We start from the raw sequence: 128,383 nt of genomic DNA on the forward strand, positions 1-128,383 counted from the left end.
GACTCCCACACCTTCATCTACTAATCTTATGGTCATCCTTTAAATCAGAGGTCATTACATCATCTAAATTTCTTTTTCCTATTCGTTGTTCCTTGTATTCTCATTTCCTATTTCTTTTAAATTCTCAAAAAAAGGCATTCACATTCTACCTCTGCAGTAAAGAAATGAGGACAGTCAGAGAGAGAGAGAGAGAAAGAGAGAGGGAATCATTGTCACAGTAATAGCTGTTCTATTCATAGAAAGGGTTGTGCTGCACCTCCACAGTCAAGCCATGAAACTGTTTGTAGACAGTTCATAATCTTGTCTACAGTCTTCTCTACCTAAAATATTTACATATACTGACCTTTGTCCTAAACTGTGCAAACCACAGACATATGAATATATGTTAGAGATGGTTTTGGATCCTCCCTTTTCCAGGTTTCTGAAAGGACTTAAGCTGCAGCATTGGAGACACTGTGCGTGACAAGGTGTGTGAAAACATGCCTTTTGCTCTGAATCTTCATCTAATCCTATTGTGTATGTGACAGGAGTGTGACACATTATATGGAAGAAAGAGAGAGTAGTAGTAGTGTTGAGCCTTTACATGACACCCTTTCTGCCCCTGGGGTGCGGTTCAACAGTTAGAGAGTTTCCTGGAATATAGTATTTATCGTACTTTTACATATTGAAAGCAGTGTTGCCAACTCCTCAGTAAGGACAGTAGCCATTGGCTATCCTAAAAGTCACTAGAAGTTGTTAAATGATGTCATCGCGTAATTTACATAATGTCATGACAAAAAGTGAATTGGTAAAAACAGCTAAATACGTTTAGAACTATACAAATGAACTTTTTTTCTGTCAAATATCCTGCTTCATATATATTGAAAAAATATTTTTTATTAAAGCACTCAAAACAAAAAACAAAAGAGCAATGATATACAGTACAAGTGCTATAACAAGTCTTAGTTAGCTTAACACAGTGCATGTAGCAAGGTTTTTAGTACTATTATTACAGTATGTAATGAAATAAAATGAGAGAATAGAAAAAGAATAGTGTATAGATAAGAATATTGTATAATAAGGAAAAAGAAAATAAATAGATAGAATATAAAAGGAACATAGAAGCTAGTGTTAATTAGTTAGTTATTTTTTAAAAAATTTTTATTTTTTTTTATGTCACAAATCCAACCCCTTCTCTTGTTGCAGCAATTTGAGAAGTCTATTGACTTCTCAATTGGCAATTTGACTTGAGAAGTCCGTATATGGTACGGACACATCAAAGTCTCTAAAAGTCTCCAGTAACACCTGAAAAAGTCGCTAGATTTGTCGCTACTCGCTAAATATTCAGTATTGGCAACACTGAATGAAAGAAACCTTAATATGTAAAGAGTGTAAAGTCCTTAAAAGTAAGTATTTTAGTAAGACATTAGTTTGTTTAAAAGTGCACAGAGAAGTGGGAAATTGTGACTTCTATTTTTGCTTACACTACATTTCATTCTGATCCACTAATTTGATAAGACAAGCTGTATAACAAGAGGGCTGATATTTACTATAACAACACAGGTAAATTGTGCTGTTTGCATCACTCTGCTTGTCTCTGTAAAATTTGATTTCTTGCAATAGTCTGTTAGGTTAAAGGCATTAGTACTCTTAATGCAGATTGTCAGTCAGTCTGGGCATCGCCTAGCAACACTATATCCAGCTGTGGCTTCTTTAGGAACTATTTTCACTTGCATAGAAAAAACAAATATGTAATATTTACATAATATTAATTGCTTGTTTAAAGAACTGTTATGAAAACGATAGTGATCAGAGGTGATCACTCAGGGCTGAATCACATCCATGTCGATATTCATCACAACGTGCAAAATTATAATGTATCACTACCAGAACTTGTGTAAAGCATAAAACAGAAACTTAAAGCTATATATTAGACGAATTAAAGACTGCAGTCCTGAATGTTGGGCTTGGAAAAGGCATGAGAATGTGGTTCTTCTTAGTCTTGACTTCTAAAATGTTCTTGCAGGTGTTGCCACAGATATTCAGGCATGGTAAACATCTCTACCAATAACCTCCATGATTATCAGGTGACAGTGTGATTTGTTACGTCTATGTGTTTTGCTAGGATTGGTTAGGGAGAATAATCATATCCATTACTGCAGAAAGCATTGAGCAAATACATAATCTGCAAAGGGAATTAATCAGAAAGCACACTTAAAACATAACAAACTACTATTACAACAATTGAAATGTATTTGTAATTTTAAACATCATTTTTTATAATTCCTGAAGAGAAATTACTCAGTTACAGTAAGAGGAGTGTTTGAAATTTTGTCACTTTACACCGATGATATGTGATCATAAACTTTGTCTTTAGTAAAAAAAGCAGATTCTGTGGATTTCTTTTGCTCTTGCTTCTACTGCAAGTGGATCTTTTGTTACTGTTTCCACAGTCCTGTATTTTTTTAACCTGTGCAATAATATTTTCCTATTCGCTGTGTGTTACAGGCTCAAATATCTAGTCTGGTGCCATGAAATGACTTTCAGAATGCCGACACAGATGCTCTAAAGATTTGTTATATGATTGCTTGAGATAGTCTTGTTGATTACATCTCTTTCTGTTGCACTACTACTACTCTGTGATTTCTACACAACCAGACAAACTGAACTATCATTAAGTATATCGTTCTTGTGATTGTGAACTGTGTTGTTTAAACCCATAAGTCTACAGTAGTTTTAAAACTTCACAGAAATTTTCTTCTTTATTGGCCTGTGTGGTTTAGTTTTAAGGGGAAAATCATATTTGGCAGCATTTTGTCTGAATGTATTGAAGTTTGTTATTTGACAGGTTTTACTTATCTTATCTGGTGTAATTCTGTAGATCTGAGAACAAGTGATAGTTTTTTATCTTTAAATGGCAGTGAATGTATTACTGGTTTACTGATTAAATGTTTCCAAACATAATAAAACACTGAAAAAGCACATACATGGTTACCAATTTAATATGATTTTATATTAAAAAATATTGTCATGAGACCATTTGGAAGAACTATGAAATATACGGTATATATAAAAGGGTAGGTTCAAGAGTACATAAAAGTTTTACTGCTAGGTCAAGGGCAGGTAAAGGATAAAGAGCAAATTAAAATATAGAAATTATATTTGCAAACACAGTAAACATGGAACAGTTAAAAGAAAAACTTGGGAGGTGTGTAGTGGAGTAAAATAGTAGAGGACAAGAAAAAAATGTTGAAAGCTTTGATCATTGAAACCACAAATAAAGCAATATCTGTGTCTGAGCAGATAAATGTGATGAGAATGCTGTGTAAATAAATAGAAGAAGTGTGTCGTCTTTGCTTTTTAAGAGCCTGTCTGTAAACTTTGCACTCTGATAGGTAAAATTAGGACATGCAGCCATGCTCCACTGAAAAACTCCACTGATGTCATAACCTGATCATTCAGTACATTCAGGTAATCAGCTGAAGTCATTTTATTGCAACATACCAATGCTGAGCCTAGATCTGACTGACTGACTTGTCAGATCATGACAGATCATAACACAGTCTATTTGTTAGCAATTTAGAAAAATGTACCCCTTGTTCATGTTTAGATGGAACTCATGTGTTCTATGGATGCAAGGGACACATTTATTAGAGTCATTGTTTACTTCAGCATTTTGAAATTTTACTAAGGGTCAGAGTTGCTCATCCTCAAGTTCTAAACTCCTTAAACAAAGTAGAACAATATTTTTTTTTTGAATTTTTACAAATTTTGACAGTGTAATACCTAACACAGATTTAAATAACCTGTAAGATATAGCTTTTTATGTGCAGTGTTTTACAATTCATGCAACCTATCTAAACACTTTTTATCTCACTATATTGTTATTGCAAAGTTTTTTTTTTACACTGTTCAAATCTTCACATTTTAGCCCACTTCCTGTTTGAGCATTTCAAAAAGACAAGAAAGGTGTGCAGCATATGGTATAAAAACAAACATTTATTTAACTGGATATTATAATTTTATTTTATAAACTGTTTTTGTCACGATTCCATAATTAATGTTCTACCTAAATTTTCTTTTAGTATTTTGTTTGTATTAAGATTTCTCTAATGTTCGCATATAAAAAACATGCTTATAACCAATCACTTGCTATACCCCATGCTTCAAATGGAAAATTCAGTGAGGGAATGATGGGGAGAGAGGGAGACTAATTTGTTAATGGGGATGTGCTTGTAATAATGGTAATTACAATAGTCTGCAGCTGTAATTGTTTAAGTGACATTATTTACCTCGCAAATTTTTTTACCTTACATTGATACCAAGCTTTTGTTACTTATTGACTATAAAGAGTTTTGCATGTTTTTTTACTATGGTGTCTGCAAAAGTTTTCTCCTGGTTCTCAGATTTCCTTCCATCTTCCCCAAACAGGTCATAGGTGAATTGGCTCATACCAATGTGCAAATCTGTGTTGAGAAATGCTGCAGTATTATGAACATGTTGACTTACCCACTCACTCATCGGCACAAGTCACTTTTAATATTAATATGTGGATTGCACAACCATGGACATAACCATTCTTTTATTACCATTTATTCGGCTGCTCTTATTGTTTTACATTTTTTCATATATTTTCCAAATATTTTCTATATTGTGTATTTTGTGTACAGATGTTTTATTTTTAACTTTTATTCGTATATTTTTAATTTTTCAAATATAACTTGGTGTTAACCACTAAACTACCATGCAGGCCATGTTGACTTTTTAATATTAGTTAAATAATTAAAATTGTCCATCCCTCCATCCAACTAATAACCTCCTTTGTCCAACTAGGGATTGTGGAGGCCAGTGGTGAACATTGGATTTATTCCCCTTTGACTGTGGTCGGACCTCCAGTCAACATTCACTTGCTTATGAACACTACAGGCAATTTGGGAATACCAATTAGTCTAATCTGCATGTCTTTGTACTGTTGGAGAAAAACCAACCAAGCATGGAAAGAACATGCAAGCTCCATGCACACCTGGACACTGGTGGTGTAAGTCCACCGTGCCGCCAGATTAATATTTTGCTTGTATTTTCATTAGTGTAGTCATGTAAAGGAAAATTGTTTGACTACACAAAAATGTGTAAAAGGAAATAAGGAACATGTACAGTTCTGCCCTCTGTCACTGAGTGTTAAACTTGCTGTGCTGAGGTCTAAAAACAACTCAGTAAAAGCACGAACAGATCGCAGAGCAAAGCTTTTCGAGGAACTGGGCTTTAGTGTTACCCAATACTAGTGTCCCTTTAAAGAGAACACTATGAAATCCTCGTTAACTTCCTCCACTCAACTTGTTGAGTAAAAGTGTGTTGTGACGTAAGACCAGTGTTGGGTAAACCTGTCGCTCTTGAACTTGCCTCGTGAATCTGTAATATTCATTTAAAGACGTTCGAATACGCCGGCCGCTGTAATTGGACACCCGACCAAAGTGACGCGATAACACGCATGCGCAGACCAACACTGCTGTGTAGAAGGACAAACTTGACTTCAGCAAACCTACGTACACGTCCACCCGGAGGCGAGCACGCATGGTCTGTCGGGGCTCAGATGTACTTCTATAGCCCACAGTGACTCGACAAGTAGGTAAGGACGAATAAACATTGGGAAACGTGTTTATTACTACAATTATTATTTAATTAACGTTAGTTAACATTAGTTAACAGAGCCGGATAATTAGCGTACTAGCGTTAGCTCTCAGCATCCCTCGCGCCTTCTTTGTACAGGCAGTATTGCAAGGATGAATGGACATAGTTTTTATTTATTTATTTACCCATAACCCTATTTGTTTGGGTTTATTTATTGACACAGGGAAAAATATATCCATCTGTATTACAATAGACACCGCAGCACCTCTATTGGTATGTGTGTCCTTATTAGCCCTCGTCGGTTGTGGAGGATCGCGTGTATTGTTTTGTTAGCAGCGTGGCTATTTTTTTTTTCTTTTTAGTGCGCGTGAATGTTAACGGACTTAAACAAAACTGTTTGAATTAACCTCGCACGCGCGAACCCCCTGGTCCGTGGAGTCACTATAGAATCACGTGCTCGGATGGCTTCGGAAGAGCAGCAGTGTTCATGACCTTCATGATGACGAACTTTGCAGAGAATTAAAATAGGTTAAAGTTTATATACTCTCTCAGCACCTCTAACGTGTGCCAGAAACTTGCTGTAACTTTGCTCTGAACTTTCATCTGGCTCTGTTATGTCCTATTGCCCTATTTATTTTTCTTCATCCAGGAGGGTAATCCAGCATTCACTTTTTCAGCTCCAGAATTATCATCCAAGCTCTGTACACAAGTATTAACTGTGTATGGGTATACACACACACACACACACACACACACACACAATCAGCTTACAGTTGAAATGAGTGGTTGATGCATAATACATGAACCAGGCCAGATAACCCATGAAATGATTTTATGGATAAACTTAAAATGCTCAATGTAGTGATGCAAGGATGAGAGCTCTCAACCATAAACTCCCCCCCCCCCCCCATTTCTCTATTTGACATCCAAATAAAATCCCAGTCCCATGATGCCTGAAATGATCATCAGTGTGATTGAGAGTTGTCTTAAGTTTTTAGTGTAAACACAATGTCAACGGTTACAAGTGAAGTTTGAGTTTCAAACTTTGGGTATCAGTAGCCCTAACATGTTTCTGGGGGTAAAGTAGTGCCTCAGTGAACAGCTGATGTTAGCCAACTAGTAAGTTTGTTTCTGAACGATAAAATGTTAAGCCCGTGAGGAACAGCAGCTTTCCAAAGAAATTGCAGTAGAAGGCATTTTTAAAATTGAATGTTTTCTGATCTAAGCGATTTTCACTTTTCAGCCAACACCTATTTCATTTGCAAATAAAGAATTTGACAATATTAAATGTTTACATAAACATTTAAGTTTGAAATGGAAGGTTCGTCTTTCTTATGCCAATGATGTTGCATGTAATGGTTAAACTTCTGTAATAAAAAAACAACAACACATTAACATGCTGCTGGAAATGAACGTAGCACAGCATTTATGGTAAAGTGCATAGTGTGACTTCTGCTTAATATCATTACATCATCATTTTTTTCTTAGCAGAATATGGTGCGTCAGCATGACCTATGGTTTTTTTTTATTGTTTCACTTACAAGTTTACCTCGAACAACCTTCCATTCCATAGACATTAGGTGTAATTGCCTTAGGCAATCCCTTCTTTGCAATGTTGCAAGTTAAGTTCTTTGGCGTATGTCCTCGGTTTATTTAAGATATGTTTAAGTTTCAATGTTAATGACCAGTTTCTTTATAATTGCGATTGAACTATAAACTATTCAAACAAAGTTATGCACTGATGTACAAATGTGTCTATAGATAAATTTTTCTAATCAATTCAGTTGGACCATTTTTTTTCATCAAAAATCTTAAATGAATCAACACTTAATGTCCAATATTTAAACAACCTCTTCGAATTAAATATTCAAGTTTATGGTGCAGTATGAGATGCTGGCCTGCTTCCTGGTAATTAATAAAGCACCCAGTGAAACGATATATGTGCATATATAACAAAGTCTTGGACTGATGATATTTGGCCTGTTTTTATCACTACATCAGGAAATTGTTTGTGTGATCTGGCAACCCTGGTGAGCACATGAGAGGAAATACAATGAATTGGTGCCATATGGAGAGATCTGTATGGATGAGCTATGTTCCATTACACCACTGCTAAACAATGTTTGCTAAATAGGTATGTAACAGTAATACAGATTAACAAGTTTGCTTCAATGCAATACTTGTTTTTGCTTTGTTTAACTGATTTCCCATAGTTGGGTAATACAATTAAAATCTAACTTTACTATTAAACAAAAACATCAGTCAGTTGACCCTATTAATAATGATCTTTTTTTAATATTAGCACTTGTTAATTGTTCTACATTTTAACATAGCGGTGATGCTTTAAAGGCCTGTTGCTCTTGAGCACCGCTTTGCCAAAGTATAGACAGATTTAGCTAGTGTTTTATTTCATAGAAGTGCTTGTAAAAGAAAGCATTGATGGTATTTATGTATTTATTTTATAAATATTATTTATTATTATTACTTATAATTATTCATTATTATTTTACTCATAACAGCTTTTTTGTTGCTTGCTTAGTTTTTACCTGAGAATTTGTTTAATATGCAACAGTTCCTCACATGATTGGTCTTATCTGACCTTCCTGAAAGAAGCAGTCATTTGTACTGTTTGTAATGAATGCCATACAGCACACCATGTTGTGCCATGACAGTGCAGCTGATGTCAGGTGAATGGAAACTTTAGTCTATTGTTAGCATTGAATGACTGCCAGAGGTCATCAATTGCAGATCAGTAGAGGTCAAATTTAAGGGTAGAAATCTTGGCCATTGTCAGAATTGTAGTATGAAAAACAGGGGAGGGTATGAGAGGTCTATTTTTGATGAGACTCGTCAGCATTCAGCAAGTTCAGGGTGCATTTAGTTTTTTGTCAGTGTACATTGAACTAAGAATAACAGTCTGTAAGCTTGGTTATTTTGTTTTATGGTAACTGGATGATTGTAGGAAAGGATGGTAAAGTGTAAGGGAGGGTGGAAAAGAATGTTGGAGACTAAGAAAGGAGGGAGAAAACCCAGTTTGTGTCTGAGGGTAAGAAAAGTGATTCAAATGAGAATAAAGGGTGGTTCTGTTGTATGCATGTGTTTTACAAACAGCGATGTATGTGCATGAAGGAAAGGGAGGTTGGATAGGTATCCTGAGAGTCATACCATTTTTGGCCTGGTGTAGTGTTCATTGTCCTTGTTAAGAGGGCAATCTCTGACCGACACTTTAAATGTAATCTCTCTCAAACAGTGGTCCAGCACAATTTGTGATTAAACAGTGAGAAAACTGCATTTTTCTTCCACTTCTCATATTGTCCCCCTGGATGCATGTAATTCAGTCCAGTAATCCGATTGCCCATGACTTTGAGTTATTCAGATATTTTCCGGCATTTGTGCACGTTGTCGCAGGAAAAACTTTCATTCTTGTATATAGAGGCAGCTCAAGAAAGAATAGCATTACATGCACAGCAAAATCCAAAGTAAATATTTACTATTAAACTGATTCTCAGTAATCTTAAGACACTTGAATCACAAGCCACTCACAAGGTGTTTATAAAAAGATTAATTAAAATTCATAGTGAGTCTGTTAGGGAAAAAGAATCCTTGTGGCCAATAGGACCATAGCTATTGACTGAAAATAAGTTTATTGCATACAAGCCACTCAAAAAAAAAAAAAAAAAAAAAAAGCAGCGCTACCACCAAGCTGACAAATGTAACTTGTTTAATAGCTATAATGATTGTGGCTGTTACTACAAGAAATACAATTAGCAGGTCTTTTTTGTAAAAAATGTATTGGTAAACTAGTTAGAAAAAAAGTACTTGCACAAGATCTGGAATTGAGGAAAGTTTGTGAGAATGTTTGCACTAAAGCCTCCTCAGTTTTGTAGATTTAGAAGGCCTACTAATGTAAACCTTGTTTGAGCTTCAATTTTGATGAAATTGGTGTGTAAAGATGTTGTGTGGTAGCTGACACTGCATTGATTCAGTTGCGTTACTGGAACATTTGATGCACACCACACCGATGCTCCTTCACCATTCATTCATTTTTCATACTGTGTATTTAGTGTTTTCTGATGGGTCACAGGGTGCTAGAGTCTGTCAAAGGGAGCTTGGGGCACAGTGTGGAGGACACCCTTGGAAATGCCAGTCAGCCCACAACTTGGTCTTTAGACTGTAAAAGAAAGTTGTTGAGGAAACGGAGAAAAGCACAGGGAAACGTGCACTCCTTGCACCAGAGGCAAGATTTAAACCTTTCATCCGTGAAGATGTGAGGGTAACCGCTGAGCTATCATAATGCCACACTTTTACTGTTTAGTAATTTTGTTGTATGTAACTCTGAGGTTATAAAGGTTCATATAGATGTAAACCACCTATGCCATGGAGGTTTCCGGTAACTTATGAGTAATATATCAACCTTCTACACTAGGTGTAGAAGGTTGATATATTAGAGGTATGAATCATAAACAGACTGATGACATTAAGAAATTCCCGAATATCAAGTAAAGATTTTAAAGTATTAAAACTTGGTTGACGGGCTGGATTTATGGCCAGATATATCTGGACCTAAATCTGTTATTTGTCAGGTTGCACAAAGCACTGTACCTGCAATGTTATGCATGTGGTAAAATGCACCATCTGTGAAGCTGAGGTTTGACTTGTGTGAAGGTGATTGGACACGCCTACTGGGTGTATCAGTGAGGCATTTTTTTGCAGTAGAAATGACAGAGGTATGTAGAAATCACTGGCAGAAGTTGCATCATTGTGAACGTGATTGACTTAGATGAGAATGTCGCGGGGCTAAATGCAAGATGTAGTTTAATCCTTAGCAACCACGATTTAATTTTCCCCAGATATTTAATTACATAAAATGTGTCTTATTCAGTGCCTAAGTAAAGGCAAAACCTGCCCATACAGTAAGTAAGAAATGTGTTTTTTAATCTCCTCTCTCAAATTTCCTCTTTCCGTGATGAACTATCTGTTCCCACCCATGGCTTCAGCTTTTTTTTTTCAGTGTACTTATAGTTTAAGTCTTACTACTGATGTCAAACTAGTGAACAAACTAACAGGAAGTGGAGGCTTCCTGTTTCGGTGATGAGTTTTGCACACATGGTGTAAGTGTTGTACTATTCCACTCACTACCTTATTCATTGTCTACTACTGTCAGTACTCAAGGTATACCACACTGTTGGGCTATCAGTACTTTATTTACTACAAAAAGGATTTCATATTTTCCATATTAATAAATAGCAATGTGTAGTCTGTGGTTATTCTGAAAAAACTGTGTTGTAAATGAAATCTGATAACTTGGTATACCTTGATGACTTTAAAGTAGGGACTTGGGAATAGTATTGCAATTATGGCTGGATGTGCACATGGGCATTGTGATTTCTTGTATTATTTCATTGGCCTGTGATGCTTTGGCATGCACTCTGTAAAGAGTCTGTGTGTGAGTAATGTGAAATGTCCCATGTGTCCTTTACTTAGACTTCAGATTGTACCACGTCATTCCTCACCCCTTGCTGACACATGGGCACAATTTCAGCCATGTCTCTGGTAATGAGGGACAAGCTCTAAACATGACTTGCTGGTTTTGTAATTGATGAGTTTCAGGAAGTGGGGAAAATTAGAATTTTTAGGAGGAAATAGCGATGAAATGCCCATGCAGAACATTTTGATGTTCTTTACTTTAAAAAAATGTTTATTACTAAAGTATTTTAAATAAAAATGTATGTATATTATATACAAGCTTGCATAGAGAAGCAGACACACACTCTGCTCATGGAAACAATTCCTCATGGTCCCAAACCCACTTTTAGGCAATTTGAGCCATGAAATATGCCTGTGCCATCAGGGAAGGAAAGCTCCAATGTAGTACCTCAATTGTCACATAATGTTGCTGAGCCAAGACCTGAATGTCAAAATGTGAGGAGAATAAACTGTGCAAGTCGTGGGCAGTCCTGAGAAACTTTATATTTTCATTTATTTTTATGTTATATTTCCACTCTATATAACCATTTGCTTGTTTGATTTAACAAATGGTGTTAAATGCATGAAATCTAGTGTGCTAGGGTCTACAGTCCCTTACCAAGTAGGGGTAAGAAAGGCAATTGAGATTCAGCCTTGTGTAGAAGCTTTGTAGAAGGCTTTGTAGCTTATGTTAGCCATCAACAGAAAAGTTCAGAGGCAGTTCGGAATGACCTTGAAGCAGTTACTCAGCAAAGTATTGTTTAAGATGACATAATATCAGATGTGTGTTTTGTTAAAAATGCTTGTTACTGTTTTTTTTAATGTTAAAACCCCCCTTTCATGCAGAGTCATACATATAGTTAAACAACGCAGTGCTGTTATGCTCCGTGGAAGGCCTCTCACCCAATCAGATTACTCGGTCAGAACTGAATGTTTTAAGCTAGTTTGTAAAACCACATTTTTGTATGTCATTTCTACTTTAGTGTTATCTGTTGGCTCTTCTGAGGTTTAAACCTGGCAGCCGCAGGGCACATAACCGCAACATAAATGCTTTCTGGTCGATCATGAATAGCAAAAACTGCTGGCTGCCAACAGGGCTTTATGTTCACCAGCAAGCTAACGCATTCTATTTTCAAGATCTATTCTCTCAAAACTAAAAGCACTATTTTCACTGTTGTCGCTAAGTGAATGCACATTAAACTGCCATGTAGTAGAATATTTCATAGTCACCTTATCAACCCTACACCACATGTCTGCACGCAGGCCTGTCCCATGAAAGATTAATTCTGGACTCCCGCAATTCCTTAAAAAAAAAACTAAAAAACAACCAGGTAGAGATTTGTCAGGTAGAGATGAGGCTTGTGAGACAGTTCATGATATTTATTTTGCATGGTGCTAGACACCTCCAAGCACGATAGGTTTTCAGAGGAGATGCAGTGCACTGACCCCCAGATTACATTCTTTGGTGTGGCCAGAATACTTTCAAGCCTTCTGAAAAGACCATTGGGAGCTTGAAAAAGGAATCTAAAACCTACATCGTTAAAACCATATTAAAGCCCCCCAGGGACTAAAAATGTAAATGTTGTTGCACTTAACCAGGTCGTGTTTGCCTGGGGAATAAGAATGTGGTTGCATACCTGTAAAATCTTTGTCATCCATTACCATTGAAGAAAAGCCAAAACACTTAACACAAGAGAGACACTTAATTGTCAGTCATGTACACTGCTAGGGGGGTAATAATGACGAAAAAAGGTTTACATGTCTTAAACCTAGACTCTTGAGCACTCAGATCTAATCAACTGCAACCCACCTGTGTGTGTAAGGGATCAAAGTGTATTTTAGGATTGCACAATATAGGTGATACAAAAAAAAAAAAAAAACATTGAATGTGTGTGATCACATGCCATTTGATGGGGTTGAAGAGTTCAGGCTAGGCCAAACTACTTGCATCAGAAACATGCAAATGTCATTCAAGACATTCTCACTTTCTTGTTGTGAACACTACTAAAAGCCCCTGTGGTCTAAATTGGGGGAAAAAAATCTTAAGAGTTAGGCATGATAATATTGCAGGAGTAAACTGAGCTAGATATCCATTGAAACAGGCCATCGGGTTGCACAACCTTTTGGAAGAAAAATAATCAGATAAAACCAGCAAATTGTTTTGTAATATTTGAGCCAAAAAGTTGCCTCTTGCTAATTTTTAAGTGTAAGGTGCCAATAATTCTGGAGGACTCTGCATCCTGCTTGGACTCTCCGGACCAAACATGTGCTGTCTGCTGCTGCTGCTCTTAAATGCTGGTTCAGACACTTTGACTTTTGGCTCTTTTTCTTTGGATATTTGCAAAAAACTCAGCTAGTCAGGATTTGCGTAAACAGGATATATGTATCCTGAAGGCGTGGACTTCGTTTCTGCCAGAACATGGCCTTTGCCTTCTGAGAACCATTCAAGGATTAATAAAGGCTTTGCTGATTAGTTATCATTACGCTGATTGTTGCAGTATGCACTAAGAGATAAACATGCATAAGCACATAAGGCTCAATATTTAAGCTCTTCTCGTGTCAGCAGGTAGTAATTCATTACCTATACTGCTTCAGTGAAATCATTCTCGCTTTCTCTGAGCTTCTGTCACATATACACACAGATCAGTTGTGGCGGAGAACGTCGGTCCTGTTTTCCACAGTGGAAAAATTTCCCAGTATGTGCTCTCGCATGCCTCAGAACATGCTGTCTCTCTCGCTCTCCAGTTGTCCAAACATTGAGTTGGCTTCCTGTAATATTGCTGTGTGGTGTTAAACTATTATATATGTCCAAAAACTGTTCCCTTAGTTGGTTGTTTGTTGGTGGAGAGTACTGTCTAAAATCTAAAGCAAAATGCTCCCCTAGGCTTTCAGAACCAGTGACTGTAAACGCAATAGTATATAATTTCCTCTTTTTTTTTTTTCATTTTTATTCTCCTTAAAACACTCCGTGAGCGCTTGAGCAATGCTAATAGGGCAAGATTATCCTTGAAGATACCAATTGGTCATCTGCTGGTATGTGATAAAAATATTTCAAATTAATGGTCCCTTTAATACTCTGGAAAATAATGCCACATGTCAAGTTGCACAGAAATTTTACTTGTGTGAACTTTGGCTTCTTCCCAGCTGTTGTTTGATGTTGAGAAAATCAAAGGTGGGGACTGTTTTATAAATGAAGTGCATGACAGTTGTCTAATGCTCCTTAGTGCCATAGGACGAGCTACCAACAGTTTTTTATTATTCAACATTTCTGCTTTTGTGATAAACTTCAGATTATAGCGCCTATGTCTCCTATGTCCTATTGGTTTTTCCGCAATTTGTGATTTAATATATTCTAACAATTTTATATATTTACTTTTTATTTTTTTTTGCTACAGGTAGATGAGAATTGTAAATAGTAAATATGTGACAATTTTCAGTGTGCTATGAGGGATATGTGACAAATAACTGAATCTTTAATAAACTTGACCATCCTAAAATTGCTTTTGGGGAATTTCAAAGATGAAATGAAGTACAGTACTGTGTTTATAAAAGTCTTACTGCATAAACCTCACTTAAAGGTTGATTATATAAGAATACTGGCAGAAAAAAATTTATAGCTTTGACATAAGACATAAGCTTTAAACAACCAACAATACAAGTTGCACATTGTTTTAATGTTATGTACTTTTAATGGATTAATACTTCAAAATCTATGAGAAATATAGCTGCCTGAAATACATTACAGTAAATCTTTGTGTTATCAAATTGAAAAGTTCTTCTTACTGGGCAGGTCAAAAGTCATGTGTTATGCTTGTCCACAAATGCACTTATTAAACGAGTCATGAGAGAGTGCTTCTGCTGGGAGCCAGTCTCAGAAGTGGGGTATAATTCTGCACTAGTGTGGTTTTAAGTAGTTTCAAATATCTGCAAGACTTTACTTTCAGGTGGGTTGGCTTTTTATTATTTATTTATTTAGTAGGTCTGCATGTCTGTAACTTCCCTAGTGGCATGTTTATGGATAAACAAATACTGTAAGTGGCCCACGTCTCTGGGCCAGGCACATTACATGTCCAGACCTTTTTTAGTCACAGCAGCTTAACTTCCAGACCTCTGGTATGAAATGATGAGTTCATTAAGTACTTTTGCTTTCTCAGTGGGGAAAGTCCCTGTCACAAGTCCTTAGGACAAGCACATTGTATGTACTGAATTGTTTTTAAGCATAAAGGCTTTACAGACAAGCAGGTTCAGTAACCCAAAAATCTAAAGAAAAAAAAAAGCCCTACTTGTTTTTGTGGGGGGAAAAAGAAAAGTTTGAATTTAGTTTGCATGTTTAAACATGTGCTTTATGGTGGTGCAACACTTCCTTGAGGAAATATAGCACACACCGTTTGTTCCAAATCCCACTGTTTTCTATACTGTCTGACTGTAAGTCTTTTATTTTATTTTTATTTTTTTGTGTATAAATAATCAGCATGCACAAAGTACCCTTTTTTGCATGCTGATTATTTATACCAAGAAGACGCGGGTATTTGAAAACCTAAAAGAGATAAATTTGTATAAATAACCATGCAGTTACCTAATGCTTAAATCTATCAGGATGAAATAAAGCCACAAGCTGGAGGTAAGGAGGTCACTTGTGTGCAATAAGAGTGCAAAGTGCCGCATCTCGTAGCCAGATATGGCCAAATGACTGTTTAATTCAGTTCAATTTTATTTATATAGCGCTTTTAACAATCGTCATTGTCTCAAAGCAGCTTCACAAAAATGAAAGAAATTAGTTTTTTCAATAAAAAAAAATGTGTGAGAAAAATGTGTCTAGATAATAATGAGATGAATGCGTGATGAATGAAATGTCTCTGATGAGCAAGCCAAGGATGATGGCACAGTGGCAAGGAAAAACTCTCTGAGATGGCAATAGGAAGAAACCTTGAGAGGAACCAGACTTAACAGGGAACCCATTCTCATTTGGGTGATAACATTTAGAGATGATATAACATCATGTGTGTTATGCAGCTGAAAGTACAATATAACAAAAATTCTTTAAATTAACATAAGGTTCAGTTTAGCACAGGGACGAGTCAGCAGGTGCAGAGTAGGCCTGCAACAACTAATCGATAAAATCGATAATTATCGATAATGAAATTCGTTGTCAACGAATGCCGTTATCGATTAGTTGGGCTGCTCACGTCACTGAGGCGCGCGACCACAAGATGCACAAATACACACAGATACACAGCCGCTCGCGCAATGGAGGTTACAGGGGCGTCTGCAGGAAAAAGCGCGCGCCCCGAGTCCTCCAAGGTTTGACAGCAGTTCACATTAAACTCCTCTAAGAAGACGGTAACCTGCACGCTATGCAAGACCGAGCTTTCATGGCATGTCATGCACGAACACTTAAAAAGAAAACATGTTGGTGTTACGGATGGCGAAACGTCAGCAGGGTCAGTAAAAACTATCTCTTCATCGTGTAAAAGTGGTATAGTTTAAGTGTTTGTTTTTTTTTTTAACTTCGGGACACTCGCGCTAGATCTGTTCACGCGCTACTCGCTAGCATCACATTGCGCAATCACCTCATGAGCAATAGTGATTAGTTAAATGGCGCTACTTTAGATTATCTTAAATTAAACGGTGCAAATAACAGTAGAATATTACATTTAATAATTGTTGTGGTTTTCAGCGAACGCAAATAACTGTACATTTGTGACTATTAGCTTTTTGCATTTCTACAGTTTTTTTTATAGTCCACTACAAAGTTAACTTGTAATTTACTGTGGTTTTACTTATGCATACATAGTTTTATTATACAAAATTATATTTTTAAACTATATACATACACACACACTGTGTATATATATATATATATATATATATATATAAACTGTGTATATTATATACTACATTTCATTTAAGGTTTAAAATGTCAAAATTAAAGATTATTAAACTCTATATGTGGCTTTTGCATTTTTAAAAGTTTATTTAGTAAAAATGTAGTTTATAAACATAAATAATACCCTGATTTATGTTTTTTTTTTAATAGTTATAAGCAAAATATCAAATTTAAGAAGCGGTTAGGTTTTATCCGATTAATCGATTAATCGAAAACATAATCGCCCAACTAATCGATTATCAAAATAATCGTTAGTTGCAGCCCTAGTGCAGAGGGCAGTTGGGGTCTGGATCACAAGCACAGGAGCAGCATGTGTAGCTCCAACCATCATGAAGCAGGTCCTTCTCTTGATGCCTCAGGATCCACACAGGGTTTGGCCTTGGTCTAATGAAGCTGGTACAATCTCCAGATGCCTCGGGATGGGTAGAAAAATACAGAACAGATGGAGAAATTTAGCGTAGTTGCCATTCAGGATAGATGTACTGGAGTATGAAGTTATGGGATGAGTTACGCGTATGCCAGATTAAAAAGATGCGTCTTGAGTCTACTTTTAAACTGGGAAACTGTGCCTGACCCCCGAACACTGTCTGGAAGGCCATTCCAAAGCTTTGGAGCTAAATATGAAAAAGCCTTACCCTCTTTTGTAGATTTTGAAATTCTGGGAATTACCAGAATTCCAGAGTTTTGTAATCTTAAGCAGCGTGGTGGATTGTAGCGCATCAGAGGACTGGTTAGGTATGTGGAAGCTAAACCATTTAAAGCCTTGTATGTAAGTAATACTATTTTGTAATTAATTCCAAACTGAACAGGTCTCCAGTGCAGGGATGATAATATTGGGGTTATATGATCATATTTTCTGGATCTAGTGAGAACCCTGGCAGCGGCATTTTGGACTTACTGAAGTTTGTTTATTGAGGATGCAGGACAACCACCTAGTAATGCATTACAATAGTCCAGTCTGGTCATGAATGCATGAACTAGCTATTCTGCATCAGATACGGATAAGATGCTCCTAAGTTTGGCAATATTTCTAAGATGGAAAAAGGCTGTTTTAGTGATATTGGAGATATGATTTTCAAAGGACAAGTTACTGTCTAATATTACGCCCATGTCTTTTACTGTTGAGCTAGTAGTAACAGTACATCCTTCTAAACGCAGGCTGAATTGTGAAAGCTGTTGTGTGCTGGTTTTTGGGCCGATGAGTTATATCTGTCTTATCTGAGTTTAGTAAAAGAAAGTTATTGGTCATCCAATCATTTATGTCCTGGACACACTTAGTTAATCTAGACAACTAGGGGCCCAAACATGGCACGGCTAATATTTTAATACGTTTGTTTTTTAGAGAAAAAAAATCATATACTTGTTTCCAGTAGTCTTTGTTAGCTGTTTTGATATTTCATTAAATTAGCTACAAGGTTTTTTTTTTTTCCTTTTTTTTTTCATTCCACATTCCTTCCAAAAGAATAAATACATAAAAATAATTAATACAAAATGTAAAGTAAAAATAAAACAAATGAACCTGCATATTACCAAGGCGTAACACTCTCTCCGCTTTAGTGTGTGTGTGTGTGTGTAAAGCACCCTCTCTCTGCACCCCACAGGGAGTTTGTAAACCGGCACAGTGTCAAATTGCGCGCGCGCACATGCATAACGACAGGCTGAGAGAGAACATGAATTTTTAACCTCTAATGAGACTTTCTTTTGATTTACATGCGCGCACACGTGTTATAAGAAACAGTACACACGCGCTTACAAACACAAAATAAAATGTTTTGCACACACGTACGTGGTCACAATGTTATAGTAAACAGTACATGCGTGCATGAATGTTGATTATACCAGTAAGAGACAAGCACTAAGACCCAGCAGGGGAGACGATTACCTGTAATTCTGCAGCACAAGAGAGTGGTCAAAAAAAAAAGAAGCATCAAAATAAGAAGTGCATGCGTGATACATGATACTTGGTGCTCGTAAACCAAGACTTCGTTTTTCAAGTTTAAAAAAGTATTAAAATGTCTTGCGGAACACTCACAATAGGTGTTACTCACAATCCGAGTTTTCACTGTAAATCACTAATTTACAATACATACTAATCTTTTATTCCTATGTAGTTAATGTTTTTCTGTTACCTTACCAGTCCTAGTGTTGCTTAATTTTGAGCATCATCTGATTTCCATACTTCTTCAAAAGACTGATGCTTCCTAGGAGCTAAGAACTTAGTTGAGAGGCCTCTGAATTCTCAGAATTTTTTTCTTAATTCACCAGACATGATTTCTCTCTTTGAGACAGTATAATGCATGGAATTTTCATGCACAGAGATGCTGAGACAAATTAAGAAAAGTTAATATACAGTGAGTGAATTGGGTCATTGAGGCTCAATGAACAGTGAGACGCCTCCTTTCCTCTTTAATGTTGTCTGGCATCTCTCCAGTCACAAGTTCCAGATGGACTGCATTCACCTTCAAGTCACAGGAGCTGCAAGTGTGATTTATGTCAGAGACACTCACTGGGTTTGTCTGTGTGTAAGCATGTGTGTCTAATGAGGCCTGAATCCTGAGTACAGGATGAGCCAACATGCAGTTTAAAGGTAATGCTGTAATCACAGGTTTAACAAGCAGACATGCCACTTTACAGCATTTACACGCGCAATACAGCAGGGCACAGTGCAATGCACATGAGAATAGTAGGAGTTAATGAACTGCCAGCATTGGTTTAAAAGTTACTGAGTGTGTCCTGAGTATTGAATAAACAGTCAGGAACTGCAAATGTGGTAATCTAGATACACCTTGCTTAAAAAAAAAAAAAATCACACTTTGAGATTCCAAAGACAGTGGGTCAATAAAATATAAAAATTTAGGTTGTACATTATATACCTTTTATAAGGCTATATTTAATTTTTTTTTTTTTATGGCAGGCAGATAGGCTTTGCATGTCATGCCAGTTGACATTCATAAGTGACACTAATTTTATAAATGGTATGCATGCGCACATTCATACATTCCGTGTAATATGGTTAAGAATACGACTTCTCATTCATTTCAAATAATTTATGCATAAAATGTTGCATGAATTCCCATTTGCTTGTTCTCATTTCAAGTACTGTGACCCTGTATGATTTACAAAAGAGTGTTGCCTAGTGTTCCCTGTATCTAGATCAGATTTTTGTGGTCAGACAGCCCTTATGGTCAGATCTGTGTCAGATTAGGTTAAAAAAAAAAAAAAAAAAGAGTTGAATCACTTCAGAAATGTGAACCTTGCTTAAGATGCAAACAAAGTGAATAGAGAACTTGGGAGGTCAGACCAGATGTAAATCCAACCCAGCCACCATTTTGTCTTGTATCCTGTGGTTTTATGTGCCAGACAGTTGCTTTGCATGACAATGTTGCAACATACAAGGTCATAGATCTGTATTTGTTTCATTTGTTTTCAATTGACAAAAAGAAAAAAAATTGTGGTTATAAGGCATCCAGCGGTTGATGAGGCTAATCCTGGTTAAAGATGAGGTACATACATTGGGGTACATACATGGGTTAATTGCACCGGACTGTCATGTTTTTATTAGTTTTATTAAGCTTCTTGGGTATTTTGCTAGCATGTTTTTACTTTTATTGTGTAAATTGTGGCTCGGTGCTTATATTGGGTTGCTTTTTATTTATTAAATGTTTTCAAATTTAAATCATACCAGTTTTTATATGCGTTATATGCCTACACCAGTGTGAGCTAGCATACATGCAGACATTTTCAGACAGTACAGGTAGCAAGCCTGATAAAAAAAGAAAAAATCGATAACTGATGTTTAATAACAATGTAAACAGTTTTTTGCCTACACAATATTTTAAAAAAATTGTGTGGCAGTGTCGCCATACTGATGGATAAAAAAAAAAAATGCAAAAAGTCTTGGGCAAAAAAACTTGTAGAGCAAGGATGTCTTAAAATTATGTGTTTAATAAATACTATAAATATCTGTGAGAAGGGATTTAATGAAACAGTCAATAATTGATTAGATGAACATTTGCTTAAGATATAGCTTTTTTTCTCCTTTTTTTTTTTTAAGAACATCTTGCCAGGATTTTAACACCTGCTTCTTTTTTGCATGCAAGAAGCTTTCTTTTTTTGTTGTTTTTATTGTTCAAATATTGGTCTCTTTCTACTTTCTTTTTTGGCCTACAGATATTTTCCTTTATTTATTTATTTATTTTACAATACTAATATTTGAAAATTAGTGATTTTTATTTAGATATTTATGTTTAAGTCTTTAAACATGTATAACAAAGTTGGTACAAAACAATGACATACCTCGCGTTTCTTGTTCCTAGATTATACTCTTTTTGGCTTATGGCTGGCATCGTTGCTGGGTAAATAAATGGGTGAGTTGTAGCCATCAAATAGCAAGCCTCGAGTACATTGCTTTGAAGCAAAAATAGGACTGGATGAGATAGGGAAGTCTGCTTGCCTGTTGAATCAAAAAGCCCAGTCCCCCTCTCTACATTTATGACATACATGGTTTAGTGGTGGATCATTTGTGAGAAACATCACAAAAGGCTTTTTAAATAGAACTATTATCAAAATCACAAAATATTGCTTTGCCTATACAAGAAAACCAAAATCATGAGTACTAGAGTTTCAGTTTACCCAAGCTTATCTTATTTGCTTGAAGAATATTTATTAAAGGATATAGTGTTGCTGTGTGCTTTATGAGGCATGCCCAAAGACCTTCTAATGTTGTACATAATGGAAATATTGCTGCTCATTCTTATTGGTTATCCCTAATGTGTGTGTGGATACACCGCCACACCCACAGTTATCGGTTAGGTTTGAAAAATGTTTTTGTTTGTTTGTTTGTTTTATCTAGAAAAGTAAGATTACACAGTATTCTAGTTTCATTATTAAATAAACAATGTAAGGTGTTTCTATCTCTGAGCTGTTCTGTGCAGGTCCATGGTTTATTGTTTGTGATGGATATCATCATGTTTCCAGGCTCTAATGATTTTATCTTACTCTCTCTTTTCTCTCTCACAGTCTGACAGAGTGTACACTCAGCTGTCCTGCGTTTTCCCCATTCCTGATTGTTGTGTGCGAGTGGACGTTTAGCGATGCCTCCAGCGACGGGCGGTCCGGTGGGCTACACCCCTCCAGAAGGCGGCTGGGGTTGGGCCGTAGTGGTTGGTGCTTTTATCAGCATCGGTTTCTCTTATGCCTTTCCCAAATCCATCACTGTGTTTTTTAAAGAGATTGAGGTGATCTTCAACGCCACCAGCAGCCAGGTCTCGTGGATTTCTTCTATCATGTTGGCCGTCATGTACGCCGGAGGTTAGTGATTTTGTTTCCTTTAGCTCTGTTGCTCTATCACATTCTCATCTGGCTTTCCTACTACACAGAAGTTAAAATAAGCAGACCAGCACAGCTGTGTTTATGTTTAAACATTGACCTGCAGTCTTGTTCTGATGTGCTGTTAAATATTATTCATTACATAAACCTGAAATCAAAACTGACATTTACGTGATTAGTAGAGATACTTGGTGGTGATGTTCATGATTGATTAGTGTCAGTGTTGTTTTTTTCTGTCAGAATCGGATGACTAAGTCCTAAATGCAGTCCTCTTCCCCAGCTATTACTGAGTGTTAGTGTTAGTTTTTTTTTCCCATTTTGATGATTATGGCTTACAGCTAATGAAAACCCCAAATTCAATATTTCCAAAAATTTAAATATTGTGAAAACGTTTAATATTAAAAAAAATCAACTCATGGTGTCTCACACTAATTAGCTAATCAACTCAAAACCCCTGCAAAAGTTTCTTGAGCCTTTAGAGTGTTTTATCCGAGCACATTAATGCAAAGTTGAATAGAAGTTGAAGTTGAATAGGAGGATTGAAGTTCTTCTGAAATGAAGCTCATTCCAGAATTTGGGGGAGATTCACAAGGAGTGGACTGCAGCTGACATTGGTGCTTTAGGAGACACCAAGCACGTATCCAGGACATGGGCTAAAACTGTCGCATTCCATGTATCAAGCCACTCTAGAAGCAGAGACAATGTCAGATGCGTCTTACCTGGACTAAGGACAAAAAAGGACTGGACTCTGTTGCTCAGTGGGCCAAAGTCCTCTTCAGATGAAAGGACGGACATGGAATGCAAGTTGCTTGAGGATCAGTAAAAGAAATTTGCGCAGTCAGTGGTGATTTTGGAAGCTGTGTCATCATCTGGTGTTGGTCCACTGTCTTTTATCAGGTCCAAGGTCGGCGCAGCACTTGAATGTCTTGGAGCACTTCATGTTTCCCCTCTGCTGACCAGCTTTATGGAGATTTTATTTTCCAGCAGGACTTGGTGCGCAAACACACCCCTTCTCGCTGGTGGGTTATAACCAGGTTGTAAGAACTTCTTCAAAATGTCAAAAGGAGAAAAAGGAGCAAGAGACAAAAAACAGATTGGCAATTTATTGAAGTGTTTATTTAAACTCGGGGTGTTTCTGTCATGCCAGTATCGTTGGAATTCACTAGGACCATCCTGATAATTTTTTTTTTCTTGCTCGAGAATAAAACTTTCTTCCATCTTTCAATGTCCCATGTTTGGTGCTCCCTTGCAAATTCCAAACAGGCAAGCTTGTGGTGTAGGAGGAGACGTGGCCTTCGTAGACGTTATTGTGTTCTTTGAGCCCTTATCTCGGAGAGAGAAAGACTTGGCTTTAGCCATCAGGAGATCATGATGTTGTGACTGTCTAAAGGATAATGGCAGCCATAATTTTGCACAGATTTTAACTTTTAAAGGCTATGGTCTTAAACTTTTGTTTAGCTGATGACCAGCCTGTTTGAGTTTAAATGCAGTTTTCACTAAATTGTATACTCTCTCTATTTTTTTTGTGTGTGTGTTTTGCTCTTATTTCTTCTTTTGGCATTTTGAAGAACTTATAACCTGGTTACGATTCACCAGTGCATAGTGTGAATATATGAATATATATATATACAGCTCATACGAGAACACTATACTATGTAGATTGATATTTGCATCAAAATATCAATTTGGGGGGACAGAAGATGAGAAATTGAACACTTCAAATGTTTTGTTGGGGAATTTTTTTTTGTCCGTTTTTGTGCATGCATCGAGTAAAAACTACTGAATAAATTTTATTGGGGTATTCACAGGTGTATTTGGCCAAGCAACTGAGATGTTTCATCTCAGTGGGCCCACAGGAAGAGAAGATATGGTACTTTGAAATTTAAATGAAAATTGCTCTTATGTAATAAAAAAAAAAAATCCACATTGAATAGCTAATTCATCTTTAAAATTCAACATTTGGCGCTGTAAATTTTTTTTAACACGCTTATGAGTGTACAATTGAAATCTACTTAATAAATGCAATCTCACACCTTCATTCCATAAACTTTGCAGTAACGAGTAAAAATTTTTGTTCATTCCAAATTTAAAATGATGGCGCTGTACATTTTTTAAAAACACGATTGAGTGTGTAATCAAATGCTATGTGAAAGAAGTAGAGGGCACATCTAGTATACGCACACACTTAATTTAAAAAGAGAAATTCATAAATTCAAGACATGTGAAGTGAAATATGTCGAGCCTTGCAGCCCATGAAAATAAAGAATATTAAATTATTATAATATTATTATTAATATATTATATTAGAATATTTCCAAAGCTCAAACCAAAAAATAGGATTTACAATACAGAAATGTCCAACTTCTGAAAACTGTACTTACATACTCAGCAAAAAAGAAACGTCCCTTTTTCAGGACTGTGTATTTCAACAATAATGTTGTAAAAATCCAAATACCTTTACAGATCTTCATTGTAAAGGGTTTAAACAATGCAAACAATGTAAAGGGTTTTCCATGCATGTTCAATTACCCATAATCAATTAATTAACATGCACCTGTGAAACGGTCGTTAAGACCTTAACAGCTTACAGAAAGTAGGGATTTAAGGTCACAGTTCTAAAAACACAGGACACTTAAGAGACTTGTCTACCGACTGTGGAAAAACACCCAAAGATAGATGCCCAGGGTCCCTGCTCATCTGCGTGAATGTGCATTAGGCATGCTGCAGGGAGGCATGAGGACTGCTGATGTGGCTAGGGCAATAAATTGCCATGTCCGCACTGTGAGGCGCCTAAGACAGCGATACAGGGAGACAGGAAGGACAGCTGATCATCCTCGCAGTGGAAGACCACGTGTAACAACACCTGCACAGGATCGGTACATCCGAATATCACACCTGCGTGACGGGTACAGGATGGCCACAACAACTGCCCGAGTCACACCAGGAACACACGATCCCTCCATCAGTGCTCAGACTGTCCGCAATAGGCAGTCCATGAGGAGGAGATGCACTGCAGTACTTCAAGCAGCTGGTGGCCACACCAGATACTGACTGGTACTTTTGATTTTAAGCCTCCCTTCATTCAAGGACACATTGTGAAAATTTTTTAGTTAGTCTTATGTCTTATGGTGTTGACTCTTTTAGTGTTCATACAAGTATTTATACATTAAGTTTACTAAAAGTAAAAACAGTTGAAAGTCAGAGGACGTTCCTTTTTTTGCGGAGTATATGTACTCAATACTTCGAGGCTCCAGTAGCCCGAATTACTGCATCAGTACATCATGGCGTGGAGGTGGTCAGCCTGTGGCATTGCTAAGGTGTTATTGAGGACCAGGTTAATTTGATAGCAGCCTTCAGCTTGTTTGTATTGGGTCGGGTGTTTCTCATCTTTATAGCAACAATAATCCATAGATTCCAATAGATAAGTCCTGCTGAAAAGGAAATCTCCATAAAACTTGTCAGCAGACGGAAGCATGTAGTACTATAAAAGCTCCTGGTAGCATGAACAAGGCAGTTGACACTTGATGGCATTTAATCTAGCAACAGCCTCACAATAAGATGGAGCAGGACACTGAAGTGCAGTGGGTCACAAAATAATCAGTGATAGTTACTGGCATGTCATTGCTGGTTAGTGTTTCCATATCCTGTTTGATCATGCAACTTTTATATCCAACCAATAGTTGGACAATGAGACGGGTGTTTTTAGACACATTTACAGCATATTGATTTCACAGCTGATAACTCAGATAATCTTTTTATAACACACCTGAACCCTTTATGCAAGCCTAAGGTGACTGATGGGGCGGGGGAACAGAAAGAAAACACACTCCTCTGTCTGGCACTGTGCAATCATGAGTTAGTCAGTGGTAACTCGATGATAAATACTTAAAAATACTTACTTCCCTAATTGGTATCCTACCCTGCCTGTCTTGTATTGGTTCCTCATAGCTCCAACAACCTGAATCATAATCCACAGCTCTTGTATAATAGATAAAGCAGTAGATTTTATATAGAATTCTAAATATGAGGCAAGCGAAGGCATAGCTGCTCTCCAGAACTACTGCAGTCTCGCGGGTGTGGTATGAGGGAAGGGCTGGTGTGATCTTTTAAGTAGAGTCACACAGGTGTCATGACGGTTGTTGTGGTAACAAGTACTTCCTGTGAAATTCTGCTCATCTTTTTCATTCACTGGGCTGCAAGAAAAAGAGAAGACATTTGAGCAGCTCAGGTACTTAAATGATACTTGAATGAAGTCAATTTCCTGATGAATAAATAAAGCATGCATGGAGACACATGAAGTGTGTTGGATTTAAGCATGAGCACAGGGCCTTTACTAAGGAAGAGCTTTTACACAGAAGTTTCAGTCTACTTATAATCTATCTATATATATATATCTAAATATATTTGAGATAGTAGTTTAAAGTTTTTAATCTTACCATGATAAACATCGGTTAGAGCTGTCTAAATCTGATTGGTTAGTATGTGTTAATTGTCTGTAACAGCAGCTCTGGCATTGGTTTATGTATTTCTAACCCCTTCACCATGGATCTATATGGTGCACCAGTTACTTAATCTAAGGCGAACAATAAAATGTATTTGATCGTTGATTTGCGGAACTTTGTCAGTACTTTCAATGGTTGTGAACTTTTTGTGTATGTTAACTGTAGCTATAACATGATTTGATGAGAATGACCTGGTCTTGCAAATGCTGCAACATTGAGCAGTTACAAATGTATAATTAAAGAGTAAATTAATCAATTAGTATTAATTCGGTGGTGTTGCTTTGCAAAGACAAAATTTTTGTGTTGCTGTTGTCCTGAACTGTGTGTGGTGGTTATTATAAGGCTTAATACCATGACTTCTTCCAAAATGCACATCGCTGTGGCTCTGAACATGAGCCGTTATAACATCAGACTTGCATAGAGAACATATAGTAGGCCTCAGCTTCTCATTGTTAATAAAGTGTATTAGCATACAGAATAAAGAGCTACCACTAGAGCAAGGAGCAGAAGTGACAATAAGATGTAACTCATGCAGTGTCTGAATGCATGTCTGAGAACACAAAGTTCTCAACGTCAATATATATTTAAAAAAAACGAAAAAGGTCATCTTGCAGTTGTATAAAGTGAAATGGTATAAAAGCAAGAGTAATATTTAAATCAGCACAACACTACCTATAAATTCAGGTGGCTCTCATTATAAATTATAATGGAATAAATGACATTCATTGTCAAGTGCAACTAAATAGGTCTTTTATGATCTGATATGCATTCTAGGAGAAAAGGATCTGTATACTGTATATTAAATTGCTATATGTGATGAAACGTTTATTCTAATTGTTAATGCCTTATTTCAGTAAACCTAACCTCCAAAGAGAAGCATAAATAGGCGTGTAAGCATGAACAGGATGATTACTACCCACACGTTTACTCACACTGGCAGTGCTTGCACAAACTTGCGCACGCACGTTTCTGCACGTAGCCTCTATGCCACTTCACACGCATGAGTTACTTTGGTTGCCACAATAAAGCTCTTACAGCGTTGGGAACTAAGTACATCTATTCAGAAAATGCATTATTGCATTCATCAGGTTAAAAATGTTGCTTTAAATAAATCCTGTATTCAGAAATGGAAAATGTTTTGTGATGTCTGCAAACGTACAGTTTTAAGATTAGGTCTCCATTGTTTGCTAGACACCAAAATGTGTGCGAATTATAATGAAACAGAAAGCACAGACTCTCTCACCAACCAATATGATGGCATTTTCACTAGATAAAATAGACATTTGTGCCTGATTGAGTTCCTGTTGCTTTAGTTTTAACAACTGTGCTCTATTTTCACTGAATTTAGGTTAAACTTTTAGACCTTTGCTTTGAGAGTGAAATTGGTGTACCGGCTTGACCTCTATCCTGACCAAGTGTAAGTAATTCGGTTTGATGGAGGAGAATGTGTGAACATGAGTATGGAGAATGTGTGTGAAGCTCTGAAGCAGATGGTTTATGTTGGGAGACTGGAGAAGAGCCAAAATGCAACCTTGCTTCAGAATGCAGTGCTGCGGAATCTGTCCAATCTGATGGGAATAAGAAACACTTGAAAGCCAGCTCTGTTTTAAAGTCTATCCTCAGGTTTCGGTAGAGATTGGGATGGATGTTTTGTTGATGATTTACTTTCTTGAGAATTTTTTGTTGTTTAGTTACTGCCTCAGTTGAAATAATCTTTGGCAGCCTACCAGAGTTCTCTTCATCTTCCCAAAGGATATCTCATCAGATTGTGACTTTTGAATAATCTTAGCAGGATTTTAAAATCTAATCCGATCATTTGAAACTCTAACACGAGGATAATCAACATTTTTCAACAGTGCTTTTCTAATTAACCTACAGGAGATTAAAGAGAATTAATTCAAGGCTAATTTAAAATATTAGCTGAGGCTTGGAGGTTTACCATTTGTTGCTATAGATGTACATATACATACACTCACACACGCCTCCTGTCTGTTATATTAAACTAAGTACTATACTTATAAGTATACTAAGTTTATACAGTTTCATGTCACTGTTCTTACTGTGTAGAAACAGTTACTAGTGAACACATTTAATTTATTATATGCATAGTACACAGTTGTTGTATAAGTTTTTGCCAGTGTCTCCCAGATGCTGAACATTTTTGAGTTGCTTAGAGAAGCAAGTGTGGTTTAATAGTGATTGTCAGTTATTCAATCAGCCATAACATTAAAACGACCAGGTTAATATTGAGTTGTGCTGCCAAACAACTTCACGACACAGCAAGGCATGGACTCCACAGAACCTCTGAGGGTATGCTGTGGAATCTGGCACCAAGCCATCACTAGGATATTATTTAGGTCTTGTTGTGCATTAGGACCTCTATGAATTAAACTCATTTATCCAGTGCATTCTACAGATGTTTGTTTGGATTGCTATCTAAAGGGTTTGAAAGCACCATGAACTATTTTTCTTGTTCCTCGATCCGTTCCTGAACATTTATTGCAGTGTGACAGTGTGCATTATTCTGCCAAAAGAGGCCACTTCTATTCGGGAATACTGTTGCCATGAAGAGCTGTACTCCATCTGCAGCAGTGTTTAGGTAGGTGGTACATGTTATAATACCAACTACATGTATGGCAGGAACCAAGGTTTCTCAGCAGAATATTATCCAAAGCATTATACTGCCTCTGCTGGCTGGTTTTCTCCCATAGTTCATCCGGGTGCCATTGCTTTCCCAAGTTACATTTGGCCATCCACATGATGTAAAAGAAAACGTGATTCATCAGATCAGGCCACCTTCTTCCATTGCTCTGTAGTTTAGTTCTAATGCTTACATCTCTGTCTAGCCATCACAGTTTGGCCCTTGGCCAAGTCACTGACTGTTCACTTGCTGCCTTATGGAACATATCCTGTTAAAGGGTGGGGTATATTGTATAATCAATGTTCTTAACTTCACCAGGGAGCGGTTTTAATGTTAGAGAGTGTTTCTGTTTGCATGCATCAGTGAAGGACTTTTCATGTCTTCTGACTATAGTTTATAGGGCCTTCAAGGTAGCGTAATGAACTACTACAGAGCTCTAGGGCCTTTCAAAATGCCTGAAAGTTAAATGTGTGTGTGTGTGTGTGGGAGCATTTGTGCATATCTGTGCTTCCATTGTCCTGGATTGTAATAGAGCGTTTGTGCAGTCGAGTTCAGAGCCACAGAAGCCTGTCAGAATACATTAGTGTATCTGGTGTTTAGTTGGAGGATTATCAAACCATTCTTGCCTGTGATTGGCTGCACTCCCAGCTCCTTTTCACTGTTTGGGCAGTTAGAAGTTGCCCTAGTTCGCTGAGCTCAGACCAGTTGTGTGTTTTGTAATAGGTGTTTCAGCACAGAGTGTCCTCTGAGAGGTTTGCTTTGCAGGCTGGAACTGTAAATGAGCTGTCTGTCTGAACCCTAACACAGTACTACACAGAGAATGTGGCTCCCTCTCAATTTTACTAGAAGTAAATCTGATAAGACTGTGATGGTGTAGATACTAATCTAGTCTTGTGTGGAATCAAAGATTGTTTTTGTGTTTGGGGTAAAGTAGGGGCGGTGGGGTGGGGGGGGGGGGGAATACAGTGCAGGAATGCAAGCCCACACACAGGAATAGTATATTGCACCCATTTACATTAGCTTGCATCACTAACAGCTTGAAAGTATGTTTTTTGCATTACAGCTCTCCTGTACTGCCATCTAGTGGAGACAGATGAAGAAGTTTTCATTCTAAGTGAACTTTTTCCAAGGGACCTGGTCATCCTGGCAGACCACTACAACCAATATAGACAAAGCCAGTGGAATTTTATGAGTCTTTAGTTAGGTAGCAGCTGTTATACAGTTGAGGCAGCAAAACTAATAAAAGCTTTGAATAAATGTGCTGTCATAATACAGGTGTCCTAAAACCCAACAATGAGTTATTAATGGCAGCAAAAGTTTCTGTGGAAAGACATAATACTATACTACACGTCTTATAATGTCCTAGCAATTAGTTGTATTATTTTGCCAAAGGGAGATGTTAACAGCAAATGAGGTAATCAAGTACTCTGTTTGGACTTGAACCAAGTGATGTCATAATTTCCTGTGTGTGTAACACACATTATTAAAATACCCTTTAATATATAACATTCTCTTTTTACTGGTTTGCATATTTAAAAACTATGTAGTGTCTTTGCCATTGCTTTTGTTTGTAGGTTTTGTCATTTAGTTTGTTCAAGCATAAGTCTTAAGCAGAAATCAAGCACACGTACAAAAAGCTGTTGTAAAGCACAATTCATTTGGATGTTCTTTTGTCCCAGGTGGAACATAACTAACTTAACCAACATTGCTTTTTGTTCTGCATTTAACCAGGCTTTTCTTTCTTGAAACAGGACCAATCAGCAGCATCCTGGTAAACAAGTATGGCAGTCGACCAATCATTATTGTCGGAGGCTGTCTGGCTTCCACGGGCCTGATCGCGGCATCCTTCTGCAACACGGTGGAGGGCCTGTATTTCTGTGTGGGAGTTGTAGGAGGTAAGTGGTGACGCTGTTCTCTAAATTGCAATATGATATTAATTGCTTGCAGGTTCGGCATTTTTAAGCAGCTGCTATGCTGAAGAAAGTGTGGCATAGAGAACATGCTGCCTGTCCGTTTGACTAAAGTTTTTTTTTTTTTCTTTCCCTTACTGAGTGTATTGTTGTGGATTTACTGTTAAACTATATACACTCACCTAAAAGGATTATCAGGAACACACAATTGGACAGTTAATGACTGGAAAAATGTTGCCTGGTCTGATGAGTCTCGATTCCTGTTAACCCATTAAAATGGTAGAGTCAGAATTTGATGTAAACAGAATGAGAACATGGATCCATCATGCCTTGTTACTAGGGATGCACCGAAATGAAAATTCTGGGCCGAAAACGAAACCGAAATTTTTGGATGCACTTGGCCGAAAACCGATACCAAAACCGAAAATGGCTTTATTAAAAAACATGTTTAAAAACCGCCGACATACTCCGTGTTTGATGCGTAATGACAGCGCGAACGAGACGGGAGGATGGGAGAGGCGTGGCGACAATTTCGGCTTTTAATTTCGGCGCTTTCTTACGTTTCGGCCGAAACCGATGCTATTCGGCCGAAAATTTTCGGCGGCCGAAATTTCGGTGCATCCCTACTTGTTACCACTGTGCAGGCTGGTGGTGGTGGTGTAATGGTGTGGGGAATGTTTTCTTGGCACACTTTAGGCCCCTTAGTGCCAATTGGACATAGTTTAAATGCCACGGGCTACCTGAGCATTGTTTTTGACCATGTCCATCCCTTTATGACCACCATGTACCCATCCTCTGATGGCTACTTCCAGCAGGATAATGCACCATGTCACAAAGCTCGAATCATTTCAAATTGGTTTCTTGAACATGACAATGCGTTCACTGTACTAAAACGGCCCCCACAGTCACCAGATCTCAACCCAATAGAGCATCTTTGGGATGTGGTGGAACGTGAGCTTCGTGCCCTGGATGTGCATCTCACAAATCTCCATTTCTAAAGAATGCTTTCAGCACCTTGTTGAATCGATGCCACGTAGAATTAAGGCAGTTCTGAAGAGGTCAAACACGAATTAGTATGGTGTTTCTAATAATCCTTTAGGTGAGTGTATAATGTAGTATACTGCTTGCTTCAGCCTTATAAACAGTATATCACCAATTAATACAGATAACAATATTTGTTCAGTAATTGCAAAATGGGACATCCAGGTATGTTATTTAAAAATAATTCTTTGTCCTAATGAAAGCCCTTGTCATCTTTGTCCTCTTCCTGCAGGTCTTGGTTTGGCCTTCAATCTGAATCCTGCGTTGACAATGATTGGAAAATATTTCTACAAGCGGCGTCCGATTGCTAACGGCATTGCCATGGCAGGCAGCCCAGTTTTCCTCTCTACGCTGGCACCTTTGAACAGCTGGCTATATGATCAGTTTGGCTGGAGGGGGAGTTTCCTTATCCTGGGTGGTGCGCTGCTGAACTGCTGTGTGGCCGGCTCACTGATGCGCCCCATCGGACCAAAACCTCAGCCCAAACCTGAGGTACAGGACGGAGGGACCAATAGGCGTGAGAAGAAAACAGCGATGCAGACCATCAACAGCTTCATCGACCTGACCCTGTTTAAGCATCGTGGTTTTCTACTTTACCTCTTGGGCAACGTGATAATGTTTTTTGGTCTGTTTGCCCCACTTGTCTTCCTCAGCAACTATGCTAAAAGCATGGGCATCTCCAAAGACAAGGCAGCCTTCCTGCTTTCCATGCTGGCCTTCACAGACATGATAGCACGGCCATCTATGGGTCTGGTGGCTAACACTCGCTGGGTTCGTCCACGCATACAGTATTTCTTCGCCGCAGCAGTGCTATATAACGGCATCTGTCACCTGTTGGCACCGATGTCCGTGGACTATGTAGGCTTCTCTGTCTATGCAGTGTTTTTTGGTGTGGCATTCGGCTGGCTCAGCTCTGTGCTCTTCGAGACGCTCATGGACCTTGTGGGGGCACAGAGATTCTCTAGTGCCGTAGGTCTCGTCACCATTGTCGAGTGTGGACCCGTTCTACTTGGACCCCCCTTACTGGGTATGTGTGTAGTGTCTGAAATAGTCCAATCCATAAATATTTGGACACTTATGACTTTATTTCAGCTGTCCACCGCAATGTGTTTCCACACTTCCAGCAGTTTGATGGTACTGACATCCAAATCAGTTAAACAGCATTTTTATACACAATAGCGCTGTGTGATTTGGTTGATTTTCTATTTGTCTATCTATTCAATTATTTATTAAAGATAATTGAATTAATGGGTCACTTTTAGAGTCAATTTGCTTTTTGAACTATGTAGGTAAACATTTAATTACGTAGGTAAACATTTAGTGCACCATGTTTTCATGGTTTTAAGTTGGAGGAATGTTGGGCAGAAGATCTAATAAACTTTAACACTTTCAGTTTAATAAACTGAAATGTTTCACAGTTGTATGGGACATGACTTGATATTGTATCAACACCTATCTACAAATAAAGCAATTATGCTCGTCTCTTTTTGCAGGTAAACTGAATGACATCTACCATAACTACAAATACACGTACCTTGGCTGTGGCATCGTCCTCGTGATAGCCAGCGTGTTTCTGTTCGTCGGCATGGGCATCAACTACCATCTGCTAGACCGAGAGAAGAAAGAGGAGGAGAGGAAAGCTGGACTTGAAGACAAGGAACAAGAGACCAACATAGATAAAGCATTGAAAGAGAAGGAAGCTGAGAATGACGTGTCTACACCCCTCACACAAGCAGACGTGGCCAAACTGAATGAGGAGACAGTGTAATGTGCATGAGCGCACTACAGAACTCGCTCATGTTTTCTATATCTTTGATTAGTGACCGTCCACAATAAATGAGTGTGAGCAGCAGACGGTTTTACATTTTAGGGTTATAAGATTTAGCCAGTCGTATGTCTGACTCACTCACTCACTCAAACACACACACACACTGGCACACAGGATTATCATTCACACATTTATCTAGGGTTGAGGGCCTGGTTTCAGTTTGTCTTTTATGCTGGATTACACCTGGCAGATAATTTCTCTTGCTGTGTCTTGTCTCTACTTTTCTGCCAAAGAACATTCACACAAATGGTCTGGAACATGTTTGTTGTGGTTGTTTTATTTCCCCCCCCCCCACCACCACACACACACACACACACACACACACACACACAAGAGGTAAATATGTAGAGTTTAATGAGCCACCATTCAACCAAGCTTAGCGGGGAAAAAAATCATTTAAGTGCAATTACATGAATAGCACATATAGAAATATCAACCAGGTGCAGCTACTGGTGTATGTTAGCTCACTTGGGCGCTCAAGTTAGCTTCATAGTGTCTGTAAGACTAAACAGTATTGGGGATACCGCTGGATGCAACATTTAGTGAAAGAGATGCCTCAGTATTTTCTGACTGCAGGAGCTCAACACAGCCAGAAATTTTACACTCATTTAGGTTTGTTTGTCAGTCTTTTCTTATTTCTGCTCACATTTCCTGTACCCAGAATTCATAAACATATTTTATATTTTAAGGCTTTATAAATGACCTTAGCATACTTCACACTATATTGTTTATTTCTGCGAGGTGTAAACAAGATTTTCAGAAGGATGACCCATTCGTTTTTTGTGTGTGTTTGTCTTGTTAAATACAGTTGTAAAAATACATGTTTGTGCAAGGTGGCATTGTTTATCTAATGCTTATGCCTTTTGAGGTGCTTTCCCTGCCAAGCCCTCTCACAAACTGAGCCTGGTGTTTTCCTCTCTCTCTTTTTCTCCCACACGCAAGAAATTTAGTACCACCTATTACACTACCACAATTTTTCCAAGTTGATACTTTTTTTTTGTCTAATAAATCTAGTAAAATAATTACACTTTGTTTTGATTTTGAGTAATATTAATTTTAGCAATAAATCAGAGAGCGACACTTGACTTAATGACTGACCCAATCAAATTATTCTGAGTGTTATTTTAGAGTAATGTCTATCTTCTCTGTGCAGTATAGTGTCCGCATCATTATATCATGTAAGGAGTATTCCTGGTATTAAAGCTCACTACAGGGATTCATTTTAATTTCAGGGCACTCCTAAATGTGATGAAGTGTTTAAGTGTGCACTTTATTGGTTCGGATGCATAGGCCATAAGAATAAAAGGTTGTTGCACAGCAGTGTTTCTCAGCTGTGTGTGAACTTGCAGTACAAACAAAGACTGAAGAATATTAAACTTAACACAAGAATATATAGGTGCGTTACTTTTAGCTGGCTTTGACATTTGTGTTAAAGGCCAATACACCATTCTTCCAAGTATTGCTTCATTCCAAACTGCTTCACATATGTTACAATCCAGTTTTAAAAGGGCAGTTGATTTTTTTTTAGATTTATCTTTGGATATTGCATATTCATGTAGAAAGAGGACGAGCATGTGGGAACACGGAGTACAGACTGGTCATGTAAAGACACCCTAGTAACTTGATTTCAACTTTTTTCCCCAACCTATTCATAGTAAATCTAATTTTTATAGAGTAACTTAAATATACTCTAGATGTGCTATTTTGTATGTTTGACTTGCAATAGTGTACGAATAAAATGATTTTAAAATTTTTGAACTGATGTGTGCTTTATTTGTGAGTTTATATAATTTTTACCTCTATATTGGACAGAACATATTTTTATATATTAGGATTGAGAGAAGGTTAGCAATAAGTTCTTTTGATGCTAAATTGTCATGTCGATCATATTCCATTAACTTTTTAAATTGTGCATCTATTGGATCAGAATCAGTTTTTCAGATTTCACTTATTTCTCTGTAGCAAGCACACTAGCACTGTTGGTGGATACAACTTCTGATTACTTTCTTACTTGCATTTACTTTACTGGCCTGTCTTGTAAGTGAGGACATGGGACGTGTGGGTCCTGAGGGTAATTTTTTAGGGTTCCTTTAACTGCAACTGTGTTATCAGTAACAAATCAATGAATCTGTAATTTTTTCGGAGTAAAGGCCACCTTTGGGATACTACCATTAACTTCATACTTTTTTTTTTTTTTGTCATATTCTTAGGATAACCATATTCTATAGGTTAATTATAATTTTCCAAGACATGTGAAAGAGAAAAAAAAAGGAAAACAGATGGTACAATGCAAATTGTATTAAATCATAAAAGAATGAAAACTAGATTATTTATATATATATATATATATATATATATAGTACACACTAATATATAATTATTATTATAATTTCTAAAAAAAAATAATTAATTGGACATTACGTTTAATTACTTGTAGTCTTTTTACCAAGTACTTTTAACCGGAAGCCGTTAAATACATATATATAATACACACACAAACACATTCAGATATAGGTCAAAAGTTTTAATTAATGTTTATATCAAACATAAGACTGAACAACTGGACTGGTCTTTTAACTGTCCAGTTTGAGTCTGTACCCCTGATAGCCTCAGATTAAAGCTCAACATGGTTGTCTGGTCATTATTGACTCCTCTCTCACACAACATGTGTTTTGCTTTTCACACCATCCTGTGTAAGTAGAAAATGTGCCTGAAAAGAAAAATCCCTGGGCTGTCATTTGGGTGTGGTGTCATGGTGCATATCACATTAATTTTGCTTATAATACTACTGCCCCAGTGTAAGTGTACAGCTGGAGACAATAATCTGTCTTTTGGCATGCATGATTTGTGTTGATCTTCCTCTATCGTGGGTCAAGGTCACTTGTTAACTGCAGGATTGCTGTTGTCTAGATATTTTGGTTGGTAGGGGACTGATTTTATACACAGCAGTTTACAGCTGTACCAGAATTGCCAGCATACATACCACCATTGCAGCTGTACCTAATAAATGTACAATTTAAACAGTGGAATACCACCGTGCCATTAGTGTAGGGAAAAAAAATCTTCAAAATGTTTTAAATGAGGAACACAGAAAATCACCACAAGGAAAGACTGATACTCCCAGAGGAGTGCTGATCTAAAAGAATGAAACTGAAAACAAAAAAAGTTTTCAGTAGGAAATTATTTAAATATGTAATCAATATTTAATTATTAATTAATAGTATTAGGTAAAATGATATTTTAAAAATATTGTTTGCATTTTTGTTTTGAAAGAATACGTTTAACACAATTTGTTTAAATATATTGCACTTTGTTTAATTAGATTGTTCCAATCACAGAAAACTTTTTTTTTTTTTTTTATCAATGCTGAGCATTTCTTTAATTGCATTTATTTCTATTAAACGTAACAAGGGCGCTGGCTCTTCCGCTCTAAGTTACCATGGGGTCGTTACCATGGAAACTTTAAAACGGCGGAAGAAACAAATACAGCAACCTAGCAAGAGAAACTATCAGCTAAAGCATGAATGCAGGCTGGTTACAGCGACTGGCATAATCTATTCTGCTCGACACATTATCAGGACAGTGTATACGTTTCTTTTTTTTTGCTGGTCTGAGGTGGATTGCATTACCTGACAAGCTCGATATGTAATATAACATATAAATTAAACTAATACGCAGTTAGTGTAAAGCTAAGCCCACGGGTATTCTACTCTTGATTTTTTTTAAAGATGTCTATATACATTTCCCCCCTCGCAAACCCAAAAGGAATTAACAAACTGTGCGAGCTTTGTAACCAGCCTGCTCGCCTCCAGTGCAAAAACTGCCGAGTCACCTTCTACTGGTGAGTCCGAGCTCAGCGCTTAACTGTTTATAACACAGTGCTGTTGAATGTTCGTTAATAATGTTCTTTTTCTCTTTGTTTTTGTATGCTTTCATTATAAATCTATATCTAAACTATTTTCATATTTTATCTGATAATCAGATAGTGTTTTCAGTTTTTAATATAAGTGAATTTATAGACGTATGAAAAGTGGAGTGCGCATGCGCGCCTGCACTCTCGTTAGGACATGGCTATAGGTCTGACAATTAATCAGAAGCATTACGTAAACATTACAAACCCTGCAAATAAGGCTTTTACAATTGATTAAATGTTCATTATTTAACACATTTAAACAAGCAGATGTTTGGCAGCTCAGTACGTTTTCTATTACGGAATTAAGGATTTAAACTAAGGTTTATTCGCTTATTTAATAAATGATTAAAATATATTTAGCTTATTAAAATTAATGATTTTTCTTTTGATATACAGTACATGAAATAAGACTTAATAAGCATAAGCTTTATGGGAGACTAAAAATGCAATGCAGACATATAAAAGTTAATTTTCTGTTTGGAAATATGCATGACCTGCAGCATTTGCATAAAACCGAAAGTATTGTTGAAGATGAATTAATGCAAATTGATGCAAAGTGTATAAAAATCACATGTGATTGTCTTCTTTTAAACTGCTGCCATATGAGTCTTCATTTAATTTAAAAAGGGTTTTGGTGCCACTTTACACATCTTTGCAAACTCCTTAGTTTGTTTGCTATACACACACCAATTAGCCCCGCATGTCTTTGGACTGTAGGGGAAATTAGAGCACTAGGAGTAAGCCCACTAAGCACATATGCATAGGCAGAATTCGAACCCGCAACCTGGAGGTGCAAGGCAACAGTGCTAACCACTAAGCCACCATGTGTGTATACACACAGAAAGGGTGGGTAAAACTTAACTAGGTAATATTTATTGATTGGCTCCCAAGAAGTTCAGATCTCACTCCAAGTAGGAGTTGTACAGGACAAAGCCTCGCCCACTGGATGACTTGGACACACAGATTCAGGAGGTTCTCAGAAATATTCCAGAGTCATCCTTCAGGAGACTGTGCATTTCATCCCCAGCCATTTAAGGAAACTAGTTAACAACACCGATGCCTACAGTGAAATTTAAAGATTTGCTTTCATTTTCCTATGTAATAACGTACATGATAATAAAGTACATTGTTTCAGTAAATTTGTATTAGAAATATAGACTTTAATACCAACTTTATTTTTTTTTAATGCATAGTTACTTTTCACCCACCCTGTGCATAAGAAGAATCTATAGCCACATGACCTTTCAAAAGGTTCTTGAAGTTTTTCATATAAAAAACTTTTAAAAGGGTTGTTACTTTTTATTTTGGGGTATGTTTGTCATGAACACAGAGTTTTAAGTAAAGCAATATTTTATTCACTTTTCACAAATTATTACATTAAAATTATTATACATTTATGTTTGTTAGGGTAACATATAAGCTAAATAAATCTTTAACTCCAGATGGGAAACCTGATATGACTGGTGATGGAGTGACTGACAGGTTGCAAGTGCTTATTAAAAAAAAATCGAATTCAAATTTTATTTGTCACAGTCACAACCATACACAGTATGATATGCAGTGAAATGCTTGCACAACTCTAAGTGACGTAAAATTGAAAGATTTTACTGCAGTGAAAATATTGCACTAGTGAATAAAATTAATTGAAGATCGAATTTGCAATAAAATAAAATTTTAGGTTGGAAATGAAGTTACAAAAAGAAAATAGAATATAAAAATATTAAAGCCTAGACGTGTAAAATATGATGTGTGGGTATGGTTGAAACAAGTATGAAGTAGAGTATGAAGTGATATGTGTGTCAGCAGCAGTGTGGTTGTCCATGTCCTAAAGTGCAAGTTTGTCCTCATAAGTGATAACAGGAAGTAATTTGTTTCACAGACGTTTCGCGACATTACAAGTGGTTGACATTCCGCGTGAAGAGAAGGCCGCTAGGTGGCAGCACATCCGCACGGAATTACTCAGCGCGTTCAACCACTCTGCGGATTGTTTAGTTTCCAGACACAGGAAGGTCAACTTGGTTCAAACAGCCGGGGGTGGAATTAAGAGGCGGGAGGCTGCTGAGACAGAGAGCTGCGTCCTTTTAAACCGAAGGGAAAATCGGGCTGACATTAAACCCGCAGAGTGTGTGCTCGGTGTTTCTGTGCACAGAAAGCCGTTGCTTAAACATCTTTTATATTTTGATCCCCCTCCCATGGACTTTGAAAATAAACCCACATGCTTCCTCATACCTTGAAAAAAAATTAATAAATTCCTTATGTCTGAAACCGATCCTATAACAGACAGTGCATTCAACATCCTTTTTGCTTCATCACGTGGACAATAAGGATTACATTGTGCGCTACAATATGGCCAACACAGGCGAGCATGTGATCAGGGTGCCTTGGTCACGTGAGCACTTTTAAGCCAATCACAGACAACCTTTGACGTCAGCGGGGCTCTTTGTGAGAAATTATTCTTCTGTGGGATTTAAAAAGCCTAGACCCCCCCTCCCCCTCAGCTTTTGTTATAATACACTGCATGCACATAGGTGAAGTATGATACTATGTCCATGTACAGGACATTGACCTTTATCACACATTATATAGTACAGTGAGTGTGTTAGAAAGCCTGGTGGAAATCTAACAGTAATAGATTCATGTCCAAAAGATGAAACTCTTCCCTGCATTGCATTGTCACTCTGTTCATGCTGTACCCCGTCTTGTGCCCAAAGTCTCCTGAAATAGGCTCCAACCTCCCTGTGACTCTGTACAGTATAAGCAGTATAAAAGATGAATAAATTAATTAATGAAAGATGTATGCCAGAGCTCCACCAACACTGACCTGGGATCCTATCAGAAAGGGAGACTAGGAGGGTGTTGTGTGTGTTAATATATAGAGTGCTTTAATTAAAATACCGGTCTACGTTTTGTGTTTCTGATAAAAAATTAATGTTAGTCACGCTTGTTATTTTGTTTGTTAGTCTAAATATCTGCTCCAAATATTTGTTTGGGATTAATTAATGATCCATAATCCATTCAAATTCTGATAAAAGTTTTTTTTCTTTTTGATGTTTGGTACAGTTGCATGAGTGGATGGATGCTGGTAACAATTTTAATTATATGCTGAATGTCTGTTTTAGATGAGATTTTGGAAGTATTGTGTTCATGTGGGTTACCTCTGGCTTTTCAGATTTTGTCCTACCTCTCCAAAACATGTCAGCAGTTACAATTTTTAAACTCGTGATAAAATAAGTGAGTGGTATTGAGGTAAATTAGAGCCCCATCCAGGGGGTAGATCTCTCATCATGCCTATTGTTTAAAGGATATGCACCAGATCCACAGTACTGCTGACCAGGACATACCGGGGATCTATCCCCTGGATGGGGCAGTAGTCTACCACAGGACCGTACACTCACTTATTTTATCATTTAGTTTAACCAATACTGACATGTTTTTGGAGAGGTAGGACAAAAAAGGATATCCTCCAGATCCACAGTAATGCTGACCAGGACATACTGGGGATTAAGTGCTGTGACCTGTAGCTATGCCCACTGAATAAACTTTAGCACCCAACATTTGGAAAGACCAGGAGCATCTCATTTAGGCAATCCACAAGTAGAGAGAGAGTATTAGGGGAAATGAAGGAAATACAATTCACAGGGACTAATAAAATAACAAACCATTACAGCTTCTAGGAGATTAACATAATTTGTTTTCAGATGATAAACTTAGATTTAGTCAAGATGTTTAATAATTTAGATTTTTATTCTGTATGTATGACCTATTTTATGTCATACATTAAATTGCAAGCTGTGCAATTTAATATATTGTGTGATTTTTATATTGTGTGGTTTAAGTTACTTGTGAATTAAATTTTGTAAATAGAAGGTTTTATAGATAGATAGATAGATAGATAGATAGATAGATAGATGCCAACAAACTATTAAGATGTGCCATAAAAAAGTACAAGTATCCATGAAGTTTACTAGATACTGCTTTATTTAGAAAACCTTTGTGACAAAGTGTTTGTTTCCTCTATGTATGAAGACTTTTTACACACCCTGTCGACCTGGGTTGTTGATGAGACAAAGATAAAGATTTTTGGCAACAAACACTGAATATGGGTTTGGCATAAAAAAGAAGGATGAGCCTTATTCTTTCTTGTAAGTATATTCGAAGTATGGTGAAATGATGTGTAATGTTCAGCTGCCCCCCCCCTAAAAAACTCATATGCACTCATACTAACGCATCTGCCCCACCTGCACACAATAATGTTTTAACACCCTTAAGGGGTTAAGCCATTTAACATTCCAATTCTTTAAAAAAATACCTGTGGGGGTGCTGAAGAAGAAAACTTACCAGGCAGGATAGAAATCCAAAAAACCTAATCCTTTGTTCTGTTTTCTCAACTCTTAGAAAACATCACTGCATAAGACTCTGTGCTGTTATGTGGGAAAGGGAACACTATGTGCAGTACTAAATTGCAGGAGTGGCAATAATTGTGACAATGTTTTTTTAGAAAATATTTGGAATGAAGCATTTTCTCCTATTGTCAGTATGAGATTAAACTCATTATCCACCAAGACAGAAGACAGTTTTGCTAACTTTTTTGGCATCTTTTCCAGTTGTGCAAATAATTCTGAAACTGCTTATAGCTGTGTAAGCATTTTTAACAGATTTGTCTATGTAAATGTACTAGCTGCATACAGATATGTTTCATGGTCATCCTTGAATATTCACAACAGTTTAAACACAACATCTAATAATTAAGTTCATTATGTCATTAATCTACAACCCCAGAGCAATAATGGTTAACAGTTTTACAGTTGGTGTCATGTACTATTAACATACAGGCCTGTTGTCACTAACATGGTTTTGGTGTTTATGGTAAATGAGTTTGGTCTCCATCTGAGCACAACACATAGTTCTACTCGTGTTCCTGGGACAAAGTTCAGGTGCCTCAATCTGTGTGTTATTTATTAAACTTTGAGGTCTTTTTTATTCCTTCACCATCTCCCTAATTTATGACGTGCAAAAAAAAAAACATTGCCAAAGTCAATCACAAAGTTTCTAGAAATTGAGTTTTATACATTTTCAAGGATGACATTTCTTTAAAATGTCAAACCTGTCATCTTCCATTATTTTTTTTATTAAGTAAATGCTATTGTTAAAAAATTTTTTTTTTTTTTTTTTTTTTTTTTACTGAGAGAAGCAACGGCCTATTTTTAATATAAAATTAATTGTGGTTAATGTTAATTTTGTACTCTAGTTTTTTCCAGTTCTATTTAAGGGTGCCAGCACTTCTATTTGGTTGTTTGGTTGTCTACTTATCTGTTGCTTTGAAGTACTACAAAACTGTATGTTGTAACACCTGGCTAACCACAAAATATGCATCTAGATTTTATGTAGCATTCCCAAACAGTCAGCTGTAGAAAAACTACTGTTTGCAAACAGGAAAAAAACAACTTTATTTAGTGAATTTGTAGTTAGAAAAGAAATCATGCCACTGTTGTAATCTGTGTATCTCCTACATATTCATTCACCTGGAGCATCTAGGGTGTTTACCTATTTGTTCATTTTTAGAAGCTGGTTAATTCTAGTTAGGATCGAGGTAAATATGGAGCCTATCCAAGAAATACTGTTTAAAGCTATTATGGATGGGATGCCAGTCTGTCACAGGGCAACATTCAGATCTAACACCATGGTTTTGGAAGTTGGGAGGAAACCAGAAACCCACACAAACAAAGGAAGAATTTGTAAGACTGTGAAGTGATTACTCTACCCTCTGCATTGTCACTGTGCCACCCAGGATATTTAGCACAAAATAAATTATTTCGTGATGGGCTCATTTGCATTTTGCAAGCCATCTACATATTAGTACAACACAGGTCAATATTTTGTTGCCTAACAAGCAATATACTGCTTCATTCTGTGTGTCTCTGCAGTAATGTGACTCACCAGCAGGCAGATTGGAACAGCATCCATGAGAAAGTGTGTGAGCTGCTGATCACTGTACGAACCCCTCTATCATTCTGCTGTTTCCAGGCTGACAGAGAATTCCATCATATACAGAATCTAAAACGACTGGTATTTCTTTACCATAATCTTTGTTTAAATTGCGATTTGTAGACCTAGATATTGGCACAACCTGTCACTTAAGTATATCTGTACTGATTCCCTGCTGCTGCCGTTAGAAGCCAGATTTTCATCACTGTATATGTTTGATTGATATTAGGAGCACATAACAGAGCTCTCCCATGCTGCTGCTAAGAGCTGGATGTTGCAAGGAAAGTACAGCGAGGCAATGCCAGCAGCTCAGCTTTCCCTGCGCTGTGCTATTGACATTTACGGCCCGGATGTTGTTGAACTAGTGCCAGCCTACTTGCTGCTTGCTGAAGCCAGTATAGGTGAGCCAATACACATAAGTCTTATCCTGATCTTACAGACCACAGTTCTGCAGTGTGGAACTGAATTCTTAGCTGGCACTCCTTAATGCGCATTCTGCTCATTCCTTATATACATCAGGATGCGTTACTGTACTGTACATATTACCGTACATACTGTAAAACTAGGACACATATATCTGATTGCTGTAATGGTCTGAGCTGTGTTATTTTATGTATATAAAATGCATAAATATTAATCCTTCAATTATTCTACACTGAAAATTAGGCAATTAATATTGATTGTACATCACAAACCTACACATAACAGCCCCTAATTAAAGTTTATGCATAAAAAAAAATACGAGGGTGCCGAAGTGTTTACTTTTATTGCTCTGAAAGTTAATTAGTTCTGGTACAACCAGTTACCATCAAAATAATTGGTTAAATGGAATACAAGTTGAAGTGTCACATGTTTGCTATGTAAACACAATTCCCAGAAATCCCAGAGAAACTTCTTGAAATGTATCAATTAACAAATTTGAAATCACTGTTGTTCTATAATGAAAAGGATATGGAAATCACAACCATAACAAATACTTTACACCTTAGAAAAAGGTTGTTTAGCAAAAGTCAGCCCCAGGGTAGTGACCAGAGGCACAACCAAGGGCCAAGAGTAACTATGGTGGCTACTGTACCACCACCATACTTTACATTGGGAATTATCTCCATCCAGTATGAAAAGCATTCTTCAATTTCCTTCAAATGTATTACTTAATACCAAGGCCAAAAAGTTCACACTTGGTTTCAGTGGACAAGAAAAAACATTTTCCATCTTTGTTTGGTCTCCAGCATGCCTTTAGGTAATTAGAGGCAAAATGAATTTAACGGTGCTCTGTGGGACATTTAAGATATTTTTTTAATAACCAAATCATGACAGATACAGTACAGAACATTTTGCAAGGCTTTTTTTTCGCTGCTCTTTAGTCTTCATCATGTTCGTACGGTATGTTGTATTACAAACCTGATTCCAAAAAAGTTGAGACACATTGTACAAATTGTGAATAAAAACAGTTTCAAATTTGAATATTTTATTCAAAATACAACATAGATGACATATCAAATGTTTGAACTGAGAAAATGTATTATTTTAAGGGAAAAATAAGTTGATTTTAATTTCATGGCATCAACACACCTTAAAAAAAGTTTGCCATGTTTACCACTGTGTGGAATCAACTCTTCTTTTTATAAGAGTCTGCAAATGTCTGGGGACTGAGGAGACAAGTTGCTTAAGTTTAGGAATCAGAATGTTGTCCCATTCTTGCCTAATACAGGCTTCTAGTTGTTCAACTGTTTTAGGTCTTCTTCCTCTTAATGATGCGCCAAATGTTTTCTATGGGTGAAAGATCTGGACTGCAGGCTGGCCATTTCAGTACCCGGATCCTTCTCCTATGCAGCCATGATGTAATTGATGCAGTATGTGGTCTGGCACTGTCATGTTAGAAAATGTAAGGTCTTCCCTAAAAAGAGACGATGTCTGGATGGGAGCATGTGTTGTTTGAGAACTTGGATATACCTTCCAACATTGATGGTGCCTTTCCAGATGTGTAAGCTGCCCATGCCACACCCACTCATGCAACCCCATACCATCAGAGATGCAGGCTTCTGAACTGAGTGGGGATAATAACTTGGGTTGTCCTTGTCCTCTTCAGTCCGGATGACACGATGTCCCAGTTTTCCCAAAAGAACTTTAAATTTTGATTTGTCTGACCACAGAACAGTTTCCCACTTTGCCACAGTCCATTTTAAATGAGCCTTGGCCCAGAGAAAACGCCTGCGCTTCTGGATCATGTTTAGATATGGTTTCTTTTTGGACCTATAGAATTTTAGCCAGCAACAGCGAATGGCACGATGGATTGTGTTTACCAACAGTGTTTTCTGGAAGTATTCCTGAGCCCATGTTGTGATTTTCATTACAGTAGCATTCCTGTATGTGATGCAGTGCCGTCTAACAGCCCGAAGATTACGGGCATCCAGTATAGTCTTCCAGCCTTTGAGATTGTTCCAGATTCTCTGAATCTTTGGATGATATTATGCACTGTAGATGATGCTGATAACTTCAAACTCTTTGCAATTTTTCTCTGAGAAATTCCTTTCTGATATTGCGCCAATAATTTTCACTGCAGCATTGGGGTAATTAGTGATCCTTTGCCCATCTTGACTTCTGAGAGACACTGCCACTCTGAGGCTCTTTTTATACCCAATCAGGTTGACAATTGACCTAATAAGTTGCAAATTGGTCCTCCAGCTGATTCTTATATGTATTTAACTTTTCCGGCCTCTTATTGCTACCTGTGCTAACTTTTGGAATGTGTAGCTTTCATGAAATCCAAAGTGAGGCAATATTTGGCATGACATTTCAACATTTGATATGTTATTTATATTCTATTCTGAATAAAATATTGAAATTTGAAACTTCCGCTTCATTGCATTCTGTTTTTATTCACAATTTGTACAGTGTCCCAACTTTTTTGTAATCAGGTTTATATAAACTTTGGTGCCAGGTTCATTTATATATTTATATAAGAATATGTGACACTTTCGGATGCACTTGTAGAACTGGTGAAATTTAGCCAAGCGGCTTGGTGAAATTTATTTTACATTTTTGTACGTTTATTTACATATTTGTAAATAGTTTTGCAAACTATATTGATCCTCCCCCCACACACACTTTTTTACGTAGGTTCTATTTTGTAGGTAACAATTTAAGTTCTTCACAATTAATCCCAAATGAGTTGATTTTATTTTCTAGACTAGTTCCTACAACGGCATTGTCAAGCTCCAGACCTAGGTTTGTCTGTGTACAGGTCACGTTTTAAATCTGAATGTCCTATTTCCAAATTAACAGGTTCCCACTGTGCAATCCTGCTTTTCTGTGTGAACATATCTGTGTGTGTGTGTGTGTATTTTTCCTCAGGTTTAGGTTCTCTGTCTCAGGCTAAAAACTATCTCTCACAGGCAGAATGGATGGTAAAGAAAAATCCGGGCTGCAGTCGGACATTTCTTCATCTGTTCCACAGAGCCCTGGGCCGCCTGTACTTGGCGACAGGTGACTACAGATGTGCCCTGTTGCACTTCGCCAACGATGTTAGTCTTCCCCTGCATTTCTATGCTATGTAATGGTGTTTCTCTGTGCATACAGGTGTGTTTAGGTAAAAGAGGAGTTTGCATTAAGTAGAGGTTTGTGTATTTGTGCGTGAAGGTGTACTATGCAAGTGAAGAGTTTGGTGTCGACAGTGTTGTCACGGCTGGAGGCTATTTCTTGATCGCAGATGTGTTCATGAAACAAGGGAAGACTGATATTACACACTCACTCTACACAGAGGTAGAAAAACACACCTACTAAACTTTTAATCCATAATGCATCCTATTTTCACTTATTTTCACTGCTTATTTATGTGTGTGTATGAAGGTTGCCAGCATATGGCATACACACCTGTCCAAGATGATGGAGTTTTACAATCAGGAGGACCAGAAGGGAGAACAGTATTTTGGTGTGTATTTCATCAGTGAACATGAACATTGTTAAGTCTCTCTCTCTCTCTCTCTCTCTCTCTCTTTCTCTCTCTCTGTTCTGTTTTTAAAATTTCAAATGTTTCATTTTACAAATATAAACACAGTAAGAATGCTTGACTTTTTTTTCCTTTCATAACATCATAGCAGCTCATTCCACCAGTAATATTTCTGTTGGTTGCAACAAGACTGCAAACATATATTTATCAAAGGTCTATTAAAAAAACACAAAGGAGTTTGTGAAAAATATTACAGGTTTGCCACTAAATTAAATAAATAGTAGGCTTATTGGCAAGCATTGCTTCAAGGCATTTAGATTCAGGATCAACTGGTAGTGATACAGAATTTTTAAGGCTTCTTGATTTTAAAATGCATTTTATTTCAAATGTATTCGATATAAATCCAGTATAAATGTTTCCCAATTTTTTGCAACCTGCCTAAAGCCACTGTGTATCCTCTGTACATGCATGAATTATGAGTCATGCCAATCCTCAGAACAGCATAAAATACACCAGATTCCTCCACAGATTGGGTTAGAAGCCAAAAGTCTGTCCAGGGTGTCCAAGGTGTCTTGGCATTACTATAGAGTCATGGCTTAAAATTGTTTACCAATCCCAGCTATAACCTCATTTCAGCTGCCCTCTATTAAATCACGTCATCCACCAGAACACCTGGTCACATTTGAAGCTAAAAACAGGGCGAGAAGAAGGTAAACTGGACTTCTGGTGCAATAACCCAAAGCAAGCGTAGCAGTGCTGCACCATGTTGATGAATAAGCAAACCCTGAGATGCAAATATGCGTCCCTTGTGTGTCTTCCCTTGCTCACCCCCCCCCCCCCCCCTTTCTTTCTCACAGCACTCTTTTTGCGTGGTGCAGTGCCTCGCACAACCAGGCTATGCTGAGGCCAGTGTGCGCTCTGCACTCTGCTCGGCCACTCCCACTGCATACACTGAGCTCGTGATACTGCATAAGCTGATCCTGGATCAATACACCATTAGCACACATTAAACTTGGGTGGATGATGTGTTATATTGTATAAAAATACAATATAATAGTCATACCACATCGTACTTGGATAAATTACATTTTTTTCCTTAATTATTAATTATTATATTGTCTTTTCAGAGGGTAATTACTAGGGCAACAGAATTACTTGTCATGACTACATATCAACTGTGGTGTAATGTTTTACAAAACATGACATCATAGAAATATTAAGCTTTATATTGTGTCCTGAAGTGCTTAAATTGCACTGCATCAGACTTGATATATTTTACAGTTGTACATACTGAAAGTGTCATGTTAATTGAGATTATGTGGATAATAAACAGTCATATTATGCCTATCCCAAAAGTTTGCAGAGAGGTTGTTTGGTTACTAAGAGGAGCTGAATCATTATGAAGTATTGGGCAGTAGTCAGACCTCTGATTGCTATAAGAGGTTATTTAAAAAAATGCCCTGATGTAGTAGGATGTATTACAACACAGCATATGTGTTCTTAAAGCCTCTTAAAGCCTATATGACAAAAATGTTGATAAAGCACAGAGGGATGACTCTCCCTACCAATCCCCAGAACAGGATATTTGCTTACCCACTGACCTCAGGGTGTATACATGGCCAGCCCACCTGCATGATTATCATGCAATCATTTCAGAAAAAAATCAACAAAATATTTTGTCTTTAGTTTTTGACTAAAATAAAAAATAAAGCACATAACAAAAGTATTAAAATTCTTGTTAAAATTGGAGGCTTTTATGAACATGAAAGTATATCAAATAATTTTCCACCTTGAATGTGATCTAGCAATCAACACAGTTTAAGTGGAAAAAAATACAGGTGCTTTAAGAGAAAAGAAATCTAAAATAATTTGGTTCTAAAAATATGCACAACCCTTCACTGATACTTTGGTAAATACCTTTCATATGTAATACAACACTCAAGAGTGTTCAAATCAACTTTCACATATTTTCGATAGGATTTAAATCTGAGCTGCAGCAGGTCCTTTTCAAATCGTTAACCTTCTTCTGAAGCCAGTCCTTTGTTGACATGGATTTGTGATGTGGATGCTGGATAGTGAATTACTTTTCATCTTCTGTTGATTAACAGAGGCCTGCAGGTTTGAAGCTTTTCAGTAAAGCTGCTGTCTTTGATGAAGAGAAGCAGTCCGATAGTGTGATGCCACCATCACTGGCTTCACAGTGGATGTCCTTTAAATTATAAACTTTTTTTTGTCAAACATATCTGTAAAAATTATGTTCTTCTTTGGTTCCTTAACATGTCACCGCATAATTTAAAGTGTTTTACACAGCCTTGGTTTGGATTAGAAAAATGGCTTCCATTCAGCCACCATTTCCTATAGTCTAAACATGTGAAGAATAAGATATTGTTGATACATTCAAGGAATAACCAGTACTTACTACATGTATATTATTTCTGCAGCTACTTTAATTTTGAACAAACTTGTTTCTTTAGAGAAAGAAAATCCACAGTGGTCACTGAAATAACTTGAAATTGACAAAAGTAAAAATAGATTAAAAATTATTGAAAATCAGACATTGCTTTTAAATTGTGGTTTAACAGAAGCAATTTAAAAACTAATGAAACTTCCTGGACGAAAATGATGGTACCCTTTGATGATAGTATGATGATGTTATTTTGTTGCTTAACCTTTTAAGGCGATCACTGCAATCAAGCGTTTTCTTTATCTCTCAGTGAAACCTCTGTACCTGTCGACAGGTATTTTGGCCCACCCCTCATGAGCAAACTGCTCCAGCTGTCCCAGGTTTGAAGGGTGCTTTTTCCAGAAGGGTGCTTTTCACGGATGTTCAATAGGATTTAGTCCAGTGCTCAGATGGCTACTTCAGAATATTCCAGTGTTTTGCTATTCTTGGGTATTTTTAGTTTTAGTGTTTCTTTATTCTGTTGGAGGACCCACGACCTGTGACGAGACCAAGCTTTCTGACACTGGGCAGCACATTTCACTCCAGAATGCCTTGGGATTTCAATGTACCCTGCACAGATTCAAGACACCTTGCGACAGATGCAGAAAAGCAGCCAGAGAAAATAACTGAGCCTTCTCTATGTTTGAGAGTAAGGGAGTGTTTTCTTCTTTGTATACTTCATTTTTGCATTTGTAAACATACACCTGATGTGACTTGCGAAAAAGTTCCAGTTTTGTCTCATCTATCCAAAGGGCATTCTTTCAGAAGCTTTGTGGCTTGTCAATATGGATTTTGTTAAATTCCAGTCTCACATTTTTCTGCTTTATTGCTTTTAAGAGTTGAGTCCTCCTTGGTCATCGCCTATTAAATCCACTTTGCCTTAAATTGCGACGGATTGTGCGATCTGACAGCGATGTCCATTGACCTTGGAGTTCACCTCTAATCTCTTTGGAAGTTGTTCTGGTCTCATTGGTTACCATTCTGATTATCTATCTCCTTGTTTACCTACTTTACTTTTTAAATCAGAATTCAAAAGTAATTTCTAATTTTCATTGGTTCATTTTCATTCAATTTTTATTTATTATTGCTTTTGTCTGTTTCAAGTTTTTTAGTGACCATTATGGATTATTCTTTCTTTAAAGGAAGAGTACCAACAATTTTGTCAACTGATTTTGTCCACTTTTGTTTTTGTCCTTCTATCAATTTTGGATGGATCTCCTGTTTTTGATATGCCACTTATTTCCTCCATTTGATTATGATTCATTTTGTTTCATGGCAAATCTAACTTTTTTGTAATGCCTTTTGGACCTTTCCTGATTGATACCTTTAGACAATGAGATCATGTACATACATGCTTTGTGACTAGGTCATCCTACAGAAACCTCTGATCTTTATTTGGAATTCAACAGAATAACTTTTTTTAATCAATTAATTAAACATCAGTTTTATTGTGCTTCACTGCACTTCACTTTTTAGTTGCTATACTGCCTGGCCAAAAAAGTTGCACACTCTGCGATTTCATTCAATAACTTTTACCTTTGATTACAGCGCACAATGTGGTGCCCTTTTCATGTGTAAAAAATGATTCCTCGTGCATTTAGAATCACTCTTTCACAATTTGAGACCTGAAATATTGGCATGCCATCAGGTAAGAAAAACTTGATTGATGGGATAAACTGGTTATTTAGGTCATTCAGGTCATCAGCTGACATCATGTTATTGCCACATTCCAATACTGAGGCTAGACTTGACCAACTGGAACAGCCCCAGATCACAACATTGTCTCCAGAGGCTTGTACAGTGGCCACTATATATGATTGGTGCATAACTCATGCGGTTCCCTTCATACCCTGATGCGCAAATCGCTCTAGAATAGGTTTAATCTAAACTCATTAGACTAGTTGACCTTTTTCCATTGCTTCAAAGTCCAATCTTTATTCCCCCAAGCAAATTGAAGACTTTTCTCTGATTAGTCTCACTAACAAGTGGTTTTCTTATAGGCACACTTGTGTTTAGTCCCAATCCTGTGAGTTCTCATCACATTTTTTGTATGGAAATGCTCTTACATTTACTATTAAACATAACTAAGGTTTTCACTGTTAATTTTTCTTTTATCATGCAACTTTACCAAATGCTTAAGTGATCTCCATTGCTTTTTTCTAATCACATTTTTTTTTTTTATTTACCACAAACCTAATGCTTTATCACTATCCTTCCAGGTTTTGAATAATGTGTTGAAGGGTTTCAAATCCAAAACCCATTTTGATTTCAAATCTCCTTTGTTGGACTCCTTCTGAAATGACAACCTTTCATTTAACCAGGCAGCTGATATTAAATTAGAGGTGGAAACAAATCTAACATTAATTTATCTTGCCCACATCACAGAAATCTGCAATTTTAATAAGCAGTGTGTCTAATTCTAATAGCTACTGTATCACTGTATGGTTTCTCTTGTTGTTGTCTCAGCTGACACCTTTGCTTATGCAGAAATGTGATTTTTACATGTATTTAGATTCGGCACAGTGTGCAGAGGTGAATCGGATGTTGAGTGTAATGTTGGAGGCTCAGCAGCAGGATGTAAATGCACATCCTGCTTGTGGCACTGCACTGTCGTACTCTCTAGGTCAGAAGGCATTGGTGTCTCACTCTCTCGCCATGCTCTGGTTCCTCTGCAATGACCACATGAAGGTAAATGTCTGTCCACTGATGTTTAAACGAATGCACACAAACACACACACTTCTACTAAGACCAAACAAAAACACACCTGTAAAATCAGCATATTTATATAAACTCAAATGTAGTCACATGTCCTGCCTGTGTCCTCTCTAATAAACCATACTGTGAATCAACAGCATTAATCCTGTGTGCACATTAAAGAGCATTCATAGAGACAGCTGATGTGTAGCGTGTGTGTGTGTGTGTGATACACTCTAAAGCTCTTGGTGTAGTTCTCACTTCCCAGACCTTTAATTCCCTGAAGGTTCTTATCAAACCCAGAACTGTATCACACTCCCTTAGCTCTTCTTTCCCCACCCCTCAAGCCACAAGAAGGATATGCCTCGTGACTCTTCCTCTGTCCTGACACTCAGGTGGTAGAATGGAACTTTCTCTGGCTGTCCAAACAGCTGAGTCACTGGTCATGTCCTTAAACCAAAATAAGTTCTACATCTTCACTAGACACGCAAGCACTTAAACAAGCAGAGTCTACAATTTAAAACAGCCCTGACTTTTACTCTAGTGTATACTTGTGGCTTGGCATTTGTCATGTAGGATAAGAATGCTGTGAATATAAATCGAAAGTTATGTGTCAAAATGTCTAAAGTATAAAGTTCTTTGTTGTTTATTTTATTAGAGCTACCGAATGCCACTTTTTTTTTCAATTGTAGTAGCTGTGACCATTACGTTAGAGGTCCCATATTTTAATATTTCTTTAACAAGTTAACGCAGGTCTCAAAGCTCCATTAAAGTGCGTCTGTTAATGCTCTAGTTGAAATAACCAACAGATAATGTATCTCAAGCTCCCTCAGCTTCACTCTTTTTCCCCAACACACAAAGCCACACCTCACCAGAGAATTGTAAAGCTGGGGGAGGGGGACATCTTGTATGAGGTCACATTACGGGGAAAATCTATCTGGTTTAAACCCTGGCCAATATAAAAATTTAAAAAATGACAAAAATTTTTTTTGTTTATTTGCTGTTACGTATACACGCAAACTGAAGACACATCTAAATATCTAAAATGGACTAAAATTTGATTTTTGCATAATACGTTGGGTTAAACCCTTGCTAGGAGATAAACAGTCATGCAAAGTATTTCTAAAAAGAGGTCAAAGGACTTTGGTCTACAAACGTATGTACAAAAAGAAAAAGATAACCATTTGAAAATGATAGTAAATCTGTTTTTCCAAGTCGGTTTATGTAAAAAGTCAATTTATCTATTCTTTTTTTAAAAATCTTTTCGTAACACTGCATGTGCCCCTCTTGCCAGCATGTGTTTCAAAAGCCAATAGTGCGTGCAATAACAATAAAATTTAGGTATAAAATGAAGTGGCCTCTCTTTCTTAGTAGCCCTAAACACGATTACTAAATTTAGCTCATTTAGCTTCATAATCCTTTGGTCTTCCCACTGAACTCTCTGACATGCCTTTATGTCCCAGATTCTTGTGGCTCTGGCTGTTTAGTTCACACTATAAGGCCTTTCCTGACTTTCATGCCCTGACATAACCTGCCCATGAGGCAACTCATTACATGGCATGATAATAAGAGGCAAATATCTCAATTCCATCCAGTCCAAAAGGGTCTTTTGTCTTATACAGCAGTCATATCCTTAAGCCGCAGTTCTGTGAACGAACTTGCCTGGGATAGCGCTGGGATTAGCAACAATTGCTAAAGCTTAGGGGGAGCCGTCCGTTTTTTTCCCCATGATATTTTTTAATAAGCTGAGATTCCACCTGTTCTAAAACAAACCCTGAGGATGAATGAATAAATGAATGGATAAATGTAAGAATAAATGCGAGCACCATCCAATACACTCCCATGTTAAGACATGTGGCCTTTGTCCAGCACTCTTCCTGTTTAACTTCCCACATGAAAGTGAGTTCTGTTTTAAAGGTTTATACAACAGACATTGCCACTAAATGGCTTTAGGGAAATCTGGATGTTGTATTGTATTTGGATTCTTAATGAGCAACGGCAGGGAGAACATCTGAGGCGACATAAGGAAGAAGTGATGAGAGAAACCAGACCTCTGTCTTGGGAGACACCGGATAGTGTGATTATAAATCATTATAGTATACAGGTGTACTAGAGTAAAAGTCAAACAGTACTAAGTGTGTTGAAATAATGCTCGGTATGAGAAGGACCTTTTTGTCCACATCAGCACTTCTTAAATCTTCGTTTATTCATTTGCTAATGGGCCTGTGTGATCCCAGTCATGATGTACAATTGTAAGGTATATTGTCCTGCTAATTCTTACATGAATTTTGTGTGGCAGTGGCAGTTGTGACAACTTTGTCAATTTATTTTGATTATTTAATGTCTGATTTCTTACATTTCCAATATGTACATTTGTGTGCGTTTGATTGCAGGCGCTGGATTTTGGCAAGAAGGCCGCAGAGTTTAGCCAACGTTGCGAACACAACAATCTGGCAGAGTCCATCCAGAGTCTCATACAACAAGCAGAAACACACCTCAACGCAGAACAAACAGCCATCATTCACCACTAACTAATACATTCCACACTTGTATACCAACACGCACTTATTAATAACAAGTACAATCAGCACTTAACACACACTAATGACTAATCATAAGGCACCTAACCCTCATAGATTCACCACTTACTCATAAGCTTAGTCTAAGAGAAAGTGCATAGCACTCGCACACTAAGTGACACAACTAAAAATAAAAACAACTGTTTAGCAGGACAATTATGTGTCTGTAAAGGTGCCATGAGATGTCTGGACTATGTGTTGGTTAATGTTTTTTAAGTATTGATTAGTAGCTGATGATTATAACTCAGAATGGTGTTAAATAAGAGCACAAGCCTCTGTTGCATGTTTCATGTTCCAGACATGTTTAAAATGCCTTTTATTATTATTTTCCTTCCTCATTATTATCATTATTAGAATATCATAACATACAACATTGATGTTAGAGTTCTATCGCTAATAGCTTCCCAAGTATTATATAACATTGCTGGTTTTGGCATTCAGGTGGAATGTAAAAAAAAAAAAAAAACATGAGGCAATGAAATGTGTTTAACATCTGGAGTCTGCTCATTTTCCTTTTACATCCTGGAAATCAACAGTACTGAACATTAGCAGCAGTTTACATTATTACATAATGAGTAAATGTCATTCTTTCAGTCTTTTGTTAGTAGAGTGGCTGGGCAAGTGAGCGGTACCAAGTCAATATAGTGTCTACTTGGGTTTGGCAAATAATTTATTGCACCAAATTCCCGTCTTTCTCATATCACACTTCATGTTTCTCATGATCATGTTTCCTTAATGTTTTATGATCTCTCAAATTGTGACACTCCCTTTAATGACGGGTTTTAACACCACAATAAGGAGCTAAAGGATTGCCTTCGGTTGCTCATGACATTGGCTTCCATGGCAGACGGAAGGATTGAGTATGTTCGGTTGCTTGGTTACAATTCAGTCCTCTGATGGATGATGGAACACATCACACATGGTACAGCAAATCACAACATGGAGGATGGCAAGGTGCGGTGGTGTGTGTGTGTATGTGTGTGTGTGTGTGTGTGTGTGTGTGTGTGTTTTTGCATGTTTCAGCTGTCTTTGTTAAAGCTCTGCTAAAGCTTACAACTAGTCAGAGATTAGGGCACACAAAGCAGTTTTTATCTTTTAAAAAAAAACAACAATACAAAACAAGCAACAAAAAAAAGGGAAAAAGCATGATTAATGTTACAAGCATTTGTTTAGTTGTAGATTGATGCACACTATAAGCAGATCTGTTTAGGATGATGGGTCAGGGGAGGAAATTGATCCAGGCTGCTTCCCTGAGTTTAATCAACCTCAATGTTTACTACAGCTAAATTCTACTTCAAGCTTGAACTATTTTAAATTCATTAGGAATTTTGAGTGGTGTGTGTGTGTGTGTTTGTACATGTAAATGACGGTCTGTATCCTGACATGTAAATGTAAACCATGATCCGGGTTCAGACATTTTTTTTCCATATTGTAAAAAGAGATTGGAGTAAACTGCCTCCGAATGTGAACCAAATTCAGAAGAGCGCTTCCAAATATGCAGACAATATAAGAACACTTCCAGCTTTACCAAAAATAAATACCATGAACATCCTTTATCTTCTGAACAGCACCAGTCCATACACCACTGGGTTAAACCCATTTGAGTTGATAGTTCATTTTATTGTTGTCATACAAAGAATTTCAAACAGATTTGAAGATTTTAGTGTTAACAAAAAAAAAAAAAAAAAAAAAAAGTCATATCGTCATGGGATGCAGTATGCATAAGCCTAATAAGCATTCGTCATACATAATACTTGTTCCATGTAGCTCAATGCTCAGATGCTAAAAGTCAGAAGGGGTGAAGTAAACATTGAGTGTGGTTCATACTGCACATGCACGTCTGTACAGGTGTTGACAAGATGACTGAGAATTTGTGGTACAGTACACTTAAAACGAAAGCTTGTCTTATCTTTATCCCTCACTCAATGCAGCTGCTCCCTGACGTTCAGTTTGGAAGAGTGCTTCCAAAACACCTGCACAACACGGGGAGCAGTAGGTACTCTAAAATGGCCGCCTCATTATCCAAAGCTCGTTAAGTGCCAAATGACTTGGGGAGGATCGTGGAACAAGATGTTTTTTTCCTGAAAAGGGAAGTTAAACATTTTCAATTTGGGTACTATCTTCTATAACCTACTTTGCCTTGTGCATACGGTGAGGAGACAATACTGTACGTCTGTCATCCTGATGCCTATAAAAGAAGTTCAAAATTAAACAAACTGCCAAAATGGTGTATCTAAGTGCTGATTCAGCACCTGCTCCTATATCTATTTAGTTTCTAAGCCAAACAGTTAAAAGAGGAAGAAGAAAAAAAAAAAAAAAAGGCCCAAGACTTGTTCCAGGTCGGTAATCGAGACTAGAATCTTAATTACCCAGACTGACACATGCTTGTGTAAAAAAATGTTATTAAATGCAGACAAGTGCAGAAGCTAAAAACATATTGAAAGCACTCTTGCCCTGTACAACCTTGTACCAGTCCACATTAATGGGAAGAGAATATATACAGCTGTTCCAGTCCTCCACATGTGATGATGCTGCTGATGTGTGAATATTTGTGTGTGTGTTTGGGAAGGGGGTCAACACACCTGACTGGTGCGCACATAGACAAAAAAAAATGGATTTGGGATATCTTTCTTCATGTTAAATCCATGCATCACACTGCGCTGCATACTTGATAAGCCTTGCAATAGTGTTGGGCTCTCTGGACTATACTTTGAGGTGTGTGTGTGTGTGTGTGTGTGTGTGTGTGTGTGTCTTTTCCAATCTAAAACCACCCTCCAGTACAATGCAACCTGAAATACAGCGACACTCACTCACTGCTTGAATGCATGCACTAAGGCTTTGCCAGAGTGTACACTGCACTTTTGCAGTCTCTATCAGGGGAGCAGCCTCAGATCAGAGATCAGAATCACGGTTTACAAGGGGGGCGGGGTTAGTCCAAAAACACAAGAGCGTGTTTTTGTGTGTGTGTGTGTGTGTGTGTGTGTATTTGACCACTGAATGCTTACTTGCATGTATACTTGTACTGTACGTGTATGCATGTCTGGTGTGTGTGTGTGTGTATATTTATATATATATATATGAGTGTGTTTGTACATGTTGATGCTGGTTTCTATTTAGCTCACTCAGTCAATAGTTTGATCTCCTTTGCAAGGAGAGAGTTGATGTTGTACGCAGGGTCTGGCACACTCTGGGCATGGGTAATCTCAACAATCTCTGTCTCACTCTCGCTGGAGGTGGAGCTGGTGCTCATGGTGCTGACAGCATCGGGGATGGCACAGGGCGTGACAGGTGGGCATGCCTCTGGGGGGATACAGACTTCAGGCTCGCTGCTGGTCTCACTGGCGCTAGACACCACGGAGAGCAGGGACATCTTGCGGCTCAGACGACTGGGCAGCAGCGACAGGGCGTAGTCTGCCACGATACCCGCCACGTCCATCCCACACGCCTGGTCAAATGCAATAAAACCTACATTGGCGTTGGCCTCACAAACCACGAACGAACCATCATTTAGCTGCAGCAGGTCGATACCACACACATCCATGCCTAGGATGTTGGACACCTGCACAGCCAGCTGCTTGCCCTGCTCGCTCAGAGGGCACATCACACCCACACCACCTGGAGAAGGAGAGCTGAACTTAATGGGTACACTCACAAAGCATTTTATACATCAGTTATACAGTGAAAAAATTTAATTATCACGACTTGTAACAAAAACTAAAACTTAGCCATGATTTAAGGATTCTGGGAACTTTATGTGTATAGGAAAATTTTCTAATGTGCATCTTGCTTGATAGGCTCTACATTGTATAACAAAATTTTATATATGGATTATTTTGTCAAGAATATTGTTTATTCATCCTGATCAGAATATTGCATCTGGAGCCAATCCCAGAACATATAATGGTGCGGAAATATACCCAGAGTGAGAGGCACTCGTTTAAGCCTTGAGGCAGTGTAGACTTGATTTGTAGACAGTGTAGTTTTGATTTGTGGTGTTTTTGAATCACTAGAAATGAGGATGGGTTCCCTGTTGAGTCTGGTTCCTCTCAAGGTTTCATCCTATTGCCATCTCAGTGAGTTTTTCCTTGCCACTGTTGCCCTCACCCTTAGCTTGCTTATCAAAGACAATCTCATTATTGTCTAGACACATTTTTCTCACACATACACACATCCATAAATTTTATTTTTGTGAAGCTGCTTTGAGACAATAACCATTCTTAAAAGCGCTATATAAATAAAATTGAACTGAATTGAAGGCATTTTTTTAAAAAATTTTTTTACAAATCAATGATCAAACCTGTATTTGCACTGTAGGGGGCCAAACAAAGATAATCATCCAGGTTGAGACTAGTTTAAACTAAACCGGCCTGCTGCATTAGAAATCAAAAAAGACGTATAGCACATGTATAGCAAACGCACCTAGGGAGCAGTTGCTCTGCATCCGTCCGTCTGTTGAGCAGCGCAGCATAGAGCCGATCACTCTGCCACCCACGAGCACCACACGCACGTCTCGCCCATGGCTCTCCTTCACATATTCCTGGAAAATGTACGGAGCCTCGTGCCGAATGAGGTGGCACAAGTCAGACAGGTGGTGCTTATCCCGGGCCAAAAAGACAGCCTTACCTGTATAGATGAACAAACAATGGTTAAATCAACCCAGTAAACCTTATAGCACATGTGGGTTCTTATAACGTCTAAAGTTATGTGGTTTAATGGGATTTTTTTTTTTTTTTTTTTTTTACACAAAACGGAATGCTACTCAGTGAAGTATTCACACCCTCAGGCCACCAATAAACCCTGCCAGAGGTCATACTCCCAGACGCGTGGCCACGCCCATGAGGAGAATTTTGGCTATCTAAGCCTTCACTGAGACACAAACAAAAAAATGGCAGAGCAGGTTCGACGCTCACCTCGGTGTCCACGAGCATTTTTCACCACAACCGGGTAGCCGAGAGGCTCTGCCTCATCAATCATTTTACGAAAGTTGTCATGGCCACCTGAAGAAACAAATACATACACGCACATTACTAACGCTGCAAGAACCTGACTCTTATTTCCACCATAGTTTTTGTGTGTGATTACTGGCCTGTACTGGAAAGGGAGAGAATGTTAACGTAATAAAAACACAGACATCCTGACAAATCATCTAAGTGCTGGGAACATGTTCAAAACCACCAGAAGTGTCAGAACAACTCCAGGTATATTTTGCTAGTGTCAGTTGTTTATTCTTGTCTTTATTTACTTCATCATCAGGCCTATTTATAAAACTCCTAGTTATTCTTTAAGAATCTGTTAAAAACTTTTGTTAGTTAAAAACAATTTTTGGAAGGCACTGCCACTGAGGGCAAATTTGTACAAAATAGCCATTCGTACTTAAAATAATTCTTTGCAAAGTGTTTTTATGAAGAAAAAAAAAAGTAAAAATAAATAAATGGTGAAGATTTTTGCTCAAGTACTAAGACTTTATAAAAGCACTCAGGACGATTAGGTGGCATTAAAAATCTGTTATTTTTATTGTTATTGTTAAAATGTTAATTTTACAACCAGATTCACATGGTTAGATGAGTAGTGGAATGGGCATCCAGATAACATTTTGAAACAAAACATCTGTTCAAGAAGGACACGAGTTATGTAAGATCAGAAAAAAAAATTATGATACAAATAAATGATGCAACTGAAAACTTAGGTTACATAAACAACATGATCATTATGGTAACATTATCACTAAACCCCTAAATGTGGTATAAAAATCTCAGAGAGGACAGATTTACAGTACATAATATTCATTCAGAGCATGAATTCATTCAGATGAATGAATTCATTTGCACATTTGTACGGACCTAAAAAAAAAAACCCTAGTATCTAAACACAGCTGGTGATGATCCACAGTGCTGTTGAATCGAATGACAAATCACTGCATCTTTATATCCTAACAGTCTGGAGCACTCGTGCTTTAAACTAATTAATACCATTCGGTCCGAGGGCTGAGGTCTTGGCTGCTGAAGCGGTGTGTGATGTGGCACTGTTACGAAGGCGTTGGAGACAGATGTGCACTGGACTGCGGAGTGGAAAAAAAGACGCAGGAAAAAAAGCGAGTGATTTGTGAGAGCCATGGGTAGGAGGAGGGAAAGAGAAAAAGAGAGAGAGAGAGAGGAGCTGGGAGAAATCTAATTATAACTGTTCCTCTGTCTGCTCATCTGAGCAGAGAGGGTTTCAGTTATTGCAAGGAAACACGCATACGGAGAAGACGCTGCATAGGCGGTTAGTGGCATTATGCAGCATAGGCTTCTGCTCGCAATGCAGTGTGTAGCCCTTCCTCCTGCTTTGGTGCAGTGATTGATCCCTGTTTTAAGCTGCTACTGCTACTGCAGCACACACCCCCAACCTCTACATCTACCATAATAGAGAAAGGACAGGAGAGAGAGAGAGAGAGAGAGAGAGAGAGAGAGAGATGCTGTGAAACACAGGAGGGGAAGCGAACACCAAACGTCAGAGAAATAAACATCTCCCTCTGTGTTTTCATTTCCATTTAGATGGTCATGATTTCTCCTTTCTTTCCCTCCTTTACTGTTACATAAAGCCCTCGTGTGTGTCTGCGCATGGGTGGATGTATTCATGTTACTCAAGATTGCCAGTACAGCTCGACATGCTTGTGTGCGTTTCCATGCTGTGTATGCATAAACAAGCAACAACAACAAAAATGTTACCTTAAAACATCAATGTTAAAGTACATTTACATTTAGGCATTTGGCAGACGCTCTTATCCAGAGCAACTTACACTTTTTTTTTAATCTTATTATACATCTGAGCAGTTGAGGGTTAAGGGCCTTGCTCAAGGGCTCAACAGTGGCAACTTGGTGGTTGTGGGGTTTGAACCTGGGATCTTCCGAACCGTAGTCCAATGCCTTAACCACTGAGCTACCCCTGGCCCTACCCCTGTATTTATAGCTACATGCACATATACATGCATTATAGCTTTATCTAAATTAGAATTAAGTACTAATAAAACAACAGACATGGACTCGAAAATGTTCAAAGTTGACATCCAAGCAAAGCTCAAAGTTTCATTTCTATCTTACTTGCTGTTTAAGAACATGCTTTATTTTTACTTTCGCCTAAACTGCCTTGTGCTGAATTAGCAGAAATCTTTGCTTCTTTTATTTTTTTCAGTTCTCTCTCCACCCTTAATCAAAAAGAGAGGAGGGAATCACTGAAATGCGAGCAAACATGCTAGACTGGTTGCGAGAGCAGAGCATCGGTGGACCTCATATACAAGTAGGGGAGGATCAGAGGCTTGGACATAATGCTTTAAAAAAGGTACAAAGCTGTAAGCTGTGAATGCAAAACAAAGACATTCTGACAGTGGAAGAATGTGGACATGTGAGAATGTGAAGCGGACCGTGATCAGAAGATCAGAATTTTAATTCCAGACAGTCACAATTTGAGCCCTTGCGTAAATCTCTAAGCTCTCAGCTACAGAGACTGTGTCCTGTCTTAAATTTAAGGTGCTGAATAAAAGCACCTGCAGAATAAATAAATGTAAATGACTTAAACTGTAGGAAAGAAAGAAAAAAGGGAGAGAGAACGAAAGAGAATGAGAGAGTGTGTGTGTGTTGTGTGTTGACACTGACCATAGGAGTAAGTATTAGGCAGGGGGACTCCATGACCTGCCAGCTCCTGGAAGGTCCAGAATTTGTTGACACAGTTAAGGATGGCCTGGGGCCGGTTAACCAGGCGGCAACCCATCTTCTCCAGATGCCTCAGAACGGTGATGTCACTGTCCGACTGCACCCACGGAGTAGGAACACGAACCACAGCCACCTGCGGGTACGACGTCACCACCTCCTGCCCCACTCGCAGACCTTAAACAGAAGGTAGATCAAGTCACACACTAAACACAACACACATTTGAGGCACTTGTAACTCAACTTGAATCGTCTTCGTTTTTAGCTTTCGTCTCTGCAACTCTTTTCTTTTTTTCTTCGTCTTTATGATGAACAATGCTAGTGCTTCATTGGAAATTAGGGATGCTGGTAGAGGAACACCATTCCTCTGTCTGGCCATTTATGCAACGCTCTGTGTAAAGACTTGTTAATTGAAAACGTTTATGTACCAAGACTCATTTATTAAAGACGTTGACTTCCTTGAAGCCGAAGACTTTGTAAATCTTAAGTCTTTGTCATCAATGCAAAAGAGATTAGAGACGCTGGTAGAACACATTCCTATGTCTGTGTTTTTTTTAAACACATAAATGTCACATAAACGACCACAGAGGAGTTGTGTAGTCTCTCTTTCTCTCGGTCTCAAAACACACACACACACACACACACACACAAAAAAAAAAAAAAAAAAAAACAGCAGCAAATATTTGTGTACAATGCTATAAGACTCCATAATTTTTATTTTATTTTTCTGTTTTGTGTGAAACATGCTTTACACTCAGCTGCTGTAATGGAAAAAAGGGCTCAAATGAATACGACAATTGAAGACAAAACATTGGCTAGATAATAAATGGGTTTAGAGTGACAGTTTAATACGGTAGTAAGAACTAGCCGTTTTGGTGCCGATACCAGTCTAATCTGTGCCAGAACTCGCTACAGTATATTGTACACTATAATTTTTTTTGGTTGCTAAAAACAAAACACTATTAGGCAGAAACATTTACTGGTTTGCCGTATTATCTTTTACTAGACAATAAGAACAATAGGTAATTTGCGATGCACAAGCTTGACATGATTGCTAATAATAAGCCTCCATTTCCCCCCATCTGACCAAAAAAACCACACAGTCTCAACCCTCCTTCATTTGCCTCAGAGGCTTGAGGTTCCCAACTTCTCAGGTTAAATTTCAGCTACGTAAAGTTGCCACAAAGTAAAATTAACACCAGTCCCATGTTTTCTTCGATTCAAGGACATTTTTAATACATTTTTCTGCTGTTTAGTTTTCAGATGTTTTCTACATCACTGTAGGAAAAGTGGTACATACTGTATCAGTATATTTTAAGATCTGGATTATGTCGTCACACTCACCGTATCATTATTTTAGAACTTTTCAATCCAAGTTTAAAGAGATTGACAATCTTATATTGATCAATATTTTAAACACGCCAGGATATAACATGAATGGCTGTATTTACCTGGAAGCCATTCTCAGAAACAAAATCTACGGCCAAACGAATCGGTCAATATCTATTGGCTAAAGGAAGCCAATTTGGACTAATACCTCGCTTTGACACTAAGTCTGCCTGGACACACACCCAAAATAAATAAATAAAACCTGAGGCTAGTAGAAACAGAGACAACATCTCAATCAAGCTAACCTCCTGAAGTCCTTTCTATCACAAGATCAGTTACACAACACCAGGCCTTTAGCTTCACCGTTTATCTCTTTTCTGACCCACTAACCTATATCCTCCTGTTCTCAATTCTTTAATTACCGTCTCAGTTTTATTCAACACCTAATATTCACTAGCTGTTTGCTTTAATTACACGCTCACTATTGTACTTTTCCCCCCTAAGTAATAAGATCAAATGTGTGTTATGAACGTAATAGATCTTAAATTCAGGACTGGAACAAAAACTAGGGCGTTGCGATAATTTGGTAAGGTGATGAAACAGTGACTTTATATTGTTATTGATTCTGTTGGAGGATTTTATTGAGTTGCTATGATTCTGACATTACAAACCAGGCCCATACACAAACAGATCTTTATCAGTACAATAAGCCTATTGAGGGACACGAACGGTGTCGGCTATTGTTAGCTATGTTCTGTAGTTATGGCGAGTTGGTATGCTGGCTGAAAAACCAGCACAGACACAGCAGCAGTCTGATCTGAAGAAAAAAAAGAAAAAAAGGAGGGAGATGGGGAGAGAGAGAGAGATAGAGAGAGAGAGCGCATCAGTATAACCACCTCCTTTCTACTTCGCCATTTTAGAAGAAGCAGAGTGTCATGGCTACAGCAGATACAGCTACAGCTTAATACAAGCACCTCTTTCAATACGGAGATAATAAAATGGTTTGCTCGCAATTAATGCAAATGTGCGCTTATAATCCAAGTCGCAAAGCACGATCCAGGTTTTAGATCATTCCTCCCATAAGAATGGAAGTGGTTAAAAAAAATCACTGAAGCTGCTGTTCCTGATGCAACAGAACCTTTCAACAGAACAGAAAATTTTCAAAGAATACATGCAGAGCGTGCGTGCGTGCGTGCATACGTATGGAGATGTGACTGCTCAGCTATGCAAGCTGGGTTAAACAAGTTATCTGGGGTTCAGAAGGAATCAGAGACATTCATATGGTAAAGTCATCTGTGGCCACAACCCCCCCCCCCCCCCCCCAACTCTCTTTCTCCTTTCCTTCCCGCCTTCTTTTTTCTTTTCTCTCTCTCCAGATCCTCTTCTCTCCCTCACCCATTCCCCCGACGCTTCTTCTCTGCACCATTGATCCAGAGTTTAGGAGTAAAGTCCAGGCTGTAAATGTCTTTAGGCAAGTTTTGTTCAAACATTCTGATCATTTCATTTGCATTTCAGTAGTGCACACTACACCCATGTACACAAACACAAAAGGGGGGGGAAATGCATTCAAGCCTAAACTATGTACAGCCCTGAAGAGTATTTCCCCGCCAGGAAAAACACTCCATGGGCCACGTATGCACGAAAAAAAAAAAAAAAAAAAGAAGAAATCACATACAGAGGTCATGCCTGGGCAATATCAAGCACCTGCACTTACAGGACTCATGTTTTTTGTGTTTGTAAATTTAAATTAAATAAAGTATTACTGTGTCTACCATTGCAAACAAACCTAAATAATGTGAAAGTACATAGTATACACACATGCATGCATAACCCGAGTCGCATTTATGTAGATGAATCTGTCTTGTTTGTGTGCTACAACTTAATGACATTCCTTTAAAAAAAAAATAATGCAACTGAACAATAGAAACGTATAATACGTACACTGATAAATCCTGGTATCTGAATGATTAAATTAGGTAATTTTATAATTAACTACAAACTGTTATACTTCAAATTTGTTTCTAGTTATCAGCACTGATATGTAGGAAGGAAATAATAAATCTTACTAAATGTAAAAACTACTAAGGTGCTAGATAAGGGTAGCAATTGTTTCAAGTTAGTGCTAAAGCTAGGTGCCATTCCATATTGTGTCTTATCATTCACATAAAAAAAAATCATTAATGAAACATACTAATAATAATAATAACAACAACAACAACTACTACAATAAAATACAATTTCGGTGGGAATAAAGGCTCAAACCTAGACTCTTACAAGGTGTATAAATAGTTTCAAGCAGGAAGCAAAGTCCCCTTTTGGTGACAGGGTGTATAACAGTTGCTTTTTAGTGCCTACACAGTGCACTACATGCCTATGGCCATCATGCCTTTTCACGGCATGATTTACCTTTGGAAATGATCCACACACATTTGTGCTCTGTATTTAAACAGAATGCTCAATACAGACTCAACAATATGTAAATAAAAGTAGCTCCTAAATGGAAAGTACATATTCTAAAAGGTAATCAAAAAGGGCAATTTAACTAGAAGGTGTTAAAACTAAGGGTTTTTTTTCTACAGCATTTTTTATTAGACTGCTGTTAGGGGATTAAAATGCAAAATGAATTTGCCTTTATTTTATGAAGTAAACAGTTCATTATCCTCCTTTGTGTGCAGCCGTTAGCAGTTGCACTATGTACGTGTGTGACCACACTACTTTTTGTTGATGTACCAAAGCAAGCAGTAACAGCAAAGCCATTGTGTTACATTTCTCATCTGCTGGAGGAATGGCCAGTGCCATATTGCAGCCCAATTGCGATGCGCCACTCTCTCCCTCTGTCACAAACACTGCAGGATGGGACATTCCCACTGTCACACGTCTCAAATACATGAAGCTTGTTTCGTTTGGCTTCGCAGCACATTCCCTGTATTCAACTCTTCGCCAAGCTGTACGCCTACAAAAGAAGACTACAGCTGCGATTCGGTACAAGTGCTAGCTGTGCCATGTGGACAGGGCAGGGCTGCAGCGTCTGTCTTCCCTGATGTAAGAAATTCACCATCATTTATAATATGTCCTAATCTTTCATTATAGCATGCCTAGGACGCACCTAAATTTTTATGCACCTTTTTTTAATCTTAAAAAAATGATGTATATTTTCTTTATATTGTGTTGCCCCTGATCTATCCATACATTCATCTATCTATCTATATATAAGGCCTTGGTCAAGTCAAATGTCCCAGTCAATAGGTGTCTTGTCCTGATGACGCAAGTGTAAATCCCAGACCTGACCAGCTGTCCAAGGTCCTAATCTGATCTCTCCAGGATACAGTCTAGAAGATTAAACCTGCCAACGTCCGCGACACAAACCTGGCCAAGCACACACCTCCTCTAGTTGTTATGCCACATTCTCTGAACAGGTGTGAACCTGGGAATCATCCTCAAATAAATAATTTTTAGATAAGACTTACAAAAACTGAAGACGGGTAAAGGAAACAGTCCAAAAATACGATCAGGGAAAGTGCTGAAATCCTATAGAAAAAAAAAATTACACCGTGAAACTTCAGGGACTCTGTGTAATATCATAACCCTCTGAAAATGTTTGAAGGATTTTTGAAGGTCATTGTACAGTTTTCCTAAAATGTTATGACTACTTAAAAGTACAGTGTAATTTCCAGAAGACAACACAAAAACGACCAAACAACCTCACATGGGTTTAAAAAAAAAATGTATGGCACCGTATTAATATCAAATGTCTAAACCATCAGATGAAAAATTCGAACTACCCTCTTCAAGCTACCCTCCACCACCCCCCTCCAAACTGCAGACGGAACAATTTGCCAATCCTCCAGATGGTAACATGCAAGAGCCAGGAGACACCATGCCGACACTGAAGGACGAGCATCAAACAAGGATGATTGACCGCCTCTCAAATCGACACTAAAAACGTCTCGAGGACGACAGCTGGCACTTAGCATACACGCATTTTCCGCACCTGGATAAAAGAAAATAACTCTTCATGCACAGGGGTGATCGCGGGCATCATTTACAAAAGAACTGAATATTAATATCCACAGTGGTGTACCACTTCGACGTAATAGCATTATGCAGTCTGGGACAAACTCGTCTAGCTCTAATCTAGCCGTACTTAACATGACAGTAAAGGAAAAAGCTCTGAATGGAATCTAAATGCACCAGTCTGTCACTAGACTAGTCGGCCATCTTGTTTTTATTTTACACAATAGTGTGCAGAAGTATTGTTTGAATGCATGTTTTTTGGGGAGTTAAACACCACCAACCATTGATGCCTATTGAACATCCTATAGACCGCTGTGTGGACACACCTCAAAATCTACAGCGCAATGTTCATTAGTAACCACCGGTTGACGCTGCGGTGCGACACGGCACTAAGAGACAGACAGACAGACTGACTCGTCCTGCTTTAACCGGCGGTTATGTCTCGCCTTTTTCTCCTTCAAAACTGGTTCACATAATTTCACTATCATGAGCCTTCTGTCTGTCTGTCTGTCTGTGTGTGTGTGTGTGTGTGTGTGTGTGTCGTCTTCCTGCTAGATAACAGCATTGTTCCTCGAGTGGGTGAAAATATAGTCATGTATACAGTGTGTGTGTGTGTGTTAAATAAATAAAAAATAATAAAAATTATTTACGTGTGTGTGTGGGTGTGTATGTACACACACACACACACACACACAGACAGACGTGCGAGACCCCCAGTCCTGAGAAACTCCCATCATCTAACAAAAAAACTGGAAAAAAACTGGGTTAGGCGGTCAGTGTCACACAGATTAGCATGAAGCTAAACCCCCCACCACCCCCAATCTCATAACAGCCCCCTCACCCAAAAGACCCCCCCCCCACCAATTCAACACATTTCTCAGCTAGTTATCATGACAAAAAGACATAAAAAATATTTTAAACGTTAACTAAAAAATTTTAATTAAAAATGTGTGTGTGTTTGTGTGTTATATTTACCCAGCTGTCCGTCCGTGATAGTTATAACGATCTCATCCATTAAGAGATAGCGGAATTCAACGTCGTCCTCGGCGCATCGCTCCTTCAGAGCCCGCAGGATCTGAATCTGCGGATATTCCTGGCTAATACGCCGGTCGGTTACGAACCACACACGGGAACACATCTTTTTTTTCTATATTAAATCGGAATTAATAAAACAATAAAAAAAAACACTAATAAAAAGCTTATCTGGTGATGGATTTAGGAGCGCGCGCGGGATTCGGGCTCGGGTGGTGACGGGACTCAAAACAATGGAGAAGGCTAACTAGGGTTAGCTCCTTTTATTTCCCACCGACTGCTAGTTTCTCCCGTCTCACCCGGTCCAGAATCACGCAGGATAGGCAATATAATACATCCAATTTGAAAATCTGAGATTAGAAACGGAGAAAGCCTGCGCCCTCCTCTGCGGCTATCGAGCTTGATAGAAAAAAGAGGGCGCCGTTGACCTGCTCTATCACTGAGCAAAAACAAAAGCCTCCAGAGCCGGGGCTCTCTCTCTATATATACTCTACACTCACGCGCTAACGGTATGGCTGAAAACTTCGACAAAATGGTGGAGAACAGACGCAGTGATGGAGAGAAGGCGGATCATCAGCTCACTGGTCTCCCGGAAAGGTGGTAGCGACGAGCAGTGGATCCAGGCGTTTGACCCAGGCCGCGGTGCTGAAGAGGATGGAAAAGATGCACGCTTTACTTCCACCCCTGCAATTTTGTTTAAGCACGCGCTTCGTTTACAACTCTCTTCCTCGCGTTTGTAAAGAAAAAACCCGCAACCAATCAGAATCGAGCGCTCTCTTGGCTGTTAACCAATCATAACATTGTCGTCGTCAGCAGGAGGAGACTGTCGACCAATTAGCGCATGCCCTCTGCGGAGGCTCGAGCGTTTCTGAAAGCCAATGAGGATGTGAAAATCAGGGTCGGGTCGCGCGCTTCTGTGTTTTGGCGCGTGATAGGAGGGGGCGTACTGGGAGCGCGCGCTCTTCCCCCTCTTCCGAACCGGTTCAGACCGGGCACAGGCGGGTTTGGTGGGTACCGATGGTGCAGTTTCTGTCTCGCTCTTACTGAAAGGCGGAGGCTAATTAAAAAAGTTTTAAGTGGTGAAATCGGTTTGTGTGATCGTGAATGATTTGAACGTTTATTATTATTATTATTATTATTATTATTCGTACAGCTTCTTTATAATGTGCAGTGAGTATGCTGTTTAAATTATTGGAATTACAAAACAAAAAACTCTGGATAAAAGATCTGTGTTTGTGCTGTTGTTAAAGATGGCGGGAAATTGATGAATGCAGAAGCACCTGGTCCTTAAAGAAACTGAGCCATGCTTTATTTACGCCGCATGTCCGCGTGCAGTGTTTGCGCGCGTTGCGGGGGTTGATAAGGGCGGGGCTTTTGAGCATGATGTCACATTTGGCCAATGGCTAGCCGGAAGGAGCTGACTCTTTTTTAAAGGTTAAGTTACCACAGTAACAATAAGGAGACAAACAGATTTATTTAGGCTTGTTAGTCGATTAAAGCAAAACAGTGAATTCAAATTAATTAAAACAGCATGGATAAGATCTATCGCATCATTTATTAGCAACGCATTACTTGTGGGTCTTCTGTGGAAGAATAGCTTTAGAGCGCACACACGCGCGCACAGACTAACTGCAGTTTGGATTCACATTGTGTGCACATTTCCTGAGCTTCAGTTGCGCTACGGGTCACTAGCTCCGCCCCTCCCCGACAGAATACATCAATCAAACTCTCGTGCTAGTTCTTTCAACCAATCCGCTTTGTCTGCCGTTTATGTGAAGTAGATGGTGTCAATACTGGCCTCACGTGCCTGATCTTCTTACAACTGAAAGGGAAGGAACAGTTCAACGTCATAGTATGTTATGTAAAGCCAAATGCAATGTGTTTTCCTGTGACCTGATTTGACTGTTGTACAGAGGAAACCCTCATCTAATTGTGAACAGTAGAGAATAAATGTTATCAAGATCTGTCATTTATGAAGTTTGATATAAAATAATTTACAAGAACTCATCAGCTATAACATCAAAACCACCTGGCTAATATTGTGTAGGTCCCTGCTTGTGTTGCCTTTTTTATATCATATATATATATATATATATATATATATATATATATATATTGTAGGGTGGGGCATTCACAGATTAGAATTATTTGTCCAGGACATCCACAGATGCATGATACGATTGAGATCTGGGGAATTCGGTGATCAAGTCAACACTTTGGCAGTTTTTGCTGTATGGGAGTGTGTACTAATTCATCCATCTATTTATCTTTAACCGCTTATCTAAAGTTGGGTCGCGGGGTAGCAGTTCCAGCAAGGAACCCCAAACTTTCACCAAATCTTTGCACCACATTTCACACCCGGAACACCCCATAAACATGCCATTTTGGTATGTCCTCTGACCTAAGCATCTAGCCATCATAATTTAAAAGGGTGTATACAATCACAAAATATTGGCTATGCTTCAATTTTTTTTATTTATATTTCTTCAATAACCATTTTATCCTGGTCAGTGTCATGGTGGATCCTGAGCTGATCCAGGACACAATGTGGGAGTGCACCCTGGGAATACTGGTCCATCCCAAGTCATGCTTGCATAGGTACACACACAAGAAAATGTAACATAGACAACCAACTCACTAGCTGCTTTACGTATGGCTTGAGGAAAACAAAGCACTCAGGGTTACTCAAAACATGCAAAGACCCCACAGAGATCTTAAAACGCGCATACAATCTCATGACCTGTGAGGTCACAATAGTATGACATCACTGTTGTCCTACTATGAGTGTCCCTGGGTTCTCGTGTTGCCCCCACCATCCATAAAACAGGTGAATGGATTGGCTTTGCTGAATTGTCTTGTCTCTCTCTCTCTCTATATATATATATATATATATATATACTGTATACCAACAGTGATAGAGTATTTCTAAACCAAATTAATAGATTTATACAAAATATGCAAAACATATTTAAACATGTTTGAAGTCAAGAATTGACTTTATGCTCACACTGAACTTATATTTAAGTGAATGTAATAATTTACACTGGACAAGGGTTCTCTTCCTTCAAAACAATTAAAAAGTGCCTGAAGACCCTTTTAGAGCAACTACACAATGCAGATACACACTAAGCATAGTTTATGGCTCTCAAGGTGTTTTATGACATGCATTATGTTATCATTATTATTGCTGTTGTTCCAAGTTAGCTTTCTTTGACTCATTGTATCATTTGCTATTTTTATAGGCTTGAGTAAAGGCTGTGGCTATCACTTCAATAATGCTTGTGGTTTTGCTGCAACTTTCAGGCCCTTGCAGGTTCTTGCAGATGGTGGGATCTTAGTTTAGCAGTTGCTTCCCACAGAGCTCCTTTTAAGTGTCAACTTCTGATTGAATTCTGTCTGAACCTGTAAGTCACTTTGGTTAAAAGCATATGAATAAATATAAATGTGTAACAGACACAGATGAAGGGATGCCACATTGGCTTAGATGTTCATAAGAAAATGGATGAGAGTGTTTTGAGCTTCTGTATATTATAGCAATGTAGCACGCCATCTGCTGGCCAAAACATTCTTTAAAAGTAAGATTTTTTAAATGTAATAACCTTCACAGCATCCATCAGATATTAAAGAAATGTTGCCAGGGTTGTCATCTTTTTTCCAAAAATTATAGATTTTATTTTATTTTATTATAACAATTATGTTTTCACCGATCTTATGTCTTGTTCGTAGAATAAAGAAAAAATGTAAAAGTTAAGTAAAAAAAAGCTGGATAAACAAACTCTGGTCTCCCTGTATTTTTAATCACAGAGCAATTTATTTTAACATACATAACAGCATTTCAAAAGCACTGTGGCTCAAACAGACATGCTTTAGATGTTAACATCAGTTTTCCACAGACATATCACAAGTAAAATTAGGATTTTTAGATCCTGTTTATTCACAGCTCCTCCATTAGTATAAGTACATGAGTGTTGTTAGTTCGGTAGTATGAGAGCAAATATTATCTCAGATGGTGAAATAATAGTAATTTGCAAGGTGCTAAAAGATGTTTAAAATTAAAACTAACATTTGTGAAATTAATCAAATCATTTTATTTGCTAAAAAAGGATAAGGTCTCAAATCTGATAAATACTACTGTTTAATAACCAGCTGTATTCAAGTAGGAGACTGTACGCCCATGCTTATGTACTTTGATTTTACTAATCTTTCGTTATGTACAAAAAGTATTTCATATGTAAACATATACCTTTAAACCCTTATTACCCTTCATGTACCTATTATCAAAAACAAAAAACCCTGTTAGTGATACTTGGACAAATCCTAATTTAACACCAGTTCTTCAGTGCCAAAGCAAAATATAATTTATTATTAAAGCAGCTTATCTCAGCAAAGCTACAGTCTCACCAGAAACCTTTAAGGCTTGCTCTTTTTTGTGGTATCAACAATACTGTTCCCAAAAATCAACACATTATAGGCTTATAAACATGGATTGTGCAAATCACAGAACAATTGTTTTTAAAAACATACACGTATAAGGACACCAATATAATTAACACAACAAATGCTACACAGAGCTGATCATATGTGCTTAATAATCTTAAGTTTCAGAACAAATTGCATGTTTCCTGTCTCAGATGTTGCCTGTTTACAGGGATAAAACGCAATGTGAGAGTGATGTGGTAGAAGTGCCATCGCTACCTAGTTTTACTCACTGTTTCATTTTTATTTATACTATTCCATACACCCTTGCCCATACGGAAGTGTGCCTTTAATTGGACAGTCTACCTGCCAGTCTACTGCCAATCTACCAGCCACAACATTTACATGTATCAGATATATGCAGCAATAATAATTAACAAAATCTGCTAACAAGAGTCTGCTTAATGAGGAGTAAAGGTATTCTTGTTTGAACCAACATTAATATTCAGTAATTCACTAAAGTCTTCAAAAATCATCAATTATTGCAGTGTGAAACAAACGATTGTAATAAAGTGCTTATAGGAAAAAAAAACATTGTCTTAATGTAATCAAATCTATTGTTTTTATTTGTTTTTCTTTTTGCTATGTGAAGATGTTTAAAAGAATGAGTAATAATCCACACTATAGCTGCTTCACTGATTAAAGTATTGTTTTACCTACAGTAACAGCTGATGTAGGAAAAGCTGATAGTGATTAACTATACAAAATACACAGATCAGCTATGATATTAAAATAACGGCTGTGCGAACAACAAGGGGGACCTAAACAATATTAGACAATTGTTTTAACATTATGGCTGATCAGTATAAGTGCATTATTATTTAGATAGGGGGTAGAATGATTAATAGAGGGTTCATTGGGGTGGGATTAACATTATACATAAAAAATGATTAGAGCCCCTCCTTATAAGTGCATACAGCTTCTTAGACATATTCACCTTAATTTAGTTTCCACCATAGGCCAACACAGTCACATGAGTTTGAATTTTTGCAAATATGTATGGAACTCTTTAGTTATCAACTTGTTAATCCTTACCTTATTGACTATTTTGGCAAATAATCTCAGTATATTTAATGACTTACTGGAGTAGTACGAAATTGTTTAATGTAGTTGTAATGCGTTTATCTACTCTAAAAAAATATTATCATACTATGTGGCCAATTTACAAGTATATTTTGATGTATGAAAAGCTTGTTAAGACACAATTTAGTGTTTTCCAGTAGTCCAGTTTCATATGCACTGCTTTTTTTGCTTTCGTCCTCTAACCATACTTACTATATAGTTACATTACTTTGTTAAAAAAAACAGGAAAACAGTCAAATCTTTCAGTGTTAGTTCCCTATAAGCAATGCTGCATTTTATTTTATTTTTTTACAGTTCTGGAATTTTTTTGCTGTTATTCTCATTCAGGATTTCCTCATTTCAGGGTTTCACTCCAAACAAGCAGCAGTCATACCTAATGATCTACTGAAAACCAAGGACATCTAATTAAACTGGTGGAATCAAGTATGGCTTCTGCTAGGGTAGAAAGAAAACCAGTACCCACACCAGTTCCTTCTGAATCCAGGTTAACACCCCTGTCTTATAATGTTAAAGTTTCCTATTTAAATTAAAACACATAACCTTCAATTGATATTATTTACAGATAACCGTCATAGTTCAAGATCAACTGTTTTTTTTTTACGTCTTTTGACTTTCTTTCTTTGACTCTGCAGATGCTTGATGTGCAGCAACATTCTGGTCATCTGTCTGGACTAAGCATTTAGATGAATTTGCTATGTTAGCCTTCTTATTAGCATTAGACACAACATTAGATGTAACCTGCTGTAGTCTGCGGGTAATGGGACCTCGTACTCGCACAGAAGCCTCTGTGCTGGGCTTCAATTCTACATCTCTTTGTTTTATTGGACTATCCATGCCATGTACCCCATTACTCTGCTGCTGAGATTTCCCCAGTGCTACTAAAGATTTGGATGTCAGCGGTGATTGAATGGCTTCCATCAGAATAAGTCTATTTTTTTTACTTATGTGAACTGTTGAGCTGGAGAGAATATCAGATGTTTTAGGCCTATAATTCCGCACGTTGATTTTACCTTTGCCAATATGAGCCTTGACCGGTAGATTCACATTACTTTCTGATCCAGACTCATTGCTCTGTTTTTTTTCAAAGGATTTCTGTCCCGGATTTAACCTTTGTGGTTTCATTATTACGTCTGGGACACGTGTGCGGATACGTCCATGATTTTCCTGTGTGGATGCAATGCTACTTTTTCTTTTTGGAGGCTTCCTGCAAATCGGTTTCATTGGGCAGCTAAAAGCCATATGTTTCTTTAGGCTGGCATGGTAAGTGAACTCCCTGCTACAATGAGGACAAACATAAACCTCCAGCTCCTCGTGTGAACTCTTTCGCCCTATTGGCCTGCCTCTCTGTACCCACACAGATTTCCTCTTGCTATGAGTGCTCAGCTTAGTTTTAGGTTCTGATTCATGGCAATGAAGCTTTTTTGGTTGTCCAGGTTTTTGAGAAACATTCTGCCTAAGGTTGACTCCTTTAGCAGGCAACAATACTCCATTTTGCACTTTTGCGAACTGCTTGAGTGGAATGGGGTTCTTTTTTGGAGTGTAGCGTTTTTTGTCACTAGCATTAGCACAGGCTAATATATGCTTGTGCAGTTCGGGCATGTTGTCAAAGCCCCTGCCACATTTGGTGCAGCGAACGGTAGTGCTAAAAGTCTGTGGAATATTATGAGTCGTGAAATTAGTGGCTGTAGTGGTGGTTGGCCCAATTGGTGTCCGGTTGTGATAAGGAAATGGAGGGGGCTTAAAACTTGGGTAATGCTGGTTAATACCAAGCCGCACATCTGTCACTTTGGGTTTGACACCTTCAGATGCCATAATTTTGATAGTCGTGTATAACTCCTCAGTAGTGCTTTCTGAGTTGTTGTCAGCCTCTGGTTTTGAAGATGTTTGGTAAAATTGACTACGTTTGTCTTTTGTATGACACATTGTGGTAACAGTATCAGCCCTTAGTGGAGTATTGTGGTTTTCAGGTCTTAACTTTCCATTTTCAACTTCAGTGTGTGAACACTCCTGACCAGGATGGAGATCTCGATGATGTTGCTCTAGGTTGCAAAGAAAGGCAAACCCTTTTGAGCAAATTTTGCAAACATAGATTTTACCAATGCCATGATAACTGAATCGGTGCTCAAATAAATTAGTGTCACTTTCAAACAACTGCACACAAAATTCACACTTGTATGGCCAAGTGTCTGAATGTTCACCAATATGCTGGCTCAGTCCCTTCATGGACTGGAAGAGCTGATCACAAGCATTACACATGAAGCGCTTACACAGGGGGGGCAAGTGAGATTGCTCATCACTCATATGCCTTATGGAAATGTCTGAGGTTTCCAGTTTGAGATCATCAGTTAAGGATGAATTTTCTCCAGACTCCTCTGTTGTTTCTACTTTTTCTGAAACACTGTGAACAAGTGATGGCAGGGCTGCAGCTACTGAATTCTCTAACGATTGTTCAGTAGAGGATGAGTCCAGTAGTTGATCTTGAGCCTCAACAATGGCAGCTTCTGTCATTTCTGGAACTGATGGCTCAATGTTGACACTCTGTATTTGAGATGAAGCCTGGAGTTCTTGTGCCTCAATGTGATCTGGTGGTGTTTTATCAAAGGCATTAGCTTGGGTTCCAGAGGTCATATTAGATGACTCCAGTGCAACAGTGTATTCAATAACAACTACATTTGGAGAAAATCTCAGAGAACTGATATTTGACTGGTTTACCAACATCGGAGAAATTATATGTGCTTCAGGTGACAAGACAGAATCAATCACCAAGGTCCTTTGTGCTAGATCACACACAGATGTATCTGTAAGAAACTGAGGACTTTGTAAACTTAGAGTTGGTGTTGTGGGGATAAGTGCATCGGTAACGCTTACAGGGGCAGAGTTAAGCCAATTGGGAAGAGTCACATTAAAAGCTGCCAAAGAATTTCCAACAGAGATTTCCATGGGTGTGTTAAGTGGTACAGGACTGGTAGACTGAGCAGTGGTGCTAATAGGGTGAAGCTCTTGATTGGTTATGCATGTTTCTGTTGGAAGAAATATCTCAGCAGGCTCTGGAGTAGCCGAAATGGGCTGGGCTGAAGAGGCAGTATCCAGTGCAGCAGAATTTGCTGGAGAAGGGGTTGCATTCAGTCCAGGAGAGGGTGTGGGCAGCTCAATCATAACACTTTCAGGGTTAGAATGAAGTGGCTCAGACACAGTTGTTGCGGCTACATTTGTTGGTAAAGCATTTTCAGCTGCTGATGTAGAAACATCCACTGCAGCATATTGGCTTAACAGCACTTTCTCCAACATGCTTGAGTTGGGTTTAGTTCTCTTAGCTGATGTCTGTAAGACTAAACATCCAGTTGAGTCAGATTCTGTAGTCTTTCTACTCATGCTCAGATCCAGAACACAGTCATCCAAGATGTCACTGTCTCTCTTATTCACAGCACTGGAGAGATCTAGTGGCTGCTGATTGCATGACCTACCGCCAGTCCCTGGGGCAGAGCAATCCAATGGCAGAACATCTTGAATGGTTTTAATTCTGCTTGTAGCTGCAATTTCAATTTCATTTTCCTCTTTTTTAGATAAGCTTATTACGGCAGACATGTTACTGTCTAGCTTTGGCACTTTAGGTGCAGAAGAGTCAGTTTCCTGTACACTGGTAAGGTTTTCAATGGGTGCACTGATTTGTTGTGGAGAGTTAGGAGGGGATGTTGTCCTTCTTTTAAACCTGCTACTTATTGCAGGTAAAAGTGTTAATGATAAAGGTGGGCAGAGTTTTTGGCCTTCACTGATCAGAGAAATTGATGACTTACTGCTGTCCTGGTTTTGTAGGAGCTGCTTTAGCTTAGGGGACAGATAAATAGTTTTCTCTTTTTGTAAAACAATGGTCTCTAGTGTTCGGGGAAATACAGTGCCAATTAATGTACCTTCAGAGGAAGAGGAAGGTGTTGTTAAGATAGATTCAGACTCCAGTTCCGTCTTGATTTGTGGCAGTAAAGGTGGGGTAGAGGTCCTCCTTCTGCCAGAGGATTGACCATTGAGATCAGACGTCATGTTGCCATCATTAGACTCTATTTTAAGAGCCTGTGTAATCTGAGCTGGGTTGACTATTAATGCATCCAGCCCAATCACAGCAGTAGCAGAATTCATCTCCATCACTTCGCAATTGGAAACAGCGCTGGTGGAGATGATTTTCCCATCGATATAGAAGCTGAGGTTCTCAGAGATGTTGTTGGAGATATCAACCATATACTCTTCTGCATGCCTGACCTCATCACGCTGTTGTTGTGTAATGGAAGAAGTTTCTGACGCACCATCTGGATGCTGAATTTGAACCTTATGAGAATTTGCAACTTTCGGACGGACTCCTCTTGGTAACAGACGACGCTCATGTATCCTTCGCTCATGCCTTCTCAAGCTGGTATGACTTCCGAATGCTTTCTTACAGTACTTGCAGGCAAAAGAGCACTTAGTCTCTCCAGTTTCATCGGAGTCACCTTTTCCTTTAAAATTAGCCGCAGGAGTGTTGCTGACTGGCAGCGAACCCAGGGAAAGTTGGTCTCCCTCTTGTAAAGCGACCATTCCCTGAGTCTCTCTAACATCCTGTGGTACAGGGCTAATTATGAGACCACCTGTCCTTTTATGTGGGTTACTATGTCTTCTCTCATGTCTTCGTCTACAGAACTGTGTATTGAAGCACTTCCTGCAGTAGCGGCATTTAAATATCTGTTTGTGGCAGGATGACATGGAACAAATGTGCTCTTCCAGGCCTTGCTTGGTAGTAAACCTTTTTTGACAGTGCTGACAGACCAGCATGCATGAATCCTGGTGGTTAAGATCAAGGGACATCTTAGGGTCATATTCTTGGTCCTGGTTAACATCAGCTTCACAAGAATGAAAGTGTGATTTATTGTCCTGTTTGAGTTCCGTCTTACCGGTCTTACAGGTGAGATCTTTTTCTCGAATTATTATGCTATTGGGTTGCAAGGGTTTTGGTTCCACAGCTGACCTAGTGATTCTCTGTGCTGCCAAGATGTTTTGGTCCTCCTTAGACTGCTCCATCATTTCGTCAGGGTGTGTTTCGTCTGTCTCAGTCTCTTTCTCCTTTAGTGAGTCATGTATAGTAGAAGATTCCCCAGTCAGAGAAGGCTGATGACTAGCAGTGGGGCAGTGCAGAATTACATATTGTTGCTCCTCTGATGAAACGAGCAGCTCCTCTGTTTTCACTAATGCAACACAATAGAAATATACATCAGCTCAGCTCCTACACAAAATATTTATTATTATTATTATTTTAAAAAAGTAATTAGAAAACTAATGTGCCAGGGACATGTTTAGGCTTATTTTATGCATTTGAGCCACACACACACACACACACACACACACTACTACTGTGCATTTTGAGTCATTTTTGAGCCACCTCTCATTTCTTTATATTGCATTAAATAATGTATATTGAAAAAATGAAAAACATTTTACTGCCACAGACTCCAAAGAATAAAAATACTTCAAAATAATTTCAAACTTTATGCAACAGCCACAGCAGCAACTTCATTTCCCCCTCTCATCTGTTACAATGACTCAGCATTCAGCATCACCAGTATACTAATCATTGGCCTGATAACTTATCGTCATCTGCACCTGTTTTGCACTAGTTCATGCCTTAAGATAGATGATTTTTATGCTTGAATTATTCATAGGTCACTGTGTGACTCAACAAACAAAAAACATTCCACTAAACCTGGTCAGCTACAGTACTATCTGCCTGAGAAAGATAGTACCCATCAGGGAGGTGTCTCGTCTGCCTTAAATTTATTTTGCAGCAGGACAACGACCACAAACATACAGCCATGTCATTAAGAACTATCCTCAGTGTAGAGAAGAACAAGGAGTCCTGGAAGTGATGGTTTGGCCCCCACAGAGGCTTGATCTCCACATCATCGAGTCTATCTGGGTTTACATGAAAGACAGAAGGATGTGAGGCAGCCCACATCCCCAAAAAACTCTGTGGTTATTCTCCAATATGTTTGAAACAACCTACCTGCAAAGTTCCTTGAAAAACTGTGTGCAAGTGTAGCTAGAAGGACTGATGCTGTTTTGCAGGCAAAGGGTGGACACACCAAATACTAATTTTAATTTGTATTTCTCTTCTGGTAATTACTTTCCATTTTGTTAACTGATAAAAATTAACTATTAATACAGCATTACGGTTTACTACACTTTTACACACACACACAAACACACATTTCCCCTTTGTGGTATTCTTTAATTCTTTACATAAATATAAATGTTTACCATTCTCAGAATCACCCATGTCTGCCTCACAGGCTGCTGTCAAACACCTGTTTGCCTTTACAGTTCCAACTTCTTTGTGGTTTTATTGAGAATTCTTATTGCCTGGGAGACAGAATAATTATTATTAAAATCTTATTAAATAATTCGCATATTTCACATTTTTTTTATGTGCATTGTGTGTTTAAAACCCTTAAAACACAAGCAGTACAGATCCATGCCAGCAACAAAGCATAGGTTAATTAACAATAAAAAAAAAAACTGATTATACAGAAGTGCTGCAGTGTGTGTCAATGGAGGAGGCTTCGGATATCGAACTGTACGTTTGAGTTTTTAGATGTCAAGTAGAGTCAAAGTTCTCATTAATTTTAAAATGCAGAAAAATGCCACCAGAATATGAAAATAACGTCACAAAAATGTTGAACTCACAAAATACTTGTATTCTTATTATTTTTAGGCACAGAAACAAATGGAAACAACCATGAAAATCACATTGGAGCTAGTTATTTGCCTGTGTGACCCATTTTTTTATTTCTGATCGATAGTAGATTAAATTGAAATAAAATGGATAGGTTGTTCTGAAAAAAGGATGTGTCTCTCCGTATTGCACTATCCTGACCTCTTTAATATAAAATGGCTAAAAATGCTCTGGGTTTTTGAGCTACTTAAGAATCTTAGTGAAAAACTGAGTAAGGTCATTACTTACCAAAATACACCAAACTCACTTCGTCAATGTGCTAAACTACTATCAAGAGTTTGCTATATGACCCAGATGATGAAGCGGTAACGTGCTGTGGTGTGGTATGGTCCAGGTTAAAGTGGTAAACAGTACAGATGTACCTTGACATTTGTTGAGATTTGAATATGCGTTGTATTATTTATTATTAGGCCAAGATGCTTTTTTACTATACTGAACCTAAACAAGCTTATACTCAGTTTTCCACTAATATTCAGAATCAAAATCATTACTTACTAGAATACACAACCCCATTCAATGTCAATGGGCTAAACTACTATCCAGAGTTTAAAAAATTCATAATCACACTGCTTTGAAACTGCTATTTTGCACTGATCTGTTTTTTTTATGCATCATTTAATAATCTGCATGTTTTATTTACTTATTTATTTATTTTTAGAACAATGGAGTCATGCTCCATTTTGAAATTATGCTCTGTACAGTCTCCCAACACCTCAACACAATCTAAATGTACCTGTTGATCATACAGAAAGTGTATTTCTGACCCAAAAGATGAAGCGGTAACGCAGTGTGTTGTGGTGATGCACAGTGAGAAACAGTGCAGATGTACTTTGGCATTTTGGGGAGTTTTTAGCATGTGATGCATTATTTATTATTTGAGCAGTAGGCGAAGAAATGCTTGCTTATTACACTGAACAAGCTGTGTTTCCCACTAATGCATAGAAACAGACTTATTATAAAACACACAGTACATATAATAAAAATGTTAATAATAATAAAAATATATTAATAAATAATAATAATAATAATAATAATAATAATAATAACAACATTACCTAAGGATGACATTATGACCTGACTCCAGATGTGAACATATCAAAAACAGACCGACTGTCTGACCTGGCTGTGGATTGTGTTTATATGGCATGACATCGGCGATGTCTTTACACACTGCGTCGGCGCGCTTATTAAACAAATTATTACAAACCAAAACGACAGTTTTTCACGACGTGTTTTGGAGACGGCTCAAAGTGAATATTTTTGTTCACCATAAACGGAGGTGATGGCTTTGTTTATGCGCTGCAGGTGAAGCCCACATGTTGCCGTGTGTGTGTTTCAGACAGAAGGCTCCTTTAAATAAACGCGGCTCTAGCACCGCAGTCTGGAAGGTCATGGTCTCTCTCTCTCTCACACACACATACACACGCGCGCGCACAAACACACTGGATTATCTGCTGTTTCATGCAGTGCGAAATCATCGAATATACACCAAACCTTCATGAGGTGTAACTAAAACGATCTGGTTACAAGTTAAACCGCCGTTAAATCGTCGTGTATTATATTATTTTATTAAAAAAACAATATGTTGTTATTATTTACTACAATAGCTTAGAGCCTGGTCTGTTTTATTAATCGCATTATAGTAGTAGGTCAGGAATTGCTCACCTGTGCATTTCTTACCGGCTTTGTCGGTATCTGGTGACATGTGGGCAGGATTTGGCCTGATCCGTGCTGCAGTACGAGGCCCGGTGGCTAAAAGCTAAACGCTGATACACACTGTCACTGCAGCAGAGCAGAGCGCACGCCGTGGACTGCGCATGCGCGAGCGCTCATTCCGCTACAGCGCTTAAGCTCAAAACAGTGCGTACTGCATACTAGCGTGCTACATAGTATGACCGAACAAGTATTAATCACATACGTATGGCATACTATTTAGTACAGGAGTAGACCCATGAGGAAAATACATACGTATACACTGCCTGGCCATTAAAGTCGCCATTTCAGGAGGGGGCAAATTACCCTGACCAGCCCTAACATTATGACCACCATCCTAATACTGAACAGGTCCCACACCAAAACAGTGATGCTCTGTATATTCTGTCACCTTTCTAAGAAAACCAGCATTAACCTTTTTTTAACCCATTGGATCTAACAGATTTTATATCCTTGGACTGAATAAAGGCAGATACTAAGATTAACTAACACTAGGATGCAATTTGTGCCTCTTGTCATGAAAATACTATTAATACCACTAAAAATATGTGTGTATGTGGGTGTGTGTACCCTGCGATGGATTGGCACCCCAGCCAGACGACAATATCTCAATCATCTTCTTTACTACTTTATCATGTAACAGTGGTGCGGGGGGCCTGGAGTCTACACACTCACACACACACACACACACACACACACTTCAGTTGGGGGCAAATTACCCTGACCAGCCCTAACATTATGACCACCATCCTAATACTGAACAGGTCCCACACCAAAACAGTGATGCTCTGTATATTCTGTCACCTTTCTAAGAAAACCAGCATTAACCTTTTTTTAACCCATTGGATCTAACAGATTTTATATCCTTGGACTGAATAAAGGCAGATACTAAGATTAACTAACACTAGGATGCAATTTGTGCCTCTTGTCATGAAAATACTATTAATACCACTAAAAATATGTGTGTATGTGGGTGTGTGTACCCTGCGATGGATTGGCACCCCAGCCAGACGACAATATCTCAATCATCTTCTTTACTACTTTATCATGTAACAGTGGTGCGGGGGGCCTGGAGTCTACACACTCACACACACACACACACACACACACACTTCAGTTGGGGGCAAATTACCCTGACCAGCCCTAACATTATGACCACCATCCTAATACTGAACAGGTCCCACACCAAAACAGTGATGCTCTGTATATTCTGTCACCTTTCTAAGAAAACCAGCATTAACCTTTTTTTAACCCATTGGATCTAACAGATTTTATATCCTTGGACTGAATAAAGGCAGATACTAAGATTAACTAACACTAGGATGCAATTTGTGCCTCTTGTCATGAAAATACTATTAATACCACTAAACATATGTGTGTATGTGGGTGTGTGTACCCTGCGATGGATTGGCACCCCAGCCAGACGACAATATCTCACTCATCTTCTTTACTACTTTATCATGTATACAGTGGTGCGAGGGGCCTGGAGTCTACACACACTCACACACACACACACACACACACACACACACACACACACACACACACACATTTCAGTTGGGGGCAAATTACCCTGACCAGCCCTAACATTATGACCACCATCCTAATACTGAACAGGTCCCACACCAAAACAGTGATGCTCTGTATATTCTGTCACCTTTCTAAGAAAACCAGCATTAACCTTTTCCTTTCAATAGCTGTTCTATTGGATCTAACAGCCTATTACTAACAACACCACATGTGGCCACCCATGACTCTATCACCACTATTACTCTGTTTTACTTACTTGGATCACTTTTGGTATGTCCTGATCAATGCAGCCTGGAAACATCCAACAAGAGCTGCAGTTTTTAGTTGCTCTGACCCTGTTGTCTAGCTATCACAATTTGGCACTTTTTACAGTAGCTACATTTTAAATCTTGTTACAATGAACCTTTTTTTTTTTTTTAGTTGATGTGTTGGAAGCAGAAAAAATGGCCAAGCATAAGGATTTAAGTGACTTTGACGAAAGCAACTCCAGAACTGCAAGGCTTGTGGAATGTTTCTGGTCTGCAGTAGTCAGGACCTGCTAAAAGTATTCCAAAGAAGGAACACCAATTTACTGACGACAGGGTCAGGCCATGGCGTACTGATGCACATGGGTAGCGAAGGCTGGCCCATGTAGTCCCATCCAATAAAAACGATAGTGTAGATCAAAAAAAGTTAATGCTTGTTGCGATAGAAAGGTGTCAGAATACACTGTTATGGTTGCAAAATAGGGGACCTACTGAATATTAAGCAGGTGGTCATCATGATTGGTGTATAGACCTGCATCAAGGATAATGTGGAACTATCAGCTTTGTGAAAAAAATGTTCCATAGATCATAAATAATCATTAAGTGAGAGATCACTTAAACACTTGGTAAGGTTGCATTGTTAAAAGAATGACAATAAATCACATCTATGTTTATGCTGAATTTCTAGATGAACAATATGATGTTGAGATTAAACAGTTGTGTGGCCTTTATGCCCTTGTTAGTAAAGAAAAAAGGTTTCAGTAAGATAGTAGGTATAAAGATCGAACTTTTAAGCATAATGGAAAAAGGTGATATGATCTAATGAGGACAGATTTACCCTATTTCAGAGGGATGGGAGCATCAGGTTGAACTTTACTTATTTACAGATTACACATACAGTACATATAGAAATCAATATTCATTCATTAATTCGGCACAAGTTGGGGTACACCCTAGACAAGATGCCAATCCTTCGCAGGGCACACATGAACACACCACACACTCATTCACACACCACAGGCAATTTGGGAATACTAGTTAGCCTAATCTGCATGTCTTTGGACTGTGGAAGGAAACCGGAGTACCCAGAGAAAACCCACTAAGCACACAGACCCAAGGGAGTAATCGAATCCTCGACCACAATGCTAACCACTATACCACCATGCCACTCATAAAAATCTCTGTCTCTCTCTAAAGTTAAGCTTTTTCGCTTCTACCCAGATGTCGATCCTTGCTGTAATAAATGAAAAAGCGGAGAGGCATCTCTTATTCATATGTATTGGACATTTCCTAATTTGAAAAAATTCTGGAGGGATGTCTTTCAAACTCTGTCTCGCATACTAAATTGCAATCTTAAACCAGAACCCCTGATTGCTCTTTTTTAAGCATCTATCTCTGGTTAAACATAAATTATTGTCCTTTGCATCCCTTCTGGCCTGGCAGTCTCTTTTATTTAAGTGAAAGGATGCCACCTCACCCACCCACACCCAGTGGCTCAGGGACATTATGTCCTGTTTATACGTGGAAAAGGTTCAATACTAAATCCGTGATTCAGACTTGAAATTTCAACAGGTGTTGGCGCATTTCCTTCACTTTTTTATTTTTTTTTTTCTTTGCATACAAAACCCAGACTTCCAGCTCCATGTTTTTGTTTCTTTCTTTTCCTTCTTTAAATATGCCTGGTGTCTAGACTTTTTTGGACATGTGAGGCTGACTTGGAGTTAGGGATGGATAGAGTGGGGGTGTTTTGATGTATCATTTTTGTACTGAACCGTTGTAAAGTATCTGAGCCTCACATCCTTTAAAAGTTCAGCTTCAATTCAGCTCAATTAGTGAGCAGAATTAGGTCATACCTTATCAGCAGATAATTAGCTAATGACCAGATTTAGTACCTCAAATACTTGGAAGTCCTAAGTCCACCCCCATATGTGTGACATTTTGTAGTTAAATAATACTGTATCTTAATGTTGATTGTGGAACGTGGATTATTGTTTTGGTCAACTTATCAACCATTGAACACCCTAAAGCATTCTATGGTTTGGTCTTCTGGGGGACCATTTCAGTAGAGGGTATCCCTTTAAAAAAAAAAGGTACAACCTAAATAACGAAAAAGTTGGGATGTTTTTTGAATTTGAATGTAGTGAAAACTAAAAGACTTTGAAATTACAAGAGGCATTTTTTTTTCACAATAGAACATAGAGAACATAAATGTTTAAACAAGGTTTTTTCCACTAATTTACTCATTTCATATTTAATGCCTGCTACAGATCTCAAAAAAGTTTTCATGTTCACCATGGTGTAGCATCTCCTTTCTCTTTTTTTTCAAAACAATTTGAAGACATCTGGACGTCTGGTGTTGGAATTTGGTCCCATTCTTGCCTGATATAGCAGATGTACAGTAAAGTGTACTTCTTGAATTCTGTGACGCTTTCATGCTTGTAATTTTTACATTTGACCACTGGAGGGCAGTGTTTCAGTCTTTAAAAGGGGTTCTATCATAAAAACCATCACCATGTTCTGAACCCATTACAGTCTATTCAGCGTATTTAAAACTAATATTTGCAGTACTACAAGCCATTTATACTGGAACCATTTTTTTAAATATTCAGTAATATTTATTTCTTAAGCATTTCGATATAGGTTCTTCCTCTGATACACCAAATTTTAAATGGCTCTTATCTTTTAGATTTTACATCCTTGGACTGAGGATGCAATTTGTGGCTCTTTTCATGAAAATACTATTATTACCACTAAACATATGTGTGTATGTGGGTGTGTGTCCTGCGATGGATTGGCACCCCAGCCAGACGACAATATCTCACTCATCTTCTTTACTACTTTATCTTTATTTATGTATACAGTGGTGCGGGGGGCCTGGAGTCTACACACACACACACACACACACACACACACACACTACATTGTGAACACCATTCAGCCTATTGTACATGTCTTTGGCTGTGGAAGAAACCGGAGTATCCGGAGGAAACCCCACCAAGCAAACTCCACAAGACCCGAGGCGGGAGTGAAATAAATATGAATGAATATCAATGGAAAGAATAATGCAAAGTTGCAAGTTATAGCAGTTGAAAGTGACGGCAGTGGAAAAGAGTGGTGCAAGACTGAGGTAATGAAAGGTTCAGTTCAGATGAGGTTACACAGTGAGTAGATGAACAGTGAACAGTAAGTCTGTTAGGAAGGAGTGCAGCATGTATAACCGAGGATGCAAAGTGGTTGAGGGACAATTTAACCAAGAATCTCAATCACATCGCCCAGGCTCTGTAAAGAGGTGTTAAAGTGATATACAGTATGGACCTGAGGACAAAGGATTTCCTGAACCTGTCAGTAGAGCAGCACCGTGATAAAAGTCTTTCACTAAACACCATACAGCGAGTGACTGCAGTTGGATATGATGGACTGCATTTTGTCCAATGTCCTCCTTGCCAGATTCTGCTCCCCTAACCACCTTGTTCAGTCGAATGGCATCCCTGCATTTGAGGTTCCCTTCCCCAGCACACTTCAGCATAGAAAAGACTACTGTCCACCACTGATTCGAAGAACATCTGTAGGAGCTTTTTGCAGATGTTAAAGGATCCCAGTTTCTTTAAAAATCCTTTTGTTTGTTTATATGTTCTGCGTTTGCTGACCAGTCCAGTTTGTCGTTCAGCATTAGCTTTGAGTATTTATATGTCCTCACCTCATCCCTTAACTCCCTCATAGATTATATATTTAACTGTTAACCAATGTTTGAATCCATGTCAACGTTTCATTAATGTTTATGGAGAACGCTTTTTAAAATCTCCAGGTAGAAATCAAATAAGAGGTAAATTTCTAGCGATTTGTACAGTATTACTTTAAGTAATAAATTACGCAATACTGTAATTGTTATTGTTACTATTCAGATAGTGGTTAATGCATAAATTATGCCGTGTACAACAACTTAATGGTGTACTAGGTAAAAACAAAGATAAGCACATTTTACACATAGTTGTGGAAGTATCTGCCTGGCAAAGCAGCACTTTAGTTATTTATTGTGTAGGGGAGTCTCATACAAATCCGGATTAGGAAATGTAAAATTTATGTCGGGGTGTTAGTTTTTGTTATCTTATCTACCATGAGGTCATGCTTTCAAGCTGTAATGTAGAAGATTATTTGGTAAATCTAGAATTGAAGTTCTGAAGGTAAATCTGTTTGTGATGTTTGCATTTGTTGCAGAAAATGTTCAACATTAGTGGCTTTCTTCTAAATAAATACGCCATCATTGTGATATAAAAACATATATAAGTCGTTTGCTTCTTATCTTTCACTTATCCAGTGTTGAATGAGTTAGTTCAAATTTTATTTTATAGCTATATAACCCACAGCCCATCATTATTACTGCTTGGGCTATGACTAGCACGGAGTCGAAAACGATTATAAAGGTGGTGTTGAGTCTGTCTGGCACAAGTCTTGCTGACTAAAATGACTGTGGAAAAAGCATTTAATACTGGCATGCACAGCCTCATGTGATTTAAATCCAGTAGCATGTTTTTTTTTTTTTTTTTTTTGTGTGTGTGTGTGTGTGTGTGTGTGTGTGTGTGTAATGTTCAGACTTCACTTAGCAACAGTCGTGACGTATTGGTGGTCTGGGTTAATGTGCATCTCCACTCCTGCAATTGCTCATCCACACACTCTCTCTCTTTCGCTCTCGCTCTCTCTCTCACATAGCATATCTGTTTAACCCTGCATGTGAACAGCATGGTTTAACTATGATGGCCATTTATGTTGGCATGTACGAGCACATGTACAGTGGTAGGCTGCTGATCACATGATGGTGTATGATAATGTAGGCACATGCCTATACAGAATTCTTATATAGACCACTTTTTGCATACGGTTACAGGAAAGCAATTATTAATTAGAGAGAACAGTAACAGTGGCTTAGTGGTTAGCACTGTTGACTTGCACCTCAGAGTTCAATTCCCATCTCGGGTCTGAGTGCATGGAGTTTATTCTCCCCGTGCTTGGTGGGTTTCCTCCAGGTGCTCCAGTTTCCTTCCACAGCCCAGTGACAGGCAGATTAGTCGAACTGGTGTTCCCAAAGCCCCCCGTAGTATGTGAATGAGTTTGTGTATGTGTGTGTGCCCTGCGATAGATTGGCACCCTGTCCAGGGTGTACCCCGTCTTGTGCCCTAAGTCTCCTGGGATAAGCTCAAGGCCCCTGCGACCCTGAATACAGGATAATGAGGTATAGACAGTGAGTAAGTCAGAGTAAATTGTTTTTGTATCTGTACAGAAAACATATGTTAATTTACGTGGCATGTCATCAGGGTTTTTAAAAGGTGACTAAAGAGAGAAGAATTTATTCACTTTTGGTTGAGTTGAGCTCCGGTGCATTGCTTTGCACGACACAGAAATATAATGGTATGGCAAACTTAGGTCTGCTTTCCCAAATGTACTGTATTAATCCCGAAGGATTTTTTTCTGCCAGAGTATTTAAATTTATGACACAGCATCAAGAAATAAAATAGTTAAATTCATCACAACACCAGTCAAAAACACAACATCAACAAATGTAGTAATAATATGAAGAAGAGCTTGAGCAAGTCATATGGATGAAGACTTACGGCCAATAGTTTGATAGTCGGCTGCACACACATTCTTTTACACTATTGTGCCCACAGTTGCACTACTTATTGTTCTCCTCTTCCCTTCTTCTTGTCACTCCTTCTACAACTTCTGTCCCAGGATAGAGATCCAGGACAATAGACGTATACCGAACGTGAGAAAAACAAGGAAGCAAGAAAGAAAAACATTGTTCTACTGATAAAATAACTAACTAGGCTGCTAAACAGGATGGCACCTGAAGTCGTAAAATAAAAATTCTGGATATATATATATATATATATATATACCGGCAAGGAAAAGCTCCATGAGATGGCATCAGAAAAAAGCCTTAAGAAGAACCAGATTCAAAAGGGAGCCTACAGTATTCTCATTTAGTTGATACCAGGTGTGTGTGAAAAAATTCAATAAAATAAATAAATTCCTTTTATAACTTTGTGCTATAAAGTCAAAAGTGCAATTATGTAACAGGAATTGTGTTTCAATTCCTGTTACATAATTGCACTAATTTTTGAGGTTACCAACATTTTACTGGTAAAGACTTGGGTATAAAACTGTTCGTGGCAATTTCAGTCCTAAACCCAGCGATTACAGTCACAAGCCTTTACAGAAGATACAGTTTGAATCACTTAAAGACAGATAAATAGAAACAAATATACCAAACTGTACAAGTCTTGGGCACCATATTTGTTTCCCTAAATTTTGTTATATACGTTTAAAATATCTGCATTATTATGCACAAAACCATTTACTATTTCCAAATCAACAAAATAAATAAATGAATAAATAACATTATATTTGCATGCCTGTAAAGAAACATATTAGATTACATCAGTTTTCAGTTGAAAAAATAAAATAAAACCATATAATAATAATAGGCCTAAAAAAAAAAAAATAAATAATAATAATAATAATAATAATAATGCAAGCTTATGAGTTTTGCATGAAAATAGAAAGGAGCAACATACCTTTTGAAAATACCTTTTAAAAAAAATCTTTATTTTTTAATCTTCATCTAAAAAAAACATCCAATATTTCCAGACATATCTTAAAAATTAAGATATGTCTGGAAATATTGGATGTTTTTTTTTAGATGCTCTTCCCCCTCCTAAATCTTTTCTTACTGTATTTCTGGTGAAACGTTTATGATGCTTCCAAAATACAATAACATAGCCCTGCATTTTAGGTGTGGGAGCACATAAAACATAAACAGACCAATGATTACTATCATATTGTCCTTTCCATTAGGCCTGAAAGCAAAGTGGGAGGTTTACTATAATGGTGTGTATCGTGTCATGATATGTTTATACCAAGTGTAACCGAGTGCACCTAAGCCACTTCTGACATTCAGTGGATAACAATAACATGTTCCCTGTGGTTTTACCAGAAAAGAGCACACAATATGTGGACCCAGACACCATAATTTGAGCATAATTTCAGTTGCAGTGGAACAATTGGGACGTGGCAGGACATACAGTACATGCAGAGTCTCTTTATTATAAAGAGAAAGAAAACCAGACATATGTCTAAAACCACAATACATCCGGAGTCAAAACAGAGGCAAAGTGAAGTTTATTCTGTACATCCAAAAGGCATTATTTAATATGAAAAGCATACTGTACATAGATGGAATAATGGACATTAACAAGATGAATAATGAGAAGCAGGTACACTAACAGTTTACAGAGGTGAAGCATTTTAAGGTCAAAAATGTGCTGGATCAAGGATGTAGTTAAAAACTTGAATGAAAGTGAACATTTTAATATTTTACTTCGATTATGATTTTAAAATGTTATTTTGTAAATAAATGTGGCAGGTAAAATAATCATTAAGAACTTGCAATAGTAAGCTTTTAGATGATGTGATTGTTGTTGTTTTGATTTAGTTACAAATAACACATATGATTACCATATTTTTAATAGTGGATACCTGGATGTCTATTCATTGATCAGCAATAACATTATCACCCATTAACATTAACAAATGAACACTGATTATCAAATATATACCAATAACATTATCTTATAGTATATGCTTGAAAATAAACATTGAAAAAAAAATCAATGCTGGCCACGATTGCAAGGCACCAGAACACCACAGTCCGCCCATACATGGGGCCGAGCAAGCAAAGAACTCAAGATTACTGACCCAGCTTTCAAAGTCCCCAAATCCCAATCTGATCTTGCTCCAATAAAAAGTGCCAGACAAACAAGTCTGATCCACAGAGGCCTCACTGCCCAACTCACAGCACACAAGGGATCCGCTGCCAATGTCCTGGTCCCAGACATCACAGCACACTCCAGAGACCCTGTAAAGCCACGTGCCAAGGGCTCAGAGCCTCCCCGTTGGCACAAGAGGAACCCAAAATCTAGGCAGTTGTAATGGTCATGTTTTTAATGTTGGGGCTAATCAATGAAATTCCAACAGTTTTACAAAATGTAGGTAGCATACGAGAAATATTTATGCTGCTTCTGGGTGAGTTTTAGCAAATAATGGGCTTAGCAGAAAATTCCAAATAGAGCCAGCCAGAACGTATTGATACTATACATAAATATTATATATTTGACTGTCTTGTGGCAAGATTTTCGCAAGGTAGTAACTAATAGAAATTAAATCAGCATGTAATGGAACGTTAGATTTGATAGATAAACAGTAGATAACATGAAGCCTCAGTGAGGAGTGGCAGTCCTAAAATAATAACATGAAACCATGATGTGTGTATGTCAATTAATGCTTTACTTTTTTTTTTTTAATAACACCATGGGAAGACTAATCTTGTGCTTAATCACATATCCCACTGCAGATGCCAGTTTAATGCAAAGTGACCTTTAAGTGTGAATAAAACCATTAAAACTCATTAAACATTTAGCTTAGCAGACAATGATTTTAACACACAAACATTTTTCAGCAGATCCAGAGCATCTCAGGAATACCGGGTATTACACACTGAATAGGATGCATTTCCAACAAAGGGCTAATACACTTATTTACACAAATTTAGAATAGCCAGTTCACCTATTGGCATGGTTTCTGAAAATGTAGTAGATGAAGAACTTAGGGAAACCTCACACGGTCACAGGAAGAGCATGCAGAACTCCACACAGACAGTAACCCGAGCACAGGATCAAACCGAGAACCCTGGCGCTGTGAGACGGCATCACCACAATGCCGGTGAGAATTTAAAAATTCAAATAAAAACAACCCCTCCCTTCAGTTTTCCCTTCTAATCTCCAACCCAAAACACATGCACAAGCTTTGCCAAGGCTTTAGACCCTTGTCCCGGTGTACCCTTTATCCTGAACATTTTTCCTGCTACCAATAAACCTAATTCAGTTAATAAATTAATTAATTGTCCTTCCTGTATTGGTATTTGAGTGACGAAGCAAGAAAAATACAAAAAAAAAAAAAAAAGTTGTAAAGAAATGTAAATCTGTAAATTGTAAATTTGCCAGGATGTTGAACCTGTGGCCTGTGCCAGAACACCTGAATGTATAGCAGAAGAAGTAGCAGAGATAAGCAGAGATGGTGTTAAGATATAAAAGTTCCTGAACCCCGACCTTTCAGTGTAATTCACATTTTATCTTACACAAAGCACTACATTCGCTCCTTCCTTCCCATATTTTTGCAATAGCACTCAACATATCACTTTCACCACTATAACATAACTTCCCCAAAAATGAGAAAGAAAGAAAAAAGAAGAAGGTGGTGAAAGGCGAAGTCTTTATCAATCTCACACACGCTGTACTAACCAGAATGACACAGGCACTTTTAACAATGTCAGATTAATGCATGGGAGATGACTGAAAGAGAGATGGAGAGAGACTCACACAATCGCATGCATATTCGCTCACTACTTAGTAATTCTTACTTGCACCACTGTAACATAACACCGCTGTAGGTTAGTGGTTAAGTCACTGGACTACTGACCGGAAGTTCCTAGCACCGCAGCACTGCCAAATTGCAACTGTTGGGTCCCTAAGCAAGGGCCTTAACCCATAACTGCTCAAATGTAAAATGAAATAAAATGTCACTTTGGATAAGGGCATCTGTTATATGCTGTGAATGAATGAATGAATAAATGAATGAATGAATGAATAGATACAATCCTCTCTACTTTATCAGATTTCATATTGTTTACATTGAAGTCTAACACACATGCATGTGCTTTACATATAACAGATATATCTTAGGTAGCACTGTGATGCTAAAGGCACTTACGTGCAAGAAAGTACCCATTGTTAATGCAACCTGTGCATGCATTAAATAATGAATAAATATATAGACAGGCCAGTGGACACTGCAGGGCATCTTCAGAACTAGAAACCTATTGGGGAATTGTTAACACCTCATACATTTTCATTTCCAATATCCTAAAGTCCTTATGTTAAAGTCATCCTGAAGATGTCCTGTAAAGGGTGTTACTGTTAAATCCAAAAGGGTGTTACTGTTAAATCCAAAATACACATGTAAGGTACAAGCAGCATGAGATATACAGTACAATAGTCCCAGATTTCTGTGGTCAGTTAATTCTGACAGTTGCTCACACAATTAGTCGATTCTGTTTCTCAAAATATAATGCAACGAGTAGCCTGATTGAAACCACTCCAAACCTGAGCAAAAGTAACGTACGTTCACGTTAATGAACACAGTCTTTGTTTTGTGAGCTTTATATCTGGGGGGAAAAAAAACTTTGAGCCCAGCGCAGAGCACACCTCAAATCAACACCAGATGTGAACCTTTAAAAAACATCTGCAGTGCACTTCCTATTCAAAGTTGTGTCTGTTCAGAACACATTATTATGTTCAAACTGAATAATGTAATCATTTTTTCTTACTATCCTTATGAAGTATGTCCAGAATGCATAAAAATGATACATTTTAAAGACTAAACAGCACGTACAAATTAAAAATGTTAGTAAAATAGACAAAGTAATAATAATTTTTTTAAAAGCCTCAGTAATGCTAAACAAAAAGCAACAAACTGACATAAAAGTGTACAAAGTGTATACAGGGGTATTAATTCTGGTTCTGGTAAATAGAAACAGATGGAGGTGATAATCATCAGATAGTGTATGCCAAACCAGAGCTAACAAAACAATACACAACACTGTGAAGACATATATAGTAGAGCCTTCTTGACAACTTACCTTTTACATGGGTGGCGTCATTCCTAAGGTATCACTGTAACGGTCACGACGGCTGACATTTTGTTTGTACAGAACCCATAAATGAATCTGTAGTATAAAATCACCTCTGTGAGTCTAATCGTAACTTGACCTTAATAAAGAAAATATAATATGTTTCAGTAATTTTCCCCCTAAATAATGTGCATTACAAAAAAATATTAAGGCAAATGAAAGCATCAATTGTAGGTAGTTTTTCAAAACCAGAGATCAGCCTCAGCCATTCAAGTGTATATGGCCTTTGAATAGTACAATGCTAAGATGTGAACAGAACACTAGGGATAAAGCAAGGCAGGTAGCTTTGCTACATTTGATAAATGGTTAAAATAAAACAGCTCACCATAGAATTTAGTGGTAGACAGCTTTGCATTATTTCGAAATATTACACGAAAGCGAGTGCTGTTGTACTGAATATCAGCACGGCTGTAATGTGGTTGTAGGCATGAGGGTGTAGCCCTACTGTATATAGAGCACAACACCATGACCTTGAGTATATGGTTTTTATATAAAGGTTTCACAAAAAAACATTTATTATCAATAGATTATGATTTGTTTGTTTATTTAACCAGTTATTTTGCTCGGTGTACAACTATTCCTTTCATGCCTGGTGGAACTATCTAACCATTACTGCAGGAGCTGCCAAGTAGCCAAAAGGTGAAGAGAATAAACCATGGATGTGGTGGACGGTCTTACAAGATTTACTTTATATATAAACTTATTTGGCTTTAAAAATATCATCTAACTTCCAGGTGTACTGTAAATGGAAAGCTAAAGCATTAGGGTGTACAATCACTTGTTCAACACACCAAGTAGTGCCTTTAGTCAGGGGTTAGAAAGGGATAGGGTATTCAGCCTTGTGTGAAACTAGTTACCTTTGTAGCTCACATAAAACAAAACAGAATGGACAGAGGCAATGCAGAATGACTTAGAAGCAACTGCTAAGGACACATGGTGACATAACGTTACCAAATGTGGTTTGAATGTGGGTTTTGGCAGGCAGCTGATGTCCTCTCTTTCCAGTACTGTAAACCATACAAACTTAATTTCGCACATGCTGGTGACTGACAGTGTAATTAATAATTGTTTGAATGCCCGTAACGTGGATTGATACGTACAGTTATACGTCTCAGTGTCATTATGCTCTATTTCAACACTAACTGTCATAAAATCTTCTTTGACTAATACTAGCACCAGTTGTCTATATAGCCACAAAACCACAGCGGTTAAATACCATCAGTTCAAATGTCACGCCTGACACAACAATATGGCAAGTTTGTATTTCAGTCCGGCTTAGGAAAAGATGTTTGGAAGGATGAAAGAATAACCTGCCAACATTGACCAGACATTTAAGCAATGCACTGTAGCAGAAGTTTAATTTTCAATCGAGCTCATAAGCTCTGGTGAAATGTTTTTTTCCTTCTTCTAATAATTATGTAAACAGGTGGAAGTAAAAGTAAAAAAAAAAAAAAAAACAGAATCTCTTTCAAACCTAGACATACTGGTACCTTAAAACATACAGTGCACTCATTGAATTTGTAATGTCAACGGAGCAACAAGATATCCAGTTAAGCCTGTTCCAGTGACTCTGAGCTCTTAACTCCCGAGTTTGAAAATTGTCTTTTTGGCATCTTCGAGGTCCAATCATGAGTCACTACAGCTTCTGTGCTGAGTTTTGATACTCCAACAACGGATTCTTTCAATATAAATGTGATCCTAATGGCAGTTGGAACGGTATACTGTAGCTGTGTGTGTGTTTTAGACACTAACTTTTCAGACCTACATTAAGACCTTCATCGAGTGTCACATACAGATAGGTGAAAAATAAAATTAAAGGAAAAACACTGGCTATGTAGAGTACCGGGGAAAACCTACCAAGCACGAGGAGAACATGCAAACTTAAAACACAACCAGGGATGAGATTCGAACTTCCAACCCTGGAGGTGCCAGACAACAGTGTTAACCAAGCATATGCTTTTTTTTAGTGAAAGGATAATTATATTCCTCAAGTATAATGTAAGAAAAAAATCAGATGTGACTACATGCCTTAATGTTTTTACAGATCCTGGCTGTGATCAGGTAGGACTTAAGAATTAAGCCCAGGTGCAGAGCCATTTACAGTGAAACCAAACACCTTCACTAGGGTATACGTCATGCTTTTCCAGCTTCGGTCATTAAGGGCAGGAGTCCAGCAGTCCCACAGGTTTCGACACCTGATTCATCCTAAAACCAATGCCAAAACCTATGCCAAATTTCAATCCGTCATGATTTATGGAGTTGGGTACTATTGCTCAACATTGTGTGCCTGCTCTTGCTGATATAGTACGTACTCCAAGAGGGTGTGTGTGTGTGTGTGTGTGTGTGTTGGGGTGGGGGACTTGTACTGGCCTCTGAGGCAAACATGACCCTAGCCAAAAAATATCCCTTTTTTTCTGCACTTAAAGATAAATGTACATGTAGTAGGCAGGAGGCAGAGGGAGTACGGGTTAATATGATCTGTAAGAATTAGGGAGAGACAGATAGAGAGACAGGGAGAGAGAGAGAGAGAGAGAGAGAGAATTGCTATGCATGTGAGAGAACTTTTTTTTATTAGATAGATAGATAGATAGATAGATAGATAGATAGATAGATAGATAGATAGATTATATGCATTTTTTATATTTATTAGCATAAATCAATGCGAAATTGATAACTTACTGATACATTATAGACTCCTGAACATACATGTCCTGTCATCATATGTGCTATAGTGCACACGCAGGAAGCGTCCCACCCATCTAAAATTTGCAGAATTTTTTCATGGCACCTATATGCTTCAACTTAGAGTCTGACTGAGACTTGGTGCTATAAGAGCCCCATTGTTCACAGTCAGAGAGGGGCAAGCTGGGCTGCTGCCTAAAACCACATGGAAAGGCACACACACAAGTGCCAGTGTTATGTGCCTCACATTACTTAACTGACCAGATCGACACCACATACTGTAGGTAGAGGGAGAGGGGGACAGTGAAATGAATAACCTGGTTATGATGTGAGCATTAGCATAATAACGGTCCTAACTGTTAGAACTTGTTATTTATATATAGTTTGAACATCCACAGTTAACGAACAACTTTTACTCTCTCACTACTGAAAAACATTATTACAGAAAAAATGGATCTTTTATATCAGAAAGCTTAGAGTAACACACGACACATCCAGACGATCAGTTTTCACTTTTTTATTGAAACAATATGAACATCCAAAATGAAAAGAAAAAAAAACAACAACAACAACAACAACACTGCAATTAAATAAAAGGACTTGGACAGCAGACAGTAAAGTGAGGACCTGGCATATAGACTAAGCATTAAAAAAGGCATCGTCGCAAATAGTTGCAGTGTCTAAAACCCTTTTGTATGAAACATCATTTGTCATTCAGTGCATGTATTAAAGCAAGCACAGCATAACACACACCCCTTTAATTACGCTGCAAAAACAGCCACTTCTCGTCCAGTGAACCTGAGGTTAACACCCAAGTCTGGTAGCCAGGCCACGTGATGTAAAATGCTTATGAGAACAAGTCTCACGAAGCTTTTCCAGCTAGAACAAAATTTCTAAAAAATACTTTGGTTGCACAACTCTGAGTAGGACTCACACAGTGATATGAGGCTGTGGAACAATTTAAATATGATATGATTATTTCTAACAGGAATGCTGTTAAAAAACAACCCCGTCGATTCAAATTCACATTAATGAACCGCAAGCGTCAAACATCACAGCTTGCTTTTCTGTTAATGTTCTGTCAACATTTTATATGCCAGGATTATAGCTACTAGTTACATAAAAAAAAATTTAAGATACCATCCAGGCCTAATTTGTCCTGACATCTGATCTGCTTGGAACAGCTTACAACAGGAAACAGTCTCTTTATAAACTGTCTATAATCTGGTTATAAGATGCCTTTTATGCGTCATACTATTGCAGGACTGTGATGTTGTCGTGGTTCATAGACCTGAATGTCCGGACTCAAGGACTGCTAGTGTGTGTGCATGCATGATTTCGATACATAGAATGCAAAAAAAAAAAGAAAGTTAAGGTTGACAAACTTTGTGTTATTTTGTTATTTACACCTTGTACTATTAGGCATTTCTGTACGCTACCTCATCTCAACCTATATATATATATATATATATATATATATATATATATATATATATATATATATAGTGTGTATATATTATTATTATTAATTTTTTTTTTGTATTTTGTCATTTTTGTATTTATTGGTCATTAATGTTTTTGCTCATGTCCTCCTGACAACCTATAACTACTGTGTTAACTACTGTTTATGTGACATTCAAATTCTCCCTCTTCCTTTCTTTCCTGTCTTAATTTTTAGCAGTGATGGGGGTCATGGGGAATTTGGGAAACGGGTGAAGCTGGAGGGTACATGGTGGTTGTTAAGGAAAGGCAGAGCGTCCATATCAATGGCTGTAGGATTGAAGGTAGGCAGGATGCTGCCCTAATGGTCTTGGATGGTTAGAGTGCTCCTAGCCTGCTTATCTAATGACAGGAAATTACATCTCTTCACTAGTTCAAAATTTGTAGAACTTCTTTTTTTTTTCGTCCTCTTCATCTTTTTCTTTCCTTCCTGTCGCGCCACCTTCCTTTTCAAGGGCTAAATAAAGCAACAACACCAGAACGACTTCAGTTTGAGCAAATGTTACACAAACACACATACACACTTACTATCAAAAAAACACACACACACACTCTTTCATATGCTTTACAGAATTATGCAAGTATTAATAAATAAATTAATTTTATTAAAAGAGAAATCTATGTAGGGTTATAAATATTTTGTTATCGATGTCACCCTAAAGTTATTGGCGTTAAATACATGTTTTTTTTTATTATTACTGTGGAATGAATGTTAGTAACATAAATGTCTTGTATAAGTTTGTGACACTTTATGTTGCCGCTCCACTGTTTTTCTTTTTCCCTCTCTTTCCACAAAACAGGCTAATGGCTGCAGTTTGGTGCATAATGACATTTAATCACAGCACTTTGGAGAACACAATATGTCTGCTGTTCAATGGACTCAAGCTGTAGGAACCATGTTGTTAGGCAGCTGATGAAAATGGCTAACCAATGACTGAAGCTACTAATTTATCAAGCTTGCACATAGTCTTTACCTTGAGCATGTTTGTCAATTATTAAGAATAGGCTGCATATGATTAAGCCTATAATAAGCATCAGATATACAGTAGATTTACAGAAGAATAGACTGTATACATGAATGAAATGCCATAATAATGGAAATGATTTAAGTCAACACTGGACTTGCAACATGGTGTCACATTATTTTTTACCCGCATTAGGAGTTTAAGATTAATAATAGATTTAATAAACAATTGATCAACACATGTTGACATAGCAGAGAGCAAGAGGACATCTTGTTTTTGAGGCTTTAGATTATTTCCAGTCCTAAAACACAGAAAACCATTCAGCATTACATGCAAATGTTTCTGCCTCATAGTTTTGGGATTTTTACTCCATTTTTCCAAACTATTGATTTTCTGTAATATAATACAGTATGTTGCCAGATGTACAAAATTATCATATTTGTATGATAATTGGGTCTCTATATGATGTATGATTAATAATTGTAAAAATGTATATCTATCTATCCATCCATCCATCCATCCATCCATCTATCATTTCTTTTGGGGCGGGTTTGATTTGGAACCAGTCTGGTTTTTCAGTTTATTCAGTTTATATACATATACATATATTTCAGTTTATTCAGTTTATATACATATATATGGACCCTGGATCTACAGTATAGTAAATGAGATCGCTCCATTGGAGTTTGTTTAGTAGACACAGTTATAAATGCTGCAAACTCGGTTCTGCTGCAGCATTAAATGTACAATAATTTGCCCCAACATATTATATTTGGCAACACTTTTCCTCTTTAATCTACTATGCTACATGAGCTAATAATTGCTTGCAAAAAAGTAAACTGACTATATACATGGGCTGACTGGCAAATGTTTGTCTGACTGATAGGGTTTTGATAGTCATGCCTTTTTACCCGGGCTCAGTTTGACTGGCTCCTCCCAATCTATGCCTTATGTGCTTAAAGTGTTTTACCTAATTCATAGGACCTGACTTACCAGAAGTACTTTTGAACAAGTGTGACTGCTCAATGGCAGAAATATCTAAAAATAAATGCAAACCCTGGTCCCCCAAGATCAGGGCCAGGTTTGCTCTATTGGACTCAATTTAAGATCAAAATTCGCTAATGATGGATGAGCATGTATAACCACTGCATCACTTCTGATTGGTATTCAATCCAAAAATGCTATAACAGCAAGCGCATGCATTTTCCATAGAACTGTGATGAAGCTCTTGCACTTACGAGTATTGGCCCATCCTCCTGACCACCACGACTATAACTGCAATGATGATGACCACAGCGACCAGGGCACCAAACACAATACCCACCACGTGACCTGTGCTCATCCCTACAAATAAAAAAAATAAAAAAGATTTGTGAACTAATTTCCATATGTGAATATGAGAATATAAAGGATCTACACTATTGTAGTATCTCACCCTCTGAGTCCTCCACTTCCACGTCGCCTCTCTCTGTTTCACTCACAGGGTCAACCGCTGACACTGACATTAATTCTGTTCCTTCAGCTTTGTCTGCCATCTCTGTTACAGTAAGGCCATCTTTATTGGATGCCTCGTTAACTTCAGGTGCACCTTCTGTGGCTGCCGGTGTCGATCCTATTTCTTTTTCTGCTGGAGCTTCTGTAACTCCTACTGACGTTTCTGTTTCTTCAGAAGGAGCAATGGTGGACTGTACCGGCGCCTCTGTGCGCTCTTCATGAGCTACAGTAGGAACTGATGGTGTCTCTGTGGTCTCCACAGGAACTTCAGTGTGAGCTGATGTTGCCTCTGTTTCCTGCCCAGTAGCTTCAGTAGTAGTTGTTGTGGATGTTTCTGTGACAGCTCCATTTGGAGCATCCTCCTCCTCATTTACTTTTCGAAATGCCTCAGTGCCCACTGAAGCCCCTGTGTCTTGTGCCAGGTCCGCTTCTGTGGGTACCACAAGAGTACCTGTGTGAAAGGAACACAACAAATGTAGAAAAACTATCAATTTTATACAGCATTTTAACAAATCAATAAGTTGATATGAGATTGGCTTAATTTCACCCAAACACTGTTTAAAAAAAGTGTTTTTTTTTTTTTTTTGGTTCTCTTGACCTGAATCCGCATAACTTAGGATGTGACATTTTTTCCCACCTGCACTGTCTTTACATCTTTGTGCAATCCTCATACATTTCCTTTTTAAAGACAATAACTAAGTTCATAGTTATCAATGCTAATAAAAAGAAACAGCGAGGAAAAGTTGCAATGTACAAAAACAGTAGAGTCCGGTCTCAGGATGCTTAGAAGCTTAGAATTGACTTTTTTCGCTGCCAACTGTTATTCCATCATCGACTGCAATAACTTATACAAATAATAAAAAAAGATCTTTAAATTAGTTTTAAAAAAAAGGAACGTAAACCATCGAATACATATTAGTCTAAATTCTTTATTTATTTCAAGAAGCAGTTTATTGTGTAAAATATGAATACATTTATGCTCTTATAACCAGACTTTAGGTGACTATCGATATCTTATACAGTGTTTCTTGTCTGCTAGTAATCAACTGTACACAAGTCTCCTATAACATCACACACACGCACGCACACACACACACACACACAAACACACACACACACACACACACACACACACACACAAAATCTCCTATGCACACCTCCAAGGCCAGACCCCGCCTAAACCCCACCCTGACGTGCTCATATCCCATCTGCGTCATCGCTCATTCCAAACATGTCGCCTCACTTCCTTTAGATGGAGCTGGAAAGAAGCACAAGTTACTCTGAAGGAAATAACTCCAGTTGTACAATTGAAACTCTTTAAACTGAACTGAATTTCAAGTGTCTACCAATATCTTTCACTACTACAGATGTGCTTAGAATTAAAAAAAAATCCAGCTGGAGCAAATATGTATGAGGGAACCACCCTTTAGAATAGCATCCCTGACAACTGACCACCAAAGACCAATGCTTTAGCTTAGGGGTAAAGAACTGTATCCACAAAGTTGCAGACATACTGATCGTACATTGGATGTGTCACTTCTTTGGGCTGATTTATACTTTTGTGCCTGCAAATCTGAGAACAAGCTCAGACATTATGAGCATAAACTGTTACCAGTCCAACCTACTTGGACCAACATTTGAGCACGTGTATAGGAAAAAAAACAAAAAAACACGATGGACATCTGTGATAAAGTTACACAGAAATTTGTCACTCATTGACTTCCTTTTTTACAAGGATGCCTATTATTCATTGACTTATTCATTCATTCTTTCCCTATACCACGTATCCTGTACAGTACAGGGCCGTGGGAAACTTGGAGCCTATCTCCGGAGACTTGGGGCACTAGGCAGAATGCACCCTGCACAGGTGCAGCAAACCAACCAAGCACACGGAGAACGTACCAATCAGAACTTCACACACACCGACCCAAGGCGGGAATCCAACCCCAAACCTGGAGGTACTAGGCCACAGCGCTAACCACTACACCACCATGCCACTCTTTCCTGTTATTTAACTAAGAAAAGATATAATCATAACTGCTAAAACTTTTTATGCAGGCAGATGTTCACCAAAACAATGGGTAACTACAAACAAATACAATAAGATTTAAATCAAATTTTAAAAATGCTAAACATATTTATATCACTTTAGCTTGATAAGAGTAACTCCACTTCGGTTCACACGGTCGCATTGGACCACCCTATTGCTGATTATATTCCAATAACACCACACCCTGACATGGCTTATAACTCATATTACATTTCATCTATTCTGGAAACATACTCTCAAAATGGTCTGTTTTTGCTTTAGTTCAAATTCTAGTTCTGGACTCTGGTAGGTATATGATTTAAGACCTTCCCACTCAACCAGTCGGTATTTGTTAGACACACAAACCCATAGGGATCTGCACGCATTGTAAATGTAGATTTTAATAGTGTGTTAGGCCATACCTATGACATACTCATGACATACCCATGACATACCCATGACATACCCATGACATACCCATGCACCTAAAGACTGTAATAAATCAAACAAGTGATGTCTATAGCACTTGTGTCTAATCCTGCTATGTGTTGATGAGACTAGTATGCCAGTAAATACAGTATGATCCAAAAGCAGTAGTTCTATTTGTTTTGGAAATAGACATTGATAGTTTCAATAAAATTTTCAGTTTCAATATGCACTGAAATATATAAAATTTTTGAGCGAGTAAGGTTTTAGCTATCAATACATCATTAATACTTTATTGACTTTACTTTAGCAGCTTTAAGAGCAGCAACTTACCTGATATAATGAGAGGACTGTTCTTAACATATTTTTGAACAGGCGTCTTTTAGAAGACTTGGGTCGACCAGGGCGTGCCTCTGTTGATTTTCGTACCCTTTTCTGTATATTGAACTATGATTCTGTTACCCGTTCATAATTCCTTGCTATTTGTTTCTAAGACAGTTTACCCACAATCTGACCAACATTTAATGCTTTTTAAAAATCTAACATTTCTTTGGTCACTTTGAGGCATGTGTATAACCTAAACTGAAAAAAAAAAGGAAATAGATAGGTGTCAAAATGACAGCAACAAATTTTGGTGCGCATGCTTTATCACAAAACTGTGAGTGTCTATTTACTTCTTGCATATCTGGATAGATAGCAAGTTTAAGTGTGCTGCCCAGTCCCTGGGGAAAAGCCCAGAACTGCAGAAAGATCTTTTTGTGCTTGCCTTTTCCAGTTATTACTTTCACATGACAAACACACAAGATGTTCTGATGACATTACAGATAGCTCAGTTAGTTGGCACAAACTGGCATAGATTGTACAGTGGGCGTTCGAGCCACCCAAGACTTTTGATTGTGCAGAATAACAAAAATTACCTTCATTTTTTGTTAAAATCGCCTTTTACACTGATGCATTGTAACCAGAGTTCACTAATGCTTGGATACAATCAAGGTAGACTTCAGTACGCCATTGAGCCATGATCGGACTGTATGCTTCATGCTATCCTCCCACAAACACTTTTAATGGTCCAAACATGAGGAAATGGCCTGGAAGCGAGGTCAGGTTTAGTAAAAATTCACGGAAATGACTGCACCAGTCCCAGTGTGACTTGAACATCCTTGATTGCTGTTGCTGTATATTTTATTTGATTTAAATTCAACAATGTTTGCTTTATTTAAACATGGACCATTTTTAGCTTTGGTTGAAGCACATACAGTATATGAGTCAAGATTTTTCTGGAGCCTATTTAGTGAAAAACTTGATACCCATGCTATAACATAGAATCTTCTTTAGTACCTAATCTGCACCTGAATCAATCCTAACCAATCAAACTAACATTGCGTAACATCTTAGTACCCAAACGGAACAGTACGGAATGTTTTTATGCAGCAGCCCATCTGCAGCTGTAAGGTTGGTTAAAATAGTAGGACATAATTATAGATTTTATAGCCATTTACTGTAAAAGTTTTTTTTTTGTCTCAGATAATAGAACATAGCAAATTCAATGCAAGAAACCAAAATCAATGTCAAACTGTCCTAGACCATGATGTCATTTTGTCCTTTTCTCATCCCTTTTTTTTTTTTCCATGGGGCTTCCATTGTTTTCCCAGGGCTTCTTCAGGGCCAGAGAGGATATTTGTGCTATCTTTATCAGCACAGGCCATGCATGCTATAAGGCATTTAGTCAAACCACCATTAGCAACAGACTGGTACAAAAACACACACAGACTAGGCTAGGACTGTTTGTTCAGAGAGAGAGAGAGAGAGAGAGAGAGAGAGATGATGGGAGGGAGTTATATTAGCTTGTTGTTGTTGTGTGTGTGTGTGTGTGCTTCATGCTTAACAGACATTGTTAACAATTGCCTCATTATGCTGTGGACTCCAACAATTAGCCTTAAGTATGGTTTCCTTTCCCTGCAACAACGTCTACACACACAGACGTGCTTGTGCGCACACAAACACACACACATAGAAGAGTGACAAGAAGTCAAGTAAAAGACAGCAATCTGTTCTCTCGCTCTCAACCATGCTTTTCCATCATGTCTAGCTAGTTGTGTCTCTTTTTTTTTTTTTTATCAAGACGTTAACTCCATGAGCTGTTGTGTGAGTTTGAATGACCTATTAAGTGTATGTTTTCTCTGTACAACTGATTGAAAACCAAACCCATTTGTGCATTTTGGTTAATAAAAATTGCCTTTACATGTGCTGTGTAATTAAAAATGACAGTACTCACACACACACACACACATAAGATCTTACACACAGCTTTGGTGAGTTGTGTTCTAGGCGTGGCAGCACAGCTGTAGGACATGGACAGCCGAAGGAGTACTTTAGAAGGAGTACGAGTGGTTAGAAGCATAGACACAGAGAAGACAGCGTAGCACTAGTGCACAAGGCTGGCAGAGTGTAGAAAATAGCAGGGCTGTGTAACAGAGTTGGAACAGGGTGTAGGATTCATTTATGGCCCCTTGCCACAGGATATCATCTGCCATCGGGTGTATGGGATGATGATGGTGGGTGTGTGAGCGTGTGTGTGGGTGTTGGTGAGCATGTGTGTAAAATTGAAAATCAGCAGCCCAACCGACAAAGTGAGTAACTATGACCAAGACTGAAAATTTCCCTAAAGCTAAAAGAAAAAGTACCATAAAAGGGAAAAGAGAGGCTGAGGGGTGGGGAGGGATGGAGCAGCATTAAGCAGGAAAGCGGGAAACAGAGAGAGACCATCACATCCATCACCAGTGCAATCAGCTGCATTTGCAAATTGTGATTAAGGCGGATATAGATGCGTTTGGTGGTGGGGGGGTCGTGGGGGGGGGGGGTGGGACTGTGTGCACGAGGGGAGTGTCAAAGTGGAATGTTTTTTCATGCTGGGGAGGCACATGCAGAAACTCTCACAAAATCGTACATACTCTCCCACATAAAAGACAAAATAATATACTGGTGTGAAAACCTTATCACACTTAAAGTCTAGAGACAGGGCAGGGCAATGTTGCATCATCTGGATGTTATTACATATGCAGATGTATGGAAGTCTCTCTTTCTGCTTAAAGGAAGCGAGAGAGAGAGAGAGAGAGCTCTGCCACTGTCAATGTCATTTTCTTACAAAAAAATGACTTGAAAACTTAAACTAAAGTATTTGCGTGACAAACATCCTCTGAAACACACCTCATACACACTCATAGCCCTATCGCCTGGATCCTCTAGAGCTCTGGAGGATCATTGTAATCATGGTCTAAGGCCTGAAAGCATGTCTCAGGAAATTTATATCTGCTTTCATGACTCGACGCCTGAGAACAGTTTCTAGGGATAAAGTAAGGATTGAGGGTGAGGTCAGAGTTTCTTATAACTTGTCTTGAAATCCAACCACATTGATCACATCACAGGCGCAAGGAAGTGGTTCATATACTTTTTAAAGCACAAACTGCTTCTTCTTTTTTTTTTTTTTTTTTACATCACATGCATATCTGAACATACTCATAGCGCACACTTTAAAAATATATATATATTATATAATACACAGAATAAAAATACTAGGCTAGAAATTGTGGCTTTAAGATACGTCACTGGGGTGGTACCATCAGTGAAAGACCTTAGCTGTTTTCTACCAGTCAAGAAAAAGTCAAAATAATTCATGAAATAAGGGATAAGTGTGCACACACACACACACACACATTCAGTGCTAAATGTGTAATATTGGTGCTCAATATCCACCTTTATCATACATATAATACATTAACAATTTATTTATTAGCGATTACGTTTAACATTTTCTACACTAAATTGAGAGGCTATGCCACTTTCCACCCTTTAGATCAGCTTTAACAAGATAACATTATTAGAATCGATCATAGACCATCCCCCTCTCCACATTATAAACGTGAAGAAATAAAAATGTAAAATTATAGCATGCATTTATTGCCACTTCTTTTTTAGCAGTGTATTGCAGATAAGTACAGTGTTTGTTTGTCATGCCAGGTTTCGTAGGATTGTAACAGGCACTTGACATGTCACTAAAGGTTGCATTTTAAAAATAACACGTACACACAAGACCCCGTGGGGGTGAAAGCTTGATACCCTGCCAAAGATGGTGACATGTAGGAGTGAAGTGTGCAAGAGATATAGGGCGGGGGTATCCACCCTGCATGGGCATAATTTGAGTCTCTTTCTCTCTCTCCCTCTCTCTCTCTCATTCTTTTTATCTCTCTCTCTCTCACATGCTTTATAGCATGAGACGAAAAGTCTGACCAGACTGTTCACTAAGCACCAAATGCTAGTCTTAAATATAGGGCCAGATCTATTAATATGCTCATATGACCCTGCCCAGACAGAGAGAAAAAGAATGAGAGATCTCCCAGTAAAAACTGAGCCAAGACACATGGCACCATTACATCATAATCTTAAAAGTGACTCAGAGAGAAAGAGAGAGAGAGAGGAAGAGAGAGAGAGAGAGAGCGAGAGAGCAAGAGAGCTTACCAGCACATGACATAATCTGTGGCTTTATCACTTCTACCAAGTTACCAAGTTTAAAGCAGTTACTGGAAATTTCCATTAGTGGCCAATGGGTTATGGAAATGAAAACAAAGAAAGTAATATTCGAAAATGTACAAATTCCATATTAAAATGTTAGGTTAGTAGGAATACTTTTTTTTTTTTTTTTTTTTACTAAATATACTACTAAATTACTGAACAAGCCAATATCATGTCATTGTCAGAGAGTGACTGAGATCTAGAGAGACTCCTGAGCTGAGCACTTCATAGAGGAGGAAGAAGAAGAAAAAATAAAGAAATATAAAATTTTACATACAGGATTAAAATTGTTCATGAGTAACAGGTCTGTGTGAGTGTATTGACTTACTTGCATGTGTAATGATACAAAAAGACCCAACCAGGGCAAACAGCAGCAGCAGATCAAACTTCATGATGACTTCAGCCTTCTGAATGAAACTCACTGAATGCTTTTGGAGCTCCTGAAAATAGTCTCGGAGTCAGACGTTATCTCACACACAGAGTGGAGATGAATGGAGAAAGAAAGAGAAAGGGAGCAAGAGAGAGAGAGAGGGAGAGAGGAGGCAGGAGCAGCACACACAGATCTGACAGACACTGTAAAGAAAGTCACTATGAGAAGGAGAGTGTGTGAGGAACAGTGAGTGTGTTTAGAGGATGGAAATGGGGGTTGGGCACACGTGTTAGGTGGTCCTGCCCCTTGTGCCTTCTTTAACTTTTAGTAAGTGAGACTCACTCACATTCCCTCACCTCTCAGTTCACACTGTATGCACACAATGAGCAGGACAATCAAGAGAATCTAGGTGCTGTCTGATACATTAACAAATAGATGAAGAGATAGATAGATAGATAGATAGATAGATAGATAGATAGATAGATAGATAGATAGATAGATAGATAGATAGATAGATAGATAGATAGATTATCAGTCCTCGTATTAGAATACCATGATACAGTATTTTACACAATAGTACAGTTAATGTTGCATTATTATTGTGTGTGTGTTTGTTTGTGTAGTCTTTAAGATAGAGTTGCATACAGTAAAGCATCAATGGTGCTGCCACCTACTGGCCACTCACTGTAAAATGTACAGTGCTTTCCTTAACTCTAAAACAAATTGTTGCTCTCTTATCTCACTCATCATCTACTGCTTTGTCCTGTGTACAGGGTCGTAGCATATCCCAGGAGGCTTAGGGCATGAGGCAGGGTGCCAATCTATTGCAGGGCACACACACACACACACACACACACACACATGCTTCAGACAGACGCCACATATACTAGAGATGCCAATTAACCTACTGTCTTTGGAATGTTGGAGGAAACCGGCGTGGAGGAACCCCAACAAACACAGGCTTTTTCTGGCACTTATGTTCTAACGCAGTGTAAGGATCTATCCAGTGACAGAAACTTTAAAGCTCTTTCGTAAGTCGGTCTGGATATGAGCGTCTAATGTCCAAATGTAAACATGCAAACTCCATGCACACAGACCCAAGGCGGAAATCAAACCCCGACCATGCAATAATGCTAACCACTAAGCCACCATGCCATGCAATCTTTGCATACTGTACACTCACATTTGTTTAACTAAACCTGTGAGGACCTTTAATTAATACAATTATTAATACAGCTACTTAATGCAATGCTGCACACCACATGTGTCTAAAGTTGCTTTATTTACAGTTTGGCAGAAAAAAAGGATGGTTTAAGTAAAAAACATAAAAGGTGAATTAAACTAGGTACACTACCGTTCAAAAGTTTGGGGTCACTTGCGAATTCTTTTGTTTTTGTTTAGTGATTTATTTTCTACCTTCTACAACAACAGGGGTAGCTCAGTGGTTAAGGCATTGGACTACGGATCAGAAGATCCCAGGTTCAAACCCCACAACCACCAAGTTGCCACTGTTGGGCCCCTGAGCAAGGCCCTCAACCCTCAACTGCTCAGATGTGTAATGAGATTAAAAAAATGTAAGTTGCTCCGGATAAGAGCGTCTGCCAAATGCCTAAATGTAAATTAGGTAATTACGTAACAAAAACAACAGCTAGTTGTTATTTTAAGACACAGAGGTCAGCCGTTCTGTAAAAGTTCTTGCAAGAACAGTATTGTCAAGTGCATTTGCCAAATCCGTCAAGCACCATAATGAACCTGGCTCTCATGAAGGTCACCTCAGGAGGACAAGACCAAAACCTACCTCTGCCGCAGACAAGAAGTTCATTTGGAGTTATCAGCCTGAAAAATGACCAATTAACAGCACCTCAGATTAGAGGCGTTATAAAATTTTTACAGAGCATAAGTAGCAGACACATCTCACCATTAACTGTTCAAAAAAGATTAATGCATTTTTGGACACCTTCAGCATTTCATTTACAATGTAGAAAGAAATAAAAATCAGGAACCATCATGGAGTTAGAAAGTGACCCCAAACTTTTGGACAGTAGTGTACGTTAAATTATTAAATAGAAAAGATCTCTTTCGAGGCAAACATACATACACCCAAACATTCTAAATGTCATTCGTCAAAACATGACATCACGGCTCACTTCTAGTGTTATTCAGAAGAAGTGTTTATGGGCCATTACCTCATTTCCTCATTCATCTACACCTATTTAAAGCCACTGACATACCGGTGCTGGTTGCGGGCTATGTGACTTTGTTATAAGGAAGGACAAAAATAGGTATATTCTCTATAAAAACCCTCCAACGTCATTCACTTGTCAGGAACTGATAACCTCATTGAAATGTTCCTGGACTGCTTTGGTGTTTTTTATAACCACAATCGTTGAACATAATAATGCAGTCTGTTTCTATTTGTAAACATAGGGGAACAAATGAGCATTTGGGTTTTATTACCCAGATATACATAAATTATTTAAGATAAATGTATGCAAACAAAAATGAAAGACCATCACACCCTTTCTTTCTTAGTATTTTTGCAACCATTGACAAATTCATTAGTCTGCTACAATCAAGCAAAAAAGTGTATTGTTCAGTATGTCAGTGAGTTGTGTGTATATACTGTACGCATTAAATGCTTATATAGGCCTATGTCAACACATTACTATTCACATTATATTTATACCTACCATATACTGTCTATCTGCTATGATATACACTTTTGTACAAAATTTTAATAAAATAGTTTATTTTTTAGAATCCTGATCCTAATCTGCCCTTTTACTTCCCACTTGCACATACAATGCCTATATAGGCTAAGGGCCTTGCCAAAGGGCCCAACAATGGCAACCTAGCGGTGAAAGGGCTTAAACCCATGATTCCCCATTCAGCAACCCAGAGCCTCAACTTCCAATGAACCAGAGCGCTACAGTTCGACAAATACTATACAACAGCAGCAGATCAATACAATATTGCGATACAGGTTCAGGCTAGAGATGTGAAAAATGTCATCTGTGTACAACTAGATTCTATGTCAAGCATGCCATGTCATCAGTATATTATGCTATTGCATCAAATGTTGTACAGTGAAGGAAGTAGCGGCGTAGGGTAATGGGAAGCATAATTAAATCAGTTATGTGTCAAAGGTTCCAGTAGTTTTGTTTGTTAATTTGTTTTATTTTTGTCTTAATATTAAGACTGCCAATGACACCACTAAGGTGTTGCAAAGAGCAGTAATTGCTCTAGGGAATTTCTGTTTTTGCTTGGCATTGTACAGTGTCAGCAGAGCTGTCTCAAGCATGTCCCACTGGCTGAGACCAGGGCAGAACTAGCTGGAGAGTTCATATCTTACAGTTGCGTTGTTGCCTTCAGAAAATTGCCAGAAAGAATCTTCAGCTGGGCTGATCTACAAGCTTCATCAAGACACCTACTAGGAAAAGGGAAAGTGACATGAATGATTAAATGAATGAATGAATAAATGAATGAATGAATGAAAATGCTCTACACTGAATAGTAACCTGAAAACAACAACAAAAAATACTTAGGGGTATTTACTTAGGAGTATAGGAGCATGTAAAAGGTTTTGTGTGACTGATGCTCTGTGATAGACTGGAAACCATTCCAGTGTGTATTAACCTGGAATCCAGCGTGATGAACTGGAATCCAATCCAGGGTGTATTCCTACCTCATACCCATGCCCTAATCAGAATAAAATGGTAAGTAAAAGTGTGTGAGAGTAAGATGTTTTGTTAATTGTTTAAAGATGTGCATAGATTAAACTATAGCTTTGTATACTTGGCCATTTCAGAGATAATTTTTTTTTTTTAGTGGTTGTGCAATAACAACATAGACATACAAATATGGGAGAAAAAACTGCACACGGTTATACTATTTGGTTATTGTACTGCTACAGTTTTAGAATTTCACTTAACAGTTTTAGCAAAACATTTTTTCAAGGCTGTCTCATTAAGCTATTATTGGCTTTATATGAATTTTATATACGATGCTTCAACAACTCTCCTTCCAGACGTTCATTATAAGAGAGTTCTAGTAAGCTTTTTTCCTTATCTTTTCTCATTATAGAATGATATATTGTGAATTCTTTCTGCTAGTGTTTCACCAAGCCAACAAACTCCTCTTGAACTGAATAAATTTTTTTAGGTAAAGAAAAACACTAAGTCAACCGTGACACTTTTGCACCAGCTTCTGGATACAGGCTTTATGGGGTGTTTCTTTATGAGATGGGTGTAATGTTTCGTAGCCGCCTTATGACACCACAGCCATTTCTCTCAGGAGAGCCTCAAAGCCACTCACTGCCCCTGTGATTTTAATGGTATGAAACCAATTCAAGTTATTTTCCATAGTCACTCTGGCAACACACAGCTATTGTTAGCTGGAGACTTATTAGAAGAGAAAGGACATGTGTTGAGTAGTAATTTGTTCTCATATTAAGTCAGCATTAAAGATTATTTTTATCACTCAAATGTCCGTGACTAAATAAAGTGGAAAGAAAACAAGGCATTTGGATGGTACTTTGTATGTTACCATTGTGGCCTGTTACTGTGAGTGTGAATGGGGGCTTAAATACAATGAGCCACTCACACTTTGAAATATCCTGCATTAGCATCTCTAAGCACCAGCCACTTGCTGACGTACTGTACTTGTTTTAATGAAGATAAAGGGCTGGTTAAAATGGTCTACTTGGAAGTTAATTGTAATCAGAATGAGACTACTTAAAAAAGGATTGGGCAATATAGAAATAATATTGTTATTTAAGACTTTTGTATAATGCATATTTAATAATCACATCATAATAATCACATAATTTATCACAAAATTGTACTGTACTAACAGTGCGATATATAAAAACCCAGTACTTGTGGTATAGGAAAATAGCATTTTTTTCTTTCCTCCTACCACTACCTCTATTTTACAGTAACAAATTACTCCCTCACTGTATTGCTGTATAGGGTCACAGGAGGCATGAGTCCACCCAATGGGATTCTGGCCAATCGGCAGGGTACACTCCGTAGAGGGTGCCAATACATCACTAGGCACACAATAATGCACGCCCACTCACACACTACGGGCAATTTGGAAATGCCAGTTAGTGTACTCTGCATGTCCGGAGGAAACCTGAGTACACTGTGGAAACCCATAAAGTACAGGGAGAACATTCAAACTCATTCAAAACTGTATTCTTCTAATCACCTAGATCACAAAGTGCCAATCGTGATCCTGGATCACCTCCTTCTCCTACTCTGGGCTAGTTTTTGTAACCTGTGAGAATGACCAATTAATAACAATGTGAAATGTTCATGGCCCTGAACACCAGGTGGCACTATTCTCCCAATGATCTCTTCCCAGGCACTATTGCACAGTACTGTACTTTCTTTGATAAGTAAGTCTGAGCAAAAAGTTATAGAAAAAAACTGCAGTGGATATTTTTGGTCAATATCTAGCATATGTTTAGAAACCATAATAACTGCATTTAATATACAGCTTATAAATTGGACACTTCTGTGTCGCAAAGAGCAGCTATTGCTCTAGGGAATTTCTGTTTTTTGCTTAGCATCTCTTCAGGGATTGTGATCACGAAATAAGGGAAATCTCGCTTGAGGATATGGTACCTTAATATCGAACTCTCGCAATAGCTCGTGGGGCGGGTTGCCAGGTTTCTAAAATCCCACAAGTAAGAAATAAAGTGATAAAAAGAGAACAGCCCAACCCAATGTGTTGTTTAAAAAGTAGAAAAAGTATTTATTAAAAACAAAAACACGTGTTTTCTGTGTATTTCTGGGAAGGCTACAGTAACTCAGATAACAACTGTACGATTGTGTTAAGCAGAAAATCACAGGCAGATGAGGAGCAGAAGACCTTGATGGGTTTCATTTCTTACGGAAAAAAAGCAGAAAGCCCAGGCTGCATTGGGCACAAGATCCCCAAATGAAGGACTGGAAAAATCGTAGGCTGGTTTGAGGAATCTTGATTTCTGCTGAGACACACAGATGGTAGGGTCAGAATGTGGCACCAACAGCATGAATTCATGGACCCAACCTGCCTTGTGGCAACATTCCATACTGGTGGAGGTGGTTTCTGATCTTTCAGGAATGTAACAAACCCAAAAACCAAACTCAGTGAGGTTATATTAGTACCTCGGCATCCGAAAGCCCGGCCACAAAAATTTTCGCCTTAAGAACCGAAATGTAGCAAGAAATTTGCCTTGGCATAGCAAGTATTTTCAGGTTACAAGAGAACAAACCAAGCCGAACCAAGCAACGGCTAAGTTGCACGTACTTCTGGAAGCCCTTCAGAACTTATTCATGTGAGTGGAAAGCCAGGCAAATCAAATTTACATATATGCTTGTGTGTTATTTACATTTTGTGCAAGATTTAGTGAAGATATAGAACCATGAGAAAGTCAGCAAGGACGGCAGCAAGAAGAAAACATAGCCACTTTTCTATTTTGTTTTTAAAGCAGCCGGTGTCAAGAGTTTAATTTGTGTGAATTTTATATTTAACGTCATCTACATGTCTTTTCTAAATGTTTTGGTTGTTTTATATGTTGGAAATTTTTACTATTTGGGTGGCAGGAACAGATTATCTGTATTTACATTATTTCCTATGGGAAAATACATTTTGCAAAAAGAATTTTCACCTCAGGAACTGCTTAAAGTCATATGCTGAGCTACCACTGTACTGTAAAATTAAGCCCATGTAACACTTTTTTTTATAAAGACTTCATTGTTAACATAAGTTTGCTTTCCGCCATCATATTCATTTATTCATCTTTTATACTGCTTATCACTGGGGCCTGGAGCCGATTGCACAACGCACAATGTGGTTACACCCTGGACAGGGTGCCAATCATCACAGGGCACACGCGCACACACACACTACAGGCAATTTTGGGAATGACAAATAACCTTATCTGCGTTTCTGTCTTTGGACTGTGAGAAGAAACCAGAGTACACGGAGGAACCCACCAAGCACAGGGAGAACATGCAAACCTCTAACTCCATGCAACCACTAAGCCATTATGTTGCCTATCCCAACATAGTAGACAGAAAAAAAAAAACATTTTAGAAAATTACAAATGGACATCCAGTTCATCAGGTAAATGATGTTGTGTTCTGCAAATAACTATTTGTTGTTATCATTTATGAAGGGAAAAAAAATCTGTGTCTTTCCAGGGTGTCTAGTGGCACAGACCATGCCCTTTTCCAGGTAACATTTGTATAAAAATTATGTCTTATAAACTATGAAGATTGAAAAACAGATCATCACATGACATTACACATCTTCTCTACACAAATATGTGTTAACTGCAGATTAAAGGAGATCTGCAAGGTGTGTTCCCAGGCTATGAGCTTAGAATTTGTTTGCCTCCAAAATCTGTAACGTGACACATTGATTCATGCATTGCCACTAGAGGTGCTATATAGAAACTTTCCCCCAGCTACATTACATTACAACATCGCTGACTCAGTTTTAGGCTTTTCACCTGCCATGCAAAAGGCACAGGATCGCATCCCAGTGCTGCACACCCAAGCACTATGGTTACAGGGCAATTCCAAGCCTGTTTAAAAACGGGGGGGAAGGTGGGTGCATCAGGAATGGCGTTCGGTGTAAAAACTGTGCCAAATTCAAATGTTTGGAATTAATGATGTGCTGTAGCAACTCTTAATGGGAGCAGCTGAAACAAAAGCAACATCACAACAGGTTTTGCAGGAATAACGCTATATTAGCTTAAATAAATGATCATACCATGTCATGTTATGCCAGGCCGTGTCATCTTTCCCTGGAAATGTCTCTGTTTACATGAAGTAACCGACATCTCTTTACTCTGTGACAAATGAATAGATCTGAGAATGGATGGTCGCTGTTTGGTGTAAATAGTAGTGTAGGACCAATACGAGTGTGACCTTCATAGAATGCCAAGAGCTCAATAGCCTGGTTTGAAAAATGACGTCATATAACCTTTAGCAAAAACGATCAGCTCTACCACAAGGTCATTCCAGAGTCATCTGGCTACCAGTACATGCAGTTTAAGCATTTAACTTGCTGCTGGTGTAACTAAAATAGAAAAAAAGACAGTTTTTTTTAAAGACACCCATTTCAGCTCTTTGTCTTGCCTAGGCTTGTAAAATGCTGCTTTACAGATCTCACACCAGGCTCCTGGGGGGATCTCAAAGAACAAAGAGACACCTCACCCGTTCAAAGAGGTTGTAACAAGTTTTTTTGTTTCCCTAAGGAGATACTATTCATGGTGCTGTGATGCAGTTCAATGGCTGCGACATAGTGTATATGAGTGAATACTAATAAGAGTGAATGCAAGAGACTCTAGGACATGGGCATTGTGTCCTTTTAGGGAAAGGCCATTCTATGAACGGTGCACTGCCCTTTTCCTTGAAGTAATAACTTTTCTTTAAGGACTCATAGACAGTGCTAGACCTTGGCAAGTCTTTAGGTGACAATACATTCAAACCCATTGGGGGGAGACTGGGCTTATTTGTTAAAATTATCTTGAGCATGCATGGTTGTCTTAACTTTGCTAAATATAGAATAGTGTGTGTTAGTTGGGAAGAAAGCATGCAACTGGTACAAAACCACAGGCAAACTAGTTAGTCACACATCAGGGGGTATAGGGGAAAAAAACAAACTAGTGTGGTGAATGATGATGAAATATCCAATCTGACTAATGTTGCAGGTAGAGTACTGAAACCTATACGTAAGTTATGATGATGGAGCTGATTTGACCATGCTAGCAAAGGATCCATAGTCATTACACCACAGTGAGTGACTCAACTCAGTGGACAGAATGAGGAATGAATGAGGAAACCTGACTCCACAATGGCTGTGGTTAATGAAGCTAATGCAGCAGGCTTAGCAGTGAATGGTGTACAGTAAAGTGAGGCAATATCACAACTCTGAGGCAACATCACTAAGGGACGACCTGATCCAGCACAGAGAGGAGGGGAGAACAGAGAGGACTTAGCAAGGGAGACCCACCCAACCATGCTAGCAGAAGATATTCGCAGGCCTTTTGGTCAGCTAAGGGATGGGGGATGTGAAAATCTCTGACAAGGCAGAAGTAGTCCCAGTGGGAGAATGAGAGGTGGGTGCTGCTCCTGAGCAAATAACAGACAAAGAGAGAGAGAGAGAGAGAGAGAGAGAAAGAGAGAGAGACCATACAGTGTGGGGAGTGATGATAAAAATGCTAGTGACACAGAGTATATATGAAAAATACATTATGGTGGTGGAAGTAAGGATAGGATATAATAGGGGTCTATCACCAGCTTTAGAGTACAGGTTGTCAGCAGCTGTTAAGCAGATCACACCATACATGTGGTCCAGAAAGAGACGGCCAGGTGATGTGATGCAGATTTATTGCAAGGATGTGGCATGCGTAACATCTCGAATTTGCTGAAGGGCCTCTCACACATACTGTACAAGAAGGTATCCAGGGTATCCCCTGGTGGCTGTAAGGAGTGTAATAAAATGTGTTAGGTCTGTGTGTAAGTATTTCTTTCTTTATTTAACAGAAGTAGAGGGATATAAGCCTGTACCTGTATGAGCATAATTACAACCCCATCGAAACACGATCATCATACCTAGAGATAAATGGCCTAATTTTCACAAACGTCCTTCAGCATGAGTCAGGATCTTCAACAACGGCTGCTGAGGCTCAAGTGCTTCCAGCTGGATTGATTGCAAATTCAACCAACAGCGTAATGGAAAACACGAACTCTGACCTGCTGGCTTTAAGAGTGGGGGGCGGGATTGGCCTGACATTCACTGGGCTGTAAATGCAATAAGTGTCAAAGCGATGTCAGGGAGAGGCTGAATAAACAGCGCATCATTTTTTAGAGCACAAGATGCTTGCAATAAAGGGAATTGCTCAGCTCGATTCTATTACCAAAATGAAACTAAAATTAATCAGACAAGATTAAATCAAATGCTAAGTATACCAGAAGAATAGCGAATGCCCGCTAGCATTTTTCTTTCTGTCTAGAGAGAGACTGGGGGTGTGTGTATGTGTGTGTGTCAGACAGGAGAAGATGTTAAGAGCAGACACACCCTGTCTATCAGTATCACATTAAAAGGCATTACAGACATTATGCATGTGTCTATGTTTCCAAGTCAGAGCAGGTGATTTTGATGGATAAGAAAACCAGTTGAATTAGATTTTCCTGTATGAATATTATATATTTGTGGGGTAATGAATAATAGCAGGAAGAGGCAGAGTGATGTAACTCAGTAATAGCTACATTAACTATTTAACATGGGCTAATGCTCTAGACTCCTAACCTGCTGCTCTCACTGATATGCTTCTGGGCTTAGATATTGCTCTTCCTGCTAGGGAAAGACAATTATATGAAAATGATGCTTTAGTGATATTGTTTTGCATGTGTGTATGTAATCTTCTTCCCAGCAGCACAGTCGATTTCGCTCACCTCACGCTGTGTGCAAGCTTCATCGTGTCAGCAGTGCAGTCTGTGAAAAGGAACACTCCAGAGGATGAAGAGATATGACTACAGAGATATCAGGCTCTGACAGAATGACAAGTGCAACACATACAGGGAATATAGAGACACCTGCACACTTCACAATGTAATACACATCATAACTGCACAATCTCCATCGAATACAAGGACACTTCCCCACTTCACTGGTACACACACCATATTTGAACAATCATATCACAAATGCAAATAACTGAATCATGCCACCTAAATCTTTTGAAAATTTGTCATGATAATAAAGGATTCATGCCAAAAAAAGTATGAATTAAGAATGAAAAAAAGTCATGTGATAAACCAACTTTGAAAAAAAGCACAAACAAAAAGAAAAGTTGAAAGAAGAAAATGAGTTTTAAAAAATGTGGAAATAATAAAATCATGGAAATAAAATTACAAATACATAAAAATACCTAAAATTAGAAATACATGAATCATGGAAAATGGCATGAAAATAAGAAACATGCAAATAAAAAATAATGTAATATAAATTAGTCTTTTTAAAAATGTAAAAATAAATAAATATATAAATAAATAATATGCATGTGAAATAATAAATTCCTGCAACTGAAATTTAAAAAATGTAAAAAAAAATAAATAATAATAATTACATTACCTTTGAAAATAAGTTAATCATGCAAATAAAAATGTAAAGAAACAATTAACTATGAAAACTGTGTCAAAAATGAATTGTGGGGAAACAATAATATGAAAATAACACATAGTTTAAATAAACCACTGTATTGAAAAATTTAAATAAATGAATTGTAAAATATAAATAAACTGTATATGTAAAAAATCACTTAAAAATAAATGAATCATGCAAATAAATAATGTTAAAATAAATGATTAAATTCAACTTTAGTGTCTTTGTTAGAAATAACAGAGTATAAATAACAATGAGATATCATTAGAATTTAAGAAAAGATTTGTGGAAAAAATACATGTGAAAGTAAATCATGCAAAAATCATGGGTAAATAAACAAAAGATTTTAATAATAACATTAGAAAAATAATCATGCAGAAATTTAATAATTACATGTACAAAATATGTAAAAAAAATTACATTATATGCATAACATGTGATATATGCATTAAATGTGAAAAATGTGTGTAACAAAAGGGTTGAAAAGTCACATGTATTTTTTTCTTTGCTTGGCTGTACCACACCTGTGTATACATGTTACCTAAACACGCATAACATACATACTAACAGGTGTGTGATACAGTTTATATGTGTTTTATGAACCTGCAGATGTCCGGTTCATAAAACACATATGAACTGAAACTAGAGAGTGTTTGATACTGAAGTTACCTCTTAAGTCAGCTGTTAAAAATGTAGTTCTAGGAGGTGTGAACACAAACTAACAATCTAACACACTCATTCACACAAGTCAACTGTTTATGCAGTGTCTAAATCTCTGTGTTAACAGTGTATGTTTAATGGTACATGTGCAAATTGTGCAGCAACAATTTTCTACAACTTGTTTCATTTGTGCATTTAAAAATGAAGAGTTTCATCAGATTTGTGTGAAGCAATACGTAGTCGCTTTTACTCCCATAACCCAACCCAAAGTGATTCAGCTGGTTTACTCGATTTATGTGTTTAACTCCCAGCAATGTATTATAGAGCAAAATATGCTGAGATATATTGTTTGCAGCAAGTGACGTCCCTGATAAATGAAGTGTGTTGCTAGACCGTATTTGTAAAATGCTTCAGAGAGCAATTGACAAAACACAGTGAGAGCGTTACACCTGTGCAACAGTGTTGGATTTTCACTCAATACCAGTGAGTTGAATTGATCAGATTCCTGCCCCATTCTTCAACTGATTTCTCACAAATGTAGCACATTTATCTTTGCATACTGTATATGTTTAGGCACTGTGTTATGCAGCAGTAAGGTGGGGAAAGAAGTATTTGCGGCAGCACAAAAGTGAAATCCCTGGTCATTAAAGCTGTTTTATACAATCTTTTGTAAAGAAATACAACATGGCTTAAAACGATCATGAATACATTGGCAGAACTGTGTGACCAAGAGACAGAAAGACTGACCATCTCTTAGAGACCTATTTATTCATGAAGTGGGTGCTTACATGGGTCTATGGTTTCTTTATATGTTTTTATTTAAACATAGCTATAAAAAAATCTCAATGATATCTGAAAATCTCAAATATCAAAAAATCTCATGATACACCAAGGTCAGTTTATCTTTTTATTCTCCTTATAGTACTTGACAATACGTTTGGAAATTGCCTTTATTTTGCAATTCAATTGAAGTCTGGTTTTTTTTTTTTTGCTTTTTAGTTACAATATCCAATCAGTCCTTCCCTCATGCATTATCACCATGTGTAGGCATATGCTGCATGTAGCCAAATGTGCTACATTTGCACTTCTTTTTGAAAGGCATAGTACTCCTATTATCGCCCCTTTCCTCCTCTGAATCATCCACCATTTCAACCTTTTATATTGAAGCAATATCACACTTAAGGTTGTACTGTTGTGCTTGAATATCAGCACAGCTTTGATGTGATCGTAGGCAGAAACTGATTCTCATAATTTTATTAGGCTTGTCCATCATTGTAAAGATTTACCTTATATTTCACCTTATTCCACTAGGGTGTATGTAGTGCCCTTGTTTAGGGGTAAGAGAGGGATTTAAGATCCCTAATTATCTGTGAACATCAGAGAGAAGGAGTGTACCAACCTACTTTATTACTTTACCCATGCTGGTGACCGACAGTGTAATTAACCACTGACTGTTAGAACACCTGTGACACAGAATGATATATATAGCTAGTTAAATGTCCCGTGCTGTTGTTCTCTATTATTACCAATACACATGGGAAGCCTCTCATTCAATCAGTTTACTTGGGCAGTTTACTAACTGTTGTACAATATTGAACATGTAACTAATGAATTAATGTGGTATAGATGGTAATAAAGAGAATGATGATTATGAACGTAGGTCATGAGTGCATGAGCACAGAACTAAATTGATGTTGCATTTATTGTCACTGTGGCAAACAGTTCTGGTTGCTTGTGTGATAGTTCTGCAATATACTGTAGATGTACAAAGAATATTCAAAGAATTTATATATATATATATATGGTAAAATCAGCTGTATAAAAATACAGAACATTGAGTGTCTGGAAATGTCTAGTCAACCCTAGCCCAAAACCATGACTTTACATGCTTATGAATTATGATTGGGAATTAACTTGCTAATTATTTAAAGGCTATACGCTCTGAGATAGAGCTAGGAATTCCCTGGAATCTTGCTGCAGGCTCCAAACCACCTTTAATTTCACCTTGTGTTTTGTGTCTAACAACCAGACATGATAATGCCCCCCTGCAGATACGGACCTCTACAATTCTCCTGACCTTTCCATCCTGCTTGCGACAGCCTTGTCTGTGCTACTGATTGTACACACACACACATAAACACGCATTATTACTATACTATCGAATGTTGATTAAAATTTTATATATTATTTAGTAAAACTTAACAACTTTCACTTATAGTACTGTGCAAAAGTCTAATATATGTCTAAAATATGGCATAAGCAAAAGATGCTTTTGAAAACATTTCTGCATAAAAAAACTTATAAAGAACAATAAAAAACAATAAAGTCAAAAATAAAATAAAGTCAATATTTGGAGTGAAAACTCATTGCTTAAAATCAGAAATTTTAGACACAGATTTGTGCAGTTTTTTTACTAAGCTTGCTGAAAAATATGAGTTTTTCTGGTAACTTTGTCACACTCGCTCCTTTCTATTTTTATGCAAATCCCAGGAGCGTACATTAGGTTTTTTGTTTTGTTCTGGTCTGTCTTGTACTATATTTCTTTCTTTACAGCTGTGCATATATTTTCCTGTAACGTTATTTATTTATAAAATGTTTAAGTTATATGGAATATACAATGATTTTGTACATATAAAAATATATACGTATATAACAAAATTGGTACAGCCTAAAACTTTCTATATATATGCTATTATATATATATATATATATATATATATATATATATATATATATATATATATATTAGCTGACTTATACATTATAATGTATAATGAATTATAGTGTCGTGTGTGTGTGTGTGTGTGTGTGTGCGTGTGTGTGCGTGTGTGTGTGTGTGTGTGTGTGTGTGTGTGTGAAGGAAAGAGAGAGAGACACTTTCCATCTGTTCTTGGTGGATGTATCATGCTGAGCATCTCCCTTCATCCTTGTAGTAAAAAAATTACACTCCAAGTCATTATGGAGGTTTTTCCCCCTGCCTCTTATTTCACTACACCCCACCCCACCTCACCCCACCCCACTCTCCAGCCACACATTGATGCATACACACTTATACAAACACACACACAGGCAGTCTATCTTTGAATGTGCCAGAAAATTAATTAAACTTTGATAGTTTTTTTTGAAGTAGAGTATAAAGTATATTCTAATTTCTCTCTCTCTCTCTCTCTCTCTCTCTCTCTCTCACACACACACACACACTCTCTCACACACACACACACAGGCTCACACATCAAATGAGCAGCTTTTCATCAGTGAGTCCTTGGGGAGTGGGCTAAGTGTCAAAAGGACTGACAGAGTCAATTAGGTACTCCTTGTCAGGCTCAGTTGGTCTTTATGCATGTGCGCACACTGACACAAACACACACACACACACACACACACACACACACATATATATATATATATATACATACAGACATAGAGTCATATATATATACATACAGACATAGAGTCATATATATATACATACAGACATAGAGTCATATATATATACATACAGACATAGAGTCATATATATATATATATATATATATATATATATATATATATATATATATATATATATTCATCCTCTCTGGTCAGTCTACAAGACTCAGCTGGTTTTCAGAGGGCGGATGTAACGGATGACTAACATATCCCATAATGCCATCTGCCCCTCATATCCCAAAAGACCTCTGGCCAGTCATAACCCAGCAGTTACCACGGAAACACCTGACTGACACCAGACGACCAGCCGTTACTATAGCGATGAGGAGAACCTTAGGGCCAATTTTTGTGTGGGAGGGGTTAGGGGGTGTGGCTGTTCAGAAGTGGACATATATTATAGTTTATGTATGGCAGCGTTTATGGGATAAGAGGGATAGTGTGTGTGTGTGTGTGTGTGTGTGTGTGTGTGTGTGTGTGTGTGTGTGTGTTGTCTGTGAAAAAAAGGAAAAGATATGAGATAAGGGAAACAACTGTAGACTAATCCTGACCTGAGAGGACGGCTGGGTCACCGTCTGCACTAACATATTTATAAGCAGCCCTGCAGATGGTTCAGTCCATATTAAACCTGGATCATACAATACAAGCATTGGCTCAGAGAAAGAAAAACTCTGGTCCTGAGTAGGCCTTTAATGAAACAGTGCCAGAGCGGAGATTCACACATTGTTGAACACCTCCAAGTTTATTTAATGTTTCCACTCCAGTTAAATGCTTGCCAGAAATGGAATAAATGTCTGCAGAGGATTGTGCTTTCTTAGCAAAAAAAAAAAAAAAAAAAAAATGGACTGTCTGATTTCTTTGGAGCCAGGCGAGGGAAGAGGATGAATAGGCTTCATCACAGGAAATGTAACCACAACAGTCTAAATCCTATTTTCACACACACACACACACACACACACACACACACACACACACTTCCCTCACTTTGACTCTCTTCTGAAAGCAGACTTTACTGAATGAAATTCATGACTCAGGTTAAGGAATATTCCAAATATTTTCAGCCAACTTTGTGCAATTATCACAGATATGAATTGCGTCCTGACAAAAGAACAAAGAACTCAGGGACTTAAAAAAATTATGTCCAAGCCAGTGCATTAGTGGTCTCAAGATCTCGCTGAAGGATATACCAGCAGTACAATTTGAGTTATGAATATTATTAAGAATAATATTTAATCGTACAGTATTGAGTAATGAGTTATAACAACCCCTTTGAGAATGACTCATCTTGCGTTTTCTTTCTCATGTCATCTCAATGGGTTTCTTTTTTTTCTTGTCACTGTCATCTCTGGCTTGCTCATTAAGGATCTAAATATAATACTACTTCCAGATGACTATTATTGAAACTAAGACAAATGAGATAAAATAAAATGCAATAAAACTGAATATGGAAAACCGAATGGCTGCTCAAGCATTGACGAGGTAGTGTTTTGCAGCATTATGCCAATCTCAGTAACTGTTGCCCAAAGTTAAATCAAAGACTTTTATTTATGAAACTTATGCCAATTATTACTATTTTTAGAATAGTGAAAAACAAATGCCTTGCCATGCATTTTATTCAATTCAAAGTTGTAGAACATCCTCACGACATGGTATCTTGTTCGTTATAAACGCTATAAATAATCCTTTACTCAAAAGCCTCTTTTTTCTTTCTCTTGAAGTAAAAAAGGTTCTTATGTTACAGCAAATCTATTAGGTGCAAAATCCCCTGTTCTGAATAAGCAGCGCTGTGGTATAAATTCATTAACTCAGCACGTTTATTTACAGTACAGCTTTGAGTTGTTCCTCAGCCAAACCAGAAGTAGCTTCAAGTGAGTTCAATAACGATCAGATGCTTTAGGTCGAATTAGAGCACAAAATGTCCGATATTGATCAGCGGTCAGGAATATGAGTGGACATGAACCATATGGTACATCTGACGTCTGGAGAGAGGACTAATGGAATGATGGCATAGAGCTATTAAATGGTGATAGAGCAATAAGCTTGGGCCTTCTGATCTGAAAGCAGCATGACCTCAACACTTAATTCTCATACACACAAAAAGTGCTGCCATCTATCACTGAGATATCAATGCAGCAAACAGAGTGAGGTGGGGTTTTAGAGGCCCTTCTGAAGATGGAGAAGACAGCGAACAGGGCATATCCCCTGATACACAAAACTATTTTAGGCAGCGTTAATTATGATCACAGACAGGGAGCTCTATCCTATAATGTTCCATTAAAACCCATCATCACCATCATCATCATCTTTCTTTCTCTCTCTCTTACTTTCTAACACACAAAATCCCTTCGTCACACTTGGGTGTGTTTCCATTTACTCCTGACTGATAACTCACCTACTTTTGCAGATAAATACTAAATTAGAATGAATGACCCCGCATTGTTCAGCAGAGCGCTGTGCAATTGTTCTCTCTCTCTCTCTCTCTCTTTCGCTCTCTCTTATACACACACACTAAATATTATCAAGCATCTTTATTAAAACTGTTTCCTGACAACATTAATACTGTATGGCTTAATGTTATTGTGTTTATGTGTGTGCATCGCATAAAATGCATTTATTTCATGGATTTCTTTTCCTATTACATAGAAAACTATAGCTAATAATTG

At 38.0% G+C, this 128,383-nt stretch overlaps 5 protein-coding genes across 10 annotated transcripts; 2 read left to right on the forward strand and 3 right to left on the reverse strand.

Moving 5' to 3' along the window:
* Window positions 1–5,452: 5,452 nt before the first annotated feature.
* On the forward strand, window positions 5,453–35,968 carry slc16a1b (solute carrier family 16 member 1b). 3 transcript variants are annotated; one of them, XM_053503743.1, is made up of 5 exons: window positions 5,453–5,601; window positions 21,980–22,270; window positions 31,183–31,326; window positions 32,615–33,409; window positions 33,876–35,968. In XM_053503743.1, exons 2-5 carry the CDS (start codon window positions 22,054–22,056, stop codon window positions 34,148–34,150), a joined length of 1,431 nt encoding a protein of 476 aa, XP_053359718.1. In that variant the 5' UTR covers window positions 5,453–5,601; window positions 21,980–22,053; the 3' UTR covers window positions 34,151–35,968. The 3 variants fall into 3 exon arrangements, with proteins under 3 accessions (XP_053359718.1, XP_053359717.1, XP_053359719.1); XM_053503742.1 differs by having other exon boundaries at window positions 5,475–5,605; XM_053503744.1 differs by lacking the exon at window positions 5,453–5,601 and adding an exon at window positions 21,306–21,327.
* A 1,726-nt stretch (window positions 35,969–37,694) lies between these two features.
* On the forward strand, window positions 37,695–55,944 carry zmynd12 (zinc finger, MYND-type containing 12). Of its 2 annotated transcripts, none has more exons than XM_053504357.1 (8): window positions 37,695–38,051; window positions 44,048–44,189; window positions 44,338–44,509; window positions 47,463–47,632; window positions 47,748–47,870; window positions 47,958–48,039; window positions 53,013–53,188; window positions 55,589–55,944. In XM_053504357.1, exons 1-8 carry the CDS (start codon window positions 37,939–37,941, stop codon window positions 55,724–55,726), a joined length of 1,116 nt encoding a protein of 371 aa, XP_053360332.1. In that variant the 5' UTR covers window positions 37,695–37,938; the 3' UTR covers window positions 55,727–55,944. The 2 variants fall into 2 exon arrangements, with proteins under 2 accessions (XP_053360332.1, XP_053360333.1); XM_053504358.1 differs by lacking the exon at window positions 37,695–38,051 and adding an exon at window positions 40,669–40,713.
* A 1,429-nt stretch (window positions 55,945–57,373) lies between these two features.
* Window positions 57,374–70,598, reverse strand: rimkla (ribosomal modification protein rimK-like family member A). The gene is made up of 5 exons (XM_053504356.1): window positions 69,778–70,598; window positions 63,406–63,636; window positions 60,685–60,771; window positions 60,194–60,397; window positions 57,374–59,389 (listed from the first exon to the last, which is right to left on the reverse strand). Exons 1-5 carry the CDS (start codon window positions 69,938–69,940, stop codon window positions 58,893–58,895), a joined length of 1,182 nt encoding a protein of 393 aa, XP_053360331.1. The 5' UTR covers window positions 69,941–70,598; the 3' UTR covers window positions 57,374–58,892.
* A 3,012-nt stretch (window positions 70,599–73,610) lies between these two features.
* Window positions 73,611–83,906, reverse strand: prdm2a (PR domain containing 2, with ZNF domain a). 3 transcript variants are annotated; one of them, XM_053503143.1, is made up of 3 exons: window positions 83,810–83,906; window positions 81,670–81,771; window positions 73,611–80,600 (listed from the first exon to the last, which is right to left on the reverse strand). In XM_053503143.1, exons 2-3 carry the CDS (start codon window positions 81,686–81,688, stop codon window positions 75,991–75,993), a joined length of 4,629 nt encoding a protein of 1,542 aa, XP_053359118.1. In that variant the 5' UTR covers window positions 81,689–81,771; window positions 83,810–83,906; the 3' UTR covers window positions 73,611–75,990. The 3 variants fall into 3 exon arrangements, with proteins under 3 accessions (XP_053359118.1, XP_053359119.1, XP_053359117.1); XM_053503144.1 differs by having other exon boundaries at window positions 83,825–83,903; XM_053503142.1 differs by lacking the exon at window positions 81,670–81,771 and having other exon boundaries at window positions 83,825–83,883.
* Window positions 83,907–99,633: 15,727 nt separating this feature from the next.
* On the reverse strand, window positions 99,634–110,689 carry si:ch211-156j16.1 (uncharacterized protein LOC564557 homolog). The gene is made up of 4 exons (XM_053503388.1): window positions 110,427–110,689; window positions 103,016–103,525; window positions 102,819–102,924; window positions 99,634–101,072 (listed from the first exon to the last, which is right to left on the reverse strand). The coding sequence occupies exons 1-4, from the start codon at window positions 110,488–110,490 to the stop codon at window positions 101,066–101,068; spliced, it is 687 nt and encodes a 228-aa protein (XP_053359363.1). The 5' UTR covers window positions 110,491–110,689; the 3' UTR covers window positions 99,634–101,065.
* Between the last annotated feature and the right edge of the window lie 17,694 nt (window positions 110,690–128,383).

This window comes from Clarias gariepinus, chromosome 9 (assembly GCF_024256425.1).
Source record: "Clarias gariepinus isolate MV-2021 ecotype Netherlands chromosome 9, CGAR_prim_01v2, whole genome shotgun sequence".
In the NCBI taxonomy this organism is placed as follows: Eukaryota; Metazoa; Chordata; class Actinopteri; order Siluriformes; family Clariidae; genus Clarias; species Clarias gariepinus.

Bases quoted from the DNA above. Each gene is read 5' to 3' on its own strand.
- slc16a1b (XM_053503743.1), top strand. From the start codon at position 22,054: ATGCCTCCAGCGACGGGCGGTCCGGTGGGCTACACCCCTCCAGAAGGC. The intron at 22,271-31,182 runs GTTAGTGATTTT...TTCTTGAAACAG, and splicing joins GGCCGTCATGTACGCCGGAG to GACCAATCAGCAGCATCCTG. The intron at 33,410-33,875 runs GTATGTGTGTAG...CTCTTTTTGCAG, and splicing joins ACTTGGACCCCCCTTACTGG to GTAAACTGAATGACATCTAC.
- si:ch211-156j16.1 (XM_053503388.1), bottom strand. From the start codon at position 110,490: ATGAAGTTTGATCTGCTGCTGCTGTTTGCCCTGGTTGGGTCTTTTTGT. The intron at 103,526-110,426 runs GTAAGTCAATAC...CCTTTCACACAG, and splicing joins TTGTATCATTACACATGCAA to GTACTCTTGTGGTACCCACA. The intron at 102,925-103,015 runs GTGAGATACTAC...TTTTATTTGTAG, and splicing joins GGAAGTGGAGGACTCAGAGG to GGATGAGCACAGGTCACGTG.
- prdm2a (XM_053503142.1), bottom strand. From the start codon at position 83,849: ATGTCACCAGATACCGACAAAGCCG. The intron at 80,601-83,824 runs GTAAGAAATGCA...GTGTTGCATTAG, and splicing joins ACCAGATACCGACAAAGCCG to TGAAAACAGAGGAGCTGCTC.
- rimkla (XM_053504356.1), bottom strand. From the start codon at position 69,940: ATGTGTTCCCGTGTGTGGTTCGTAACCGACCGGCGTATTAGCCAGGAA. The intron at 60,772-63,405 runs GTCAGTGTCAAC...TTGTTTCTTCAG, and splicing joins GCCTAATACTTACTCCTATG to GTGGCCATGACAACTTTCGT. The intron at 59,390-60,193 runs GTGCGTTTGCTA...CTCCTTCTCCAG, and splicing joins GCAGAGCAACTGCTCCCTAG to GTGGTGTGGGTGTGATGTGC.
- zmynd12 (XM_053504357.1), top strand. From the start codon at position 37,939: ATGTCTATATACATTTCCCCCCTCGCAAACCCAAAAGGAATTAACAAA. The intron at 38,052-44,047 runs GTGAGTCCGAGC...GTGTCTCTGCAG, and splicing joins TGCCGAGTCACCTTCTACTG to TAATGTGACTCACCAGCAGG. The intron at 47,871-47,957 runs GTAGAAAAACAC...GTGTGTATGAAG, and splicing joins CACACTCACTCTACACAGAG to GTTGCCAGCATATGGCATAC.